This window comes from Cupressus sempervirens, chromosome 10, assembly GCF_028749045.1.
Source record: "Cupressus sempervirens isolate cs-2001-9-10 chromosome 10, ASM2874904v1, whole genome shotgun sequence".
NCBI classification, from domain to species: domain Eukaryota; kingdom Viridiplantae; phylum Streptophyta; class Pinopsida; order Cupressales; family Cupressaceae; genus Cupressus; species Cupressus sempervirens.
The window spans coordinates 198,936,282-199,080,460 of NC_143127.1; the positions used below are offsets into that span (position 1 = coordinate 198,936,282).

The window sequence follows — 144,179 nt, forward strand, 5'->3', positions numbered from 1 at the left end:
TAATTGATGTAATCAATGGTTTGATTGGGGAGTGAGGAAGTGAGGCAATGAATACAACAACTATTTTGACTGGGTTAGTCTCCTTATCATCTTGCTTATCTTCCTCGGTAGCTTTTGGACCTTGATCCTCTTCAGCTTCTTCATTATCAAAATGAGTCACTTCTTCAACATTTTCCTCCTCATCTTTCTAGAAATTCATTGGGTTTATGAAGATGATAAATTTTTTTACAAGTGTTTGTAGCATTTCTAGCAACATGCTCTATACCCCTAATCAAAACTAAACAAGTATTGAACCTTAGAGTCAAATTTTCTTCATTTTTCTTTAAAGACTCTTTAACCTCAGCATCTGATATGCTTGGTAGTAACTACCTCAGAGTTTGAGCACATATGTCTTTGACTGTTTGCATGGCAAAATCCCATCTTGGCTTTATTTTCTCTAGTAATTCACTAGAGATTTGAGAAGCAATCTGGGCTCGTAAGTACTTCCATTTACCCATTTTTCTCAGCACCAATTCTTCAACTTGCTTATGCTCTGCCTCTGTCTTGGTCTCATATTTCAAAGATTTAAAATTTGTTATTCCAAATCCTTCTTCCAATTACTTCAACTTTTCTTGGAAGGTGGGTGGAGGTCTATTGAGTACAATGTCACTTCCTTTCTTTCGTGACCTCCTTGTGAAGATCGTAGTGGATGATTTTGCAAGCTTGGTGATGATCACCTTGCTCTTTTTCTTCAAAGGTTCTTCTTCTTTCTCAGATTCTTCCTCATCCTCGCCTTTGCCCTCGATTAATAAGAGAGGTGCACTTGATTGTAGTTTGGTTGTCCTTCTCTTCCCTTTGTTAACCGCCTATAGGAGCTTTATCTCTAGCTCAATTCTTGCCTTAGCTTCATCATAAGTTTCAAAATAAGGGGCCTTGGGATCAATAGGTTCATTAACAAGGGCTTCAATGATATCCTTGGTCTCATCAATATTCACTTCATAGCCAAGAGGTTTGAGCCATGCAACTCTAGGTTTGACTGCCTAGATATATACCTTGTCACAGTCCACCATGAAACACACATCATCCTTGTAGTCTTCAACTAACTTCTTTGGAATTCTGAACCTATTGATCATTTTGTCTTTGAACACATCAAAGTAGTTGTCCATGATGTTGCCATAGTTCTCACCCATTTCTACAATATATTCATTTATTTGGTAAAGTACAGGCACATCTTTTCTCCAAACTACAGTGCCTTTGGAAGGGAAGAACTTCTAGATGTAAAAGAATAGACAAGTTAATAGAGAACCAATTTTGCACGGGTTGTTCTTGGAAGTTCTAATACTTTCCATATTCTTATTGAATTTCCTCAACAATAACTCGGCAAGGTCATAAGATAGGTTATTCTTAACCACTTTATGCGCCAAATCCATAGCTTTACATGATACGCTGTTAAGATGGCTTGAATTGTATATCTTATGAGCAATAACATGAATTCCAAATTTCAACTCTGCATCTATGACACTACTTATTTTCATACCTCTACCATCCCACTTGGCTAGGGTTTTCTTCTCCAACTCTGCTCAACCTAGGGTTTTAGTTGTTTTGGCTTTGGCAAGCATAGGAAGGCCAATTATTCGATGAATCATTTTCTTCGTTATCAAAATTGGCTACTCTAACCACAGTTGTTTGTTATGCAGCCAGCTGAGGATATACCTAATCCATTTAATTTGAAACTCTTGGGGCATGTGGGGAATATGTGTTAATCCTTATGCTTCCAAATGTTGATGCTCGAGTTTCAGGGTTCCATCAACACATAACTGACCTAGGGCATCATCCATCTCTAGAGTACCGATTTCTTGAATTGCACATTTAAAATGAGTATGAATATCGTTAATAAGAAGTACCTTGGGAGGGATTTGGGATTGAGCTCTACTTGGGTATAGGGTTTTAGCAACTATGGGCGTGAGCTTGAAATCTGGTGCTTTCCATTCAACTCCTCGAACCAACATGTCAAACCCTTTCTTTACCTTGTTGTTGCTAGATGCCATTTTCACTCGGTAGCTTGAGAGAAATTTGAAAAACTTTTGTAGGAAATTCACTCAAGTCGCTTGATCGCACTAAAAATAGCTCTTTGCAATAGCACTAAAAAATTCATGGTAAGAAATGAAATTGATTCCATACCTTTTGTTCAAGCTTCGTCAATAATGCTCAGTATGGAGGTAGATAAGTTGACATTATGCTAACAATTTTTCATCCACTACTTGTCATTAATCACTCGGTGATATTTTCACAATTCGGTAACCATAAGTGCCTTAGTTACTCCTGACCTTGCTCGGTAGAGTCTATGACCTAACCTTACTCAGTACAGAAGGTAACTTAGTAATAACTGATATCGATCTTGCTCAGTGATCCCTTTGTATCTTGTATACAGATTTGGATCTTTGTTACTTTTCAATTGGAACTGATTCAGATGTCTTCTTTGATAGCCTGGTTCTAGTTCTTCCTTGAGAACTTAATTAGAAATGGTAAAGTCACCCAATTCTTGAGTGACTTGACCATCATTACTCAAACCAGTATCCTCGGTAGACTTAGGAATCCATTGTTGTCTCATCTTCTTTCAAATGTTATCGGCCTTTGCTTTCTTCTCATCTTCAATTTTACTAGTATTCATACAATTTTTGGCAAGATGACCAAGTTCCGTACAAATGAAACATCTTTTAGTGGTATCTCTTTTCCTCATATGATGTTTAACATAATTCATACCAATGTGTCCAAATTCTCCATAATAATGACATCTACAACAGGTATAGTAATGACATCTACACCAGGTATTGTAATCCCAACCAAATATTGCTTTCACAATTTGTTTTGCATTTTGATGCCTTGTGTCCATGTTTCTTACATTTATGACAATTGCCTTCAAATCTTGGTTTCTCTTTGCATTCATTAGCCTTGTGACCATGTTGACTGCAATTATAGCATTTTCCATTCAATTTTGCTTCTCCATTACTCCAACATTTGTTTGATGTATGACCTATCTTACCACAGTAAAGGTAAGTGGATCTTTGATTCTTTTGAGCACCTTGTTTGGAGGATTCACCTTCTTCTTTGTATCAAATTCATGTTTTTCCTTTTTGTCTATAGAGGTTTTTCTCATTCAGTTGATCCATGTCTACTTGAGATTTCATCATTCTCTCATTGATTTGTTTCTCAGTGTTTAGGTCATTTCTCAATCTTTCACTATTTTTTTTTTCAAATCTTAGCTCATTTTTTATTCTTTCGTTGATTTGCCTTTCAAAATTTTGATCATTCCTTATTCTTTCATTTTCAAGTCTTAGGCTCGTGATTTCCTCATTTGCATTAGAGAGCTGGTCAATAAGGTCTACTTTCTGAAGGGATTGGTTCTAGATTTCATTGTTCCTTCCATTCATCTCTTCTTTTATCTTGTTTATCTATTCCAAAACTTCACATAACCTTACTGATTGAATTTCTTGTTCTCTTTTCAACTTTCTTACTTCTTCTTGCAAGGAACCATTCTTCTCTAGGAGTTATTTGATTGCATCATTTGCTTCATCTAAGCTACTTGAAGGGTGAAGATCTTCAATTCGTTCTTCAATGTAGAGATGATCATTCATTTGATTTGCAAGTTCCTTTCTTCGTTTCAGGGATTGGGAAAGTTGCTCCTTAGCTTTCTTGAGTTGGGCAATGGCCATTTCCAAATCCAACTTTTCATTGTCAATAGCTTTGTCAAGTCTAAATATCTCCATATCCTCGATCTTTGCTCAAGCTGTTAAACTTTCTCCTAAGAACCACAAAGCTCTGATACTAATTGTTGGAAATATTCAAGACTATGCTAAGTTACTGAGAGGGGAGGGGTAAATCAGTAACTTCTAAAACTTTAACAATTTCAATTCTTAATCCAATAAATCAATCAACACTTAGTTCATCACATCTGATCTAATTACATGCATAAGAAACTGAAAACATGCAAGCATCCATAACACTCGAACACAAAGATTTGGTGATCCATAAACCTTCCAAATAGAAAGTAAAACTGGGGTGGGGATGATACCCACAAACTTTAGTACTGCAGCATAAAGTTGGTTTGTTAAGGCTTACATTGATCACTTTTGATGATCTACCCTGTTAGGAACAAATAGGACTGCTAGGTCCACCTTGTGAGAGGATTTACAAACACACAATGAAGTATGCACTTGGTAAAGAGATTTATAAAAGACTGTTAGGTCTACCTTGTTAAAGGATTTTGATTGGTTCACATGTTAGGATGAAGCAGCAGATCTCTAACTTGCAACTAAGTTTTCTGATAGAGAATTTTTAGTGTAGTGATCACCTTTTTGTGATAGATTTGCCTCTGTTGCTCCTTATACTGATATGGCCTTTATAATTTTTTATCTACTGCATTCATAACTTGAACTTTTTTGCATCCACATATGCTCACACATTCTCATTCTTTTCTTTACATCTATATTGGGTATGATACAATACATTACATATATATACCAAACCAAATTACAAAATTACAAAGTTGGCCATGACACAAGTTAACACAAATATTACAAAGTCGGCCCACATGAAGATACTTAGGTTCTGAAGACTGACTCGGTGAGGTTCTGATACACGGCATCCATTGTCATTACTTGGCATCGTCATGCTCTTGGTAGACATAGAAGCTCGGTCCATACTGATCACTTTCAAGTAGTCTTGAACTTGGTCTGCTGATGAAGGGCCACACCACCCTTACCCACTCACAATCAAGAATGCAACAATATGGAGACCAAGAGAAATAAAAAAAATGCTTCACAAGCAATTTTATTATACTTGAAAATCCTTACAACACCCACAAGATGATATCATAGATATGACTTCTTCAAAAAGAAGTTTACAAATTCTTCAACATAAGAGAAATCCCAAATAAGAGTCTTCACACCAAGAGCTTCACCAAGAATTTCTACTTGAAGAGCTACACCTTTAGAGCTTTCACACCTTGAAGTCTTCACGCCTTCTAGCTTCTACTTCTCAAACTTGATTAGAAATGCTCATATGCCTTGCTTAAATAGGCACTTACCACCCAATGCATGACTTATCCGCAACCTTCTAGAATTCCACCTACACAATATCCACAACCTTCTACAACTTCCATAACCTTCTACAATATCCACAACTTTCTACAATATTCATAACTTTCTAGAATTCTACCCACACACCTCGATAAATGGAATGACAACCATTTTTTATTTTATTTTTATATTACACCACCTATGCACCTCAAAAATAGAAATCTCCTTTTCCTTTCTTTTCTCCTTTTTATTTTTTTATTATTTTTCCTCTAATTTTCATCACTTTCTCTCTCCTCCACTTTTTTTTTTTAAATATATTTTTTTACATTCAACATGTCTCCTCTTTATTTTGGATGCAAGATGCTCCTGCATCAGACTCTCTAGGTCCGAAAAGATGTTATAATAACTGGAAGAACATCTTTTGGGATTCAACACATAAATCCCAAACTGGTTCTTCACATATATGTCCTCCAAATCTTCAATTTGCACACTCTTTCCCTTGTTTTTCTTCTTCTCCTTCACATCCACCACAGGTGTTCCATAGGTCTGCTTCCCATGCTGATTTTCAATTTTCTCAAAATTTTCCAACTCAACTCGACTGCCAATACTTAGGTTTCTCCGACCGAGCACTTCATCCCGCAAAGGAATCAAGGAAAACTTCCTACCACCTTTCTCAATAGTAAACACATTCCTAACACAATCATGCATAGCCTTGCAATCATATTGCCAAGGTCTACCAAGTAACACATGACAACTGTTCATATCCACAATATCACACAATACTTGATCCTTATACTGCCCAATCTAAAAATCAACAAGACATTGCTCTCTCACTTCCAAAGCATGCTCACCTTGCAACCAGCCAATCCTATGAGGACAAGGATGTCTCAATCTCTTCAAACCAAGTTTTTGAACCATCTCCTCAGCAACAAGGTTATCAGTACTACCACCATCTATAATCACCTTGCAAACTTTCCCACCAGACTTACAACAAGTTTTGAACAAACTAGTCCTCTGACAAGAATCCAATGTCTTCTTACCCAATAGTACTCGCCAAGCCAACAAAATTTCTCCTTCCTCAGGCTGATTTTCCTGGACTTCAACCTCATTCACAATAGTAGTTTTCCTACCAATAGAACATTCAAAAGATCTATGCCCTTCTTGACCACACTTGAAACAATTACCTCTGAATACACCTCCACTTGTCCTTCTTCTTTGTTCAATAGGTTTTGGTTCACCTTCTACTTTTGGTTTAGCTTGTACTGAACTATCCTACTTCTCCTTCCCTCGAGAACTACCTTGATTCTTCCTCTTTAGCTTCTCCTCTACTCTCATAGCATACTGATAAGCATCCTCCACTGTGAAAATATTTAGCATACCAACCTCATCCTGAATATTGAATCTCAAACCATTAATGTACCGTGCTACCTTCTCCTTTGACAATTCTCTATGCCCAGACCGAATAGTCAACTTGTAGAACTCCTCGGTGTAATCCTTCACAGTCATATCCTTCTGTTTCAGATTCTGCAACCTCTTAAACAATTCAAGTTCATAATCAGCAGGAATGAACTTTGCCTTTAACTTAGTCACCATCAATTTCCATCTAGTGATCTTCATTTCACCTTCCTCTTCTCTATCTCTTTGCAGTTCCTTCCACCAAAAAGCAACATGTCCCTTCAACTTAGTTTGTGCCAACCTTACTCTCAGTGGATCTTCAATACCCTCAAGCTCAAAGTAGTCCTCTAATTCACCAATCCAATCAATTAGGTCTTTAGGATTCAAAGTACCTAAAAAATTAGAAACTTCCATCTTATGCTTCAGCTTCAACTGAGATCCAAGTCGAGCAAACTGACTAGCCCTAATTCCAATAGGTCTCTCCTCATGATCACTTCTATCCTCACTAGCAACTTCAAAGTCTTTAGCAACTTCGTCATATCTGTCTTCAGTACCCACATGCCTAGGTACACCACCCAAAGCACTCACAATTTCAGCAATCATGTCACTCTTCATCAATGCAATCTCTGATTTGACCTCTGCTCTTATCTTCTCTAAGGTTCTTTCTTCCATCACTTCACTAAGGTCATCATTTTCCTTAGGGTCCAATATTCTTGGAGGCATCTTCCAAAAATTTAGCAAACCCTAAACAAATCCACCAATCTAAAAGATCAATCAGCCACAAGATCAACCTTCTTTGCAAATCCTGGTGTAAATTGCCTCACGTTCGGCGATCTGTCCACGCACTCAAGAACTCCTGCTCTGATACCACTTGATGAAGGGCCACACCACCCTTGCCCACTCACAATCAAGAATGCAACAATATGGAGACCAAGAGAAATAAAAAAAAATGCTTCATAAGCAATTTTATTATACTTGAAAATCCTTACAACACCCACAAGATGATATCATAGATATGACTTCTTCAAAAAGAAGTTTACAAATTCTTCAACATAAGAGAAATCCCAAATGAGAGTCTTCACACCAAGAGCTTCACCAATAATTTCTATTTGAAGAGCTACACCTTTAGAGCTTTCACACCTTGAAGTCTTCACGCCTTCTAGCTTCTACTTCTCAAACTTGATTAGAAATGCTCATATGCCTTGCTTAAATAGGCACTTACCACCCAATGCATGACTTATCCACAACCTTCTAGAATTCCACCTACACAATATCCACAACTTTCTACAATATTCATAACTTTCTAGAATTCTACCCACACACCTCGATAAATGGAATGACAACCATTTTTTATTTTATTTTTCTATTACGCCACCTATGCACCTCAAAAATAGAAATCTCCTTTTCCTTTCTTTTCTCCTTTTTATTTTTAAAATTATTTTTCCTCTAATTTTTGTCACTTTCTCTCTCCTCCACTTTTTTTTTATTTTTATTTTTATTTTTACATTCAACATGTCTCCTCTTTATTTTGGACGCAAGATGCTCCTGCATCATTTGCACTAGTGACTCAGTAGATATTGTGCAACTCAACATACACTATATCACTTGGTTACCATGAAGTAGCTTGGTTAACACCGGCTTTGCATCACATGAATTACAAACTCGACAGATACTGCAATGCTCAGTAACCACTGATAAACTCGATGAACACTGAAATACACAGTTTGAACTACTGAACTTCACATTGACTAAATCTGCTCTATAACCACTGATATTAGTCCAAAAGACTTGGTAGCAATTGTAGAACTCGGTAGCTACTAAATTACATGGCAAACATTGTAAACTGCTTAATGAGCTCGGTAGCTATATAAATTTTGAATAAATGTGTGTCACTAATAACAAACTTGACTGATATGTCAACAGTTGGGACCCTTTTTTTTGCTTTCAACATTGTAGTTTCCTTGATTTTTTAACATTGTTTTTAGCTTCATTGTTGTTCATCTTAAGGGGGGTGCTAGAGTAAAGGATTAATTTAATTTAATTTTATTAAATTACCTTTACTCTTTTCTTAAGATTTCCCTTTATTCACATGTATTCTCATTTAATTATTAGATGACATTTACCTCTCACTGTTTCCCTTTTAGGTTTTACAATCTCCTTCTATAAGTATTGATCAATTATTAATTTTAATTCATTCTTTCAGTCTGATAATATATTCTTGCATATTTTCAAAAGCCAAACCCTTCCTTCTCTTGTTTTTTTCTTCTCTATGACAAGTTCTTGCATGCAGGTGTTCTACTGGATCTGTGGATTTGTTCTCATCAAATCCTTCGTATTATCACGAGACCATCTACTTCCTCTTCCTCTTGTATCCCTTCAAGTAACTATTTAATATAAACATTATTAGAGCAATTGATTGTAGCAAAAGCATATTCTGCCTTGATAATTGACTATAAAGTGTAACCTTTCTTTTTTCTCATCCATTCCACTGATATTCTCCTAAGAAGAAAGCTCATCCACTTTTACTTTTCGTATCATCCACATTTCTAGCCCAACCAGCATCAGTATACACTTTTAATTCAAAATCTCCATCCTTTTTGTACCATAAGCCATAGTCATTGGTTCCTTCCAAATATCTAAATATTCTCTTCACAATAGTCATATGTGTCTCTTCAGGATTAGAAGAAAATCTTGCCGCAATACCAACAATGTTAGCAATGTTTAGCCTCATATGAAAAACATATTGTAGCTTACCAATCATTAATCTATGCAGTGTCTCATTTATCTCATTGGAGTCATCTTCTTTTGATAATTTGCATCTAGTTATCATTAGTGTACCAATTGGTCTTAAGTTTTCCATCCCAAAAGTTTTCAAGATCTCTTTGATGTACTTGACTATGATGTGTATATCCCATTCTTGATTTGTTGTACTTGCAACCCAATGAAAAATATAATCTCTCCCATCAATGAAATTTCAAATTCCTTTCTCATTTCATCAACAAATGATCTACTCATTACCTAATTTCCTCCAAATGTGATAACATAGACAAATATTTCAACTAATAACACCTTATCTTCACAGTCAATTTTTTAATTATAGATTAGATTTATCACTAGTTCTAATGAAACATATTCTCATTAGATATGAGCGGAGTCTTTCATACCATGCTTAGAGTGTTGTTTCAAACCATGGAGTTCCTTATTCAATTTGCATACCATGTTTTTCTGAGTTTTGTCAAAAAAATTATTCTTTTTGCTCAATGTACACCTCTTCTTCTAGTTTCCATTAAAAAATAAAAGCTTCGCACCCATTTTATATACTTTGAAACCTTTAAGAGTGACATATGCAAGTAGAATTCTTACAAATTCTAGTATAGTAGAAGGATAAAATGCCTCACCATAGTCAATACCTTCCTCTTGAGCACGTCCTTTTTCACACTAGTCTTTCTTTATTCCTTATTACATCCCCATTCTTATTCAACTTATTTCTAAAAATTCACTTTGTATCAATAACATTTTTATCTTTGGGTCTTGGTACCAGTGTCCAAGTGTTTTTCTTTTCAATTTGATCAATCTCTTCTTTCATTTATTTATCTTAGTCTTCATTCTCCAAAGCATACTTGACTAATCTAGGCTCAAATTTAGAAATCAAACACGCATTATCTCTTAACTTACTTCTTGTCATGACTCTTGCATCTTTATCTTCAATTATTTTATTTGGTGAATGATTCCTTCTAACATACTTTTATAGTATTGTCTTAGTTCTCTATTCTTTGGAATTTTCTTCACTCAATGGGGTTTCAATTGTTTCTTCAATTTCTTCTTGCTACTCAGGTTAACTGTCAGGAATTCCTTCTTGTATACATAAAAATCTGATAAGCTTATAGTTCCTTTTTTCTATCTTCTTTGTTCTTAGTTGTAAACTCATCGATCCTTACATTTGCACTTTTTACAATCTTGTTAGTAGCCTTATCTAGACATTTACAAGCTTTACTCTTTGTGGATTATCCTTAAAATATACCTTCATCTCCTTTAGAGTCAACTTTCCATTCCTAGCATCCTTCAAAATGTAACTCCTACTTCCAAAGATTTTAAAGTAGCTAACATTAGGCATATGCCCATACCAAAGTTCATAAGGAGTTCCCTGTGTACCTTTCTTCAATTGTACTCAGTTCAGGGTGTAAACATCAATATTGATGGCTTCTCTCCAAAATATTTGTGCAACCTTATCATTTAACAATCTTCTAGCACAATCAACTATTTAATCATTTATTTTTTCAACTATGTCATTATATTGTGGAGTTCCCAGTGTAGATAGATGCCTTTTGATTCCATTTTTATCCTAAATAAATTCACATCCTCTACCATATCTTAAATACTTCATCTACTTACATGTTTCCTTCTTGACTCTTGCATTATACCATTTAAACGTTTGGAATGCATCAAGATTTTCTTTTAGAAATACTCTGCACATATATTGTCCTTGAGTAATCATCAACAAACAAAGTGAATACCAATCACCATAATAACATTGTATTCTCATAGGACTGTACAGACCAGTATGAACTAACTCTAATATACCATTAGATGAGTAAGAGTTACTTGAATTTTTTTAATTTGTCATCTTACCAATTTAACATTCCTTATAGATAACTTATTTTGGCTTGTTTTATTTTGGTAAATCTCTTACTCTTCTCTTCTCACTAACCTTGATTAGATTATCAAAATTTACATGACATAACCTTTTATGCCATAAGCAAGATCTTCACTTCTTGTAAGCAAACATCTATTACAAGGAATCTATTTGCAGTATAATCAATATAAAATAAATTACCTTTGGATTGTTTACTAGTATCAATCAAACCTCCAACAACATTATAGATCTTCACCTTTTAGTTCTGAAATTCCAATCCTTGACTTGTGTTATTCAGTTGTGCCACACTCAACAAATTACACTTTGGTGCTTGAACCTAGTAAGCATTAGCTTGATATTGTCATTAGCATAATGGATCCTTTTACCTTTACATAACATGGAGCATTATTTCCAAGTCTAACAAATCCTTCATCATATTATTCCATGTTTTAAACTTTTCAACATCACCGGCCATATGTTGTGAACAACCACTATCAATAATCCAAGTATCAATTCTACTAACTTGGTAAATAAGGGTTTTTTCATCTTCATGCATTTATTCTTTTGAATCATCCTTCATAACAACATAATCCACATCCTCACCCCCTTCTAAGTCATCAGATTCTTTTTCAATTTGACCTTCCTTGACTGGGTAGCATGATTTATTTGCTTTATCCTTGTTATCTCTAAACTCTTGAAATTTTTACTCCTTCTCATCCCTCTTTTCATTCCTATCATTGTTAAGTGTATCTAGATGCAATATGGCCAATATTAATGCAATCAAAACATTTTAGAGACAATTTACCTTTGTACTTTCCTTTTCTTCTCAATAACCTTTTTGTTAGTTCTTCTAGTTCTTTCTCCTTAGCTAATATACTATCATAGTCATTTCCACCTTTACTAGAGTAGTTATCTCTTTCTCTTTCTTTCCTTGAACTATCAATGGTTAGAGATGACTTGAAAGAAGTTTCTATCTTTATTAAACTATTATCAAAATTACTAAGCTCAAATGCAGTTAGTTTACTGATGAAAGCATCAAGGGTAACAACAATACCACGTATAAATATCAATTCCTAAATAGTAGAGACTTGAATAAAATAAGGAGGTAAGAGAGTTCTAAGAATTTTTCTTACCACAACTTCTCCGCTTGTTATTCCACCATCTCCTTTGATATCACTTACCACCTCCTTGATTCTAAAACTATATTATGTAATGTTTTCACCTTCTTGCATTTTTATCTTTGCAAATTTTTCTCTGAGACTCTCAACCTTTGTCATTTATAGATTTTAATCACCTCCAGGAACAAGTGCAAGCTTATCCCACATTTCCTTTGTTGTAGCACAATTCTTGATATCATCAAATTTAGCATTTGTTAGAGAAGAAGTTATATCAATCATCATAATGTTGTGTTCGTGCTTTTCTCTTATTCACTCAATTGTCATAGGTCCAAGTTGTGGTGAAGTATAGTCATTATCTAGGTAGTATAGTGCAAAATTTTCAATCCTAGATAGGTATGACCTCATCCTGCTTTTCCACGCAGGGAAGTGTTCCTTGTTCAACTTGGGTACCTCTCTCTTATACATCTTTAGATCTTTAGCTCATGTTTTCTAAACTTTTACCTATAAGCACCAAATACTTTGATACCAATTATTGGAAATTTGAGAAGGGGGCAAATAAATTATCTTAGTTCCCTTTTAAACAATTTTCACCTCTTAAACTTATCAGCAAATAAACATTACTAATCAGTTTCAGCACTCAACTGACCAACAATAGTTTACAACATCATGCATATAAAAATGATAAATAACATGCAAAACATTCGTGACCTCATTAAAACCAAAATTTAAAGTGAAAACCCAAATTAGGTAAAAACTAATGTGTTAATTATCACCCACAAAGAAATTCACTCTTCTGAAGAGAGCTCAATTAAGAGCCAACCTTGTTAAAGTTTGCAAACACATTTGCTAGGTGTGACCCTATTAGTAGATTTTCACCAAAGATCAACTAGATCTATCACTATATAATAAGTAGCCTCATCAAAAGACTTGGTACATGTTTTATAATGTCACCTCACAAAGGATTTACAAATAAGAATGTTAAATCCACTTAGTTAAGAGATTTTCTACTATAATGGCTAGAAAGTGATTGTGAAATGATCTGTAGAAACAACAACTACCTTTGCATGTTCAGATTTCCTTTTTTCTCTTTGACTTCTTCACACTCTTATTTTTTGGTTGATCAATACACGCACTTTATTCTATTCACTTTCCTTCACTTGATTCTCACTTTCCTTCAATTTTGTTATGCTCAATGTACCCTTCCTTTTAATTTGGCTATCAGCAACAATAACCTTTCTGCACATCCTTTATATAGACTTTTTTTTCCACTTAATCTCCTTTATTAGGGTTTCCCTAATTTTCTCTCATTTGTTCAATCACACCTCAGCTTACATACATTGAATGTCTTGCTCGAAAAAAAACATTTTATGAACATTGCTAGTCATAATTCACCTTGAAAGTTGAACTTTTCTTGTATCGCAAACCTTTGGACAACAAATGAGGGTAGAGGAAGAGAAGATGGCAGTTTATTAATTTAATGGAAATGCAATGTTTCTTATCCCCACTAGCTGGGATTATAAGATAACATGTTAAAGAAGTAGAAGCCTAGATTGCTAAACTGCCAAAAAAAAAATTCTTATCCTTTGTATCTTTTGCCCTTGATGACAAAAGGGGGGAGAATACTAAGCAGGGATGATAGGATAAGAAAGGAGAATAGGATGACAAAAAGGGAGAATAATAAAGGAATTCAAAGAAAAGGGGATACATAAATGACTATGGGAGAATATGGAAAAGTAGGAAAACAAGGGAAAGAGTAAGGGGGATAATCCTAGAAAGAAATAGAAATAGAGTCATTGACCCACAAAAGGCAAGAATAAAGTAATCGACAGAACAACATAAGAAGTTCAACCTATGAAGTAATAGAAGAAGATATCTATTTTTTCTTTTTTGAAGAGGTTTTACCATCAATACCACAAATGGAGATTGTTGGACTTAAGTAGTCACAATGGCATGATGGACCGACACATTGGTGATGACTAGGGAGTAGCATCACAAAGACCTAAGCATTGTTCAAGACTTGGAGTATTGTCATTGATTGGAAACTAGTTAATAAGAGTAAGAAGCATTACAAGGTAGTGCAATCACTAGTAGGCTAGCATATCGACCACGACAAAAAGAGTAATGCAATCAAGGCTATGATCAAAAGATAGGCATAGAAGTTAGTTGATCATGGATCACCTAAGTTGAGTCATGAATGATGTGATAGGACTAGAGAATAGTTGGTAATGATGTGACATGCACACGATATGAAGCAACTAGTGCAACTAAAGAATGCAAGGACATGAGTCCAGATGTAGACTTACATGAGGACAAACAAGCCTACGTGAATAGGAACCTATGTATAAGTAGACACGAGTTTTTAATGACTACCTCACTTATGGATTTCAAAATTTGAATATATGTTTTGAGTGATATAATTTTAGGTTTTCAACACCCATACATTGTAAGTGTATTTAAGGACACTTGAACTTTATTGTTAATGTTGTTGTTGTTGTTGTTGAAGAGATTATTGTTTGAAGATCTATTAAATAGTATGAGAATTATGAAACGAAGAAGAAAGAGCAAAACAATAGACCAGTGCACTAGCACACAAAGAGAGAAGATAACATAGAAGTGTTCACAAAGAAAATCCAAAATAAAGGAAGGAGATCATAGTATCTTCAAAGGTTATTTATGAGGTCTACATTGCAAGGTGTGCTACATTCTTAGATCTAAATTTTAGTTTGATTTCTTATGATTGCAACTATTGTAAGCCTTTCACATGGCAAACTTGTACGTGACTCTTTGAAATCCTTTAACAAACATCTCTCAAAAAGAGATCTAAAATCCTCTCACAAGATAACCTTAACAATTTTTTATAATCATAACATATTATATTTATTCCTAACAGGATAAGTTCTCAGAAGGAACATACGTAAGCCTTTAAAAAATAGCACCCTTTTACTTGCAAGGAAAGGCTAGCAGGTATATTACCCCCACCATGGTTTTCATTCTCACATCAAGGGTTTCCACATATAAATGCATGTGTCATTAATGTATGTCTTCATGTGTGATCTCTTATATTTTTATTATATTGAATTTGTTATTGTCTTACTTGTTAAGGGACTGATATCTAGTTTTGGGGGTAAGATTGTTGTTATAACCATTGAAAAAGTTCACATTGATTCACCACCCCCCTTCTCCCAATACCGGTTGGGACCAACACTTTTTTACTCTCCAGTATGAAATGGGGGGAAAAGTGCCAAGCCATTATGTATGTGAATGTTGGTCTATTTTGTCAAAGATGCTCTAAGTTTGGCTATGTTGTTTCATAACATAAAATCTCTCAACCCAAGGAAAAAGGAGAAAGTGGGATCTCCAGGGATTGTCAAGGAGAATGGTTTGGAGGGTGGGTCCTCCTCCATTCCTCCCAAATAATTGCCCCAAAGGTGAAAAAAATTAGTAATACCCAGGAGAAAGAGAATAATATGGTTATACCTAGGATAGTCAAAATCCTAAGGAAGGTGATAATGTAATGGGTGAATACCCTTTTTTGTAGTGCCTAAATGAATGATTGAGAACCCCCAAAAACATCTCACAACCTATGTAGACAAATGGAGGAGGAGAGTCAGATCCTAAGAAGTATGATTTCTATTCATGCTAAGAAGATTGGTGTTGAACTTATTGAAATCACTAAGAGGGTTGAAGGTGATATACTAGAGCTAAAGAATATTTTTTCCTTCCATTCCCAAGTTCAGGGTGATGCTGCAAAGTCTTCAATGATCATGACCATGATACTTGTCCAGGTAAATAAGATAATGGTTTGCTTGAAAAGCATCATTCTACCCCTACTTCCCTTGTGTGTAATGATACTGGGGAATGGTAAATTCTTAAAAAGATAGTAAGAGGCAGTAAGAAGGGGGATTTTGGTAGTGAAGTTAAACAAGGAAGACCCTCGCTCATAAGTATAAGAGCAAAACAAATTGCTAGGGAAATTGAAAGTGGAAGGCAAATGACCCTGGAGGACTCTCATAATCATAACAAAATGAAGTTTCTATCTTGGAACCTGAGAGGGTTGAATAGCCTTCAAAAATAATATGTGCTAAAATAGGCTATCCTTATATGTGCAAGTGGATGTGTTGCTAATCTAGGAGGTAAAAATGTTTTCTTCTTATTTCCCTAATGTGACTAATAAGATTTGGCCTGGTGCTAAATTTTTCTATAGTAAAGTGGATGGTGAGTTGGCAGGTGTGGATACACTTTTGAATCCTTGGGTTATCTTAGGGAGTAGTGTTCTACTAGGTCAAAACCATATTGCCACTTCTCATGTGTATAACAACTTGTCTTGGTGTCTTTTATATATTTGCACCCCTAACACGAGAGAAGGGGGAGAGCTAATTTGGAACGAGATCTTTGATTTTATTGGTAACAATACAAGGAATAAATATATGTGTATCGACAATTTTAACACCCCTTTTTTCCCTCTAAAAAGTTGGGAGGAGTGATGGATTTTACGGATAACGTGCATGACTTGGAAGAGTTTGTTATTAACAATGACCTTCAAGATGTGGAGCTTCAAAGGGCCCATTTTCCTGGTCTAATGATAGAGAGTCTAGGACCTTATCCAAGTCAAGTTGGATAGACTGACGGTATCTATGAACTAATAGCATCTATTTTTCTCCACCTTCTCCATCTTGCACCGTACTATGTCTGATCATTCTCCAGTCTTCTTCAATTAATTTGATGGTCAATATAATGGTACCAAGCCTTTCCAATGTGAAATTATGTAGTTTTTATACCACAATTTCAACAATTGCATAAATGAGTGGTGGGTTATTCATGTCGAAGGCACTATAGGCTAGCTAAAGGCATGCGAATGTAAGGAAAAAAGTTATTGATTGGACCAAATTTTCATTTGGAGATTTTTTCAAAAAGAAATATGAAAAAGGGGAGAAAAGCAATGGATAATGGAAATGATTCTATTACAATGCACAGAGAAGAAGAGGAATGGAGGAGTAAATGGAAGGAGACTACTATTAAGGATGAAATATCCTATAAGCAAAGATCAAGAATCCAATGGATTATGGAAGGGGATAAGAACACCTCCTCCTTCCATAATTCAACCTCCAAGAATAAAAAGAGAAACATGGTCACATCTTTGGAGGATGGAAATAACAACCAATTGAAGGATCAAGAAGAGATTGAGAGACAAGTTGTCTAATTTTTCTCTGAAGCATGTGCTAGGCTAGATAGATTAACTAACACCAACATCAAGGATAAACTTATCAACTCCCTTCCTAGAGTGCTCAATGTCAGAGATAATGATGATATTGTTGGTCTTGTAACTAAGGAGGAGGTTTGAAAGGTAATGTTTTCCATGAAAGATTATAAAGCACCTGGCCCATATAGCTTCCCACTGGCTTTCTTCCAACACTTTAGGACCTCATAAAGATAGATTTGACTAGAGCTACCATAGTCTTCTTTAGAACAAGTAAAATCCTAAGAAAGTCAAATAACACTTATATTTTACTTGTTCCCAAAGTGCCTAAACTAAAAATCATCTTTGATTAGGCCAATTAGTCTTTGTAAATTGCCTATAAAGTGTTTCCAAAGGTTCTTGTTAACAAAATTAACCATACCTTGGTAATTCCATTGGATCACATCAAAAAGGATTTATCTTAGGATGATAGATCCTTGATGTTATTATGACCACTCATGAAGTTATTCACTTAATGGAGAAGAACGTGAACTTGGGTATAACTTTGAAATTAGATATTTCAAAGGCTTGTGATAAGGTGGATTGGTATTTTCTCTATGAGGTCCTGAGCATAATTGGATTTAGTAATAAAGTCATTAGAATTATTAAGACAATGATAGAAATTATGACCTTTTTGGTTCTTGTTAATGTTACTCCTTGAGGGTTCTTTAGGGTTGGGCAAGGATTGAGACAAGGAGATTCTTTATTACCAAACCTCTTTATAATATTGCTTGAAGTTTTGGGTAGATCTTTCACCCATCTAGCTAGACCAAGTGTTGTTAAAGAGATTAAATCGGCCACTTCCTTACCCCCTGAGGTTATCCAACAATTTGTGGATAATACCTTTCTTTTTGGATGCTCCTCTGTGGTGGGAGTTAGGAATTGGACAAATTTACTAAACCAATATACTTCCACTTCTGGTCAACATATTAACTATGATAAGAGCAAAATATATATTTTTAATACTGACCCTAACCTGCAGTGAAGAGTAACTATTGTGATGGGGTGTCAATTTGTTGGTTTCCTAGACACTTACCATGGCCTCCTCCTTACAATGAAGGAATTTTCTACCCAATTTTAGAATACTATCCTTGAGAGAATGTAGAAGAATTAACTAGATGGAAGGAGAAAATTTTAAGCAATGAAGGTAAAGTTTGATTGATGTTTGCCTCTCTTTAGGGATTCCCTGGTTATTTCCTTTCACTATTCAAAATTTCCCTAGGTATGGATGAGAACCTTGAGAAAATATAGAGAAATTTAATTTGGATAGGTTCTAATGAAAAAGTAGGATTAGCTCGATGAATTGGGATATGATGTGCAAGTCTAAGGACAAGGAGGTTTGGGAATCAAGATAATCATTGATTTGAATAGAGCTCTTATTACTAAAATTGGATGACATCATGTTGTGAATACAATTGGTTGGAGAGAATTATGAAATTGAAGTATCTTAATACCTCACCTTTTATGTATTATTCAAGTAAAAAATGACTAGCCCTTAGGCTAAAAAATTTGGAATGATCTTATTAGAAAAAAAAAAAATCTTCTCTGAGAGGATCTAAGATGGATGGTGGGAAGAGGAAATAGAGTAAGATTATGGGAAGACAATTGGCTTAGGGGGAAGTTATTAACGATGATAAGTTTTTGTCAACTCGTGGATTTCTTGAAATTATATCTTGGAAGAAATTCAATGATTATTTTACCATGGGGAGAAAGTGGAGGAAGCTTACCAATGGCATGATACCCTATAACCTGAAACCGCTTGTTGTGGAGCTGTAGAGTATCTTAGAGGATAATAGAATTATGTAATTCCTTAAGGAGGGCGACTTTGTTAGGGACAAAAATACTTCTAGAAAATTCATAATTAAATATGCATACCTACTTCTTTTTAAGAATGATTTGACCCCCAAATGGTGGAAGAATGTCTGGAATGGCATGTTGATCCCCAAAATAAACTTCTTTTAGTGGACTACCTTGCAGGAAATATTCTTACTATTGACAACTCATGGAAAAGGGGCTTTCATATTCCAAATAGATACTATCTATGCAAAGTGAAGGAAGAGGATATTAACCACATTTTTCTCTCTCATTTGTGTACTAGAGAAGTTTGGGTGTTGGTCCTCCATAAATTATCTCTAGTGGTTTTTTTCAATGACTTGAAACAATTTATCCTAAACTAGGATTGTCCCTTTGTCCACCGTATGATCATAATACTATGGAAAATGTCCCCACCCCATATCTATTAGGGAATTTGGAAAGAGAGGAATAATTAGGTCTTTAGGTGGGAGGATTTCTCAACTAACATGGTGGCCAATGTTGTAATTAATTTATAAAAGAAGAACTTAGTTGTCTATAAGTGGAAGACTCCCCCTAACCCCCCTTTTGTTGGAAACTAGAAAATTATTTTAGCTTGGAAACCCCTAGAAGTCTTTAAGCTGTTTGACAACTCCAAATCTTTAATTCAGTTGACTAAACGGGTTCCCCCCCTTCCCCTATTGAAACTGAACTTCAATGGTACTGCAAGAGGTGGTTGTGCTATGGGTGGGGGTGTGGTTAGAAACATTGTTGGTTGTCTGCTTATGTCTTATGCGAGAAACTTTGGCCCCATGTATAATAACATGGTAGAAGCCTTAACATTGTATTGGAATATGAAGTTGGTTATTAATATAGGATGAAAACACCTTTGTATCAAGGGAGATTCTAAAATAATTTTAGAGATGGTTAAGGGAAATATGGAGGCATGTTGATCAATTTCTAGTATTCTTGGTGACACATGGATGCTCCTTGCTGGCCTGGAGAGATACATGATACAACACAATTATAGAGAGAGAAATGTTATGGCAAATTCATTGGTTAGCTTGGGCTTGCAAATGCAGGTAGTTAGATGCTAGAGGAAAATGGCCTCTCTACCATCACATACCTAATCCCTTATTGAAGGAATGAAATTCCATACATGGGAAATGATGGTTCCCTTGTTTAGTTGTAAATCTAATTAGAGTTCAAAGACAATGATAAGTTCTAAAGGGGGTGTCTTTGTTAATTCAAATTTGAATTTAAGTGCCATCATGAAAAAAGGGAGTCATATGACAAATGATAAAGTGACTGTAATATTTATGGAGTGATAATTAATCAATCTGTAAGGATTACATAAATTGTAACACCCTACTAGGGAACCCAAAAGAAATTAACCTGAAAGTTTCACTTAGTTTGCCAAACAATTTTTTTTGGAAAGATAATAACAACAAGAGATAATATAGCGGAAGCAATAACTCACATACATACAACCATCCAAAATAGATTAGACCTCTTAAGGGTCCCATAACATTGAATCACATATATAAGTTTATTAATATTAAATCTGATATATAACAAATCCACATCATATATAAACCACAGATACGAATCCAAATAAATAATATACAATTACAAACGATGCCACTTGGTATAACCAGAATGCATGATCATCTGCTATATAAGTCATAGGGTATGAAAAGCTCAAAGAATGTACATCATGAATAAATACATCATCTCATACGATCTTTGAAAATGAAATACAATACAACAAGATATAACCATCCATTAGAAACACAAGATCAGAAAGAAAAGAACAACTACACAAGTACATCTAGAAATGACATCCAGTTGTCATATCTCAATGGTATAAGAAAAAGCACTACCGCCCGACCTTGTGGAACCTAAATGGCCCACTCCCACCATGTTGAGGAGATAGTCTCAAGTCCCAAACATATAACAATTCTAAAAGTCATAACCAACATCCAGGTCAAGGAAAACCTAATAGTTGTCTATCTCGAAGGTACCAAGACACAAGTATCAACTAATCCGAGAGGCAACAAAGAAAAGTAGGAAATCTACTATGTAAGTGGGCAAGTATCATCGCATGAGCCAACTCTAAGGTTACCTTAGCAGCCTCTCTAGACTCCGAGCCCCTAGTGTCTCTATGTGGCATCAGTATCCTTTTGCACAGACAATGCATACTAACGAGGCAAGGTTGCAACCAAGCATCCTCTCTACTCCCATCTTAGCCTCTACTAGCACTCAAGGCATGAGTGAAGAAAAAAATTGACTCTTATTAATTCATTTTACTCTTATTTAATGAAATCTTATCACTTATTAAAACAACTTACAATGGATTACCCATGCAACCTCTTTAGGGTTCTGACCTCCATTGCAAGCCACTTCCCAATGTACACATAGATTACCTATCCTAAGCTCATGAAAAGTATAACTCAAAAAATCACACATTTCACCTTAGTCCTTCATAAGCAATTGGAAAGCACCTATAGATAAAACATAGTATTCACCTCACTCCTAAACAAGTAATTGAAAAACACCAAAGATAACCAATTGAAAACTCAAGGGTTACAACAAGAAAACCATAATAATCACCTCAGTACTATACAAGCAACTAGAAAGCATCAAAGATAATAGATCAAAACTCATAAATTTCACCAATACATTTACCACATAAAAATTTGATCCATAACTCAACGATCACATTAAAAAACCATGACATCACATAACATCACGAAAATAGTAACTCTCAGCCTCTGGTAGACATCAAAAAATTGGTCAAAACTCTAAGTCAATTCCAAACCCAACACAAAATGAAACGATCATCAGAACAAGTGTAGTCTTATAATTTGGTTTGGTTTTGAAAACATACGATTTTTTATTCAATTTTTTTTTTTCCAGTTTTCGTTCTTTATTTAAAAGAAAATATATCCCTAAAAGTCCATTTATAAATGTTTACAAATTCCCCTTAACAGATAAATGATGATTTAATTAAATCAATATCAAATTTAAAAATAAATAATACAATTATACCTTGTTGATTTAAAACTCAAATCCATTTTCCAAATCTTGTAATTCATTATCGAGAAATATTTTAAATAAATATTATTAAATATCAAAATAATAACTATTAACTATTAATAAATAATATTAATTTAATAATAATAATAAAAAAATATCTATTAATAATATAGCGCTAACCATTTAATAATACTAATATCTTTTGATTTAAATAATTTAACAAAACAAACTATGTTATAATTTATTTTATAATAATAAAATATAAAATAATAATTAATTATAACAAATCCTTTTTTTACTTACGTTTAGGGTCCATCAGCGTTGCTACTGTTAGCAGCACTAGCTGCCACAACAACTAAGATTGTTGTCGACAACCCTGGCTGCCTTCACAACCGACTGTCGTAATAGCACGGGAAGGGGGGATGAGGAGGTCATTGCCCCGATTCCCTCTTTCAATTTTTTTGTTTTTTTGTTTTTATTTTTAAACATAAAACCACAACACCCCCCCCCCCCCCCCCCCCAAAAAAAAAAATAAAATAAAATTAAAAAAAATTCATTGATCTAGAATTATAAGATGTGATAAAAACTATCATAGTAATATTATTTACTGCGATAATTTTTATTAACATTAAAAAAAAAATTACGTAATAGATTTAATAGGAAAAACATGAACAACCAATTGAATTTTGTATATAAAATTTTGATCTCTTTTCTAAACCCTACCCGAATTGTAATTTTCTAAATCCATCCCCATTTCCAAAATGAGAATACTCAGGCAAGGGTTTCAGATTGATTTAATTCATACACAATTCCATAATAGAAATCATTTTTTCTCAAACAAGGGTTTCATAAAAAATTAAATTCATTCACATATGTTATCAAGAAACAAAGAACAATAAATTTTAAAATGAGGTTTTCAACCTGAATATATTATGAAAACAATTCCATTCAGACACGGAGAAGACAAAGATTTCAAAGAAAAAAACTACTATGCAAAACTCACAGGATCCTACTTGGATCTGATGCTAAATGATCTAATTGCTCAAATCTCGCAAGCGAATTCCCTTTCTTTCAAAAACCTTCTTCCTATAAATTGGCTCCTCCAAACTCGTGTACAGAAAAATGAGCTATAATCTCTTAATAAATAACTTTCTCCAATCAGGGTTTTGGTTTTGCAATCACGCGAAACCTTTTTCATTATTATTTTATTTTATTTTAATTTCATGGACAAACTTTTACATTTTAATTAAAATAAACTTTATTAAATTTATTCTTTCTCTCTTTTAATAAATCACAAGATGTCTTTTAATTAAATATTTATTAATTTAACTAATAATAATATTTAGAGTTTATTTAGAAAAATGAAACTCCTAAATAAATTATTATTAAATTAAATAAATATAATTACGCCAAAATTCAACTTTAATTAAATCTTTAAATTTAACTCTTTTATTTAATTAATTTCTCAATTAATTAAATATTGATTTTTCTTTATAAAATTTTCATTAAATTAAATCATTAAATCATCTTTTAATTTGATTTAATTATAACTGAAAATCACAACAGACCCACAAAACTAAATACGAAAACCCATTATAAAGAACATAGTACTAGACCAAACTCAAGGGTCAAAATCAAGAAATCTCATCACTTGATGAATTTGGAAGGGTAAATAACTCAGATACTTGTCCTACTTTCTAGGACAATTAGCTTAATGTTAGGATTTGAACTTGAGAATTATCTCCCCTCTTTTACTAATGAGATACTGCGATAGGGCATGCTCATCCAGGCAATTCAGGGAAGTCGATGCTCAGTATCTACAATCTATATAAACTCTAAGCATGTACATATACATATAATCTAAACCAAATAAGCAATGTCAAGGAGTGGTGTATTGTGTAGATCTCGGCTAGTAGGTGACTGCAACTCCCTCCCTCAACCACATAAAAATTGTCAAACGCAAAGTAAAACATACAAGTACACCATACACATGCAAGTATGGGGTGAGTAACCATAGAAAGTGCATATAAATCATCCAACTAACTATCATCATGAAATAACTAAAATCACTATATGAACACACATGTATCATCATCTAAAGAATAATCATGAACACACGAAATAACTGAGTATCAAGTAGCTCATCAAATATATCAACTAAATATGAAATTACATCTAAATCAAATTGGGTAACCAAGTACCACAATCATAAAACATAACCATAAAACTAGCCTAAAAGAGTTCAACAATACAACATGAAAAACAAAATCGGGGTAGGCATTACATAAATGATCTCTAGTGATTATATTAGAATCAGAGCAAGTTATAAAAAAAAAAAAAAAATCATCCTACCCAACTTTTGGCATGGACTAATGTTCATGATTTTTGGAGATTAACAAGAATGATAATTGATTATGGTGATGGCTACCTGCACGTGCCACCAAGTTGGAGTTTGGGCAAACAATTTATTACTATTCTTGGTAATAGTATGGTAACTTCCAAGTTTTTTTTACCACTAAGCTCAGTGTTATTGAGTTGTTTGTCTCTATAGTAAGGGTTCCTAGAATGTGGTTCTTCTAAATCATGTCAATTTAGAGTACTTGGAGGGTTCTAAACAAGAGGTTGATATGGGGGGTGATATGGTGCGGGTGGAGCCTCCAAAATTTGAGGACTACATGCGAAAAACCCTTGTGCAAGGATGCTAATTAAGGAAAGTGATATACTCCCTTTTGTGGAGGCGATGGAAGGGCATGGCAAAATTTGCTCTACCCATTTCGTCAATTCTTAGAACGATAGGAAAGTTACAATAAATGACATAATTTTACAAGTCAATGAGGAGATTATCACTAAGATCACTAGTTTATCCATAGAGGACATGGAATGGAAAAATGTGACAAAGGTTTTTTATGAAACCACTCTGAATAATTTTTTAAAGAAAGATGAAGCCCTAGTTAATCACAAAGGTGGGTTTAATCAGGAGTTATTACTATATTCATGGGATGAGGTATGTCTCTTGATAATGAAGTATCTCACTCTTAACTTGGGTAGGTTTGGTGTTTGTTATTACTACCACTTCCCTTTTGTAAATCACTTCATGTGCCATGATGAAATCTCTATCCCATTCTTCCTATTGCATGATTGAGTGGCAACTATGATGATTATTAGGGATAGGAAGAAGAAGGACAAAAAATTATGATATTACACCATGGGTTCATTCTTCATCTTTACAACTTCCATTTACCTTTGTGCCCTCCCCTTTGTGTTGCCATGCAAAATGAATAGGACCTGCTTAATCTCCCAAGAGTTGTAGGTGGAAGGTGCTCTGTGAGCTCCACACCTTAGTTGTCCTCGTCATCCACACCCTCTGGGACCTCCAAAAAATGGGAAAAAGATATAGTTAGGGCCTAGGTGAATGTTGAGAAAGCCAAAATTGAAGCCCCTGTGGATTTTGAACTAGTGGAGTCTAAAGATGATTTGTGGGTGGTCACAAGAGGTCTAATAGATTTACAAAAAGTAAGGTGAGAGGCAAGTAGATGGATAATAGGAGAATGGAAGTAGAGGAAGAGGAGTCTGGGTTGGGGGGTGAGCTATAATGACCCTTACCAACAGGCCACTAAAAAAACCCCTAAATTTCATACACTGTTGAAAGTTTATTGCTAAATAAAAGAAATTGTTCTACTTAAATAATTGATGCAAAATAGTGCCAATGTATTCATTCAATGATAAACAAATGTTTTTACATATGATATGCAATTTTCAGCACTGAAACATTACAACATGGCACATTACAGACAAACCCTAATTGGTTGAATTCAACTGAGAACTTGTTACAACTTCAGACTAAAATGAAGAACCTAGATTGATCAAATGCTGAAGATGATATGATGAAAGTGCAACTCCAATTGAAACTCCAAACCAACAATTAAGCACAAGTGAAAGGACTGAAATAGCCTTCCCTCAGCTGTAATAATTCAAGTGATCTTTCACACCCTCAAAATTGCGTACCAATTGAAATTTTTTCTTCGCTTCTTCTAGTAACCTCTAGAAGATTATTTTATTTAATGACTTTATAAAATATATCACTTTATTAAATTAATTAAATATAAAGTTACCTTGTAATATTTTTTTTTAAATTAATAACTTTGTAAATAATTAACTCCTCCAAAACGAGGACATTATAGGTCCGCCCCTCCTAAAATTGCCTAGCCTCAAGTAATCTTAATGTTGGATGCTGCAAAATCACTTCTCCCTCCCAAGTAGCATCTTCAATAGTTAAATCTTTCCACTTAACCAGATACTCTCTGATTACTCTCCTATGAAGCTACTTCTCTCTACTATCCATAATAGATTCTAGCACTAAGATCAATTTCCCCTCATCATCCAAGGGAGGTAATACTGTAGAAGGCATCACATTCTGACCCAATGCCTTTTTGAGGCGTGATACATGAAACACATTGTGCACTCTACTGTCTGTGGGAAGCTCTAACTCATAAGCCACCTCACCAACTCGCCTGATGATCTTGAATGGTCCATAATAGTGTGGCTTGAGTTTCTCTACACCACTCTTCTTGAGAATGGACTGCTTATATGGCTACAACATGAAGTAAACCATATCATTTACCTCAAAACTATGCTTATTCCTCTTCTTGTCTGCATACTACTTTTTCTAGTTCTGAGCTCTAGCAATGTTGTCTCTGAGAGTAGCAACTATATCCATACTTTCCTGTAATAGTTTACCTGCACGGGGTACCCGACTATCTCCCAGCAACAAATCTAAAAAACTAGGTGCCTCATAACTGTAAAGTGCCATGAAGGGTGTCATTTGTATAGTTATATGGTATGTAGTATTGTAAAAATACTCACAGAGATATATCCATATGACCCAAGCTCGCTGTTGATCTGCCATATAATTCCTCAAATACCCTTCCTCCCATTTGTTTACAATCTCCGTTTGACCATCTATCTGTGGGTGATAACTGGTGCTAGGTGTAAGCTCAGTGCCACACAACCGAAATACCTCCTGCCAAAAGTGGCTCATGAAGCGGCTATCCCTGTCACTCACAATGCTCCAAGGAAAACCATGTAATCTAAAAACCTCCTTGAAGAAGACCTCTGCCACCTGAGTTGCTGAGTATGTAGTAGTGATAGGGAAGAAGTGAGCATATTTTGTCAGCCTATCCACCACCACATAGATACAATCATGCCCTTGGGCCCTGGGCAAGCCCATGATAAAATCCATAGAGATGCACTCCCACTTCCTGTCAAGAATAGGAAGTGGTTGTAGGAGCCTTGCTGGATAAGAGTGCTCTTGTTTGTTCTGCTGGCAAACTTGACATTCACACACATACTGCAAAACATTAGCCTTAAGTCCCTTTCAAGTGAACCGCTCTCGTAGTAACCTGTAAGTCTTGAAATACCCAGGATGGCTTGCTGTAGGTGAATTATGGAATGCTCTCAAAATCAACTGCTTCACTTTCAATCTCGGGACTAAGTAAATCCTATTCTTGTAAATGATCAAATCATCTATGAGAGTGTGCTTGGTGTTGATCATTGTTCCCTCCACTATATCAGAGGCCCATGTGTCTCTGGCATATTCTGCTACAATCAAGTGTCACTAATCCTCTGATATCTGAATCATAGAAGTGAGGTGTGGCCTATGGGATAAAGCATCTGCAACAATATTTTGTGTCCCCTTAACATATGTGATATCAAAATCATAGGCCTGTAACTTACTCACCCACTTCTGTTGATGTTCATTCAGGTCCCGTTGTCCCAAAAAGTACCTCAAACTATTATGATCAATTTTAATACAAAATTTGTTGCCCACAAGATATTGTCTGAATTTGGCCAAGGCATGCATGATGGCCAGCATCTCCTTATCATATATGTTGAATGATCTCTCAGACCCTCTAAGTTTGCTACTCTCATAAGCTATTGGATACTTGTCCTGCATGAGTACAACACAAACTCCCTCTCCAAAAGCATCACATTGAAACTCAAATGGCTTTGTGAAATCAGGAAATGCTAATACTGGGCATGTAGTCATTATTTCCTTGAACCGCATAAAACAATCTTGTGCCTCCTGAGTCCACACAAATGCCCCTTTCTTCAGCAAATCTGTCATGGGTGTTGCATGTCGTGAGTAGCCACCGACAAACCTACGATAAAATCCACATGGACCAAGGAACCCCCTTAACTATGTAAGGTTCTCTGGTGGTGGCCAACCAACAATAGCACTGATCTTTTCAGGATCCATTCGCACTCCTTCTGCACTAATGATGTGTCCAAGATACAATAGTTTTGTCATCCCCAAATCACATTTGGACTCCTTGGCATACAATGACTCCCTCTGTAAAATGCTCAATACTGTCTCCAAGTGCTCTAAATGTTCCTACCATGTCTTGCTGTAGATCAAAATATCATCAAAGAACACTAGCACAAATTTCATCAACTGATGGTGGAAGACCTTGTTCATAGTGGACTGAAAAGTGGCAGGTGCATTAGTCAAACCAAAAGGCATGACTGCAAACTTGAAGTGCCCACAATGACATTTGAAAGCAGTTTTCTCAATATCATGCTCTCGAACTCTAATATGGTGATAGCTTGATCTCAAATCAATTTTTGTGAAATAACAAGCCCCATGCAATTCGTCTATCGACTCATCGATGCGTGGGATGGGATACCTATTCTTTATAGTTCTCTTATTCAACACCTTGTAATCAATACACATTCGTAGAGTACCATCCTTCTTTTTTATCAAAACAACAGAAGATGCAAAAGGTGACTTACTTGGTTTGATGTGTCCCATTTCTAACAACTCCTTAATGGTCCTCTCAATCTCATCTTTGAGTCATTTTGGGTGTTGGTATGGTGTGATCATGATAGGCTTAGCGCCTTCCTCCAGCTTGATAATGTGCTCAATGCCTCTGTTTGGTGGCCTGCTTGGTGGAATCTCATTGAATACCTTCTCATACTTGATTCTCAATTTTTGAATATCTGGATGATATTCAATCTTATGTTGCTCCCCCTGCGTAGGCATCAAGGCACATATTGCTACCCACTCTATATTGTTATGCCCGACTAATCTCTCCAACCACCTAAATGAGATAGTCTTGACATCACCATTACAGATAGTCTTTAGCACATGAGTCTTGCCATCCACCTCGAATCGTATCTCCATATCCTCTAGTCTTAGGGTAACCTCCTTTAAAGAATGTAGCCACTGCATCCCAAGTACTATGTCCATGTCATCCATGTTGATCACATGATAGTCCGCCTTGAACTCATAGTTGTTCAGGCACAAAGGTAGATCTCACACCAACCTGTCATAACGAAGAGTATATCCATCAGCTACCTTGACTCTCAATCCTTCGAACTCCTCAGTAATGAGTCCACACCTCTCCACAAATCGTGCATCTATGAAATTATGTGTTGTACCTGTATCCAATAGAGTAATAACCTTCTGTCCTGCCAAGACTCCCCGGAGTTTGAAAGATCCCTCTCTTTGAATACTATACATACGTGCCTCCTGTAAATGCAGCTTTGGAGCCTCTTTTTTCTCAGCACTATCTACCTCCTGTTCATCCTCTACCTCATTAGGATCCTCATCATGGTGCTCTGAGCTGTCTGAATCTGAACCCTCATAATAAACCCACATCGCCCAGTTAGCCTTCCCGTTAGGCCTCATAGGACAATCATGACCAAACTCATAGGGACCTTTGCAAAAGAAGCATAGTTTCTTCCTACGTAGGTCATTAAGCATTTCCTTGTCCAAAGGTGCAGCTGACTTGCCCTTTGAGTCACTAACCTTCTCTTTACCCTTGCTAAATTCCCTTTGTTATCTCTAAATGATGAAGAACCCTTCGAACTAAACCGATTTGCTAAAGCTGCAAGTTCCATACTGTGGGCTTTCTTCATGGCTTCCTATAATGTAGGAGGATCAAAGGCCTTTACCCGCCCCTTAAGTGGTTCAATTAATCCCTCTATGAATAAAATGACTAGCCTCCATTCTGAAATGTAAGGCACCATCACTGCAAGCTTCTAGAAGTCATTGATAAATTGTTCTAAGCCTCCTGACTGTCTCAATTGGGCTAATTCCCATAAATAAACTTTAGGATTTTTTTATCAAACCTTTCTATCAATCTATCCACGAGCTCCTGATAAGTGGTTATCTAATTGTGTTGCAATGTGATCATGCCATGTGTCCACCAATCATGTGCTGCCCCATCTAAGTGTAAAGTGGCATACTTGAGTGCTTCAAATTCTGTCATAGTCTTCAGAGATAGGAAAGTATCTACCTTATGAATCCAAGCACGAGCAATCATTTTTCCATTGCCATCAAATGTGGGTAATACCAACTTGTTGATGACCTGTTGCAACTCACTGTATTTATTTGCCTGTTTCTGCCTGGCAGCTCTGTAGTTCAGGTACCTGTCAAATGTCTATCCGTCCTATGCATATGGTGGTAATGAATCCCACTCATTCCTCACTTGTCAGAGTTCATCTACAATATCTGTTACCATAGCATCAGGTATGCATGCTAAAGTTTCTTCCCCAAATGTAGGATGTGTGGGTCTATCAGTTGTTCCAGACCATGTCCTATGTTGTGATCCTGTTATGCTCCTATCATCTTGGTCATTATTATGATTATTTCTCCTATTTTCCCCAATCAAATGTTGCATCATAACCATCATTGCCTGTGTACTTGCCTCTATTGACTGTAGAAGCCTCTCCTAATGCTGTAAAGTCTCATCATCTCGCATAATTCTAGGTGGGCTTTGAGAATGTCTCTCAGCCATATTCTTAGTTATGCTGGTTCCTTGTGTAAATAGAGCCCTTTTGGTTTTTTTACTTTTGTAAAACTAAATTGGCTGCATAAACCCTATCAGGTTGGCAGGAAACCGCTCTGATACCACTATAATGACCTTTATCAATAGGCCACTAAAAAAACCCTAAATTTAATACACTGCTGAAAGTATATTGCTGAATAAAAGAATTGTTCTACTTAAATAACTGATGTAAAATAGTGCCAATGTATTCATTCAATGATAACCAAATGTTTTTACATATGATATGTAATTTTTAGCACTGAAACATTACAACATGCCACATTACAGATAAACCTTAATTGGCTGAATTCAATTGAGGACTTCTTACAACTACAGACTGAAATGAAGAACCTAGATTGATCAAATGCTGGAGACTGAATGCTGAAGATGATATGATGAAAGTGCAACTCCAATGGAAACTCCAAACCAACAATTAAGCACAAGTGAAAGGACTGAAATATCCTTCCCTCAGCTGCAATAATTCAAGTGATCTTTCACACCCTCAAAATTGTGTACCAATTGAGAGTTTTCGTTCTCAATGGCCAATGGTGACTACTTGCAGAAACCTTAGGCTCCACAATGCACATCAACAAATATCAATAATAAATCTTGATGATAGGCAATGAGCCCTCAATGCCTATTTATTCTTTTTTCCTTGATAGGTCGGCCTCCTTTTTAATTTTTCCTCCGCTTCTTCTAGCAAACTCTAGAAGATTATTTTATTTAATGACTTTATAAAATATATCACTTTATTAAATTAATTAAATATAAAGTTACCTTGTAATATTTTTTTAAATTAATAACTTTATAAATAATTAACTCCTCCAAAATGAGGACATTACATGAGCGAAAAGAAAGACAAACCCAAGAAGAAGGAGAAAGCAGTTACAAATAAGTATGTTGAGGAGGATGAGGAGGAAGAGAAGACCCAGATTCATATGAGGGAAAGTGAAGAGCAAGAAGGATACCAACCTGGACTCCACCCATGTGTCTGCCAGCTTCACCATCGAAGATGATGGAATTTAATTCCCTTGCCCCCCTGCTACCTTTTCCATAATTGATACCTCCCTTATGGCAACTACTTCCCCACCAGATGCTATGAAAAAAGGAAAATAAAAGATTTTTTCTAACCCTACTACGTTGTAGGTCCATGATACTAATATGCACAAGGAAAAGTGTGTTGGTTGCAAGGGTTTGGAGAACACCATGGAGAAAGCTAGAAATGATATTGATTCCTTGCAGGTCAATTTCGCCTCCTTAGACGATAGCTTCGACACATTGAGAAAATTTGCTATGAAGGTTTTGCACATGACAACCACTATGTTACAACTCCTATAACATGATAAAGAAGATGCAACTTTGGAGGGTGTATGGATTTTTGGCATATGATTAGACAAGGATCATCCTATCGAGGTTGGGGAATGATACGTCAACAAATTAGTTCTTTTGTTTACTGTGCTTTGGTTCTAGTGATGTGGATTTGCTGGGATGACACAGGTGTGAATATTCTGGACTAGCCTTATGTGACCTTTTATGGTTTTAATTACGATTACTTTTATTGTTATGTTTTTCACGATGGATACTATTATGAACAATATTAGTGTCAAGTTAGATGAGTACTTTAACTGGTTATGTAGGTTTTGTGGGGATGGGTTCTTTAGTGCCAACCCACTAATTTAGGTTGCTTTAATATAAAAAAACATATATAGTTTAGTATAGTTGTAACTCTTACATCTCTTGAATTAGTCTCATCTACTTCATATTTGAATGTGGGATACACCTACACCTTACCACATGGGATTTGAACATGTGACTTCTCATTCAAGTGCATAAGCTCTCCACCACTAGATCGCATTTTGTTGATCACATAAATATCACCCTCTTCAAATATCTAGAACACATATTTCTCAAATTATTTTATATTAAAAAGGTTTTTAATTCCATATTAATATAATATGGAATGAATTTTGATTCATGTATTATATACCAATACTACTCTCCCATAGAATCAAATCCCCTACCTCTCTAACTCATATCCTCCCCTTTTTCTACTAATCGAAATGGAAGAACAAATGGTGACTATTTCTCCATCCAATCCAAGACATTGGGAAATGATCTCCTAGAGGGATAAAGAGGAGGTGGCCTCGGAAATTGACGTCTACCAAACAAATACACATTTTTAAGGGTAAAACCTAATATACACTACAAAAAAAATGATTAAAGCTCTATTTTGAAATATTATATTTAATTTTTGTTTTTTATTAACTCCTAAAAATCCCCAATAGCGAGAAAATCTAATTAGGGCTTCGATTCGCTCGATTTAATAAAACAAACAAAAAGGCAAATTCCTTTACATGATGTAATTGGAGAATCGCGGACTTTAAACGATATTAAACTACAGTATAGTTTTACCCCCAATTTATTCTTTTGTTCATTGACGCTGATCACAACCAGTCGGAGAATTGCTGGGGTGAAATCTTCTATTTCAGACAATCTTACGTCTTTGCCTTGTTCGTGCTTTCCATTGCCGCCATCGAAGTCGATACCAGCCAGTTTTAGAGCTTGTTTCGTCTGAAAATTGTCATTGTTTAGTGAGGTTTTGGCTATGTCAATGTCGGGTGTGGATAATGGCGGAACTCCGGGTGCCGTCAACCAGGAGGAAGAGAAAAAACCAATGGATCAGGGCGGTGCACACATTAATCTCAAGGTCAAGGGACAGGTATGCTTTTTCTGGTTCTAATAACTATAAAAAAAACCCTAGAAACCCTGATTGTCAATGTGGATGATTACAGTGCTTTCGTTCGTTTGAACTCCTTTGGGAGATCGGTTGTATGTTTATGTTTAATGGGTTGCCTTTCTTCCCGAAATGGGCTCATTTATTTTGGAGTTCAGTAAACCCTCGGGTAGGGTTTTACTAACTTCATTACCAGGATACTAGTTTTATCTGCGTCTTAGGGCAGCGGCGTAAGCCCTAGAGTTAAAAAATAATTTGGTGGCTGCGCGTGGGGAGATAGACGAGATGAGGTGGCTTCTAAATAAGTCGCTGTTGGATATTGTACATTTGCGTTGTTACGCTGTGGTTCTGAATTTATGTTCAATGGTAGCAGAAGTTATGCCTGAGTTAGATGCAGTATTTGTGATTTATTTTAAAAGATAATGTTATTGGGTAGGCGGGCGAGTCTCGTGTATGTCAAATTAAGTTGCATATTATCTCATCGTGAGCAATTCGTATGGGTCGTTTAACAGCAAAACCATGTTTTAATGGTTAGCTTTTTTAATTGTTGGGCTGTGCAAGCTTGCTGACAAATGTTATATTTTTGAGGCAGTTTTTATATTCAGGAACCTTAACGCTGCTGCAGCTGTGTGAGGTCTGTTAAGTTGTATCGGAATTATGGCTCTGATTTTTGCAAAATTAACGGCTTCATGGTGGGTTGACTTCACAGTGCGTTGTTTGTTGACCTTTTAGCGGACGTATAATTTTTTTTACTACACCTGCTGGAGCCTCCTTTTTGTACCAGCCATTACAAGCCTCGGAGGGCTTGTTTACGTTTTTGGGCGAGGTTCTAGGTTCGGTCAGTTTAGTGGCTTCTGTAATGGATGCTTTGGTAGGGGCATAAAAGATGGGTAGCTTTGTATACTTGGGAGCCTGTTTAGTTTAGTTTTGTGTCTAATAATATTTCTTTTGGAAAAATAATATATGGAGGGCAATACAATGAGGCAAGTGTGCTAATTGCCAGGCTTTGCTGAATTTGCAAATTTGGTCTCATGAACAAATTTGCATAGTCCATTTGGATGTGCTTAACCTTTAGATGTTTTAAGTAGGCTTTGAACAATTATATCTCCGGAAGGATGTTTTCTAGGGGTTTTAAACAATTATTTACGTGGGGAGATGTTTTCTATGTTTAGAAGAACTTATTTGCCTTACCTATTTGCCTTTGTTGTCAAGGGACAGACTTTTGGCTATTGAATATGCATTCAAGTGAGGATTTGGGTAGCTTTTTCCTCATTTTACTAGCAAGGTTAGTCTTTTCCCCATAATTAGTGATGAGGGAAATTTTCTCCAAAATTTACGAGCAATTACCACGTTTTTGCAGGAAGTGAGTTGGACTAACTGCACGACCTGGTAATGTCCGTAAATGGAGGGTCACCTATCCCTGCATTTATATTTACATTATTGGTGCACTTAAATCTATGATTATTGATTTTTTTTTCAGTAATGTCGTTGCACAGTGTCCATGTTGATTTAACCCCATGCTTCCTGTTGTCTGTTTCCTATTTTGACCTGTATTTCATACAGGTACCTTGATGTCTTATGTTCAACATGGTTCTAAATTTAGCAAAAACCTGTTATCGCCAAAAATGTCTCAAGGAACTGCCCAACTAGTGAAACTGTACTAAGGCTCCTGGAGTACCTAATACATGAGTAGCTGGCAAGGCTCTGGTCTCATGGTAGATGGCTATGTAAAATTAATATGCACACGATGCAGATAAAATTTAGGTGTCTTAAGTATAATGGTACCATTGGTTTGAAGTGCTCTGACTTAGGGAGAATTTTCAGATTTTATGAAGCTGGTAACTCTTTGAAATGTCTGTCCTTTTGAAAGTTCACAAGATTGACTGGCTGGAATCTTAATATATGAAATGCTGCCTGGTCGAAGTCGAAGTTAAAAACTTTTTAAACTGGCGAGGAAGCTTTCAGTACCAACTTCAGGTAGCTGTCAAAAATACGTCTTCTGCTTTTACTGGAAGAAATTCCATTTAAGCCTAAAGCTATTTTTTCTAAATAACTTTTGAAGTGAAACTTCCTTCTGTGGTATATCCTGTGCTAGGTTGTAGGGCTGACCTTTTTTTGGATAAGTTGCCGGTTTTCTTCTAAAAGCTGTGATACGATTATAAAGACTTGTTAAATAGTTGTGGTTGTGTTAATGGTGCCATGGATCAATAAAATGGGTGATTATTAGTCTTCTGGGCCAGACTGTAATGCTTACTAGGAACCAAGATGTATTGTAGGGAGAACCTTAAGATTTTGCTTGAATTACTTAGAAATATCGTTGTATGAGACAAAATATTGAATAGATGCATGGAAAAGATTTGGAAATTAACAATTAGTCAATTACTATTAGGGAATAATAATCCCTCTAAGGGCAATGAATCTAGCTGGAGGAGGGTCTATGGAATAGCAGAAGGGATTATATGAATGCAGTCTTCTTCTCTTGTTGGCAACAGTTTGGCTTTTTCAGTCTTGCAAAATCTTGGGTAAGAGTTGGGAATATTTGGAGTTTATGGGTTGGGAATAAGGAAATAGTGGGTTCACTTCTGAGTTTTGTTTTGGTTGAATGGGGAAACCAATCTTTTTCAACTTAATGATTAGATTTTGTGCTGATGAAACTCAGGGCTTGTTTGCTCGTGGGAATAGGAATTGGGAATAGAAAATTTGTTCTCTCTGATTGGCTAGACAAAATAGAAACTGGAATTTGAATAGCAGATGAACATGTTGGTAGAGCAATGTCCTCTGTTTTTTCTTCACCCTCTGTTTGGAACTCAATGGACTCTGAGTTTGTATTGGCCCTCCGCATTTCAGGAAGTGCTATAAAATGAATTCAGTACCCCATGAAATGATGAATGTCAGGATGCCCATTAAGATCTTGATCAGTCTGTAGAAAAGGAGTGGTTCGATATGGATGAATTTGGCAGTCCATTTAATCTGTTACCTATCAGTTTTATTGTCGGGTTGCCTTCAATGCAGTCCATGATTTTATAACAAAGTTTAAATTTCCATTTGATGGAAAGACAGAAGGATTCAAAGAGTTTTGCTGCCCTTTTTCAGCTTATGCAACTGATTATCGTGGTGCATGTTTGGAGAGAGATTACATATTGTTCTTCAAGGGAATGTCTGAAATTGGGTCAAGGCAGAGGTGTTCTGGCATAGGAGTTGTGATACAGAAACCCAGCAGAGAGAACCTGAGGCAAGTGCAGAAGAAGTTGGTACTGTGGTTGAACCCCTGGCTCTCATGGGTGGCCTCTTGGCTGCATTAGAGCTCAGTGTCCCTGGTGTTCAGGTTTTGAGCAGACTACCTCCAGATTCTTGATTCCTTTCAGTGGATCTGATATAGTTTTCAAATAGTCAACATCAAAATGAAAATAGGAATAGCAATTCCATTAACAGCTATTTTTGAGAATGGACAAAGGCTCATTTTGGGGCTAAAATGCAAATACACATTCCTGTTCCCAATTCTGATTTGGTGCACCAAACAGAGAATTAAAAGCAAATGAAATTTTTTTATTCTTGTTCTGGTTTTTTTCCAGGAACCAAACAGGCCCTTACAGGTTTGTAGAAAACAGAAGTTTCCTGAATTTCAGTTTAGTCACTGAATTTCTTCAGTAGGGTGACAGATTGTCTGCTGAAGTTAAGTGTGCCAGTGGCTTTGTCTTTTTTAGTTGATATTTAATATTCCAATCTCCTGATTTGGATTGCTGTATATTCTTGTGTTGAAGTTGTGTATACCTGAGATTTTAACTAGCCTATTAGAGAACTGTGTTAAATGCAACCTTGCTATGGGACTTCTGACATTACTTACAAGTGACAAGTAATACCTTTTGTTGGCAAACATTGTAAAGCTTGAAAGTCTGTTTAATGGTTAAATACAATCTTGTTTGTTGTATGCTGAAGACCAGTTAATGAATGTGCAACGAGCCCTTTTTTAGATTGGAGTGTGCTAATTTATATTCAGTGTTGTATTCTCGATCATTTCCATTGTGGACTGTTCTAATTTCTTGTGTTAAGCTGTGCAAATCTGAAGTTGTAACCCAAAATTCTTGTTAATTTTTTTTCACTCTGAGATAACTACTTTCTATATAACCTGACTGTTGAGCTTTCCATTGTTGATGACAAGTATCAGCTCCTGTTGGAAACTTTGTTAAAGTCTATGTCTGTTAAATGGTTAGCCATGCAAATCTTGGGATATGCCAGTGTCATGTGCAAATATATTCTATTTGTGATAAGATGAAGCTGGGATAACCAAAGTTCTTCAAACAAATAAAATCTTTTTGAGGCAAACATGTGAAATGTATGGCAGTGCTCTTTGTTTAGCATTACACTGTAAGCTGTGAGGATTGCATTTGGACAACCTTTATTCCTCGTTAGTTTAATAAATGTGCTGCTATGTATATTGGGACCCAAGGGAGCATTAATGCTTAGGGGACAGTAGGTGGACCTGATGTTCAGTTTTCATCTTGTTCGTGCATACTGGTTGCTGCTTATGCATTATGTTGGTTATTTGTGGTGAACAAAGAATAATTTTTAGTTTACAATCTGTTATGATGATGTACAGTAGGTTAGCTATAGTTTGATTGATGTCACTCGAAACTTGTGGATAAGAGGCTATCTCAGAAAGGTAGGGATCTTTGGAAAGAAAAAATTGCCTCAAAATAAATTTGAGGCTTCTACTGCCAAGTTTATGTAGGCCCTCAAAACTATATCAATGTGTTTAATTTATAGTATTACAAACTAACTTTTCAGCTGCAACTCATTTTTAATTTCTGGTTGTTTCACTTAAACTGGATGGTAGATCCATGTTATGTTACTATATACTGTGAGTAGAGGATTATTCGATTATTATAACTCCAGCAACTTTTGGGATTGTAGGCTGTGAGATGTATTTAGTATATCAAAGATAACCTGTTATTAGGGGATACGAGGTTTCATTGCTGGATTTATGTTGATTTACATTCATTCTAAATGTTGACTTGTTAGAATTTAGCTTTTAAACATATCCACTCCCTTAATATTTGAGCGTTAGTTCAGAGCATAGGTGGGGTAACCAAAGTTCTTCTAACAAATAAAATCCTTTTGGGGCAAACATGTGAAATGTAATGCTCTTCATTTAGCACTACACTGTATTCTTTGAGGATTGTTTTTTGAAAATCTTTATTCTCTTGTCAGGGTAGTAAATGTGCTGCTATATAATACTGGGGCCCAAGGGAGTGTTAATGCTTAGGTGACATTAGGTGGATATAACATTCAGTTTTCATCTTCTTTGTGCTTATTGTAAGTGTTTCTGGTCAGAAGTTGTGTTCTGCTTTTTTCACTAGTTGGTTGCTGCTTACACATTATGTGGCTATTTGTGAACAAAGAGCAATATTTAATTTACTATCTGTTATGATGATGTACGGTAGGTTAGCTATAGTTTTGATTAATCTCACTTGAAACTGGTGTATAAGAGGCTATTTCACAAGGGTGGGAATCTTTGTAAAGAAAGATTTGCCTCAAAATAAAATTGTAGTCTCCACTGCCAAGTTTAACTAGGCCCTTGAAATTACATCAAGATGTGTTAAATTTATAGTATTACAACCTAACTTTTCAGCTGCAACTCATTTTTAATTTTTGATTGTTAAATAAAACTGGATGGAAGATCCATTTCATGTTAGAATCTACTGGTAGCAGAGGATTATTTGATTATTATAGCTCTAGCAACTTGTGGGATGGTAGGCTGTGAGATGCATTAAGTGTAGCAAAGGTAACATGTTATTAGGGGATAAGATGCTTCATTGCTGGATTTGTGTTGATTTACATTTAATTTAAAAATTGTGCTTGTTAGATTTTAGTTTGTTAGATTTTAGTTCCTAAATAATGTCTTCTCCCTTCATATTTGAGCTCTTTAGTTCAGAGCATATCGGAAGAGTCCGATTACTATAGCTAAAGAGTCTGATTACTGTAGGGACTGCACATAAACCCATGAGAGGTATTGTTTACACATGTTATGGAAGAATGCAGGATGAATCACCCAATATGAAAAGTCTTAATAGCCAATAGTTTCATCTCTCACACAATCCAGAAAGGGAATTTCTTTATTGATAAATTAGGCATATCCACAATGAATGTAAAATGTTCTTTTAAGACTTAGTGTCATGAAATAATTATGTGAGCCTTTAAATAAAGTCTCAATGTCTAGCCAATTTACTTGTCTTATATATTGATTGTTTTAATGGAATCACCTGCATCTTACCATATTTGTCTTTGATAATACAAGTCTTCTCTGTGAATTGCAACAGATAACCTTTATCTACCAATTGTCCAACACTCAATAAGTAATGCTTTAACCCATCAACAAAGTAAACATCATCATTCCATCAAGAGTAATAGATCCTATTTCTGTGATGTGACAGGCTGCAAGGAGTGTCAAATTTTATCTACATTTCCCTTTATCAAGTGGATTGTTGTTTTAATCATTAATGTCAAGGAAAGTTATGTCTCATTTTGGTGTTGGCTAGCCTGTTACTCTGAAATGATGTATAAATCCATGTTCTTTTTTGACAGTGATGACTTTTAATGTTTGCTAGCTTGACATAGTCCACAGGATCCAATAAAGTGTTGAGAGCTGAGGCATTACAATTTGCTTGAATACTTTGGAATTTGTGATTCATAATCTCAATGAATTGTTGGGTTTGATAACATTATCGTCTTCAATCCTTGGGCTATCCTAACTGAATTGCTGTTCTGTGATCTGATTCCCTACGAATAGTTTTGTCAATGTAGATTTCATTCCATATCATCATTGCCAACAAGCATTGTTAATTTTAACAATTATAATCTTTCTCTAAATCCTTCCCATTTTTTAAAAGGTGATGAAACTTGTTTTGGCTAAGTTCAAAATCTTAAATATTGGAACTCTTAATGTATTATAGTTTCCGTCTATTTTTTGTGGATTATAAAATATGCTCTATTAATAAATGATAATGAGCTGTATTGTTATAATTCTTTCTTAATATTTAAAATCTGTTCAATTTGGCTTCTGGTATTGAATGTTTATTAGCAGTTCTGTTAGTTTTCTGAGGTTGATGTAGAATGCAAGATTGCTTTTATTGTAACTGATAGCATATTTATTAAGATTGCTTTGTATTGTCCAAATCTCTTATGGCCTCCAGGACCCATTCAGTGATGAACATGCCCTAATCCTTGACATAAGGTGCAAATGTCTGGTTAGTTATGGGTTGTTGCTTTATGATGCAGGGATTTACACTTCCATGTGAAAACAGAAATGCCAGTTACATTTTTGTACACATTTTCCCTAGTCATTGTACTTCCTCCAAGGTTATTCCATTGATTATAATGCTGATGATATTTGAATTTTTAGATGGCTGCAGAATTGATGTACATTATGATTACGTTGGGTAATAAATGATTAACAATTTCTATTAGCATTGCATTGTATGTAGTGTTTGAATCTCTGAAGTCCACTAGGGACTGGGTTTAGGGATGAACATGCTCTAGTCCAGACATCAAAGGTACATAACCACTTAGTTATGGGTTGCCTTATGATGTGGGATTTGAACTTGCCCTGTGTTGAAAAGAAAATGTCAGTTCTGATTTTGTTCCTTTTTTGGTGTAAAACAGTAGCTCTGTAAGTGCTTATTTTTAATTTCTTTTCCTGCTAAAGATTAATGAGACCTGTTAGTAATATCTGATGGTCTTGTAGGAGTACTAAATAGCTGTTTAATATAAGATACAACTATTATTTTATAACTTGTAGTATGATGGATCATGTAGTATGATCCGAAACGTTGATGTAAAAAAACTATACACAATCAAATCCAGAAATTTGAAAGCATGCAACTATTATTATATAACTTTGAAATATGGTTGTTAAGAGCTCTAGGACTAGTTCTTCGGAGAAGCATGTTCTATTCCTTGTATGATATATAAGACTTGAATGACTATTTCATTAAGAATTCGTGTATTGGAATGGGGTGATCTGTTAAATTATTTAACTTTTTTTTAATAGAAGACTTGTGGGACAAGACCAAGCTACAATTTATATGTTTTCCCATACATTCATTGACTACGTATTTATTACTGAGTTTTCTAATTCAAAGATAGCTTTTCCCCCAGCAGTGAATGTTCCCTTTAATAATCTTCAGCTCTCCTCCTTGTGGCCACTAACTCTTGACCTTTGGACACTTGTGTGCTTTCAGTGCAGAATCTTTACAAATTAATAGCTTTGTTATTAAGAAATCTAACCACAGTCAACAATTTTCTGTCTGAGAAATCTAAAGTTACATGATGATATCAATTGATGATATTCAGCTCTCCTCTCTATGGTCACTAACTCTTGACCTTTGGATACTTTTGTGTGCTTTCAGTTCGGAATCTTTACAAATTAGTGGCTTTGTTATCAAGAAATCTAACCACAGTAACAATTTTCTGTCTAAGAAATCTAAAGATACATGGTGATATGCTGTAGGAGATTTTTATTTATCATAAGAAGAAATATAAAAAGGGAGAGATTTCTTCATAAAAAAAAAGAAATATAAAAATAAAAGGCTTATTTATAAAAATAAAAAAGTAAATGTAAAAAGAAATTTACTCATCGAAAAAAGAAACAAACAATAAAAAGAAATGTTATGTTGATCTTGTGATTATGATTGCATGAAAATTAAAATTGAGTTTATAACCAAGAGGAGAGTCGACTTGGGTGGCAATAATCCCTCCAAAGTGTCCAAGTTTCAGCCTTACTCCTTCAGAACCTCATCAGTGAGGGGTGTTTTCAGACGAGAGAATATTCATGGAGCTCCTCTTATGTAGAAGAGACATCTAACAACTAGGTTGACATTAATAAAGTCGAAGACCAACAATGTGTATCTAAATGTCTAGATAAAACTGCATTGTTGAAGACCTAGCGAAATGATTTTTAGATGCCTTGTTATGCCTGTCTAAATGTGACTGAAAGTGGTATTCTCACCTAGGTAAGATCTTTTGTGGGGTGGGGGCTTTTCTTCGAGATGCTATGGGGAACATAAATGTGTTATTGAGTTTGGATTACATGAATTGTCTCAGGTGAAATAGACAGTCACTTCCCTGACATAATTACATACCCATGTCAAATATATAGGGCTCAACCTTCACTAGATCTGCACAACCTTCACTAAACCCACTGAGGTATGTGCTTGGCATAGATTTGTTTGGTGCTACCTTCCCTAAATGTGCCAAGTCATATGTGTTTCTGGTAAGATGAAATTCAGTTTCCTAGTAGGGATTCCCATACTTTTTTTTAAGGCATTATTCAATTCGTCCCATATTCAGGAAAATGGCACTAGTGATATCTACCAATAAATCTTGTTTTTTGCAGGATGGAAATGAGGTTTTTTTCAGGATCAAACGAAGTACTCAACTCAGGAAGCTGATGAATGCCTATTGTGATAGGCAGTCAGTTGATTTCAATTCCATAGCATTTCTGTTTGATGGACGTCGCCTACGTGGGGAACAAACTCCTGATGAAGTAAGTAGTGCTATTTTGATAGTGTTAGTGACAAGGCTTTAGCCGATATTAAATTGATTGTTCTAATTTTAATTTCATGCTTCTCTTTTGATTGGAACAGCTGGACATGGAAGATGGAGATGAAATTGATGCCATGCTTCATCAAACAGGTGGATCTTTTTAATGGTCGATGAGTTCACCATTAGCAAAAAAGCATTTAGATGAATTTGGAAATCCTTCGAAAACCATTTTGGACTATGTTTGAGGATGTGATCCAAACTTGTTTCAGGATATATATGGAAATCTCTGTATGATTTGGCATGGTTAGAGTAGACTCGCTGTGACTGGATGTCATTTTTCAAAGTTATATTCTATTGTATATGTTTGGTAGCATGTCAACCCTGTTTCATCTTCTGACTTAATTTTTGGTTACAAACAAATGTCGCACAGTTGTGGAAGGTGCTTCTGTTGTGTACATGATTATAATTGGAATATATAAAACTTGAGTTACTAGAATTACCAAAGTGGCTTAGAATCTTGTCTGTGTGATATTTTACTTTATAAATTAAGGTGGTTTCATTGATTTTAAGTGGTGGCAAATACAATGCAGTTTCTGAACTGTACACAAGTCTCATTTTCATTTTGCAAGTATGGTTTGCATCCTTGTTATTCTATTTGAAGTACTCTCGGTATCTTTAGGCCATTCCCACTTACCTATAATTAAGCTGGTAGGTTGAAATGTAGGAGTGTAATTCTCTCAGTGTATCTATTGCGGGCATGTACAATTTAGTGGATTTTGATGAAGGTTCTAATTTTGTCAATTTAGTTTATTTAAAATCTTCATATTCATATGCTTGTGCCTCTTTTCTTAAACTTCTTGATTGCTGGACTGCGCCAATGCAATTGCATTGTTTATTATTTTGGTCTAGGACTTAAGAAATGGTATTTCATTTGCACTGCTCTTGGGAGTCGAGAGTTTATAAGTGAACATTTTGGCAGCGTTAGAGCATTTTATTTTCGTGGCTGTTAAGGATTGCATTGCTGATGAGACAACATGTCAGGACTTTTGAAGTTTCAATTTTGGGAGAGCATTACAGCCTCTTAAATGTTCTCCTGGGAGTATTGCTGTATTGAAGAATCTATGTTGCAGATTATTGGATCCGGTGGAAAAGCGAGCCTTGTTAACAGTGTTGCTACAAGGCTCAATTATTATTTGTTAGAGCAAAAATTATTGACAATGAATATGACTTGAAGTATTCTTGAGGCTTGTTTGTCAAGCTGGAAGGCCTTCTGGGGTTTTAGCTATTGCTGAGGAAAGATTATTTAACGTAACCTCTTCAAATGATTGAGCATGACTTTCAAGCTCACTGAGGAATGCTGCTAATGCTTATGTGCCCTTATTTTCAAATAAGGCTGTAAGGACAGAATGGAAGTTGGGGATTTTGAGGAGGGAAAGATCTAGAATGTCTAAACATATCTTGTTTACAGGACAGGCAGGTTTCAGGAATAAAAAACAGGACGATGAATTTAAGTTGGACATTATACCCCTTTTGATCTGTGTAATTCACTCCTCGAGAACATTTCCTGGCAAAAAATGTGCCCGTTACAATAGGTGTGTTCAATTAACTTTTATAATTTGTTTAGCCTTAAATCTGGTATGATGATCAGGCATGGTAGAATATCTGTTAAAAGGTTAGAAACCATGTCAAACATTAGCATGAAAATACTTCGCTCTTTGCTGCACAATATTTAGTTTTACATACTTATATAACGTTAACATAACCAATACTCCGTTTACATATTGTTGTACATACACCTTTGATATGAATGTTTTCTCGTGTGTAATTGCGTTGACAAATTATACCATGGAGGAACTTTGTAAGATGATCTTTTTGTGATGCCCAGCCAATGGTTAAATAGCTGCCATGGATGACACTAAAGAATGAAGATTACTTCCAACCTGCTGCCGTAGTAGCACTAATAATATGCTAAGTAAATTGATTAACACCGTAAAAACAATATATAATCGTGTTATAACGTGTCTACATGCTCAAATTCACAAAGATTTGTGGGTGCTCCCGATTCAAACGCACAACTGGAAACTATTGTTCAATATAAGTATTGCTATGAGGCGGTGTAGATTATGTTGTAGTCCAATGTTCTCATGACGATCGTGGCCTGCTATTTATTTGATCCCTTATATTGTATATACATGAACTACCATTACTGTTGTAGACCATGCTTAAAACATATCTACTAACTAGAATGTTCCTGCTCGAGATAGTGGTCAGTTCATAATGTCAGGGAATGGTGTTGCAAAATGACTTATTTAATGCATGTACAAGGAAGATATATATTAATGTTACAAAAACGAAAATTTGAAAATAATTCCCTGCCCTACAATGGTCAAGGAATATATGCATTGATGTTACAATGAGTTATTTGTAAATAACTCCCCATCCAAAATTAGTAACATATAATAGATATGATATGTTTTTACTTGCACTACAAGTGAAGATAGAAACTGAACATGCCTAGATTCTGTCGAAATGAGTTAAGTCTGCTGCTCAAGTGCAGATACAAGTGAAAACGATACATCGCCATATACTCCGTATTATGTGAATCCTATCACATCTTTACCACCCATTGGTGGGTTAGATTTTCGATAGCTAATCTCATGTGAAAGTTGGTGGTTTAAATGTGCTTCTCTTCCCTTGTCGTCCCACTTAAATTTATTCGAACACTTACGGCCCAATGTCCACCACCTTTGCAATCCCCAAAATAGTTTGCTTTGCACTGACCCAAATCAATATGCTACCCTTCTAGTTTTCCCCATTGAGGGCATCACTTATTTCCTATGCTTAATGTGGGGATCACTGCTTTTCCATCCTTAATGGGGTGATCACTTATAGCTTAAGGAACAATTAACTTGATTGTTGTGCAATATATGTCCTTCGTCCTTGCTATTAAACAAAATATTGACTTTTCATTTGTTTTCGCGCGCTCCTTTTAACCTTGTTTGTCTTTTTGAAGGAAAGTTTCGGTAATCTCTAGTTGGTTAGATAGTATCACTTTCTTTGTACATAATATACAATAATTTTAAAGCTTTGAAAACATTCGTGGAGTTAACGCCTTAGATGGACTGGTTTATTAGCATTTGTCAAATTCCATGCTCCTAAAATCAAAGGGTTATGTATTATGGAAACCTCTTCGTTGAGTGTTCGTCGATCATGATGTGTTGAAATAGTTGTTGATCAACAGTCTGTCATCTCTCATTCATGGTAACAATTTGGTATAACAATTTGGTATGCATATATGCCTTTCAAAATCTCCTGAATCATCATTTTAGATCATTGAAGAAAACATAATCTTAGGGTTTTTTTTTTCTGCACACCATTTTTTTTAAGCCCCTTATCTTAGCGGCATTGCCACTTCTAGTTGCATAGTTGCAAGAGGAGGATCAAAACATAGGTCAAACCTTGACATTATCTCTGAGTTTATGGCTTGGGGTTTGGAAATTTGGGAGAGCACATTTGAAGACATTATCTCTATTTTTATGGCTTGGGATTTGGAAATTTGGGAGAGGCACATTCTAAGTGGGCAGGATTACAAGGGCTTTGTTTGGTGTCTTCCTAAAAATGCAAAGGAGAATCATTTGTAGGAAAAAATGGGTGTTTTATTTTCCTGGCTTTCTATACAAAGAACGTATGTCATATTTTATAGTTTTATCATTCAACTAAAATTTTTATAGTTATATAGAATCTCAATTCTTTTCATCACATGGTGGACAACGAGTTATGTTTTTTTTGCAAATACTATATCTTTATGTTTTGGGATGTCTCCTCAAACCTCTAAGCTTTTCTCATGTCTATAAATTTTAGGTGACAACTTGAAGGACCTTGGGAATTCTATTTCCTCTCAATACTTGGGTATTCACAATTTGCATAGATGATACCAATATTTTTTCTACAATTGTAAGGAACTTGATGCGTTCATATAATAATGGCCAATAAACCCTCAAAATTCTATGTAAGATTTTGATTTAAACTTCTCTTGAGTGGACCATAAGAGAGGAAACAAAAAAGAATGAACACGCAACAAAACAAGATAAAGAGAGGAAACGAAAATGAACAAACGAGAGGAGGGCTAGATATCCTTTCTTGATACAAAGAAATCATTGAGGATAAGATCTACGGAGACTAGGAGCTTAACTCGAATCCAAATAGCCCTAGGAGTAGAATGTCACTGCTTGATGAATTTCGTGACGTGATCTAACATATTTAGGGTGTCCCGATGCGGGTGTATCCAGTGGTCGCGTCTTGCCCCTAGAGGGTGACAGGGGAGGGAGGGTGGGAGAAGGCGATGATGAGCTGATCCAGGGCTTGACTCTTTCGGAAACGCGAGTTGTAAAGTGTGGTCATAGAGCCACAAAGTCTCTCGAAGCTAGAGGGCTAAACATTGCTAGTTAGGGTAGCTAAAGAAGGCTGAAAGAGATTTGCAGTCTTTAAATAGGCAGTGGAACTTGCCTTTGGTCTTATAGTAGATGGGACATCTGAAGATGAAATGGATCTTGGTCTTCATCTCAGATAGAGTACAAAGGCAACAAATTTGATTGTCTCTGACCAAGTGGTGATTAGTTTGGCAATGCAGTCTGTGTGAACCAACTCAAAAGGACCCTAGGGAGATACGAAGGGTGTGGCTCCAACGTCAACTCGAGTAGAAAGAGCACACAATAATCCCCTCATGGATCTCAAGAAAATGCTCTAAGTAGAAGGCCATCTGTGAGCATAGACCCCTCTGTGGGGTAACCCAAGTCGTCGTGGTGTACTGTTTGTAAATGTCGAGTTTGAGAAATGGTAAGAAGGGAGACGATCAATATCAATCCCTATCGAGCTTAGTAAGGTGGTGGCCTACGCATATACCAGCCACGAGCTCTGGGTCGCAAATCAAAGTTGATGATATCAATAGAGGAATAGTAGGCGAGGTAGGAGTATTTGTGATAGCCATCTGCAAAGTCAACAAAGTCCTTGAGGTGGTGGAGAAACCAAATCAAGTCGAAGATAGCACTAAGTCTGAAGGGATGGGGCCCCAAACTCAACCAAGATAATACTATGTGGGGTGTATTGGTGACATTTGATGATCCGACTGAGGAGAAGAGTCTGGACCCACTCGATTGATGCCTAGTTAGAGTCTAGAAGTGAAGGTCCTCAAACCACTAAGCCGCAAAGAATTGTCAATCCGACTAGAGAGTCTAGAAGTGATAACTTGGACTCGGTGTCTTGAAAGTGATAATGTAATCTTTTAGAGTTGATGATCAAGGGAATTCTATTAGTTGCAACCTTGAGTTGACCAACAAGGGAACTCTATTAGCTGTAGGCAAATGCATTGTAAAGTGTCATATATTAATATATGTAAAAGCAACATTTGTGTAGTGATTTTGAAGGTTGTCTTTGTGGTTGGTTTCATTTTAAATATGTTGTAGAAATTATTTGAATATATATTCTCCTATCAATTTTTGTTTTTTTAGTGAAAACTACCATGACAACTCACATTTATGGTTGTGGTTGCTCTATTTTATTATTGTTTTTAAAAATGTAATGTTTATTTAGTTACCTTCTTTGTATCAAAATATGTTCTTTTCTCACTTGACAATATAATAATCTATTCTTTAAGATGTATAATCTTTTGTTAAAATATAAATTAGAGCTCAATAAATTGATCTAGATGACAGTTGTAGATCATTACATGTATGAGCAAGAACACAATAGTCCATAAACAAGAGATTTGGTAGGGGTACAAATACATGTTATAGTAGGTGGACAAAATAGATTTATAGTCAATGCATTCAATGATTTTGGACACCATTATGAAAAAGTACGCTGAAGTAGCACCAATATTGGCCATGTAGACTTGAAACTATTTGTTAATTAGGGGACTTCACTAGTAAACTACTTTACAAAATTGAGAGAAATTTGAAATATGGGTGCAAATATATTGACCTCTCCCTTATAATAGCAAATTAAGAACTCTAAACATGAGTAATTAGTTCTAAGAAATTGTTCGATAAGCACAATAGATGATTAATCACAACTTGTTTTGGGGAGTTTACAATAGAAGTCATTTTATTGATTTCTATCATATAAACAACACATTTAATGAAGCAAACACACTTTGTATCATTTTCATGCGATGAAATATACGATTATTAAAAAAACCATCTATAATTAAAAAAAAAAAAAAAAAAAAAAAAGAATTTCACAACTACACAATTTTAATTTTAGCTGTATATTACAATTTAAATGATCAAAATTATACAAGCATCAAGCTTAACCCTTAATCAAGATATTAAAAAAAATTCATAACAAATTAGATACGTAAACTAAAGAGAAACATTTTTTTTTAACTATATAGCACTCTATACTAACAATTGAAATTTCACACATATTCACTAAATGAAACTCAAAAGATATACTTGGACCCAGACATCCCTTCAATTCAAACAAAAAAATAAAAACAACAAACCATCCTCGACCAAACAATTCTCATACAATTTCAATCTAAAACACAAATGTATAATAAAAAACTGAGATACAACCCTAGTCACAACACTTGCTAGACCCAACCTTATCACGTAAAACCATCATATTTTTCACAATCTTCAACAAGTGAAAGTTTGAGCAACAAATTATGAATATGGGGATGGCAATTTTCACTTGTGTCCAATGTACTGAAGCTGCAATTCAATAATGTCACTATTTGGGTTCACCAATAACAGATCACTCTGAAAGCCCGTCCACCCCCACCTAGGCCAAAAACATTAAGAGTATATAAAGATTATAAAATAATGCTAAAATTTGATATCAATACTATTTTTAATATTAAATTAAATATATTAGTTTGCATAATATGACTAATAATTAAAGCAACAAAAATCAGAATGTATGTTAATTATATATTTTTCTTCAAATTTAATCTTTTTTAAAGATGTAATTAATTGAAACCATTTAATTCAAGTTGGTATTGATTAATGCTATGAAATTTTCAGATATAAAATATTTTTCGATTTAGTTGTATCAATTTACAATCAATATTTCACAACAAAGGCATCAAATAAAAATAAAATAATAGTATGTAAAAAATTACTTAAACAAAAAATACACTAACCAAATACAAGGCACTCATAATTAATCAATTTCTTTGCAAAAAATATCTTGCCCACTTCCATTACATATTTTGTGATCCACTCAATTTTGAGAAGGGGAACAATCGTATCCAATTCTTGTAATTCCACAAAATTACGTTAGATTGGCTTATTAATTTGTTAACATATATGGAGATAATATTTTTTAAAAATTTTAATATATTATTATTTTATATAATTATTCTCTAACTTGTACTCTTAAAGTTAATTATTAATTATCTTTAAAAAATAAAAATAAAAATATTCAAAGTAATATTTTATAAAAATATTGTGAACATTTTGACCAATCTTAATATTTTGAACCACTGAAAAAATATTGACCACAATGAAAAAGAACTTTGTTTTCCTGTTTGTTGACATGGTTGCCTTTTGCTTTTAGTTCATTACACAATAACTTTCTGTTACGTTGTAGATTTCTTTGACAACTGTTTAAAATGCAATTTGTACAATCTAATGCATATGCCTCCATGAAAAATAGGTTTTCGAGATGGGCAAGTGTTGTCTAACTTGTTTAAGCTAAGTGGATATGAAACTATCTGATAGATACATAAGTTTTAAATTTTTAAATTGGAAAACTATTAAATGTTTAATATTGATCACCCTTTTTTAGCAAAAGCTAGGGACTCTAGCTCCATCAAAGCTCTTGTTATTAAAGATAATGATTATGCATTGATGGGGTACTGACTTCAAAATTTTATGTTCCAACTTTGAATATGAGATTTAAATGAAAAATATTATAAAATTTTGTGATGTGTTTCTTGGCCAACACAGTTCAAATTGGACGTCATTTTTCTTCATTTAAATGTAAAAGAATTTCATTTTTTTATGACAATTTTTATTTTATTTTTACACTGTAGGCATTCCTAAATGAAAGGCATGACTTGAACTTTGATATCTATGGTTGACAGTTACATACAACCAATGGATGACCGTAGAATTCATCTTGGCCGCCCGTGCTTCTCTCCACACAATTGGCTCAAATTAGTGTTTGATGTGGCCCATCGGGCTCACATCATCTTTATGTTGCCTGAGCCACCATTAAACATCACACACTAAGGAGAAAGTTAAGCTTGGAAAAAATAATTCAACTTTGACTATTTAACACTTCTAGTATTGGAATGAAGCTTATGTGTGATGTTTAAGCCTTTGTCTAAGCATTATCTTTCTGTCCTTGCTTGCTTTTTTGTTCGTCATGTTTAGTGATTGTCGATCGCCATTTCTATTTGCAAGATTTCAAAAAAATTCAAAGTTTATATTTGCACAAGCACAAGTCTAAATGCCTTGCCAAAATGGAAGCTTTGCTACACGATATGAATGTTTATCGATTCCAGTGGTAATGCTTTGGTCCATGTGTATAAAAATTTGGAAGCATAGAGAAGGCATGTGAATCATTTTGACAGGGTGCTTTCAAGAAATGTGGTATTGTTGGCTGCAACATTTACATGGTATGTACAAGCTACAGTTTGATAAAAATGATTTTATATCAAGGATGATGCATTCATTATATACTTAGAGAATCACATATGAATCCTTTTTGCATGGAGGCATGCAACACTTAATCCTTCCACAAGGAAAACTACTCCATGCCCACCTCATTCTCATATGCTTTATAAATCATGTCTACTTACAAACCAAAATCATTATTATGTATGCTAAGCACGGTAATCTTCAGGATGTACACCAAATGTTTGACACAATGCCCAACCTAAACACAATTTCATGGACTACAATGATATCGAGAAATGCACAAGATGTGTATTTGGAGCAAGCATTGCAACTCTTTCATGAGATGCCAGAAGCCTAATGTTGTTTCATGGATTGCATTGATTTCAAGATATGTTCCTAATGGGTTATGTAATAAAGCTTTGGAGATTTTTAGACAAATGCAATTTACAGTTGGAAAGCCAAAGTTGATCACTTTGTAGAGTATTCTCTCTGCATGTGTTAGCTTGGAAGTAGTGAAACTTGGAAAAGAAATTCATAGAGAATTAGTCAGAACTGGATATCTATTTGAGTGTCTTTGTGAAAGATAGTCTTATAGAAATGTATGGAAAATGTGGTAGCATTGACGAATCAAACAAATTGTTGACAAAATACTTACTCAAAATGTGATCTCGTTCAATGTTATGTTTGTCAGCCACATACAACACTTATTTGATGAAATATATTATAAATTATAAATGTAATAAAATAAATTCAGGATATTACACCATATCTTAGATAATTTTAGAAGTGATGCATAAATGCATTTATATGCTTTGAAAATCAACAAATGAAATTTGAAAGTTCTTTCAATTTATATAAAAGAATGTACGACTATACTCAATCATTATTTCATCCAATTTTTTCCATGTAATGACCTATTGAGCATGTGAAAAAGGTTAAACTAACATCAATGGATGAAGCGGGTGATACATACGGGAGTGCCTAAATGAGATGTCATTTTGAAGAAAGGATAACATAAGGTCTGCAAAGATTGGCTTCACACGCTACCAATAATATTCTCTCAAACATTTATAAAGCTTGAGCAACATAGTCTAGCTTAAATATCACACACTATGGCTTGATTCCTAGACTAAAGTGTTAAATAGTTGAAGTTGACTTACTTTTTCCAAGCTTAACTTTTTCCTTACTATGTGATGTTTAAGAATAGCTCTGTAACATTCATTTTGTGCATATCCTGCGATTGTGGTTTACATGTAGAAACCACATTTCTTTGAGTCATTCGATCATACAACTCATAGAAAGTATTGTGTTCACATATATTTTGCATAGTAAAATGGGTCCCACTTTCTTTGAACACATGTGCTTGTACTACTGTGTGAAAGGAAATGTGCTTGTAATACTGGGGCAAATCAGTTGCATGTCAACTAACTTAAATCTAACTTATTAAATCCAAATTCAATAACCAATGTAGTGAACAATACCACGAGATAAAACATATACAATGACACAATCTAGGAAAACCCTTGATCAAAGAAAAACTTTGGGGGGATGGAACCCACAATATGATCTACTAATACTAAAGTTCCTTGTGAAAGGATGTGACCCTTTTAGGAGCCAATTACAATACAATCAATATATGTAGTCCATGTGTTAGGATACTTTGAATCCTTTCAAAAGATTATGGTCCTATAAGGAGCATGAGGAAGACAACTAAACTTCTTGTCCAAATTGCTTCAGTGCTGTTATAAAAAAACAAATCTTTAGGATAACTAATCCAAGTAGTGAATTGACCAAACCTGCAAATCAATTGCAAATAAAGTTCCTTTGAAGTTCTCAATTCAATCTCAACATAATCCTCTTCTATGATCTAATCAAAGCCACATCCTCAGCATTTGAACATCACATTCACATAATCACAAAATTACAAAACTACACTACAACCCAAGGAAAAAACCTTTCCTTTATACCTTGTCCTAACAACTAATTGAGTCATCCTTTGGAGCTTTCACAATGCATAACTAATTATATAGGACCTTCATAAGATATTACAATAAAATTCCACACACTACACAACACTTACAACTTCCAAAATAAGTCTCAATACAAGAGTTGATTGCTAATGAACATATCACATGTTACACTTCAACAACCTCCATAGAATGATCTCTAGATCTAATGACATGAACATATCATCATGGACATGTCTTCAACTATGATCCAAGATCAATCATCTTCATTCAATCTCTCTCATCATATATAGGAAATTTACCAGTAAATTGTTTCCTACATACTACAGCTTGGTTTGCTACTAGTCTTCACTAAATCGACCGTAACTCATTTGGTCTTTCATATTAACATGCACGAACAAATATGTAGCATCTAAACACATCCTTGAATTTAAATATAAGTTTGCATATATTAACTTGTCATATCCAAACCTCACTAATAAAATTTGCCACTACAATGTACAAAATCTCTGTCAGTCGCATAGTGCTTTCATTATTTTCTTATCAAATCACTATGAAAATACGAAGTGCCAACAAACACAATTATATCAAAACATTATATAAGAGTTCTTGAATAAATCTGCCCAAAATAACTACTCCCCCATAGGAGAACCATCAAGCATCTAATTCATAATGAACAATGCTATGATTTTAATGGACGTATGTAATCCTTGTATCAATTACTCTTAATTAGGTGGGGGCATTACACCAAACATGCCTCTAAGGTACTCAAAAGTATCCTTAGGCAATGGTTTAGTAAAGATATTTATTATTCGATCTTTTATACTAACATATTCTAATCTAATTTCCTATTTTGGTACCTTCTTTATCTAAAAATGATATTTTATAGCAATGTGTTTTGTCTTTGAGTGTAGTATTGGGTTCTTTGACATGCTTATTGTCTTCTATTGTCAAATGAATAATAATAGATTTTGGAAAATCAATACATATATCTCAACATTTGCTTTTATCCATATGATCTAATCACAATTATTTGTTGTTGTCACATACTTCGCTTTTGGTGTAGATTGTGAAACATAGTCGTATTTCTTGCTTAGTGATGGAGTGCAAGGTAGGAGAATCCCTAAAGAATATGTCCTATCCCCTAGCACATAACCACATAGTGAAAACACAACAGTAAAGCAAGATCTGATACCAAATCATAATACTTTATTTATAGATAAAATTGTTTACATGCAATATGCCGGATCATAAGGCCTTCTACGTTAGGGCCAAAAATTACAATAACAATTCTACAAGATCCCACAAGATCCAACTCACAATCCTAATCCCAACTAGTCCAGATCCACACTTTGGTAGAAACTTCCAAGGAAATCTTAACTTGTGCTTGCAAGCCCACCAAGCAATCTCCTAGTTTTCAAGCAGCAACTACTAGCTCTTTAAAGTTCACATCCTCTTCTCCAAGATGGATGAAAAAAAATGACTAAAGACTCCACAAGACCCCCTATTTATACCCAACTAAGCCACAGGTCAGCCCAGTTCATTGCAAATTAAAACCCTTACATTAAATATATGTTGAGCCACAAGTTGGCTACAACACAAATTAAATGCCAAAAGTCAGCTCACTGACAACTCGACACCCACATGAACCAAGACCAGAACATATGTTTTAGAAACCAAGCTGAGCATTAGCCAAACCACAAGCATTTTCGAGCTTCCAGTGCATGCCAAGCACAATGTATCCAAGCAACAATATCTACCAAGCTCCTTCAATGACCGAGCCCCTTTCAATAATCAAGCTCCTCTGCCAAAACTATACCCAACAACGACCGAGCACCACTCCTTTGGTGACTGAGTCTACAACTCCTAGCCAAAATCACTCCAACATGTAGGATTGCAAGCAAGCCCAAGATGTTCCTACATCACTTAGCCAAGAAACCAATCTTCCTCCAAAGAAGAATGCACCACCACTAGTACTCTATTTGTCATCCACATTACCTACCCAATCTGCATCAATGTATGCACACAAAGTTAGATCATTTGATCTATCATAACATAACCAAAACTCTGATGTACCTGAATATCCTCTTTACTATTGATAAATGTGTTTTTTTAGGGTCTTCCTAGAATCTTGCAACAATACCAACAATATTTTCTATGTTTGGCCTTATGTGAGTTAGTTACAATCGTCATATCATTGATATGTACTTTGTTTGCATTGCACAAGGAGACTCATCTCTACTTGACAAATTTCATCCTAAAACATAGGTGTACTAACTGGTTTACAATTCTCTAATCCAAATGTTGTCAATAGATCCTTAAGATACTTGTTTGTGATATGAATATTCAATCCTTATTTTGAGTTATTTTCAATCCTAAGAAATATTTCATTTGAACAATCATAAACATTTCAAATTCATTCCTCAAAAAATTTCTTACTAGCCTCATCATTGCCTCCAAAGATAATATCATCATCAAATACTACAATGATTAGTAAATCATCCGAGCTTGTCATAAAATACAAGTAACTTTTTGTGTTACCTTTCTTGAATCCTAATCATAGCAAGTACTTGTCTAACCTTGCATACCATGCTCTAGGTGCCTATTTTAGTCCATATAATGCCTTTTTCAATATGCAAACCATGTCTTTGTCTTTAGTGAGGGGAAAACCATCAATTTTTTCAATACAAACTTCTTCCTCAAGTTCACTATTAAAAGATGTTGACTTAACATCTATCTAATATACCTTGAAGTTTTTGTTTAATGTATATGCTAAGAAGATTCTTATTGTTTCTAATCTAGCAACGAGGGCAAAGGTTTCTTCAAAGGAAATTCCTTCTTTTTGGGAGTATCCTTTGCATACCAACCTTGCTTTATTTCTGATTGCTTCACCTTGTTCATTCATCTTGTTCCTGAATACCCATTTAGTGCCAATAACATTCTTGTCTTTAGGTCTAAGGACTAGTATCCAATTCTTGTTCTTCTCTATATGATCGAGTTTTTCTCTCATAGCTTTTATCCAAAATTCATCTTTGCATGCCTCTTGTGTTGTCTTCAGTTCAACTTGTAATATGAAACATACTTCTTCCCTTACTTGGTTTCTTGTTAATACTCCTTTTTTTGTGCTTCAAATTATTAGCCGCTTAGGATGATTCCTTGCAACATATAATGATGTCCTTTGCTCTGGTGTCTTTTTCTCTTCCCCATGCTCTTGTTTAGTGATGAAGTGTGCTCCCCTTAATACTATAAACCTATAACAAAAACAAAGTAACAATAAATGCGAGAACAAAATATGGACTTCTTATAATTGCCGCAAATACAAAATTACAAAATTCACAAGTATAATATGCTAACCCACACGGGTGCCTTCATTATAGTAATCTGCAAGACTAAGCTGCAAATTACTACCTAGAGCTATCTTAGACAATGTACATACCTTTCTTAAATAGGAAATTTTATGTTGCCCGGGAAGGTTCTAGATGCTCAAACTTAATACCTAGGCTCGACAGACCCTAATAATACATATAGAGTCAGCTAAATACATTGTTAACAAGTTATTTTAGAAATTTTAGGTAGCCCAACTTTGGAAGGCCATAACTTTTGAGTCATTGCTTCGATTGGCTATTATAACAACTTTTCAGAAATGCCAGCTCCTGATCTACAAGCTTCAAAATTGTGTAAGCGCCCTTCTGTCAAGTTTTTAGACCTTATCCGGGCACTCTAAGGCCTCCAACGATGAGCCTAAAGATTATTCTCCAATTTTTTTTACCAAAAATCCACAATAACTTCTCTAATACTTAAGTTGGAGCAATGAGATTTTTTATGGTAAGCTTATAATTATGAAATGGACCTTTATGTGGAAAATCAGAACATTCCGAACTCGTATGAAAAACTTACTAAAAATAGCAAGTTCCTAGAAATAGTAACCCCCTATCTACTAGTCCTTAATAAAATAAGAAAGACTAAAAAAAAGTATTTTTGGGTGATGCAAGATTGCCCTCACACCCAAGATGCTCCTGTATCAGACACCCAAGGTAATTTTAGAAGTGGCTTCGTCACATCTCAGGTGTTCAGAGAAAAACCAAGACAGTTAACCTCCTCCCTTGCTATTCATGATGAACCCAAGGATTTTTTTAGTGGCAATTAGTCACCAAATGGCGAATATGTCCTGATCAGGCTGTAGAAATTGGCGAAAAAAAACACCATATACTAGTTGACCGGTTCGCCCAGATTTTATAAAATACTCATATAGTGGTTGAAACGTTCGCCACTATTATTACATAATTTCAGTTTGGTAGTCGGGTTCTTCGCCCATATTTAATGTTTACTCTTATTCGCCACAGAATTAATTGAGTGTCTCTTTTGACGATCATCATTTGCTAAATTCCCATTTTCTTATGTGAAATTTTTATTTGTCCTAGGACCCAATTCGCCATGCATCACACACAATGGGGTCCCAAATTCCTGCCCTATTCGCCCACTCGATTACTTGAAATTATGCGAGCTTCGCCAAATATTAGTTCTTATCATATGTAATGGTCGGCCCATTCGCCAAAATGAAAACGGTTTATTTATAGTTGTCTATTTAAGACATGAGTTTCATTATTGAAACATGCCGAAAGAAGGATCCTTCTTCATAGTATTGCGATCAGTAGAGAATCAGAAAGACTACGACTATGAGTCCATAGTATTTTATTGCAGCCTTAATTTGATGGAGATGTCACAGTCAAATTTAAATAGGAAGAGGAGTAGGACTAATGAAGGTGGAGATGTCCAAGAGAGGCCAACGAAATGCAAAAATATATCTTCATACTTTGGCGGGGGTAGACACAACAGTGTTGGTCAAAGTAAGGAAGGTACATCATCAGAGGAGCCTGTACAATCTCAACCTACACAGGAGTCCATTCAACAAATTAGGGAGCCTAATAAATCTGGTGACAGAGTTGCAGAACCTGATATCTCTAATGAAGATGACCTTGAAGAAGAATATCTAGTAAATAACCAGTACCAGGATGAATCAATCGACTTCGGTGATGATGATGGTGATATTAACAGTAACAGTGACACTAAAGGGAGAGGAAAATCAAAAGAAAAAATTGATCGTCAGTGGGAGATGGCCAGGAGATTTAAATTTGATTGGGCAGCAAAGTATCCATTCATTGAGCCCGTGAACAATCCAATTGTAGGTGAGCCACTAGTAGAATGCAGATGTGCAATTTGTAGTTGGAAGTATAAAAAGGAAAAGCGGTTGTAGCTTAAACTAGACACCATAGAGAAACATGTTAGTAAGATTTACGAAACCTCAACTGTAGATGGTAAGGAAATAAAAGTGGTAAGATATAAAACAAAGGAGCAATGTCAACATAAAAGGAATGCTGAAGAATATTATATGTTTCAAAAATTTCAGACGAAGCCTGGTGAAGTTCAAGGTTCTATTAATGCTATTTTTGCAAAAGCAAGTGAAGTAGAAGAACGTGGAAAACCTGTTCAATTAAGTAATGTTTTCTATATTTTGAGCAGAGGGCGTCCAATGATGGACTATCCAGCAATGAGTGGTTTTTTACACTTTCTGAAAGTTCCTAACTATCCTGTCAGTCATTGGTCGATAAACAGTGGATGGGAATGGGCAAGTTGTATTGTGCAGGTTGAAATAGAGGATGTACAAAGAAAAATAAAAGAGTCAAGCTTTATTGCATTGTCCTTAGATGAAGTTACGGCAATAGATAATACGTCATGGGTATGCATGCATGTTTATACTGTACAGGATAATGTCCACCAACCACATCTACTATCTATTGCTAAATTGAGAGACAATGCGACAACAGAAACTTTATTTCAGTTAGTAAAGAGCAATTTAATTGAATATGGAGCTATGGATGAATTGACAATAGCAAAGAAGTTGGTCTGTGTTGGAGTGGATGGAGCTTCAGTAATGCAAGGTCAAAGGAATGGTCTTTGCACAAAGATGCAGGCTTCTTGTTCACCATATGTTGTTGCCATTCACTGTATGGCCCATAGGATGAATCTTGCTTTTAGAGTTGTGAAGAAGTTTCCTTCAGTAAACAAGGTTGAAGATTTAGTAAGAGAGTTGTATGCATATTTTTGTCGAAGTCCCAAGTGTTTTAGGGAATTTCAACACTTTGCTGATGGAATTACCGATGGAAACAAGCTTCTAAAAGATGTTGATACCAGATGGATCTCTTTGGATGGACTAGCGCATCGAGTATTTTTCGAATATCAATCTTTGATTGGACTAATGTACAAAAATCGGGACAATGCAGAAAATCAGAGATGTGGTGACCTGCTTCGGATGTTAAGCAATATAGAGACACTTTTGACTTTGGCATCTCTTCTTCCCGTGCTAGAAGAAATGAGGTTAATTATGAAAAAAGCCCAGCAAAGAGCCATGTATATTGCAGAATATGCTCAGTTGGGTAAAATGTCATGTCGAGCCCTCGATAGTCTCTATCATACTGACCTAAATTTATTCGATGATAGATTTAATCACTAGCAAAAACTAACAGATTTGGACGATCCTGATAATTATTTAAAGATCGTTGAAAATGGAGATTTATGTGTTTGTGTAAGGGGATTTCAGATACTAATGTACTACAGTGCCCCAAAGAAGCGAGCTACAAGAGTTACAAGGGAAGAGTTTACCAAGATCGTCAAGTCTATAGCATCTACTGCAAGGGACATAACCTATAGAGTTTCCTCTAAAATAATATCACGATTCCCATATGATCAACTGCTTGAGGCCATGGCAATTGTGTTTCCTCAATATTGGTCCTTCAACAATAAGGAAGATTATCGTAGAAGGCTGTTGATTTTGATAAAGGAATTTTGCAAATCTATAGAATTCAATGGAGTGACTATCAATGAAATATTAGATGAGGGTCTTCTTAGATAGCAATCAGACACCTTTGCAAGGACCATGAAGCATCAATATCAATTAATGCGTAACCCACATGAAGAGGGCTCGACAACAAAGCTTTGGACAGAACTAAAACAGAGCACATTGTTGCGTGAAGAAATTTTAGAGTACTTCAAGCTTGCTGATCTATGTCAAACCATGATATTGGGTTCAGTGGAGGATGAGAGAGTTTTCAGTTCTTTGGGCTTCCTAAAATCAAAGCTAAGAAACAAACTAGACAAGAATTTGGAATCATGCTTGAGGGTATACACATCTAGGTATAATGTCAATACTTTTCCTTTTCAAAAAGCAATGGAAATCTGGAAGAAAAGATGCAAAAGAAGAAGGGTGGGACTAGGCAACACCATTAACCAATCTCCTACAGCGACTCCAAGTGGGACAAGTATAGTTGGCAGTGGCACTGGCCATGGGATTGGGAGTTCGAGTCATAGAAGCAGAGGTCAGAGTGAACTTGAAGTTGAAGAAGACACAAACAAAAATGAAGAGAACAATGAAGCAACTGGACTACCAGAATTGGATGATGATGATGACATAGAGATGAATTGGAAAATTTAGGAAATTTCTGCTAAATTAGCAGTGGCAACCAATAAGTATTTTTTGAACTTATTAACTACTATATGATATCCTATCATTCAATGTTCATTTTAGAAAAGCAAAAAATTAGAATGTATTATGTTTCATCATTAAAATTTGAGAACAAAGAGTATTATTACTGTAGAGTGTAGTTTATATCATGTCATCAATGATCATTCATATTTGAATTTGAAATTCTTGAATAAAATTTTGTTTTCTATTTTATTCATTTATTCAACATACATTGAATTGGAAAACATGAAAATTAGATAGAATCATAGATTCAATTCCACAATTAATAATTATTAATGGTTTTCATTTGCAATATTCAGCTAATATGGTACAAATCTTGTAAGCCAATGACCCTGAATTCCCTTTTATAGAAAAAAGGGAGCAACAACAGCTTCAAGTTGATTTGCCTAATGTGAAGTCTCAAAATCAAAATCAGTAAGACATCTACAAGTCTAAAACATCTCTACAACTTTAGTTGTATATTTTTGCATTTGATAGGCCGGTTTAGTAAATTAGCAATTTTAGCATAGGCAATAGCAATTGCAAGACTGCAACATTGATCCTGTTCAAAAAACAAAGTTCAAACTTGTTACTTTAAACTCAATTCTAGAGTCTAGACTGTAGTATGTAGGATAATATGAAAGATATTCATATATAGTAAAGATATAGAGATGATTGAAACTAAAAGTACTTTCACATACAAACTATAAGTTTCTGTAGTGTGCTCCATTCTTCTTCAGTTGGAAGGGCAATTTTTTTGATGTTATGGTAAATGACCTGCATTCTCGTCAGCATTCCATACTTGGAAGAGCGAGTTTCAAGCAATGTTCGTTCCACTAGTGCATGCAAATTTGTGAATGTTTTGATGCACTTTGCAATGCCTTCATGAGTTATGTCCTGAGAAAGGTTGCCTAAATCAGAGGTTATTTGGTCCTCCAACTTTTGTTTGTAAACTTCTCTTCCAAGGAAACCCATTGTTGAGAAATCAGGTCCAGGACTTGGTAAACCAAGAGATATCAATTTTGTTGTTTTATTGTTCATTTTGGCGAGCTTTGGCCCAAATAAAGCAAGAACTTCTTCTGCTTCTGTTAGTTTTTGACATTTATGAAATACAGAGGTCGCCTTTATTATTGAACCAATGCAGTCCTGAATTCCCTTGCTTGCCAAATGCCTGTCAGCAGTGCTATTGATTTCTTCCATAATCTACTTTGCAGTTTTCTGTCTCTGACCAAAACTTTTGTTCTCCTCAAGTTGCTCTTTCAGCTTCCCAAAAACATCTGTAAGAGCTTCGTCGAGTTCGAACCAATCACACAACCTATCAGTAGAAGTCTTTATTTGCCCCCAGAAGTAATTTTTTATTTGCTTTACTGTATTATTTACATGGTCATTCAAGCCATTTTCATATTTTTTAATAGTATCATTTGCCTTCTTTAGGTCTTCTTTCATTTCTGAGTACTAGTGTTCACTATGTTTTCTTATTTGCTCTGCTTTATTTTCCCACCCTTTTGCTTTCTCTTCCCACTCTTTTTGTTTTTACCCTCTCATTTTCCAATTCTTTATTTAACTTATTGTTTACATTTGCAGCATTCTCCAAGTTTATGTATAACTTTGTTGAAGATTCTTTTTCATCTTGGAGTTTTTTTCTCATTTTTTCCAAATTTTCCCTCAGAGTTTTCAGTTCTGCGTCCATTTGTTCTTACTGTTCAGTTGCTTCTTTAGAGCCACAGGATGAATTTTTTATCCTTTTCTCTAATTCTTTGCATCTGTTTACTGTTGCTTTCTCACTTGCCTTTACATTTGCTAGGTCTACCTTTAACTTATCTATTGTGCGCTGAAGCTTTCCTTTCTCTCTCTCCAACTTCATCACTGAACTGTAGACCACTTGGTTGGTCATTTTGGACACATTTATCTTGTCCACATTTTTAATTTTGGATAAATCCATTTGGAGGGTGCTAACTTGAAATTCAGATGGATCTAACTGACTCTCTGGTGGATTGTTATCTCTAGCTGGGGGCATAACAACCATGAACTCCATCATATCTTTATCTGGGTCATATGTGGGAAATAGCCTGTTGGTTGCAGGTTTTGCATCACGAGCTGCAGCAATTGCTTCCATCTTCATTGTCTTACTATTTTGTCTATTCTTGTTTTTTGATTTTTCATAGTTAGTTACAAATTCATTGTAACGAAAATCAGGATTTTGTGAGACAATTGAATGTTTGAATGGTGAAATAGCAGTAGCACTTGCTCTGATGTACGAGCTTCCACCAATACCATGAGGATAACCAACACTTAGACCCATTAGTGGGGTTTGTGGACTGTTCTAAGGGTTTTGTCCTGAAGGATGGGCAATTGTTGGACTCACAGTCACCATTGGCGTTGTTGTACTAGTAGTACTACTAATACTTGTCATAACCTTCTGCTTCTTTACACTTTCTTGATCTCCGGGACCAAATTTTTTTGCATCTATATACAATGTCCTTTTCGGACCACTAGTTGTAGTTGTACCCATGATATCTACAGCCGTGGGAGTGACAATTGATTTGGATTGAATTTGAGTGCTTGGAAGTGGAACTGTAAATGAAGCAGGAACAAATTTAATTAACTGAGATGAATCCAATGTGGATGGAATTGACTGAGTTGATGATTGATCTCCATGCCCAAGGCCTGGTTTTTGACCATGTTTTGGTGCTACAGCTGGTGGTTGAGGTGGTAACCAAGCCCCTTCTCCACTGGGACCCAGACCACCAAAACCTTGGTAGCCCATTTTTTCTACAATTTCTACCCCTTTGCTATATAGAAGTTTGGTGGATGCATCAAATCCTCTCTGAATTTGTGTACTGGATGAGGGATTCAAAGAATTATGGTCATCATAATCATCATCAGTATCACTGTGATGTGCTTCAGTTGGATGCTCCTTATTCCACAATTCGTCAAATATTCTATCCTCTTCAGCCTCATCACGATCTAAAGAGGTCTTTGGCTCACCGAGATTCTTCCTTATTTTCCAAAATTAAGAAATTTTGCTTTGACTCCATCCAGCATCTATACAATCATTCATTAGCTCTTTTGGAATAGGTTTTGTAGATGGTTTATCAGCTTTCTTGTAGAAACTGGACGATGTCATGCCCTGCACTTTTCCTTTCTATTTGTGCAATGCCATTATTTGTGATGACAATTCCTGTATTGACATATTATTTTCAGCAGCATATTTCTCCATCTATTTTTTGACCTCCTCCCAGGAGTCCATGTTTTTAAAATTTTCAATCAAAGTCATACTTTCATGTTGATATTTGCTTGCAGAAGTCCCAATGCCCTTAAGCCTTGCTCCAATTATGTTCAGTGGATCATACTGCTGGTGACTATCAACATCAAATCGAAAAATTGAAAAAAGGGCTTCTGCCACTTTGAATCCTCTTCTCTCAAATGCGAACCCTCCAAAGGAGAATGGCAAGGAGGGAAATATCATTTTCTTTTGCTGACCATGAAAGAGTACATCTGTGCTCTCCATTTGTCGTACATATTCCAATGCAAATACCCTCTCTGTTACATGTATTGGAAGTTTGTAGGGTTCTACCCATGAACCGTAAAACCTTAACACAGTGTACTCTTCCATTAAGTACCAGTCAGCCAATTGTAGTTCACTTTCGAGTTGAATGCAATTTCTACAAGTAATAGGCAATCTAGGCATTTGAGTGCCTGTAATTTTATGGTACATTGGTGCCAAAAAGAAGTCTACAAAATTGTTGTAGTTCCTTCTATTATCAATCATCCTTATCTAAGGTGTCCACTCATATATTGGATTTTGGCCTTCAGTCTGACTGCAAAGCTTGTTTGCCTCAAATAATGCATGATGCTTTGCTAGGAGAAGATAGAACAAGTAGGTTGTGAATCTAAATGTCTTCTCTGAACCTCTTTGAATCATTAGTAATTGATCTTGCATGCAACGAACAATGTGCTCAATAAAATGATATCTTATTGGTTCTTTTTTAAAATGAATATGATATAGCATTTCAAGAATGCTGGCATCCACTTGTTTGTTACTATCCAATCCCAAACAAAATGCTAGCAAGGAAATCCTATCCTGTGCCCATGGCACAAAAAATTCAAAATCATAAGGAGGCATGTGATTTGGACTCAGCCTATAACCGCTTGTTATTCCTCTGATATAAGAATCTCTCTGTTCTGCATCTAATTTTTCATAATCATTTGCCAGCTTTCCCAGCTCAATATGTACGTTTGACTATTGTTGTTGAAACCCTAGGTTCAACAGACTAGAAAATTCACTCTCAGTTATGGACAAAATTTCCTCCTGAGTAACTTTATTCACAATTGCTTTTCTATTTTCATCATAATTTTCGGAGCAGAACATAACAATTTCTGGGCAAGGGAATACTTGAGATAACGCCATGTGTGCCGACCCAGCTAGCCACGGTGCAATTTTATTTGCAGTTGCATTTACACTAGGGTTAAATGAACAAAATTTTGAAGCCTTATTTGGATCGTTCCACTTGTTTTCAAGTGCAAATATTATCTCCATTATACCCTTATTTCCATGAATAACAGGATCATGTATATCATGGAATAAATCACTGAAACCTGGTGTTTTAAGCATATTGTGGAATTCTGTTATTTTGCCCATGTTATTCTTGGTATTTGTTTTGTCCATCGTGGTAAATATTTAAACACAGCTACAAGCCTACAGGGGTGATTCAAAATGAAAACCTTATAGACTAAATTTTTTTATATAATATAAACAGTAAAGTTGTAAAATCTAAAATGCGGGACGTAAATTTTCAAGATTTTAGTAGTTACACTTACCCGTTCATGTTCATGTTGCCCTTAGTTTCAATTTTTGTAGAGAGCCGAGAGTCTAGAGATTGTAGTTTGTTGCTTTCCTCGAACCACAATCCTCAACCCAGAAATTAAGAATCCGTAACTTTGTTGCACTGTAACTTTGTAAATTGTAATTTGTAACCCCTTTCTAATTTCTAAATCTGTAGACAACGTATAACTGCAAAATTAAAGAAACTTAACATGCCAAAATTGTACAATCTATACTCTATAGTCTATAGTTGTCACACTTGTCACACAGTACACTTTAAGTATAAATGTGAGTGGAATCGTGGACCACTAGTGTTACCTAACCCGTCATAATGTATTAATGTCATTCATAATGTCACTGTTAACTGCAAGTGGAATGTGATTATGTCAATGTGTTAACTGAGCAGTGACACGTGTCATGTTTTCGGGACGTGTTTGAAATGACAAGGTTTCTTTTTCCTTTCATCCCGAAACTCAACTTCGGTCGTTGATCTATAAACATCCAACGACACCGGTGAATGGTGTGGTGGCCCCATGGGTCGTGTGTCCCACTCCCATTAACTAAGGTAGTCAGGTATTAGGATGACTCACATCACGAGTCAGATGTGTTAGTGTCACGTCATCATCAAATTGAAACTACATTGTCATTTGTTGGTCGACCGAGGAGTTTAGTGACACGTGTCATGTTTTCGAGATGCGTTTGAAATGACAGGGTTTCTTTTTCCTTTCATCTCGAAACTCAACTTCGGTCGTTGATCTATAAACATCCAACGGCACGGGTGAATGGTGTGGTGGCCCCGTGGGTCGTGGGTCCCACTCCCATTAAATTACGAGTATAGTTAGTATATTATTGTACTTGCCAGTAGGCTAGTACTATTGCATTCAGTTTGCACAATAAGTGAATTAGTTTAGAATCAACCAATCAATGAAAATGAACTATTTTTCTTTTTATCAAATATTTCTAAAGTTTTTATATAAATTTATTATTCTCATATATTATCTATACTATTTATCTGAATGATAATTGGTTCTTTTTATTTAGTGTTATAAGATCCCTTTTTTCGGAGGCTACCTCCATGTTCATTTATTTTCGGCTAGATTGTCGCATACTTTTTGACATAAATTTTCTTTTACATAGATTTCAATATCACAATTTGTAAATTGAATAAGAAATAATTATATTATTTAAAAAATTAATAATTCAAGAAAAAAGAGTTTATTGGGTTAATCCTAAGCTAGGTGATTTTGATAACATTTTGATATGCAATAATCTATAAATTATACAATTTTAAATCTAGAGAAGGATTGGTTAGAACCTTCTTCACTAACTTCATTTTTAAAAATTAAAATTAAATAATTTAGTAAACTATTTTAAATGTATATTTGTATAATTATATATATTCTAATAAAATATTTAAATTATTTTGTACCTAATTAGAATTTATATTAATTGAAGTTAAAATTAGTAAATTCTTGTCTTTATTTTAACCAATATTAAAAATTTTGTATACCCTTCATAAATGTAATGCAAATTTAGAATTTTTTTCAATTTACTATAAAGACATAATATTTTAGTAAAAGTGTTAAATTTATTATTTAAATTATAATTTTTAATTAGTATAACAACTATAACTTAATTCCATACTAATTCTATTTTTCTAATTTTTGTATAATAACTTTAAAAAAAAAATTTAAATCCTAATTTCTAATTAGTCTAATAACTATTAGGCAAGTACATGCCACGGCGTGGCACTTGTTAAATTATATAACTGCAATGATGTATATTAATTAAAATAGTAAAAGAATATATAAATAAACATTATAGTATCATGCTAAATTAAAATTAGATGACATCCTAAAGAACATTTATCATACCAAAGATATTTATCAACTAATTATACATGAGATATAGATAAAATTGTATAATTTTTTAAAAAAAGAGTTAAATTGATTAATTTCAATTATTAAATTGTTTGATATATCTTGTTTAAGTGATAAATTTATCCAATTGCAGAAGCTGGACAATATTCTTAAGGTTAAATATAATGCATTAAAAAAAAAACATAAATTAATTTTAAAATAACATTTATGCTTTAAAAAAACCAAACACACTTATAATAAATAAAGTTGATAATATACCAAGCTAAATAATTTGAACTTTATTAAAATTGATACAAAATTAATATTATGTATTTTAAAGTATAAATTAAAAATATCAATATAGTAAAAATTATATATGTTAAAATAAATGTATAATCTAATAAAATTATATATATAAATAAAAAATAAAAGAAAATTTATTAAAAGCATTGGTTTAGATATGTAAAAATAAAAATAATTAAATTCTAATTTAAACTAATCCACTTGTCACAAGAAAATATAAGGTTGCAATTAATGCTTGCATTAATAGAGGTGTTGCAAAAAATAGTTGTATTTTTATGAAGAAAATTGAATTTTTTCATTGCCTTTTTCATCATGAACCAATAAAGTTTTAAAAAAATAGTATTTTTCAATTTCAAAAAAATGCAAATTAATAAACCTTTTGCAAACATTGGTATATCAATGAAATTTTTAGATTATAGAACTAATATGGAACTAGGTGATTCCATTAGTTTCCTGCCAAAGGCAGGAACTAATAATATTTTATATTCACATAAGCTTTTATAAACAATTCAATAGAAATTAAAAAATGCAAAATATTGCAATGTTGCATAAGTAAGCATAAGAAGTTAAAACAATGAAATACAATTTTATATGGAACTGAAAGTCGAGAAATTTCATTGATATTTTTTGAAATTTATAAATTTACAAAATTAGGGGAAAACCCTAGACTCTAGAACTACTATACTATTTGTTGTAGAAACCACCAGAATTGACCATGGTTGCGAATTCTTGTAGCCAGTTGTTGCCATCTTCCACTTCATCCAGGAAAAACCATTTTCAAAGAAAATTCAACCCAATTCTTGCACATTTCCTATGGTGTTGCAACTGCCCAGCAGTCAAGCCCCGTAAAAATGGTTGTAGGACCACATTCTGGCCAGGTTCCAGAAGCTTGTGGACTTCACCCGCCCAAGGGATCCCCACTCCTGAAACTGCATGAGCGACAATTTCAATGTCATCGCCCAAATATACTACTTTAAAAATCTTCCTCAGGAGCAACAGAATTTAAATGTCATCTCCGAGGTCAAGTAGGGAGGCTAGAAATTGTGACGTAATGTCACTGTTGACATGATACCGATTCTCATTCTTCAAAAACTCACGCCCCAAAACCATTTTGACAACAGCAATAACAAACTTCATACCAGAGCATGGAACAACCTCATTGCAAATTGACAAGAGGTTTTCCTCAGGAACGCAACCTAGAAAGGCCTTCTGCTCCTTTTCCAAAATGCATCTCAGGTGAATAGGGTTGTCCATCTTTACTGCAAAGTTCAAACTAACACCAAACAATTAACAAACCAGACCTATCGACTACCAAAAATGAGATGAGAAATGATGAAAGAAGTAGCTCAATCGCCTATAAATAAGCTTGGCGGGCAGGGTGCTAGGGATTATTTGTTTGTTTCCGTCTGACTGCCAATTCAATTACATTAAATTAGCAAATATTCTCAAATCTTGAACATAATTGCAAGTACGTGCCGAAAAGGCCAATTGTAATTAAACACTAATACCGTCCATTGTCCTGTAATGCGTGTGAAGCCACTTAACCGATGGAAAAGGCCAATTGTAATTAAGACTAATAGTAATAGTACTACTGCTAGTGGACTGTGGCATGTTCTGTAATGCGTGCGAAGCCGCTTCGCCGATGGAAAAGGCCAATTGTAAATTGTAATTAACAGTGACAAGACATCAATATACTATCTCTTGCAACTTAAGTGATACATGCTAGACAGAAACGTGTCACCATTCCGGACACTTGAACAAGGTTGAGGCTTCATTCCAAATGTTTGGTAGCGTACTAGCGAGAGAATGTCGCTATCACTGACATGGCATTTAATTCTTTCCGGGTGCACTGTACTCCGCATACAACTTACTTTGATACGTGTCAACATTTCGATGACTACCTCGACAATTCTTCTTCTTTCAAGAAATGTCGGCCGAAATTAAACCTCAGCCATTGATCTTGGATCATCAGACGGTTTGAGTTCTCAAATAATACATTTAACATAATTACAGTGGTAGTGGCCAATAATTTATGTAAGTTGGTATGTTAGGTTAGGCTACTTATTTCCCATCTTTTGAAAATAGCCATACCAACTATAACTTCTGAAAACCATTCGCCATAACAAATAAATTAATTCAATTATTTGGAAAATAATTTTGCCACCTTTTTATAAAAAAGGTATCGGTTATTAAAATATTTGCCAACCAATATCCATATTTCAAAACATAATTCGCTATCGATATTAATAATTTTATTAAAAACAAAAATTATAATCGCCATTATTTTATAAAAATTGTCTAAACTATTAAAAAAATCGCCACCAAATATCCATCCATTGATGCATAATTCGCCAACACTATTAATGTTTTTTTCACCTAAATGACATGTGATTCACCACAATTTTATAAATTTTGGGAGGGGGGGGGGAGGGTTCCTTAAAGTTATCCCTGGATGAATCCTCTACTGGCCTCCCTTTCCATTTGACCAAGTATTCCTCATAAGTTTTGTTTCTTGTACTTTTTCCAACATGACTGTCTAGTATCTCCTCAATCTCCTTTGTAGCCGAACTAGTTGCTAGAATACTCCACTACACTTTTGCAACTTCATCTCAATCACGTCTAGCATAATACTCTATCAAATCTAAAATATTAAATACTAGTGAAATATTCAATTTAGTAGTCAACTCCACTTCATAAGCATTTCTAGAATCATGCATTTTCACTATCTTGCACAGTCCAAACTTCTTCATCTTCAGCTTATTCTATGCACTCATTGGAAAATGCTCATTTTTGAAATGTGTTAGTGTAAATAATTATTATTTACACTTTACTTAAGTTTACTTAGGTTAATGCATTGTTTTATTATTTATTAGGTTAGACATCTAGGAGTTTGTGTACTCATATGAGTTGTCATGTTGACAAAACAAGAGTAAGCAACTCTATTTTAGCATATGGTGTCTAAAAAACTGGAGTTTGCATAATCAACTGAGTTGTCATATTGACAACATAGTTGTCTAGGCTCTTAATCAAGCACATGGTGTCTACAACATAATTTACGTGGTACACCTTTGTAGGCTTATCCTCTCATCATCGCACTAACTCCTATGCGTAACGGAGGATAATCCACTCCTAGTGGACATGTGCTTAGTTGTGAAGCTTATCATATTGCTAACTCCTAGACATTCTAGAAGCATTCTAGAGGCCTTTATATACAGACACTTCAAGTGTACTTGAACATCAATACAACATCAATTGAATTCCATATTGTTATTATGATCATAGTCTATTGGTCTATTTTGTGCTAATTGTTGAGCTTCTTGGTCTTGGGTGATTTTTTCCTAAGACAAATTCTTACATGGTATTAGAGCTATACCAAAATCTTACATGGTATCAGAGCCATAGAGGCATCATTTCATAGCCATTGGAGACCATTCTTGCTTCACCTCTCTGAGGACACCTCGATTTAGACCCAGAGTATCTACATCTATTGGGAGTGTCTAGAGCCAAAGCGGACCTCACATTGCATCCAGAGTGTCAATTTGGTGAAATTTGACTATAAATTCGCCTATGTTGGGCAATAGTCAAAATTGAGGTAAATTTTTTTTGCAAACTGACACCTGAAGGCCTAATTTGGAGAATTTGGTATGATCATTTCAGATCTCTGAATTTAATTTTCAGATTTGCATATTTTATTATTTCAGTCTCTGCAATTTCTCTACATTATTTTTTGAATTTGCGTATTTTGTACATAAAAGTTTTGGCCATCAGGCCAGTAGGAGAGAATTTTTGCAGGTGAAGATTGGAGCTTGCTGGTGCTAATAAGATATCGATATCATATTCAGAAGGTCACAAAACCCCCAAATCAACTTTTGTTTCATCAAAATCAGACATCTAAGGTGAAATCTAGATTCAATTGATTTTTGGAGGTGCGATGATGACAATTTAGGAAAAATAATTATAGAGGTGATTTTCAAACAACGATATCTCCCTCATACTGACTCCTTTTTTCAAGCAATTTTTGTTTTGTTTTGGGGTAGAATTTCGTGATCTACACATTGGTGCAAGATGTTTGAGATCTCTATTCTTGAATTTTTCTACAAATCACAAATCCTGATTTTTGCAACTTCAAATGCTTAGTACGAGCTCATCTGGACACAAATGCTTCAAAATTGTTGTATTTTTGAGCTACATTGTAAAGTTCTAGATTTGAACTACAATAGCAGGTTGTAAACAATAAAAATCAGAAGTCTACTAAGTCTATTTTGATAAAGTGGCCTATTGTAAATGCGCTACCTATAAAGTGCCAAATCATACATTAGGGGGGGTTAATTGATTATTTTTGCATTTTAGGGGGTGCATACATTCATTGATCTCATGGAGTTTTGTTTCATAGGTCGGTTTGGTGTTAGACCAAGGTTGACAAAGAGGAACTATAAAAAATGGAGTGCCTTGATAATTGATCATCTAAGAAGAGAGCATAAGGAAGTATTTCCTTATTTATGTTCCAAAGAATGACCCTTTGATGATCAGACACCCATTAAAATAATTATCGATGTCATTTATTTCAGTGTCAATAAATATTTCTTTGATGTCATTGACAAGTTAAATGATCCTTATGACATTTGGATGGTTCTCTGGAAAGCATATGGAGATCCCACAATTCCTCCATTTCTAGAAGACATTCTATCTTCAGTCACTCCAATTACAGTATCTTCAACTCCAGATGAGATCACATATTCTGATACTCCGGTCGATTCTACTGATCCAGTTCTAGCCATAGCTGCTCCTGATTTAGTGCAATAAGATATACCATGTCCTCCTAATTCAGCTTCATGGGATGACTTCCTTCCAGACATTGTAGGGTTGTTAATGGAGTCTCACATTGAAGATGTGGGATACATCATCGATGACATCAATCTTCTCTTTGTTGAGGAGACTTCTTCACTTTTTGCGAGGGAACACTCTGACCCTCAACCACTTGAGCTTTCTTTCGAGACTGACTTAATTGTGGACATTTCTTTACAACAGTTGGAGGAGAACTCTTTCACTTTAGAGGAGACACATCAGTCTTTGGAGATTGTATTCCAATTTCCTTAGACATTATATCTACTGAGGATTCTTCCTACCAGTTGGGGAGCGTTCTCTACTACACCCATGGCACCATTTCTTCCTATAAGGAGGAACATTATTTAGGTTTCATGGTGCAACTTCTCCAGTTATCAAGGAGCTTCTATCATGGGTGTGCCTACATCATTGAGGGGAGGCTACATTGCTTCTCTTCCCGTATCTTCTTATCAGGATGCTTCATTGTCTTTGGAGGTTGATTCAGCTTCATACATGGACATGTTACCTTCTTTTGGGCATCCACCAGATTGGTTCGTGGCATCTACATTCATCAAGTACTTGTTGACATATGATCATACTTCAGAGGCAACATCCACACCATACTACATATAGATCCCTCTTCCATCTTCCTATCCACAGTGGGAAGCATACTTGCACCTATACTTGGTTTATCTTCTTCCTAAAGGGAGAAATGTTGTTTGTAGGCATTGGATTTTCTTTTGTCTTCAAGCACTCCACATATGGAGATCCTTCACTAAGGGGAAGTTTTCATTGAGGGATTCTCTATTGTATATACATGATGTATGTCATAATGGGGGGCGGGGGGGGGGGGGTTTGATTACTCCATCCATACATGCATCTTTCTTTTTTGTACTTAACTCTCTTTTTGGGGGAGGGTTTTTTCCATAAGGTTTTTCCTCTTTCACCATTTTTAGAGAGATTTCATTGCATTTCAGCATTACATTTGTACTTGGGTACCTAACATGGTCTAGTAGCCTGGACCCATTATGCATTTTATCATAGCTTTTGTGAGCTTAAGTGCATTCCCCTAAGTTGCACTTAAGGGGGGGGGTGTTAGTGTAAAATAATTATTTACACTTTACTTAAGTTTAATTAAGTTAATGCATTATTTTATTATTTATTAGGTTAGATACTTAGGAGTTTGCACACTCATATGAGTTGTCATGTTGACAACACAAGAGTTAGCAAGTCTATTTTAGCACATGGTGTCTACAACACTGGAGTTTTCATAATCAACTGAGTTGTTATGTTAACAACACAGTTGTTCACACTCTTAATCAAGCACATGGTGTCTACAATACAATTTTACGTAACACACCTTTGTAGGCTTATCCTCTCATCATCACATTAACTCCTGTGCATAATGGAGGATAATCCACTCCTGGTGGACATGTGCTTAGTTGTGAAGCTTACCATATTGCTAACTCCTAGACATTCTAGAAGCATTCTAGAGGCCTTTATATATAGGCACTTCTAGTGTATTTGAACATCAATTGAATTTCATATTGTTATTCTCATCGTACTCTATTGGTCTATTTTGTGCTAGCTGCTGAGCTTCTTGGTCTTGGGTGATTTTTCCCTAAGGCAAATTCTTACATGGTATCAGAGCTATACCAAATTCTTTCAAAATGAACCATGACTTCATCTCCAATCTAAAATTTCTTGTACCTCCTTTCCACATATGCCTTAGCCTTGTACTATGTATTCATATTTATGATGTGTTTCCTCACCTCCTCATGGATGTTCTTCAAATGTTCAGCAAATTCTTCTGCTTCAACACTACTTATCTCGTCCATCCAACTTTCACAATTCAAAAGCATTTCTGGAACTACTCCCATATACAATCTGGAATGGTGATTTACCAGTACTCTGGTTGATAGAATTATTATATGCAAATTCTGCCTATAGTAAAATCAAATTCAATCTTTTTGGCTTGACTCTAACCAAACATCTCAGTAAATTTCCCAAACTCCTTACTGTAGACACCTAAAAATCCTTTAGAAAATAAAGTATTTTTATTTTCTGAAAAATTCTCGATGACATCATCATTTATTAATTAATTAATTATTTAATTAATTAATTAATTAATTTTTATGCCATTAAATCCTTTTATCTTAATTAAAAATATTTAATTAAGAAATCCCTCCCAAAAATGTTTAAATCTTATTTAAACATTTTTTCCTTATTTATTAATTATTTAATTAATAAATTGACCAAAAATCCTAAAAAAAAAAATAAAAAATTTATTTTTTTCCCAAAAGTTGGCCAATTTCCTTATGACCAATAACCTCTTCCAAAATCTTCTAATCCTTCTTTAATTTTGATTAAAGGCTAATCCCATCATTTCCTACCCCTAATCCCAACTCAAAATATTTAATTAAAATTAAATATTAATCCTCATGTTTATTAAAAAAATTTTAATAAATATCTCCTCAACCCAAACCCTTGAAATAAATAAAACTTTATTTATTTCCTAAAAATCTAATTTATCCTCATCCTAAGAAGTTCTAGACTCTTCTAGAAAGTCTTCATCCTCATCCTAGGAAATTCTAGACTATTCTAGAAAGTCTTTATCCTCCTCCAAAATCTAGACTCTTCTAGAAGATGTCTTTAAACCTAATCCTAATCCCCTCCTAACCTTGTCACATTTCCTAAACATGGGTTAAGACTTACTAACCCAAGCCAAAGTTAACAAATATCTCCTCCTTCACCCACCCTCATTAAATGCCATCCACTTGCCTATCCTTAAGCTAATCCTAAACCATCCTAATCCATCCTCTAATCATTTGCACAAGCCTAAGCAAGCTTAAAACCTTCCTAATCAAGTTCAAGTCGAATTTGCTCTCATCACCCTCAAAATATCTCAACCATAAAACTTTATGAAGTCCACTAGGTCATAAATGACTCTTACAAGCCCTTTTATTGCTCTTACAAAGTCATTATGAGGGTCTTTATGAAGATTTTATCTCTTGAGCCTCTTTTGTTGACTCATCCTTCCCCTTTCCTCCATCCTCTCACCATGTGACATGTGTCACTCCTTGATTGGCTATAAGGAAGCACAATCCATGTGCTCTCCTCTCATGCAATCTGAGCCCTCCATAAGCTTTTTCCTATCCTTGCATCTTAGCCCTCAATCCCTCAAGCCTCTTGCCTATAAATTAGATCCTTCCCCTTTGTAAAATAACACAATTCATGAAGTAAAGTTATAATGCTATTTTGAGAGCCAAATCCATACTAAAGCCATCTATCCACACCAAAAATCCACAATCATCCATTGAAGCCCTTTTTGAAGCATAAAGCTTGAGCATACATTCTATCTATTTAGACAAAGCTACTCAACAAGAGAGCTTCTTATTGAGAGAGCCCATTAATGGCTCATATTCTCAATTAAGAGCTCATCTTAGTCTATCTTGAAGTTTATGAATTTTGTTTAGTTTGTAGAAGCTTTATTTAAATTTGGTTTCTATTAGCATACTAACATTTTCTCATATACACTTACCACCTCTGTTTGTCCATTAATTTGTGGATGATGCGATGAACTAAACTTCAAATATATCTTCAACTTCTTCCACAATGTACGCCATAAATACGCAACAAATTTGGTATTTCGATATGAAACTATACTCATTGGCAGACCATGTAGTCTCACCACTTCTCTAAAAAATAACTCTGCCACGTGAACAACATCACTAGTCTTCTTGTAAGGAATAAAATGTGCCATCTTAAAAAACCTGTCAACCACCACAAAAATAGAATCATGCCCTCACTTAGTCCTTGGTAATCTAAGAACAAAATCCATGCTAACATCCTCCCACGACTTAGGTATAGGTAATGGCTGATACAATCCTATATTTTGCTTCACTCCTTTTGCCATCTGACATACTCTGTAAATCTACACAAACTTCGTTACATCTTGCTATAACTGCGGTGAGTAATAATTCTCAGCAACCAAAGTTATGGTTTTGTCTTTGCCAAAATGTCCAACCAATCCTCCACTATGCTTCTCCTTGATGAGATTCTCTCTCATTGAACTTTTGGGAATGCACAACTGACTTCCTTTGAACAACATACTATAGTAGATCATGAAATCCAACCACTTTTTTCTCTCAAGTGTAATAGGTTCTGTACAAACCTTCCACGCTTCACCAAAATTAGGATCATCTGGATATAAAGTACTGAGTTCCTTGAACACAACCACCTCTATCTATTTTTATGTCAGCTATGGTTTTGTCTCTGCCAAAATGTCCAACCAATCCTCCACTATGCTTCTCCTTGATGAGATTCTCTCTCATTGAACTTTTGGAATGCACAACTGACTTCCTTTGAACAACATGCTACCCTAGGTCATGAAATCCAACTAATTTGTCTTGTCAAGTGTAACAGGTTTTGTACAAGCCTTCCACACTTCACCAAAATCAGGATCATCTGGATATAAAGTACTCAGTTCCTTGAACCCAACCACCTCTATCTGCATTTTTGTCAATAAAAATTATTTTTTACTAAGAGCATCAACAACTCTATTAGACTTCCCACTCCTGTGGTTTAAAACAAATGTATAACTCTGAAAAAACTCGACCCACTTCAAATGTCTTTGGTTTAATTTTCCTTGACTATTCAAACATCGCAAAGCTTGATGATTAATATACAAAACAAATTCCTTAGGAAGAAGATAGTGTCTCCACTTCTTCAATGCTTTAACTGTAGCATAAAATTCCTTATTATACACAAAATATTTTCTTTTTGCATCATTAAATTTCTCAATGAAATAAGCAACAGGGCTACCTTTTTGGCTCAAAACAACTCCTATTGTAGTACCACTAGCATCATAGTCTACTTGAAACACCTTGTTAAAATTAGGAAGTGCTAAAATAGGCTACTTAGTAACTTTCTATTTCAACAGATTAAAATTCTTATTTGCTCCTATAGTCCACGTAAATTCTTTCCTATCCCCTCTCATTATTTGAGTCAAGGGTCCACAAATACTGCTAAAACCCTTTATGAATTTTTTTTAAAAACTAGCTAGTCCACGAAAAGATTTACCTCTGTTGTACTCCTTGGAGTAAGCCATTCAAGGATAGCCTTCACTTTCTCTGAGTCCATTTTTAGATTTTCTGCTGAGACTAAAAATCCTAGTTACACCAACTCCTTCTTTACAAAACTACACTTCTTTAGGTTTATCAACAACTTTTCTTCCCTCAACTTATCAAACACCTTTTGAATATAAATCAAATGCCCCTTCAATGTCTTACTAAAGATCAAAATATCATCTAGGTAAACAATGGAAAAGTTACCCAAAAACTCCTTTAGTACCTCATTCATGAGCCCCATGAAAGTGCTTGGTGCATTAGTTAGCCTAAAAGGCACGACTAACCACTCGTACAATCCTCCCCTTGTCTTGAAAGCAATCTTCCACTCATCACCTTCTCTAATAAGAATTTGATGGTACCCACTCTTCAGATCTATCTTTGTGAAATACTCATCCCCACTCAAACAGTCCATAATATCATCCATCCTTGGCAATGGAAATCTATACTTGATTGTGATCTTGTTGATAGTGTGAGAATCTGTGCACATCCTCCATTCTCCATTCTTCTTTGGTGCTAATATGGCTGGTACAACATATGGACTCAAACTCTCTCGAATCAACCTCTTCTGCAACAACTCATGAACTTGTCTATTCAATTCTTTAGTTTCTGCTCGTGTCATTTTGTGCCCTACCTTGTTTGGAAAATAGGCTTTTGGAATCAAATCCATCTTATGACTGATCTTCCACACTGGGGGCAATCCATCAAGTACATTATCTGATACAATATCATAAAACTCTCCCAACATATCTTTAACTTCTGCAGGTACCTCTTCTACTTCTTCTTTACTGTCCTTTGAAATTATAGCAAAACACATATGCTCACACTTCATACCTTTGAGAAACCATTTTCCATCAACAAAATATATTTTAGCAACACTACATACCATTTCTTCTTTCTCCTTCAATGACTTCAACTTATGCTTCACTCCATCCCTGGTTAGAGTGTAGGTATTTGCTCGCCCATCATGTACAACATGCCTATCAAACTGCCATGACCTACCCAACAACATATGACATATGTTCATAGGTATGAAATCACAAAGTACCTCATCCTGGTAGCTTTCAATCTTGAACTTCACTAAGCACTGCTCATTGACCACGACCTTATGATCATCTTGCACCCAGGCAATACAACATGGACACAAGTGTTTCTACCTTTTCAGCTTCAACTTTTTTATCATTATTTTTGAGATAAGATTGTCAGTACTTCCACCATCAATGAACACATCACAACACTTATCTTCACATTTTCACTTGGTGCAAAAAAATTCCCTTCTTTGATCAAGTTCATTTTCATCACTCAACATGAATCCTCTATTAACTAGGACTTCTCCTCTTTCAACATCTTCAGAATGTGATGATTTGACATCTTCATCAACATGTGCAACTCTGGCCCGGCCTTCTATTCTTTAATTTGTTAGTTCTTGGAGTTGTGAACATTCAAATTCTCTATGCCCTTCTTATTCGTAGTGAAAACATTTCCCACGGAAGCCTCCTCTTCCAGATCCTTGGCCTTTGTCTCTTCCTCTCTAATTTATATTGTTCTAATATTGGAAATGAATGGAATTGTTTCCCCTCTAGTTCTGACTGCTACATCTAGCCTCATCCTTGTTCTTTTGATCATCATTACGACCTCCATAAAATCATCTGCCAGATCTTCCACCATGACCTTGTAATGATCCCATCTTTTAGTAGTTGACCGAGTGTGTGTGTGTTAGCCTTGTTCTACATGGTTCCGAGGGCTAATAAAGGGTTTAATGGGATCCTGGAGTGTTTTGGCCTAGTCATTTCCAGTTTGGGCCAAAACGAAGTTGATTTACTCAGTTTCAGGCATACTTACTATTTTTAGTAAGTCGGCAGGACAGTGCAGGTCAATTTCGAATTTGTAATGATCCCATCTTTTGGCCTTCACGTTCTTTTAGTAGTTGACCAAGTGTGTGTGTGTTAGCCTTGTTCTACATGGTCCCGAGGGCTAACAAAGGGTTTAATGGGATCCTGGAGTGTTTTGGCCTAGTCATTTCCAGTTTGGGCCAAAATGAAGTTGATTTACTCAGTTTCAGGCATACTTACTATTTTTAGTAAGTTGACAGGACACAGTGCAGGTCAATTCTGGTGATTGGATTCGATACTCCTTGGTGAGAGCTTTCCGATGAGCTATCACTCGCATTATTCGGAGTCCGATTGCTAATACATTTTAATGCCTGAAGTTTTGTTAAAGTAACGTCTAATTTAATTGTAAAATATTAAAGTGTTACTTTAATATTTATTTTATGGTGATGTGTATCCAAAGGAGACATAAGGGGTATTTTAATATATGTTTTATATATTACACATCTTTTATCCCACATTGCCCATATGAGTTGAGCGGACCCTTGAAAATAGAATAAAAGGAAGCATTTGTGGCTTCATTAGGCAGGTTGAATATGAGAAGAAATTGGTGTGTGAGTTGCAGCTTTGTTCTTGGCATTTGAGGACATCTATCCTCTCTTGTAACATTCTAGACGTCATTCCCTTGGAGTTTGGCCTTTGGAATTCTTTCTTATTGGCTTCATTATTAGGCAATTTAGTTGCATTTTCGACTACAGGCAGATTTGATATTTTGCTCATATCTTCTTCACTACTTGTCCGACGCTTATGCCGCTTGGAGGGAATGATATTATGAAGGTAGTGGATTGATTGGAGGACAAAGTATTGTAGCAGCAAGTTCGTAAGCATGGGCTGGAGTATTATGACAATATTGCTGAAGTAATTAGTGAGTTGATAAATCTGCCATGTATTTGGTTTTATGAATTCTGAAAATAACATTTTATTAGCAGCAGTTCATTTCCACTTTGCATATTATTGTAGTTTCTTTCTTGTTTATGTTGTATGATACCAATTCCATGCACGAAACACAACAAACAAATAAACGTTTGATTTCTAGAGTTATAAGGGGTTTTAAGAAGTTGAATGCAAACTGTTTGACATAATTCCTTTCAGCAATTTGGTTTAGTTTTTTGGGACATCCAAGGGTGTCCATTTCAGTGGTATTAGAGCTATAAGTCCTGCCATCTTGTGGAGGTCTTATAGGGAATTTGGAATAGCCGGATAGAGGGAAAACGTGTTTGACAAAATGTCAAAACACTAAAATCAGAGATAAATAAAAAACACAGGCTAAGCATTTATGTTTGAGCATGCGACAGGGATCTTATAATTTCCGCGATACCAGAGCAAGACAAAATAATATTTCAGACTTGCAAAACAAACAATCTAGTACATCCGTGCAGGGGGACATTGAATCCAACCATACAGACATCGAGGAGATATTCTATGATCAAGACAATAATATGGGTGATCGAGATAACATGAATACAGGATTAGGCGGAGGCGGAAATGCTGGTCCAGATCAGGGGGACGTACTGTTCAGACAGTTATTGGGTACATTAGAGAAGGGGAAACGTATGCAACAGGAGCAGAATAGGCAAATGGATATGATGTTGCAGCTTATGGCTAGACAGATGGGCATCAACATTGATGATTTGTATGCTGCTCTAGAGCAGAAGGTAGTTGATTCCTCAGGTGGGATCGAGACACGTATAGAGCCAGCCAGTTATGATGTTGGTAATGTGGGCATTTCGACAGAGTTAGTAGAGACATGCGTGCAAAGTCAGGAGACCACATATGAAGCTTTGTCAGGGGATGATGATGTAGCAATAGTGGAATTAGGAGAATGCAAGGGAACTGTCATATCAACAACCACTTCTATGTCAGTTGAACTATCCAATGAGGAGTTTGGTAATAAGCATGCGGTTGTAGATGTGTGCTCTAATGATAGTACACTTGTTATTGCTAATGAGGTGAGCAATATAGTGACAGAGTCATATTATACTATCGATCAACAAAGTGTTAATATTCACTCTTGGGATAGTACTATGTTCAACATGGATGCAACATTGTCTTATGACAATCTGATGTTTGAGGCTGATGTTGATCATTCACCTGAGTGGAGTTGGGCTCAATTTTCACTATCTACAAAGATTTAGTTTTGTGTTGCAGCAGTTGGGAGGAAGAGGTTTCATAGATTTTCTATGGAGCCGCCTTCTGGTGACATCCAGACTTATACTTCATCAGCACAAGTTTTCGGAGCTAACTTGCAGGACATGTGGTTGGTCCTAATGATGTTCATTTGCAGTTTGTTTAATGTTTATATGGATATCACACATTACTTCAATTGGGATCCAGGTGGAGGTTGGAGTTCATTATGTTACTTAATTGCTTGAGGACAAGCAATTTCAAGGAGGGCGGATTTGTAATGATCCCATCTTTTAGCAGTTGACCGAGTGTGTGTGCGTTAGCCTTGTTCTACATGGTCCCGAGGGCTAACGAAGGGTTTAATGGGATCCTGGAGTGTTTTGGCCTAGTCATTTCCAGTTTGGGCCAAAACGAAGTTGATTAACTCAGTTTCAGGCATACTTACTATTTTTAGTAAGTCGGCAGGACACAGTGCAGGTCAATTTCGGATTTGTAATGATCCCATCTTTTGGCCTTCACGTTCTTTTAGTAGTTGACCAAGTGTGTGTGTGTGTTAGCCTTGTTCTACATGGTCCCGAGGGCTAACGAAGGGTTTAATGGGATCTTGGAGTGTTTTGGCCTAGTCATTTCCAGTTTGGGCCAAAATGATGTTGATTTACTCAGTTTCAGGCATACTTACTATTTTTAGTAAGTCGGCAGGACACAGTGCAGGTCAATTCTGGTGATTGGATTCGATACTCCTTGGTGAGTGCTTTCCGATGAGCTATCACTCGCATTATTTAGAGTCCGATTGCTAATACATTTTAATGCCTGAAGTTTTGTTAAAGTAACGTCTAATTTAATTGTAAAATATTAAAGTGTTACTTTAATATTTATTTTATGGTGATGTGTACCCAAAGGAGACATAAGGGGTATTTTAATATATGTTTTATATATTACACATCTTTTATCCCACATTGCCCATATGAGTTGAGCGGACCCTTGGAAATAGAATAAAAGGAAGCATTTGTGGCTTCATTAGGCAGGTTGAATATGAGAAGAAATTGGTGTGTGAGTTGCAGCTTTGTTCTTGGCATTTGAGGACGTCTATCCTCTCTTGTAACATTCTAGACGTCATTCCCTTGGGGTTTGGCCTTTGGAATTCTTTCTTATTGGCTTCATTATCAGGCAGTTTAGTTGCATTTCCGGCTACAGGCAGATTTGATATTTTGCTCATATCTTCTTCACTACTTGTCTGACGCTTATGCCGCTTGGAGGGAATGGTATTATGAAGGTAGTGGATTGATTGGAGGACAAAGTATTGTAGCAGCAAGTTCGTAAGCATGGGCTGGAGTATTATGACAATATTGCTGAAGTAATTAGTGAGTTGATAAATCTACCATGTATTTGGTTTTATGAATTCTGAAAATAACATTTTATTAGCAGCAGTTCATTTCCACTTTGCATATTATTGTAGTTTCTTTCTTGTTTATGTTGTATGATACCAATTCCATGCACGAAACACAACAAACAAATAAATGTTTGATTTCCAGAGTTATAAGGGGTTTTAAGAAGTTGAATGCAAACTGTTTGACATAATTCCTTTCAGCAATTTGGTTTAGTTTTTTGGGACATCCAAGGGTGTCCATTTCAGACCTCTTCCACTATTCTTGTTATCAAACTTTTTGCTCAGTTTCTCCTCAACTCTTAGGGAAAACTGGTATGCCTCCTCAATATTGTTCATTCAAACCAGACTTAGCTTGTCTTGTATATTTGGCCTTAACTCATTAAGATAGGCCACTTTCTCCTTATCAGCTTCTACATGGCCTGTTCTAATGAGAACTTGGTAGAAGTCTTTGGTATACTCTTGAACAGATTTTCTTACTTGCTTCAACCCTTGCATTTTCTTCAACTTATCAAGCTCATAATTCACAAGAATGAATTGTCGTTTTAGTTTAGCTATCATCTGATCCCACCTGGTGATTTTGTCCTTTCCCTTTCTATTCCGCTCCAGCTGAACCTCCTACCACTAGATCTTGGCATGACCCTTTAGTTTTGCTTTCGCAAATTTGACCCTATTAGGATCCTCAATATCTTCATACTCAAAGTACTCCTCTAGTTCATTGATCCAATCGATCAACTCCTCTAGGTTAAGATTTCTCAAAAATGTGGGAACCTCAAACTTAGGTCTTTTTCCAATTTTGGAGATAGCCTTAAAAAGCCTTTCTTCCTCTAGGTTTAGAATTACCTCTACTTCAACACTTTCTTCCTTTTCATCCTCATCCTCACTTTCATCTCTTACTGAAAGATTTATTCCTTTGCGCATTTTTTCTTCCAATGCTTGCATTTATCTTTGGAGGGCTCTAAAACCCTCAGGTGTAACACCTACAACTCTTCTGCCATGCTCTCTTTGTGGAGGCATTTTTTGCACTTTTGTTGAAATCCTAGTGCAAACTGCCTCATAATCAATGATCTATCTACACACTCAGCCCAAACCACAGTCCTGGTGCAAACTGCATCACAGTCGGTAATCTATCCACACAGTCAAGAACTCTAGCTTTGATACCATTTGATGAAGGGTGCTCCCCTTAATACCATAAACCCATAGCAAAAGCAAAGTAACAACAATAAATGTGAGAACAAAACATGGACTTCTTATTATTGCCGCAGATGTGGAATTACAGAATTCACAAGTACAATTTGTTAACCCACATGGGTGCTTTCATTATAATAATTTGCAAGACTAAGCTGTGAACTACCGCCCAGAGTTGTCATAGACAATGTTTGGGCCTTCCTTAAAAAGATAATTTTATGCCGCCCAAGAAGGTTAAAGATGCTCAAACTTAATACCTAGGGCTGACAAAACCTAACAATACATATAGAGTTAGTTAAATACATCTTTGACAAATTATTTTATAAATTTTGAGTACCCCAACTTTGGAATGCCATAACTCTCAAATTGTTGCTCCAATTGGCTATTATAATCACTTTTCATAAATTTTAGCTCTTGATCTATAGGCTTGAAGTGGTGAAAGCACATTTCTCTTGATTTTGCAGACCTCATCTAGGCACTCCAAGGCCTCCAACAGTGAACCTGAAGTTTTTTCTCCAAAAATTTCCATAAAAAATCTGCAATAACTTCTCTGATACTTAAATTGGAGCAATGAGATTTTTCATGGTAGGCTTATAATTCTAAAATAAACCTTCATGTAGAAAATCAGAACATTCAGAGCTCATATGAAAAACTTACTAAAAATAGAAAGTTTCTAGAAATAGTAACCCCCTGTCTACTAGTCCTTATTAAAATAGAAAAGACTAAAAAGAAAATATTTTTGGGTGATGCAAGATTGCCCTCCCACCCAGGACACTCCTGCATCATTTAGGCTATCTCTAGGCTCCTTAATCTGTACCTGTAAATCATTAGCTATCTCATAAAATAGTTCATGTTTAACGTTCTAATTATTAGGTCTCTAACATGTGCTTGCTTCATTATCAAAATCATAATCAAGTGTTCTTTCTTGAATCTTGAACTTCTCATCAACTTTCACATTTGCACTCTCAACTATTGTACTTAATCTCTAATTATAACATTTATATGCTTTTCTCTTCAAAGAATAACCAAGAAATAAACTTTCATCACTTTTACAATAAAAATTTCCTATGTCATCTTCTCTCTTGACATAACATTAACTTCCAAAGGTTCTAAAGTATTTCACAGAAGGTGAATGCCCAAACCAAAGTTCATAGGGCGTCTTACTAGTGTATTATTTGATCTACATTTTGTTCACAGTGTATATTGCAGTAGTAATTGCTTCTCTCCAATAGATATGTTCCACATTTCCTTCAAGCGTTACCACTCTAGCTGCTTCACTTACTAATATGTTCCTTCTTTTTGCTATCCCATTTTGTTGTGGTGTTTTAGGAGCTAAAAAATGTTTTTAAATTCCATTGTCTTCACAAAAATAATTAAACTAATTTGATGTGAACTCTCCCCCTCTCTCAAATCTTAAACATTTGATTCTCAATCCATATTCATTCTCAACTTTAGCTTTGAATAAATTAAACTTATCAAAATATTTAAATATTTCTCATAGAAATGCTATCCACATCATTTTTGTAGTCATCAATGAAAATAATGAAATACCTTTCATCATAGAATTCTCTTGTCTTTGTAGGGCCATACAAATATGTATGAACAATCTCCAACTTCTCTGATGTAGTGACTAACTTGCTTGGAAATGAACTCTTCTTCTATTTAACTATCACACATTCCTTCAAACCATGTTAGAGGGTTTCATGATCTTAGTCAAATCTCTTACCGCAATATTATTACTTATTTTTCACAATGTTATCATTGAAGTTCGTATGACAAAATATTTTGTGCCACAACCAACTTATCTCAGTAGGATTCGATTGAAAAATATTACCTATTCCAATTAGTTTATCATATTTTTCTTTGATTAAATAGGTCTTCTCAGTGAGTTGCAGAAGATATCCCTTATCAACAAGTTGTCCAACACTCAACAAGTTTTACCATCAAGTGTTATAGATCCTTTTCCCTTAATAGGACATGGAGCATTATTACCAACTTTGAATACTCCACCATCATATCTTTTAAATTCAACAAACTTTTCTCTATCACTTGTCATATAATGTGAACATCCACTATCTATGATCTAATCAGACTTTTTCTTCTCTACATGTGCATTTTAGAAGAATGCAAAATACATGAGGGTATTAATTCATATCATGTTTTTTTCCTATGACCAAGGGTTTCCATAATAAATAAATAAAACTTGTTGTTATTGTGTTACTTGTGTGGATGTTTTCGTTTGATGTCTCATTGATAAGTTTCACAAGTTAACATGGTATGAATGGCTAAATGGATAGATGTTAGATATGATATTGATTAATCAGTTTATGGAATCATGACTAAAACTTGATTTGGTGGATTACTAATTAAACCCCCCAGCTTTGACTAATCTTAGATCTTGAATATATTAATAGATTATAGGTCAAAATATGTGAAATTGTGCATAGTGATGAATCCAAGATTGTCAATGATAAATTTTATGGATTTTAAAGTGAAATGCACAACAATCTAGTTGATAACAAAATTTGATTTAGGAAATAAAGGAGGGTTAAATATGAAGAACACAGATTATTTTATGATAAATAATATGGAAATAACATTATAAGATTCCAAATAAACATAGACTTTGGAAGATTAAAAGAGGCCTATAAAATACATAATTAGTGGGCATATTGGTAGGAAGAGGAGCATCAAGAGAACCATTATTGTCATTGCAATTATTGAGGTATAGTAAATAATCAAGTTGATTGTTTGTATCATTATCATATGGAAAGGTATCACAATCATCAAGGGGGAGAAGACTACCTATAATAGGATAAACTAAGAATGGAGAGAGGTGTAGGTTTCCGAAAAACCCTGAAATTGATTCTAATATTTTTATTCTACATTGCAAAATTCAATCACATATAATAGTGCAAATAACAACTTTATAACATAAAGAAGTATAATATAGAGACGTTACATTTTAATTTTATAGCAATTTTTCTACCTTGAAGAATGCGGAAAATTTATATCATTAAACATTTATTCTTTCTTAATTATCATTTATCTAGAATGCCCATTACACTGTATTAATTCATTGATTCTCATTTTCTATTAGCATATTTAATCAGATTATGGATCGTGTATATGCATAGAATCCACCCAAACCTTGCATTCATTCATAAGGACAATCCTTTAGATATCTTTTAAAACATCATAAACTATTAGGTTATTTTATGGCCTATCTTTATGTACAATACACTAAATATGATAAATTTATGTATATTCATTAATTTAATGATGAAAAGTGTGTATTTAACACTTGTATCCTTTATTTTACAACATTTTGTATGGATATCCTAAGTATAAATATTTCTAGCATGCATTAGCTAGTTTGACATTTCCATGAATTTAAACTCATTGATTTTTTATATACTTAATCTCTACTTAGATCATTGTAAGATCTCAACTTAAAGTACTCTCTCATAAGTTAGGTGTGTATCGGCCACCAAATATTTTAATTTGTGTACCTAAGACATGAATAAAGGGCATCACTCTTATCTCATTTCAAATTGTCTTTTTACCAAGTTCTAAAACTTAGCTCTTACAATAGGCCATTGCATTGATCATGTCTTTTTCACAATTTATTAATTTTTTGAATTATTATTCTTATCATCATACCACTTTTATATGGCTTTTCTTTATAGGTGACCACTCTTGATTCAAGTTATGAACCAATGAAATCACATCTCCTTATCTCTCTAATACCTTATCACTTTAACACCTTATTACTCCATACTCCTTATGTATCTCCTCCTCATCACTTTGTGTACAATAAGAAAAAGAAATTATGTGGAGGGATGTGTCATGTTTCCTAATGCACATTAGGAAGGAGAAATAACCCAATAGGCTTAGAAATTTCCAAGAATTGAATAGGTCTCCATGTTCCTTCACTAATATGGAGAAATAATAGGAGGATATGAGAACTAAGAGGGAAAAGAAGGAAATGAATGACTTTTGGTGCACAAATACTAACGATAAATAGACAGCTTTGTATGTGTACAAAAAATAAAAATATGAAGATGTCACCAACTTGTGGTTTTAATTTGATGTAAATTTGGAGGGAAGACATTTCCTAGGGCATCCTATCCTAGATAAAGGTCATTTGGGGCATCCTATTTTTGGCACTTTTATTTGATCCAAACTGCAAATTGCTCATTAGGTCTTGTACTTCTCAAATATGAGCTAGTGTTAATGCCACTTGTTCTTATACACAAAAAATGGGTAAATTTTTGTGTAGAAGGGGGTTTTCCTTATTAGAATCTCGATTTGGAATAAACCTTAAAATAAAGTAGATGAGAATGCGATTTCATATAGTAGAGGATAGATTTGAAAATGAAATATATTATACCTTGACAATGTGAAAGCTTATTTGAATGTGATCATGTAGGTTAAAGTAATAGCTTTGAATTTACATGAAACCAAAAAGGAAATCACGAAAGACAAAACCTATTGTAATGGATGTTGTAATTTTCTATAATGCTTGTAGAGAGAGAGAGAGAGAGAGAGAGAGAGAGATGAGATGAACGTTTGAATGTAGATCAGTGTGTCTTACCTGATGTACCACTCTACCAGTTAGATCTCTTTGCTTTTGTTGCCAACAATGACAACACCATTGCTAACTAAGTGTATCAGTCTCCCTATCGGCTAGTCTTCAACACTTTAGGCTAACTGCATCACTGTGAAGTTGTAAAAGACATTTATAAAAAAATAAAGTACATGAAGAAACTAAAAGTCAATAAATATATGTATTATTTTCAATTGCTTTGCATTTGTGTCATTCAAGTGAGTATGGAAAATGGGTTAAAGTAAATCATTAAAAAAAAAACCTATAGTTCTTGTAACTAGTATGTTATGGTTGAAGGATTTGCATATAATAATGTTGTCAAGTTCTTCTCTTTTTTACAATGATCAACATACAAGATTTTTTGCATGCATGCATATATCTTGAATGTGAATGTGAATTGGGGTGGATGTGGAGGCTTGTAATTTCATGAATTCTTCAAATGGTTGTGGATGTTAAGTCCACAAAGATGTCAAATAGATATCCAGTTTTGACTAATTCTCTATGAATTTCTTTTCCTAATTCCATTGCTTCCAAGCTAACACATGCAAATAGAATACTAGACAAAGTGATCGTTATTTGATGGTGGATACCATGGTTCATTATGCTTAAAAGATCAATTTTAGGGTTGTTGTAGCCACATGCATTCTATGTAGTTCTTAAATTCAACAAGAACAATTTAAGGGAAAGTTAAGGTGACTTTTCACCATTTTTATAGACAATTGCTTTGACATGTCTAAGTGCACCATTGATAAGTTTGGTTTCAACTCATAATTTTTTACATATCATAACTTTGTATCCAATATATAAAATAAAATTTGATTGAAGTTTTTCTTCATCTAGATTTGAGCATGGTAATCCATTAAGTTTCTCTACACTAGATAGGGCAATTGGATTTGCTAAATTTAGCAACATATATTTGTTGCATGCAAAAACACCATTTCATTTATTGCAAATAAATGTAAGAAAAATAAAATAATAGATTGTTCTTTAGAGGTGAGTGTGGAACTTGACTATGACACTACAAGATGTCAATCTGTATTGGTAGGTGTTACATTTTGTAAATTTGAGAGAAGTACACAAAATTGAATTTCAATAGGATCACCTTAGTTTGTTGAAATATTTTGTTTGGGCTTACAATTTTTGGGAAGCTATGATGTAGTGTACCCCAATAGGAATGCGACACATACACTGGGATATTTTTCATTGGTGATAGTTGCCCCAAGTGACCAAAGAGTATGATTGATCATCCTCCAAATGGAATGTGATTATTGGTAGGGAAGTTTTGTTGCAGCCTGATATTAATTCTTTCAAGAAATTTTTTACCAATGAAACTCTTGCTTCAACTATTAGAATGAATCAAATGAAATACATTCTCTTTTGGAAGGTTGCAAGTGTTTGTCATTGTAGGTGAACCATTTCTTTGATTGATATTCGAAGGGGAAAATGGATTGTTGGTGTCTATATGTTGAATGCTATGACACTTGTAGGTGCGAGGAGTAGCAATGGTTACTATGTACATTTTTTAGTGAGATAATGATTATGGACTTCATTTTTTTAATAAGGTGAGAATTTTCCATGCTTCTAGTTCCATGAACGATTTGTGAGGCCTCACTGGTGCAGGAGCACATAAAGTATAAGAACATGAGAAGTTTAAGATTCCTTATTTTAGATATTTAAATCCATTTGAGTCATTTATGTTTTATTTGGGTCAAGATGTAAAGTCTATGAAGCTATTTTGTCATAAATTGTAAAAGTTGTCAATTTGCCCTAGTTGTCCTAATAATGTCATGAATTGGTCAAGAGGTTAAAATGTGTTTGTAAACGCAAGGAAGGATAAAAATATTGTAAATGGTGACTAATATTCCATCAAGACATGTTTGTAAGGTTAGAACAAAGTTGTGAAGTCAAAATTTCTAAAATGTAAAAGTTGCTTAAATGTTGCAACTTTAAAACTTTGCAAAAAGTGCAAAAAGGGTTAAAGAATGTAACAAGTTGGTTCAAAAGTAGGTTGGGAAGTTCTCAACTATAAAAAGTACTATAAAATCTTTGTAATGGTCATTCCAAATCAATGAATTAGAATAAGGAGAAGAAAGAATCATTTTGGAGAATTTTGGTGTCTTCAACTATTGCTATTTTGATTGGTTTTTTTGGATTTGTGCTGGTTCCAGGCCTTGACAGCCATGTATGGCTTGGAAACCCTATATAATCTATATATTTGGATATTGGTATGAGTTATCTTTCTTCTCCCTTTGGTTTGGAGTAATTTCATTTAGTTTTGAGCAAGTTATGATCATTTTGTTAAAAGTTACTATTTTCAGATTTGAGAATTCTTGCAAATAGTCATGTTGCAACATTTGGTATGAACAAATATGGATGTATCAGGAAGTCTAAATGTATTCATTGGAAAGATATGTGAATTAACTTCCATTTCTTTTTTTTTGAGACATTTTTATGAAGATTTGTGAAAGTTATGAATATTTGAGTGAAAAATGGTTTTTAAATGTCTTCAATGGTGTTCCGAGCAAAGATTTGTGCTTGTACAATGATTTATGTATTGGATAAACTAATGTCTTATAGGTTTGGAAACTAGACTCACAAATGGGTAATTTGGAATTGGTTTGGGGTTATTTAGATTCATTTTGAATAAGTTATTTGATGCCCTAGGAAGGGTCACCAATTTTATTTCTGGTTTATGACAGAGAAAATGGGTCTAAGTGCAGAGACTATAAATTGCAATGGTTTTATTCTTTTTGGATAATATTTGGATATGTTTTAGTATTCATACTTTTGAACTATTCCACCAAAGGGTTTTTCAAGAAGACATTTAAAACTGAAGTTATGAACAATGGAATTAGATATAGAAATCAGAATATATAAATGGAAAAAGCTTGATGTTTTAGTATTGGAAAATGCTTTGTTTTACCTTGTAAGATGCCTCTGATTATGGAGTTTATTTAATGGATTTTGAAGGGATCAACATGTATCCCAATAATTGGTTGATTTTTAAGATGCTCTGCATCAAATTGGAATTTGCAGGAGCACCTATTCATTAGATGTTTCATGGATGAAATCATATTTTAAATTGTCTTTAATATGGTTTTAATGTTATGTAAGGAACTAAATACCATTTGGAGTTCATTCAAATTATTTTGTAAGGCTATAAAAGCCATTAAAATCATAGTGATCTATGAGGTCCTGAAAAAAGTTAAGTATGGTAAAACCACTCAAATATATCAAAATAGAGTGGAAATAGTTTAATTTGAGTCTTAAATTCATATTTATCATATTTCAAGGGTTTAGGAAAAGTTTGAAGTCATTTGGATAATTATTGTAAAACTTGTTCAAAAGTTGCCAAAATTGTAATGACAACTTTTACAACTTGGTGACAACTTTTTAAAAGTTGGTTTAAAGATGTTAATGGGTAGTTGTAGGTTGGTTGGAGAGTTTAATGTGATTTCAAATTATATATATTTGGTCTCCAAAACACGAAATTGTATGTTGGAGAAGTTGGAGGAAGGATTTGGAATGGAAGAAAATTCATTTTGATGTTGTATATTTCAGTTTTCTCGTTATTTTCCTACAATTTCTTTGATGTTTTGATTGGTAAGAATTCCTTTTGAAAGATACAGACCTGAAACTTATATTTTTGGAAAGGTATACGAGTTATCTTTCATTTGGTTTTGGTTTGAATTATTTTCATTATATTTAGAAGAAGTTATGGCCATTTTGGTGAAGACTGGTCATATTATGTCATAGTATGAACAACATTGAGGAAATTGCCATAACTTTTATTTCCTTGCTTGGATTTGGCTATAACTTGGAGAAAATATTGGAAACTCACTATTATTGAATCTCAAAAAAGGGATTGGTTTCATTATTTCATTTATGGAAGTTATTAATGATTGATTAAAGGTTTCAAATTCTACCCTAGTTGAAAAATTATTCTTAAAAGATGCAACATTCTTGCATTCATTTGACTAGTTGGAAAAGATTATAAATATGAATCCATACCTATAATTTTATAGTTTTGTGGAAGGCCCATAAAGCACACTTTTGTTGTGCTCTCTGCATCACTCACTCCGACCCTTCATAGCATAGATATTTTACTTGCATTTTGATATTTAGGATTTGGATATTTTGACATTTATTCGAGACTTAGATGGACAATGATTTATATTATCTATTGATTTTGGTATTTACAGTAGTGATTTCCATCTATGATATGTATTAAGAACCAAATTTTTTGTATGGGATGATCAAACAAATATGAATGCAACTTTACACATGGTAGTCTATAAATTAGATTATGATGTGATGTAAAATGTTAATTCGATCATGTTGATTTAAGATTAAATGTGATATGTGGATTTTGATATTTTAATGTTTTGAATATTTTATTTGAAAATATTAAGAAAAGAAATTTAATTGAATTATGTTAATATGGATTACTTAACATTGGAATTTGTATGCAGTAATGATATGTGTTTTATGTGACCTTCCTTTGTACTACTGATGCTCGAGTTTAGTGTGCAGGAAGTGGAACTATGGAAATTTATTGAGGAAACAAGGTCCAAACTCATGTGAACGCAATTTAGCCAAGGCGAATCTTTGGAAGATTCAAAAAGCCTCATTGTGATGCATTTTATTTCGCAAGTATAAGCTTGTATGTGTGAAAATTTTAATCTCAAGATGCATTAGGGATATGTCATGATGATGTGTAATTTTCTTTAATGTGTCACTTTACAGTTGTAGATTTTTGCGTGTTAATGAAAAGTCACCTAGGGTTTTGGTCATGGTAGCATTTAACCCTTAAACTAATTACCTTTTTAATGATTAAGTAAACCCACTTGACAAGGAATAAGATGAGTCAATATCAAAGGGAAATTCGAATTTAGACTTGACTAGGGTTTTAAAGGGTCATTAGGTGGTCCCAAAGTATCCTTTTTGTGAAAATAAGCTACCCACATGTTAGGGGCCTAATTTTGACCATGTTAATGCTTAGCTAGCCTATGGGCCTCCTTTACCAATGCATTCTTCCACCAAAAATTAAGTTGTCACATGAGTTCTCCCCCATGTTTCTACTAAGTCAAAAATAGCAAACTTGGAGGGGAGGACAAGGTTGTAAGAGGTAGTGTCTTGATGTCTTTGCCAAAATAGATAGTGGGAGAGCCTTTTTAGGGAGATTGGGACAGACTAGTGGGGTGTTCACCCACTCTCTAAGTTTAGAGATAGTTAGGGTTTTGGAAAAGAGGCCAAGGAGAAGGGAGCTCTTCATCAACTATCATTTCCTTTAGCTTGGACCGAGGTTGGTGCTCAAACCATGACCATCTCTTGCATTGCATAATGAAGCTGAACGCATGCATTATTGTTGTGGATTCATGTATTGTTATTATGAATCCTTGTATTGTGTTGTAATGGTGTGATTGTGAGTTTGTGTTACATGTATTTTCTTGGTTTTTCCTTCTTGATCTCCTTGTCTTTTTATTTTTGGGATGTTGAATTGTTAATGGGTGTGAAGGTTTCACTCACCCTTGGGAGGGAAGAGCAACCTTGGGTGAAGGGGTTAGTTGGGCTCAACATTGTAGTTGAGAAAATTTACCTCATGATGAAGAGTTGTTCTATATTTCATGGAGTCTTGGCTCCATTAAAGCCATATGCCTTTTGTGTGTGGGAGGTATAAGGGATTGTATAAGAAGGAGCTTTATGATAGCCTTGAGTGGCAAAAATGCAATTGCAGCTTGTTATTTGTATTAAGTTTATGAAATTCTCCTCTTTGAAGAGTCCACCTTCACCCAATGTATTCATGATTCCAATGATGAATCAAGTGCAAGCCATGGGAGGGATTGTTATGTGTTGTGTAGTTCTATGCATTAGAAAATATTGTGTGTGTGTATCCCATTTGGGCTTTATTTCCCTAACTTGGTGGGTGGCCTCTTTGGAGGCCTAGGATGTGAGGTGAGCCTCCATGGTTCCTAGTTTTGTGTGGTTTTGCAGATTTTGTGAGAAACGATCCTATAAAGAAATTAGGGTTTTACCTTTTGCATTGTTGAAGAATCAAGTGTTATGAAGAAATCAATCCTTTCCATGTCATTTTGTAATGTGTTGAGATATTGAGCTTCCATCATTGTTCTTTGTAATGTAAGAGGGAATTACTCCCTATTGTATATTATTGTAAATGTATAAAGTGAGATTTGATGCTATGTATATATAGTTGGCATTGTAAGAGAAAGATTGTATTTTTTTAATTGTTGTATAGGAAGGAAAGAAATATTTCCATGTGAAGGAATATCCATTGTTGTGGAGTCCACGTTGAAGCTCTTGATTTAGTTACTTGTTCTTAGGTACATTCATGTATGCAATCAATAGTTAAACCTTATAGAATTTTCATGTGAAAAGATCATTGTATTACTCATTCAATGTAGACTTGAGAGTTTTCATTGCAAGGTTCCCTGTTATGTATTTTGGATGAAATGGAAATAAAAAGTTCTTATATTGCAATAGTTCATATGTATGCATAGAAAAGGACTCAACAAGTTTCAATAATAAGGAAATGCCATGTAGAGTTGTACCATCATTTGGAAACATACAATTGACGTCATGAAAACTGCATCTTGTGTACTAAACTTTTAATTTTTGCAAATATTAATGATAATATAGATTAGGTGTATGCAATGGAGGAACATCAAATATACCATTTATAAGGAATAAGGAAGTCAAATCAAACATCATCAAAAACCACAATCATGAACCTCTAAAATGAGAAGAAAGAAAGCATAGAACTCATAGTGAGACATGCCTGTACATGCTCATTAAACTTTGTGTAAAATGTATGGGAAGTGAAAAAAAATACACTTCCCAAATACAGAGTAATAAAATAATCTTCAATTATATTCCCTTTGATTTTCCCCCCATCAAACAATCAATAAAAATATATCCTATAGTGTCTCCCATATAACCTAAGGCTACCATGATTGGTACAAGTTTAGATGGGTCAACTCCGCATCCCATCATAAGCAATCCCCTTATGTTCTAGCAATAACTAACACAACAAATGAAAAATAAACTAACATCTAAATTTTAAAAAAGAAGAAGATCATAATAAATATAGGGAGAACTTTGCATAACTATATATAATCCCTTTTAAAGAAAAAAGAAAATACTTCAAGCCTATTTCGAATGGCATTAAGGAGGGAGTGAGGTCAAGTGATCCTCACCTCCTCCCCCATGTGCACTTTTCTAGGTACTTAGAAGGAGCCGCCAAGGGAAGGGGATGCTAGGGCCATACAATCCCTCACATCCAATCAACTGTAGCGCCTCATGCGTGGGCCCTACTCCACTTCCAAGGACAATGCTTCACACATCCCTACATGCACCTGTGTGGCGTTGAACTTGGGAAGAGCACCTTTTTTATGGGAAAGCACCTTTTTGTGGGGAGAGTAAAATCGATGGTAGGGATAGGATATTCAGTGGAGATTAGATGGGATAGGGGTCACGTGAGTTAGGTTATAGTGGGAAGTTGGGGTTGTAGAATTAAATTAGTATGTAAAGTGGGTAGTTAGTAATATATATTATTAATAAAGGATATTTAGAATTATAATGGTATAAGTTAGGTTAGGTTACAGGTTTGAGGAGATTAGTGGTAGTTAGTTAATTTGAATAGTGTAGATGTAATTGTAACCACATATGGTTGTGAAGTTATTATTTTAAAGTTAGGTTAGGTTACAGGTTTGAGGAGATTAGTGGTAGTTAGTTAATTTGAATAGTGTAGATGTAATTGTAAGCACATATGGTTGTGAAGTTATTATTTTAAAAAGTGTGAGTAGGTAAGTTATATTTAGTAATAATGAAATTAGTTATTGGCTTAGGAAAGTATAGTTCGTATTAAGTTAATCCAAGTTAGAATAAGCGTGTAGTATAGTTAATATAGTTCGTATTTAAGTTATTTAATTTAAAATGTAAGTAATGTTAGATTGTTAGTGGTTATTGGATTGTAGGCTTTAATGGTATAAGTTAGGTTAGGTTACAGGTTTGAGGAGATTAGTGGTAGTTAGTTAATTTGAATAGTGTAGATGTAATTGTAAGCACATATGGTTGTGAAGTTATTATTTTAAAAAGTGTGAGTAGGTAAGTTATATTTAGTAATAATGAAATTAGTTATTGGCTTAGGAAAGTATAGTTCGTATTAAGTTAATCCAAGTTAGAATAAGCGTGTAGTATAGTTAATATAGTTCGTATTTAAGTTATTTAATTTAAAATGTAAGTAATGTTAGATTGTTAGTGGTTATTGGATTGTAGGCTTTAATTGACTTAAGTAGTAGTTAACTACTATATATTAGTTAGTGGTTAAAGGACTATATATATTACTTAGTAGTTAAATTAGTTGGTAAGGAGATAATGTTTACTAGTTAGAACATAAGTTTAGTACTAGAAGGTATGAATTTTTACATAATATAAGGCAAGGTTCATAGTTGATGATGTAAGGTGGTATTAATTACGATTAATCCAATAACGTAATTGGTAGGATATTAATAAAGTCAAGGCATACTTAAATCTGTAAGAATCTATTTAATTAGGAATCACCTATACAAAAAAAAAAAAAAAAGTAGTATAGAGTTGGCATAGTAAAATGATTGAATTAAGCATACTGTATGATTGAAAAGAGAAAGATATATTGCACGAAAATTAGAACCAATAAAACACATGTGCATGTCTACCCATTCCCTTTTCCCAAGTGGATGAACCTATATTGGATAAAAGCTTGGTGTTCACACAACGATTATTGTCAAGTTAGGATATAAAAATTAAAAGTAATACCTCATAATATCATCCAACTCATATGTTATTACCTGAACTTTAAACAAATATAAGAATTGTGAAACCTTATTGATCTCCCTTGAATTTTGGAGAGTAGAGTTCTGAATGAAATGAATCCTCCTACTTCACCTAAGACTATTTATTCCCCAAGCTGCAGGCTATCATTTGATCCATGATACCTAAGATCGGGTTGAAACGTTAATGTTTCCTAGGAACCATTAATAATCTTTCTCTATGCTACCAATCAACTTAAAGGATTATCTTCAACTTAATAATATACGAATGTATCATCTATATGTACTTAACCTTAATGCAAGAAACATGAGTAGAATTATTTCGAACATTGAATAGTTTGTTAGAGTAGTCGTAGCAAGTATATTTTATTATATGGTTTTCTAAAGTTACCTCTCAAAAAAAAACATAAAATTGTTCATTGTGTTTTGCCTTGTAAAATTTGGGCATGACACAATTTTTTGTGTGTGTTAGTGGTAGAGTAGTGACATATAGGTTTGAAAAAACTATATTATATGCTTTTTATTCTAGAGTAGACAAGTTACTTTGGGTGTGCAAGTTGAGAATAGGGGGCTTGAAAGCTGTGTCTATTGGAGTTAATGAAATCAACAACTACTTATTTTGTGTTGGATTGAATTTTATGTCTTCTCAATTGTAGTTAAAGTCAATCTCATTGTTTCCAAGCATATCAAGCCCATTTAGTTGGATAGGAAGGCCTAGATATAATTCTGAAAAGAATTTCCATTCACCAAGGATCAAGCATCTTCCATTATTTCTTTATTTCTCGTTGGAATGACAACATCATTTGTTTTACTATTTCAAGAGGTGTCTGTTGCACAAGCCATGGAAAGTAGTTGCTTGAACATCTCTCTCATTGTCCTAAAATGATGATAATTGTGGAAAATTATTTGTACATAAAAACCAACAAATAGAACTATTTCAAGCACCATGTATGGATTATTGTGGAGCTCTCAAATAATGCTCGTGTGGCAATTCACATGCCCTATTCTCGATAGCATTTCCATTGCATAAGTACTACGAAGTACTAAAAATACCATGGAATACAATACATAGTTATCCAAAAGTGAACAACCTTGTTTAGTACATTGAAATTCATGTGTCTCCTCTACCACAATACAAACATGAGATATTGTCCAATGGTTGTTTATGTATTTTCTACTAGTTTTAATGGTACTATGACATATCTATAAATTGTGTGCTACTAGTCTTGAGTAATAGTTCAGTTAAATAGTTTCAATCGTCTTGCTTTATTTTTTATTCTTGAGTTAATTTATACTTATATAAGTAAAATGACTATAGGCATTTGTTAATTAATTGTTGCAATTTTTTAAAAATGGAAAAAAGTTATAGTTGAATAAAATGATATACTAAGATTATAAAATCATATGCTAGTAAAAATTGACAATAGTGTTATTAATTTTAGCTCAAAGAGCCAACTTAACTTTTAGCTTGGATGACAGAGATTGACAAAAAGAGCATGGACGAACCCTATATTTATTGCCACCATTAATTTTATGTCATTTTTTATTGATTGAAATGTTTCAGACTATCAATCATTTTTTAACTATTAGATTTAGCTTGCATGCATCCACATGTTCATCCATGTATTTCCTTTCACACAGTGGTACAAGTGCATGTGTTCAGAGAAAGTGGGCCTTGTTTTACTATATAAGATATATGTGAACACAATACTTTTTGTGAGTTGTATGATCAAATGACTCAAAGAAACATGGTTTCTACATGTAAACCATAATTTAGGGATATGCACAAAATGAATGTGACAGGGCTATTCTTAAACATCACACATTAAGGAAAATGTTAAGCTTGGAAAAAGTAAGTCAACTTTGATTATTTAGCACTTTTAGTCTAGGAATCAAGTGATAAAGTGTGATATTTAAGCTAGACTATGTTGTTAAGGCTATAAAAATGTTTGCCAGATTTTGCAGACCTTATGTTAGCCTTCCTTCAAAATGACATCTCATTTAGACATTCTTGTATGTATCACCTGCTTCATCCATTGATGTTGGCTGAACCTTTTTCACATGCTCAATAGGTCATTACGTGGGAAACTTGTAGCCATTGGATGAAATAATGATTTAATATAGTCGTACATTCTTTTATGTAAATTGAAAGACCTTTCAAATTTGATCTCATGATATTCAAAGCTTATAAATGCATTTATGCACCACTTCCTAAAATTGTCTAAGATATGGTGTAATATCTTGAATTTGTTTTAATACATTTAATAATTTATAATACATTTAATCAAATAAATGTTGTATGTGGCCAACAAACATAACATTGAACGATATCACATTCTGAGTAAGCATTTTGTCGAACAATTTATGAATGCTACCACATTTGCCATACATTTCTATAAGACTATCTTCCACAAAGACACTCAAATAGATATCCAGTTCTAACTTATTCTCTATGGATTTATTTTCCAAGTTCCACTTCTTCCAAGCTAACACATGCAGAGAGAATAATGGACAAAGTGACCAACTTTGGCTTCCCAATTGTAAGTTGCATTTGTCTGAAAACTTCTAAAGCTTTATTACATAACCCATTATGAACATATCCTGAAGTCAATGCAGTCCATGAAACAACTTTAGGCTTTTGGCATCTCATGAAGGAGCTACAACACTTGCTCCAAATATACATCTTGTGCATATCCCGATATCATTATAGTCCGTGAAATTGTGTTTAGGTTAGGCATTGTGTTAAACATTTGTTGTACATCCTAAAGATTAGCGTGCTTAGCATACATAATAACAATTTTACTTTGTAAGTAGAAATGATTTATAAAGGATGTGAGAATGAGGTGGGCATGGAGTAGTTTTCCTTGTGGGAGGATTATGTGTTGCACACATCTATGAAGAAAAGGATTCATATGTGGCTCATTGAGTATATAACAAATGCATCATCCTCGATATAGAATCCTTTTCATCAAATTGCAACTTGTACATACCATATAAATATTGCAACCAATGATACCATGTTTCTTGAAAGCGCTCTATCAAAATGATTTATAGGCCTTGTCTATGCCTCCAAATTTTCATAGACATGGACTAAAGAATTTACACTAGATTTGATGGACATTCATATCGTGTTGCAAAGCTTCCATTTTGGCACAAGCATTTAATCTTGTGCCCGTGCAAATATAAACTTTGAATTTTACGAAACCTTGCAAATAGAAATGGAAATTGGCAATCACCAAACAAAATGGACATAAAAGCAAGCAGGGACAGAAAGAGAATGCCCAGACGAAGGTTTAAACATCACACAATAAGCTTCATTCCAATATTAAAAGTGTTAAATAGTGAAAGTTGACTTATTTTTTCCAAGCTTAATTTTCTCCTTAGTGTGTGATGTTTAGGGTGGCTCGGGAAACATAAAGATGATGTGAGCCCGATGGGCCACATGAAACACTAATTTGAGCCAATTGCATGAAGAGAAACACGGGTGGCCTAGATGAATTCTAGTTTAGACCTTCAGAGCGATAAGATTAAACCCTTAACCCTAAATTGTATGTATCACAAGGTCACTGTCGGATCATCTTGTTTTTCTAATAGAAGTACTATTTCCTACACTTTTTTTGATGTACAAACTTGAAACTTTCATGAAATTTATCTTTAATATAAATACAAGTGATTTCAAGGAGGTGAGTATGGAGTTTTAGAGGTGAAGAGAAAAAAGGACTACGATCAATATCCATGCTTAGGACAATATCAAGAGGCCAGTGTCTGATCATAGCCTCTCATGTTTCTATTAAATTTACTCTATCCTACAAAGTTTTCACATGTACTCTTGGGACCTTCGTTATTTCTTTAGACCCTTCGTGAAATTTCACTATTTGGAATGCCAATAATGATGTTGGTCTTATGAAGGTTGAAGTTAGAGCTGCATCCTGAAGAAATTGAATAAGTATTGAGCACACATTAGTGGTTCCATTTTAAAAGATGATGTAGGAGCATCCTAGGCTTTCTTGCAATCCTACATGTTGGAGCTAAGTGCCAGTGGTTTTGGATCTTATGTTGCTGACGAGCTCTAGTTGGTGCCGAGTTACTATAGCACTTAGTGGGTGTCAAGTTACTATAGCTCTAGTTGGTGCCAAGTTACTATAGCACTTAGTGGGTGCCAAGTTACAGTAGCTCTAGTGGGTGCCAAGAATTGTAGCTCTAATGGATGCCGAGTTTTCCTATTTATGCCAAGTGTTAGCATTTTGGGTGTGATTTTTGCATTTTTGGTGCGAGCTAACTTGCAGGATTTATTTCGATCACAACGTTTATGATGAGATCTTGCCCTGGGATGTGTCCTGACCATTGTTGGGTCGACCTTCCTATTTTGTATGATCTAGAATGTTCTGTAAGCCATTTTGGCAAGTATAAATAAGGGTCTTATTGAGTCTTTTGGCAATTCAGTTTGAGGAAGGACGAGAGATGCGAATTTTGGAAAGCTAGGGCTGTAGCTTGGGAACCAGAGGATTGCTTGGTGGACCTGAGGGTACAAGTATGAATTCTTCTTGGTGTTCTTATCCAGTTGTGTATCTAGACTAGCTAGAATTGGGTTTGTAAGTTGGATCTTGTTGGATCTTGCAAAACTGATTGTTTTGTAATTGCTATTTGTATTTGGCCCTAACCCAGAAGGCCTTATAGCCGGGCATATTGCATTTAATCAATTATATCTATGATTAGAAGTTGTGATTTGATACCAAATCTTTGCATTATTACTTCTTGTTGTTGTGTTTCCACTATGTGGTTTAATTGCTAGGGACTAGGACATCTCCTCTGGCGATTCTCCTGCCCTACACTGCACCAAAAGACATGCTATTATGCTTTTCACACAAACAAGTAAGGATATTTTAGACATGTAATATGAAGCCAGAGCTGCATCTTACAACTTTGAATATGCTATTGACCACCCATCAACAATTTCACTTTTTAAAAATCACATACAAGATAATGGGTAAAAAGACAGGCTACTATTTTTTTCAAACAAACAAACAAACAAAGAGGTTTTAGAACATAAGGTCCATTTATACCCTAGGAGGGCTAAGCTGATAGAGGATTTCTCTTTTGGATTCTACCTTAATTTTCAAAGTTCTTGGGGGATGATATGGACGAAGACCGTGGTGGAATTCACTCACTTTTAGCAAGTCTAGAGCTCCTTGCAAAAGAAGTTTTAAATAATTTACAGTTGTCATTTTAATTAAATAGAACTGTATGAAACGATGCCAAAATATTATAGGGTATCTTGAGACGGGGACAATAAATATGTTGTTCTTATTTGTATGGTATTAATATACAATTGAATCACCTGACTACCAAGCAAGTCTCTGTGTTTCTTTGAACAATTTAGATAAATAAATATAGATGCCTTATCCAACCATCTCTCTCTAGGATTTTGATTAATGAAAATGGTTATAAGAGACAATTCATATTTCTATGAAGTAGAAATTACCCAGCTGAAATACTACAACAACATCCCCAAGAAGCATGGTATACATGAAACTATGTTAAAATCATGCTTTCTCTAGGATTTTGCTTCATGAAAAGTCATATACGAGACAATTCATATGTAGGAATACAAAAAACCAACTAAACATCTTGCTCCAAACCAAACCCACTTGGCAGCATTGTTGCACTAATATAAACTACAATTGCAATCTTAAAACCAAACACATGAATTGCATGGCTCAAGTTTAGCCTCCATGTACTGTGACGAACTAGAACAACTTGAAAAAGTACATAAAATTAAAATAACACCCATATGATCAATACACCTCATTTGACCACTTACAGAAAATAAGATCATGAATAATTTGTTTTTACCCACAAACCTTTTCAGAGTTGGGTAACTAAGCCATATTTTAGGGAAGAAACATGTCTATTTCCCTAAGATGTTTTTTGAGGAATGAATTTGAGATGTTTATGATTGGTCAAATGAAATGTTTCTTGGGATTGAAAATAACTCAAAATAAGGATTGAATATCCATATTACAGACCAAGTATCTTAAGGATTTGTTGACAAGATTTGGATTAGAGAACTACAAGCTAGTTGGTACATCTATGTTTTAGGATGCAAATTGTTAAGTAGAGATGAGCCTCCTTGTGCAATGCAAACAAAGTACATATCAATTATAGTACTATTATAATTAATTCACATAAGGCCAGACATAGAAAATATAGTTGGTATTGTTGAAAGATTCTAGGAAGACCCTACAGAAACACATTTAGCAATATTAAAGGGGATATTTAGATATTTAAAGGGTACATAAGAGTTTTGGTTATGTTATGATGGATTAAATGATCTCACTTTATGTGCATACATTGATGTAGATTGGGCAGGTAATGTGGATGACAAATAGAGCACTAGTGGTGGTGCATTCTTCTTGGGAGGAAGATTGATTTCTTGGCCAAGCAAGAAACATGATTGCATTTCACAATCTACAACAGAAGCAGAGGATGTGACAACAACAAATAATTGTGATTAGATCATATGGATAAAAAAAAATGTAAAAGGATATATCTATTGATTATCCAAAATCTATTATTATTCATTTGTCAATAGAAGTACAATAAGCATGTAAAAGAACCCAATACTACACTCAAAGACAAAACACATTGCTATTAAACATCATTTTTTTATAGAAAAGGTACTAGAAAAGGAAATCAAATTAGAATATATCAGTATAAAAGATCAAATAATAAATATCTTTACTAAACCATTGCCATTGCCTAAGGATACTTTTGAGTACCTTAGAGGTATGTTTGGGGTAATGGCCCCACTTGATGAAGAGTAATTGATGCAAGGATTACATCAGTCCAATACAATCATCTTTATTTAGCACTATTCATTGAGGACTAGATGCTTGATGCTTCTCCTATAGGGGAGTAGTTGTTTTGGGCAGGGTTATTCAAGAACTCTTATATAATGTTTTGTTATAATTGTGCCTCTTGGCACTTGGTATTTGCAGATTGGTTTGATAAGAAAACAATGAAAGCACTTCAAATTCTTAGTTTGGCATAGTGACACCTTTTCCGTTGATGTCAATGGAGGAGAGTAATACACGAAAAACTCATATATGGAATGGGGGAGAGTATTCTAAGAGAAAAAGTGAATTTATGTCAATGGGGGAGTATTCTAAAAGCTAGATTTAGTTGATGTTTTGGGGAGATTATTCAAGAAGAAAATCTTTTTTTGGGTTGAGTTTTTTCATCATATGTTGCCACCAATGCCAAAGCGGAGATTGCTAGGATTAGGAGGAGATTGTTAAGTGATTGGCAATTGGATTAGATGCCCATGTGTTGCATTGATGACAAGTTTTTCATTGATGTCAACATATATATATATATATATATATATATATATATATATATATGATTTGGTATGGGATTGATAGAGATTTTGTACATTATAGTGGCATGTTTTATTAGTGAGGTTTGGATATGACAAGTTATGCTATGTAGACTTATATTCATATTCCATGATGTGTTTAGATGCTACATCTGTGTTCGCGCATGTTAATATGAAGGACCAGATAAGTTATGAATGATTTAGTGAAGATTGGTAGCAAATCAGTGTGTAGGGAACAATATACTGGTAAATTGCTTATATACGATGAGAGAGATTGAATAAAGATGACCGATCTTGGATCGTGGTTGAAGACATGTTCGTGATGATATGTTCATGTCAGCAGATGTTAGAGATCATTATGTGGAGGTCACTGAAGTGTAACATGCGATATGTTCATTGGCAACCAACTCTTGTATTGAGACTTATTTTGGAAGTTATAAAGTGTAGTTGTAGTGGAGTGGGAAAGCTCCAAAGGCTGAATCAATTAGTTGTTAGGAAAAGTTATAAAGGAAAGGTTATTTCCTTGGGTTGTAGCGTGTTTTTATGATTTAGTGATAATGTGAATGTGATGTTTGAATGTGGAAGATGCAACTTTGATTAGATTAGAGCAGAGGATTATGTTGAGATTGAATTGAGAACTTCAAAAGAATTGTATTGGAAATTGAGTTGTAGGTTTGGTCAATTCACTACTTGGATTAGTTATCCTAAATATTTGTTTCTTATAACAACATTGAAGCAATTTGGACAGTGAGTTTAGTTGTCTTTCCCATGCTCTTAACAAGGCTAGAATCTTCTGACAAGGATTCAAAGTCTCCTAACATGGATTATATGTACTCATTGTATTGTAATTGGCTCCTAAAAGGGTCATATCATTTCACAAGGAACTTTTATATTAGTACATCATATTGTGGGCTCCATTCCCCTGGAGTTTTCCCTCTGATCAAGGGTTTTCCTAGTTAACAGATCATTGTGTCATTGTATATGTTTTATCTATTGGTATTGTTCATTATATTGGTTATTGAATTTGGATTTAATAAGTTGGATTTAAGTTATAGTTGGCATACAACTGATTCACAATTTTTCACTTTTATTATATGCTTTTTATATAGAAACAAGATTACAGTTTTTCATGCATGAGTGTGCATTGGCTCTTTACTAAATACTCCAATCTCAATCTACCCCAAAAATTGTTGCTTTTTTCCTACATTGCTCACTTCAGCCTCATTGTATCTTCCTTTTCAAATAATGCTTGACTCTCCATAGTTCTCTTTCCCTTGAAAACTAAAGAAATTTAAATGTTTTCCCTTCTTTAACAAACATTGGGCTCCCATCTTTTATAATCATTCAATTCTCTTGAATCTTAGTTTTTAAAATATTATTTTGTTAACCATGATTGAGCAATTATCCTTGCTTTTTTCAATTAATTATGTCCTTCAAGATACCACAATGCTTTCTTGTTACAAGTGGATGAAATCTTGTCTACACATCACAATAAAAAACACTTCTTAGCTTATCTCTTGACCAACACATTATAAAACATATTGCTGTAATTAATTAATGAATTGCAAACTAGGGGAAAAGACCCAATAGCCCTTTAAATTAACGTCATGCACCTAGAACTTCTAAACTGTGAGTCAGATTTTGCCAATTGTTTTGGTGTACCTATATAGGTGAGAAAAGAGCTTAAAGCTAAGCTTTCAACTTTTGGGTATTCACGAATCTCTTTGTAGTGATTGTGGAGTGCAAAGTGGTCAAAAAGTGTCATTTCAAAATGCTCACTTGATACTTGCTATGTTCATACACCAACAACCAGTTGCTCAAAATATAACAATACTTGTGGTTAAATGTCCCAATAGCCTCTATAAAATGTCCCAATAGTGGTGCACAAATTGGTTAATCACTCACCATCAAAAGCTTAAAAATGATCAACTATTAGAGGAAACAACCTAGTAGCCACCTAAGCTAACTTCGTGCACCTACAATTCCTAACCATATGTCAAAATTTGTCAATTTTTTGGTGAACCTCCTCCATAGGTGAGTGAAGAGCTTAAAGCTAACCTTTCAACTTTCTCGCGTTTACAAAGCTCTTTGTAGAACTCATAGAGTGTGAGGTGGTCTAAAAGTGCCATTTTAAAACGTTGGCCCAATACCCACCACTAAGACCCCCCAATAGCTGTTATAGTACTTTTTGGACATATGGACCAATCAACAATAAAGAAAACTAAAAAATGAAAAAAAGTGAATGACTATTGGTGTTTATGGTGATTTGTTTTGGCATGTTTGTGTGTAGTTACCAAGGTTTTTTTTGGAGGAAGGTAATAGTTAACGTAGCGACATTGCGTACATGGGCAACAACTGGCTTGTTTTCTCTAGTACACGTGTTCTCTTTTTTGTGCTCTTTTAAGAACAATAATTGAGGAGTATCTATGATAAAACAATCACGATTATTGGACCCCTTATTAGTTACCAAATCTCTTCCCCTATTTACAATTATATATAATTTGAAATTCCTTTGATCAATGATAACACACTATATTAACAAGAAGTGAGAAATAAGAACAATTTGTATGTACTTATTACCAAAATTTCAAAAAAATGAATAAGATACTTCCTCATTAAGAACCTATCCTATCTTCCCTTATGACCCAAAAAAAAAAATTTAAAAAAAAAGGTCCAATTATTTATTCAATATCAACATTCAAATAGTAAATAAACAACAAACAAACAAAATTATATATTAAATATGATCCCTATCTAACCCTTGCAAACTTTCTTCATTACTTTAACATTACCATATGAAAACTAGAGCAAGTGTCCTTTGACTACTAGGTGAGATTCTTACTTCCTAAAAACCTTTGGACTTTCTCAAACAAAATGGAAAACCCACCAAAGATGCGGAGGACATCCGGTCCAAAGACAAACAACCCAAATATTTGGTGTGGAAGAATGTTGGGTAGCCGTAGGTATTCTCTTTATTGTTCTTAAAAGTAAATCTTTTTAACACTTATGTTGAAATTTCATTTTATAGTCGTTACGACCCTCAGATTGGTATCCAATCTTCTAGTACAACGAGCGACAAAAAGATATTGTTTAGATGCCGTCAACTATCCCACAAGACGTTAATGATGGTCACTTATTTTATCCCAATTGTTTTTTAGTTCCTCCTACGACAGGTAACTTATGCTTTCGCTTAGTCTATTGTATTAATCGCTGCACCAATCAGATTTTAGATTTCATTCATATAGTAATGTTTGCAAAAGGTTTTGTAATTTGCATGATTTTTTGGAATTGAAAAATACAATTTTTTGAAAACCTTATTGGCTCATGATAAAAAGGCAATGAAAAAATTTAATTTTCTTCAACAAAAATACAACTATTTTTTCCAACACTTCTATTAATGCAAGCATTAATTGCAATTTTATCTTTTCTTTTCTTGTGACAAGTGGATAAATTTTATTAAAAAATAATCATTTTCCTAACACCTCATGAATGCATTAATTTCAATTTTATCTTTTCCACATTTGTGACTATTGGACAAACTTTTTTTTAAAAAGACAATCACTTTTAATTAATGTTTATTTTTGTAATTTGTAAAATGCTATTAAATATAGATATTTTAATTAAGTATAGGTATTTTAATCAGATATAGACATTTTAACTCTTTTAAATTGTCAATTTCCAAAAATTATTTTTTATATAGCTTAATTTTAATTTATATATAAGTTTAAATTAGAATTTAGTTTCTTTTATTTTGACATATCTAAACCAATGCTTTTAATAGATTTATTGTTTATTATTTATTTATATATATAATTTTTATTATATTGATATTTTTAATTTATACTTTAAATTACATAATACTAATTTTGTATCAATTTTAATAAAGTTCAAATTGTTTAGCTTTGTATATTATCAACTTTATTTATGATAAGTGTGTTTGGTTTTTTTAAAGCATAAATGTTATTTTTAAATTAATTTATGTTTATTTATTTTTATGCATTAGATTTAAGCTTAAGAATATTGTCCACCTTCTTCAATTAGATGAATTTATCGCTTAAACAAGATATATCAAACAATTTCATCATTAAAATTAATCAATTTAACTCTTTTTAAAAAAAAATTATATAATTTTATCTATATCTTATATATAATTAGTTCATAAATATCTTTGGTATCATAAATGTTCTTTACGATATCATCTAATTTTAATTTACCATGATACTATAATATTTATTTATATATTCTTTTACTATTTTAATTAATATATATCATTGCAGTTATATAATTTAAGAATATACTGACTATACTCTGTAATTTAATTTAGCTTACTACTATAATATTCTATTTGTCATTACTATTTATTTGTTATTTTATTAAACTAAATACATTATATTTTAACCAAAACCTACTTCAATCAACCATAAAATATGAAGGCAGAAACTTTGGCGCGCCCCTTGTTTTAAATGCTCTTTTTAGGTACATTATTGAATAATTAAAGTTATGATGGTTATAATCTCCCGACTGAGTTTAAGAAGTGTTTTGATTTTTATTTCTATATTAATCTGCACATTACATGTTTCTAATACTGTGAAATCTTAATCCACAAGAGTACCTAATGAGTAAAAATTATTATTGTGTAAAGATTAAGACTTGTCCTTTTATCAAATGATTTTCTACTTAAAAACATTTAGATTACATGACATCATGATGATAGATTATGAAATAAGATTCAAAATTTTGATTAAGAATCTCACGCAATCCGAAAACATATTAAAATTAAATGATCCGAAAAAATTCCCTCCACATTATGAACAAGCAATTGATTGAGATTGAAATCATGATACGCCGGAAAGAATTTTGTCTGGAGAGCTAATAAACAGAAGATTTAGGGCAAGACTCGACCAGACCTGAAAAATGGCGATCCAGTGTGTAAATTCCCGCGCTGTCGGCCACAAAACATACGTCCTTCCTGCACAGAGGTACACAAATATCATGAACCCTAAATCGATGTAGGTTGCGACAAGAAATGGAGGGAGAAAACGCGTCGATCCAGCTTTCAAAAAAGAAAATGGCATCGGGAGACGTTAAATACTAATTGCAGTCAGTCGGTCATGACAAAACTCTACAGGAAAAATAGACAATCTTGGAAATTGCAACACGTTGAAAGGAATCGAATAATGTCTGAACGAAGCTCCAGTTGGAAGCAGCCTTTTGAGTACCTTACCTGCAAAAGAAATGACGAGAGCAGTTGAATTTATTGACCGCCATCTTCCGGTACCACTTTCCCAACGGGCACCAGTGTAAAGATTTTATATTTGCCGCTTTACCGCAATCCATACTGTATTTATAGCCGTAGTCTAATAATGGGTCTGCACTGTGGGGCCTACGAAGGAACGCTTTCACATGAATGGGAGTTGACCGGGATTACCCGGTAACGCAACGGGGATGGACCGGTTGGGCCTGTAGTAGCTGCCTTCTTATATTTCTGGAATCCAAGTGACGGAACTACTGAGGCTGAAGTTGAAGCTTTGGCTCAAGCGTTTTTGAGAATTGGAGGTCGCGGGTTCGAATCGCGGCATTGTGGAAATGAAGAAAGTTTCGATTTTGTTCTTAACGGTCGTTGCGCTGGCCTTTGTTTTGTCAGCAGGTGGTCGCGTGTTCGAAACTCACTGGTTTTGTTTTAGAGGTTTTGCTTTGGTTTGTTACTGACATTTTGTTAGGGTTTTGTATTTGCAGGGGCTGGAACTGTGGGGATCAACTACGGCCGCGTAGCAAATGACTTGCCGTCTGCCGTGAAGGTTGTGCAGCTGGTGAAAAGCGCCGGCATTGGCAAAGTAAAGCTTTATGATGCAGATCCGTCTGTGCTCACGGCTTTCAACGGCTCCGGGGTTCAGCTCACCATAGCTTTGCCTAACGAGCAGCTCTATTTTGTTGCGCGGCGCCTTTCCAGGGCCTACGCATGGGTGAAGCAAAATGTGGCCGCGTACATGCCTGGTACGCAGATTGTAGCCATTGCTGTTGGAAACGAGGTCTTTGTAAACCCCAAGAAAATCACTTCCTTTCTCGTTCCCGCCATGAACAATCTTCATCTCGCTTTGCTCAAATCCGGTTTTGAGGACATAAAGATTTCCAGTCCGCTTGCTCTAAGCGCGCTCCAGAGCTCATATCCTCCTTCTGCCGGTGCCTTTAAGGCCGAGCTTGTGGACACAGTGATGAAGCCTATGCTGGATTTCCTCAACAACACTGGATCTTACCTCATGGTGAATGCCTACCCGTTCTTCGCCTACAAGGACAACGCAGACGTAATTTCCCTGGACTACGCCCTCTTCAACCCTAACAATGGCGTCCCTGATGCAGCCACGGGTTTGATGTACAAAAATCTGTTCGACGCTCAACTTGACGCCGTATTTGCAGCCGCTTCTGCTCTCGGCCACAGCACCCTAGACATCGTCGTCACAGAGACCGGATGGCCTTCTAAGGGCGACGAGGACGAAACCGGCGCCGGATTGGAGAACGCGGCCACATACAACGGTAACCTGGTAAAGCACGTCCTTTCCAGCAGCGGCACGCCATTGCGGCCCAAGGCAGCGCTCGATACCTTCCTCTTCGCTCTCTTCAACGAGAACAGGAAGCCCGGGCCGACCTCCGAGCGCAACTACGGTTTATTTTACCCCACCGAAGCCAAGGTCTACGACATTGCACTCACTGCTGAAGCCATCAAGAACGCGCCCCCGGAGGTCCCGAGTTCGAGTCACCCTACCACAAAACCCCGCCATGGCGGCAACGGCAGCACTGGATCTCAGACCTGGTGCGTTGCTAATGGCAAAGCAGGCAATGAGAAGCTTCAGAGTGGGCTTGATTATGCCTGCGGCGAAGGTAGTGCGGATTGTCAGCAGATCCAGCCTGGTGCGGCCTGCTATAATCCAAATACTCTGGAAGCGCACGCTTCGTATGCTTTCAACAGCTATTACCAGAAGAACAGCCGAAAGGCCGGATCTTGCTACTTCGGTGGTGCAGCCATTGTTGTCACTCAGCCTCCAAGTAACTACTAAACCCTAAATCCATTGTTTGTTCTTCGTTTATCTTCATTATCAGTCGAATGTGTTGTTTGTCTGCTCTTGCTGCTAAATTTATCTTCATTATTCATCAAATATGTTGCCGGTTTTATCGTCGCGGCTTTCATAATTCATCAAATCTGTTGCTTGTTTTATCGTGGCGGTTTCATTTATCTTCATTATTCATCAAACTGCTGCTTCTTTTATCGTTGATGCATCATTGTACATCAAATTTGTTGCTTGTTTGATCATTGCTTCTTCATTTATCTTCATTAAACATCAAATATGTCGCTTCTTCATCGATCTGCATCATGAATCTAATTTAATTCCCCTTGATTTGCAGAATTCGGGAGCTGCACTTTACCCACCGGCAATTAGATGATATGTATATTTAGGAAAATGTGCGGTCTAGTTAGAGGCTATGTAGTTTATATTTTAATCATCTGGGTGGTTCGAGGAGGTACTGAGCCTTAGCGCATGTTTTGTATATGGAATGGCGGGCTCTGGGAAAGGAACAGAGGTGGTGCTTCATTTGTTGTGATGGCTTTTATCAGAAATTGAATCAATTATGCTCTTTTTCTCTCTAACACCTCTGTTTTGCAAATACTGAAGGATCCGAATGTATAATTTGAAGTGGAAAATGAGTTGAAACATCATAGTGTTAAATTAAGTAAAAACGTTCTAGGGTGGTAAAGCTTTTTAACTTGTAATGGCGTGAAGATGGGATGTGCTGCTCTGAAAGCTACGGCTTGTCAAGCCTTCTGTCGCTTCGCGCCCATGCAAGACATAAGTAAATAGATGGGTTTTATTTTTTAATGATAAAAGTTTCCAACTTTATGCGCCCAATACGTGCATTCTCTGACGTTCTGACGATATAAGAAATATTGTGGCTGACACGGCATATTTGTCTAATTAATTCTTTTAAATACCTTGGGCAATAGGGCATCTCCTCGAATGTGCAATTGTGTCACATCATGGTAAATAAAAATAACATTTATGAGATTACGGTTAATTTATCTTTTCTTTGTAAAACTTGGAACAAGTAATTTGCGGTGAATTGTCAAATCGTATACGACAATAATTATGGTATCCAGGTGAAAGTGTTTGTCATGTCCTGGAGAAGAGATAAAAATGATTTATTTCTATGGATATATGTAGTCATAGAGGTGGTAATATGTACCTTTCCGCGTACTTAAAGAGAACTATTGATGTGATGATTGATGTGGAAACAAAGATTTTGATTTATCATGTAAAAGGCTGGGAAGGTGTGTTGAAGTTACGGTTTCAAGTATTTAAATACAAACTAAAACTTATCTTATCAAGGGGTTAGAATTATATTTGAGCTTGCATTATGTATGTTAGTTTGAGAGGAGGTTATTTTGAAGTTGAATTAGTTGCTTGAATTTAAAGGAGTTGACACTAATAAAGTTGGTAGATTATTAAAATTAATCTTTGTCAATTTGATGATTATCTTATAAGTTTAATGATTAGTATTTGAAAAATTTCTATTATGAAATATCATCATTTAAAAAAAATTAAATTTTCAATAAGAAAATGATTTTAGTTTTAATGGTCATAATTTTTCTTAAAAATTTGCAAAAGTGAGTTTGGAGTTGTATCATTGAAAAAATATCATTTTATTCTAATATTTCACTTTGATGTGTTAGCATATAGAGTTTCATTATATACGAAAAAAATAATTCACAATATTTTTTATTGAAAGAAGCATTTTATTAACAAAAATAAACATTTACAAATATGACAGGAAATATAGTGCTAACTGCTATAACAACATTAGCTATATTACAATAAATAATCATCTGAGTTAACATAGGCATTGAGAATATTAAAGATGAATAATGCAACTACATCCAAATCTTCACCAACACACTTGGCAATTCCTTCAAAGTATCAGCAGCCATGACTAAAGTTATAGGAAATATAGTGCTGACTGCTATAACAACATTAGCTATATTACAATAAATAATCATCTGAGTTAACATAGGCATTGAGAATATTAAAGATGAATAATGCAACTACATCCAAATCTTCACCAACACACTTGGCAATTCCTTCAAAGTATCAGCAGCCATGACTAAAGTTGCAACTAAGATGTACATATTCCAAGTTGAAAGCATAGACTTTAACACCAGATTGCACAAAACTAATTGATGACAGCGTGATTAGCTTGAATTTTAAACTTTTTTTGAAAAGCACAAAGTTGAATTATATGTTCGAGCGGCTTTTTAAGAACTATATTGGTTTGAACGGCAGCCTTCAAAGTAAGGAGCAAAGGAAAAAAATCTGAAGTAAACATCAAATATTCAACCTCAGGCGAATGGAAAGTGTGAGCAAAGACATCCATACACCTTAATTGCCAAATTTGCTTAAGTATAATGTGCTTGAAGGATTGAATGATAATATTACGGGTTGGAGGAAAAAAAAGCCAGAAAGGTAGAAAGGAGAAACCTCCAAAGTTTTTGGGCATGAGGGCACAACCAAAAGGTGTGCTTAATAGTCTCTCTTTTACGACAAATCGGGCAATTTTATTCTAATACTTCACTTTAATGTGTTGGCATATAGAGTTTCATTATTAAAAAAAAAATAATTCACAAATTATCATTGTACTAATCTCTATTTTTACAATCATATAATAGTTTTAAAAAAACTATTGAGAAAATATAATAATATTTTTTTATGTTTCAAAATATATTAATTATTTTAAATTAAAAATATAAATATAAAAAATTGAAGCAAATATAAAAATATAAATATAAATTGTGGGTTTTTATTTAAAATATAAAAATATAAATTTATATTGTGAATGGCTCATATATTTTAATTCATTAATTAGACGTGAATAGGGGCAAACATTTGCCTTATTAGGTGGGATATTCCGAATTTTCGACGTAGTAAGGATAAACGGCTTTATTTTAGGACGACCTTTTAGAAAATGGGATATATTTGGTAAAGCGCTTCAAAAGTGTTCTGCACATGAGAATGACGTCTGCAAAAGTTAGGAGAAAAGGATGAACAATTAGCAATGCTTGGCCTTTTTGTCTTTCCATGACCCACCTTTGGAGGAATGTAATCCATAATGTTTGCTATTGTCACATCTCATCTCATAAATTGGATTTATTTTAAGGGGATATAGTATCCATTATATCATATTAGTTATATTTTCAGTTAGTTTAATAAAATTTATATTTTAAAAATGATTTTGTACAAATGTAATAATTGAAAAAAATCAGTGTAATAATTGGATTTAATTTTTTCTTTTTAATTTTAAAAATAATCTTAAGAAGGGTGAAAAGTTGGTTTGGTTATTAGAAAGATTTTTAAGTAAAGAAGGTTAAGTCATATAATAAACATTTTCAGTTCAAAATAACTTTTAAATTTTCATTAAAAGATTTTTTCTAAAAATAGTTTTTAAAGATGTGTCAAATTTATATATGAAGATGTAGTGACATCATTTTTGATAGATAGATGCCATCCTATAATGTATTAATGTTCTTGTTTAAAGCTGGGGCAATTTTTTTTAAAATATTACAAGAAGGGTAAAAATTTATTAAAGACAAAATGAGAAACAAAAAGGAGAGCTCAACAAGGAACTCTATCCTAAGCAACAAGGTCATCTAACTCAAGAGACTAATATAAGGGAAGCTGCCCCCTATCCACAATATTCCAATCCTGAGCATGATCAGATGCCCATTTGGCCAAACGATCACCAGCTTAGTTCCATTATCGAGGAATGTAATTAAAACTAATAGACTCTAGAGAAGTACAAAAGAGAAGAGCTTGATTAACAACTGAAGCCAATTGGCGACTAACATCCTCAAGCAACTGTGAAGTAAGTAAAAATTCACCACCACTTGAGAGTCAGATTCATAGATAACTTTGCGCCATCCCCTCAAACAACATTGCTCCACAGTATGTAAAATGGCTAGAGCCTCCATGAGATTATTAGTATGACAACACTTATGCATTGAAAAAAGAAATTGAACTTCTTTAGAGCTACATCAGACCACACCCCCAATGCTAGCAGGACCTGGATTCCCCCGAGAAGAACCATCCATGTTGACTTTGAGAACTCCAAGTGGAGGAGGTGACCAATGACCCACACAGTTCACCCGTCTCTTCCCTTGACATTTAAGATGGTATGGAACTTTATGATACCAATGGCCTACAACCCTTGAGAACCCATCTTGAAAATGAAAGTTAAGGCATCTGCAAATAGCAAGATCACCAGGATCCATACCTCCATCTAACTCACACTTTCCTGAATAGTTCCCTTCAAGAGTGGGAAATCTTCCACCAAAGATGCATGACACCAATCCGGACATCCTGAAAGATTCGTCGGTTCCTCTCCAACCAGATATGTTAAAGAATAACAGAGAGGCCAACAATCCACACAATCTAAAGAGGTGGAGCCTTGGAGGGGGCTCTTCCCAAGTGATCCCAAAACTCGAGCAAGGAGGAAGCATGTCGTCATTGGGTAGAAAAGGAACAATGGAAGAAGAGATGAGAGATAGACTCCTCTCCATTACCACATAACACACAAAAAGATGGCCCTTGGAACCCACGTTTACAAAGATTATCCCATGTAAGACATTGGTTGTGAGCCACCAACCACATGAAGAAATTACATTTGGACCAAGAAAACTTATTCCAAACTTGTTTCCACCAAGGGACCTCAACATCCCCTAACAGTTGTCTAGTAATCTCTTGGTACCCAACAAAAACAAAATATTTACTAGATAGGGTACCACCCCAAGCCACAACATCTGGCCCCAGCAGAGATCAACACTCCCTAGAAGTCAAAATCCTGGGTAGATCCAGGTGGTTTGCCTCTGAGGCCCTAGGAGGCCAATCTGAAGAGAACTTCCATCTATATCCGACAACAAGACCCAATTGATAAGAAGTCTTGTAATGAGCCACTTTGTCCCATCCAACATCAAGAAAAGAATCACATAGAGTCTAAAGATAAGGGTAAATGGATAAGATGGGAGGGTTTCCATCCCAAACATCAGACCAAAACAAAGCCTCAGAGCCTCCCTTACATATCTAGAAAAGGCCACTCTTAACCAATTGAGCACCAATCTTGAGAGTATTCCTCACCTTAGAGCCATGACATTCAAGAGGAAGCGTGGAAACATACCAAGGATCAATGCTTCTAAAATACTTATGAGTAATTATATGAGCCCAAAGATGATTTTGTCCAAAGCACCATCACTAGTAAACCTTAACAACCAAAGCTTTACTACTTAAGATAGCAGATCGGAGGCCAAGACCACCCTCCTTCTTAGGCCTACAAATAGTCTCCCAACTAATCAAACTCCATTTAGAGTTACACAAATTACTACTCCAAAGAAATTGTCGTGAAAGAACACCATATTCCTTGAGAAAGTAAACAAGAGCATCCTGAACCATGCTTCTATAAATATGAAGAGCCTAAATAACATATTGAAGAAAGGTAATGATGGCCCGATTTCTCGCAGAGCCAAAGTTTTTGATTTTTGTGAAAATCAAGAAAAAAAATGCACTTTCATGTTTAGGGTTTCTTAAAATATTGTCATTCTCCAGGTTTCTTAAAATATTGACATTTTCGAAGAAAAACCCTAAATGTTGCTCACACTTTGTCATTTGCAAGATTATTTGTGAGTTGGTTTGCAAATAATAAAAAAGGGATATGATAAAACTTTGATTATGTGTATATTTTCCTTATCCCTCTTTTTCATATGCTATACGATTGTGGTCCTAAGTATTTTAAGTTGCGAAAGCCTTTTGATCGCTAGATCTCTCTGTTATGCTTTCTAACCATTTTGAGGGTGGCGATGTTGCAAAGCAGTCAATTACAAGGTTCACACTACATTGCGAGTAACATGGCTAGCATCTAAGTTAAGGTTGTGAAGTGGAGAGAAGCTTAAAATCGCGGGATCACGACTTGTGATTTGCATAGTGACTTTTAAGTTGTGAAGCCGCAAAATGTAACCATGGTAGCCAAGATTTAAGTTATCGCTAGATCTCCTGTAGTTATAGATAAAGTGAGGCTAGGGTGGAGAAGTGGAGATAATTGGTGTTCACAACATCACAAGGTTAAATCGTGAGTTAGGGTTTATGGATGCGAAATAATGAAAACGATGACAATTAGCTTTAAAATAGTGTTTGCATTGTCGCACGGGTTAAGGATTATATGCTATTAACTATTGCGAAGTGGTGAAAGAGTTAAGGTAAGGTTTTTGCAGCATCGCTAGTTTGAAAGATGTTAAGTCATAAATCACAAAGACTTAGTGATATGTCTAAAAGAGGGGTTTCCTTGCTTCACAAGAATAAAAGGCGAGCATAGATAACATGTTATGACGAGGAGATAATAATTTTTTGCGCCTTTGTGGGTGTTAATCTATGATAAGATTTTAAAAGAGAGATGTTGCGATAAAGGGTTAAGTAACCGTTCATGATATGAATCACTAGGTCATTGCAGTTAGTAAGATAGTTAGTTGAATAGTTGTGAAGCTGCGAGATCATTGTGATCACTGGATTCACTACTTCACGGGTCACTTGCAAGCTGTTTAATTATGGATTGCAATGGAGAGATAATGTTTGTTTTGATAGTTAATGCCACATCTCCACGGTGTTGAATGGTAAGCCCATAATTGCTACGATGTTACGAAGCAGAGATAAGTGTGTTACGTGACATTGCAACTTGAAGCTGGTGGTTTGAAAATTAAGTGGAGAAGATGCAAAATGGTTACAATAACTATTTTTATGTTGTCGTAGCCAAAAGTAAAGAAAGTCATAAAGCCGCCAAGAATTGGAGAAAAAGGGCCAGTCACCATATCGATGCTTTCAGTTTTAAAGAAAAAAGAAGAAGACTAAAGCACATGTCTAAGCTAGAAATAGATGATGAGATGGAGGTACAAACAACATAAAGTTTGAATACATGACAAATTTTGAAGTACTGAAAAGATTTCGTGCATGCCATTAATGCCACACTTTGATTTGTAGAAAAGAGATAAAAGGTAAAGAGAGCTAGATTTTTATTACCAGTTGCAGAGTGTTTGAAATTACAGAGTAGAGTTGAAGTTGCAGAGAAAATCCTAACAGAAAAAGTTCAGTAGTATTGTGATAAGTTAAAACAATGGCACACTAGGAGGGAGGGTTAATTGCACAAGCTCAAATTGAAGAAGCTCCGTCAAGTTCTTCAAAAGGCAAAAATCCTAGCCCTTTGCTATTGAATGGTTACATTCTTGCCATCCAATCTTCAGTCTGCAAATGACCCTGCTTTCAGAGACCCATACAACTTTTGTAGAGATGTAGAGGTACATGATAGAAATGGGAATGAATTGTTTTGGTTCTTCTATAAGAACATATTAGACAAGGTCCCTATGTCGAACCCTTGGAATAGAAATTTGGAAAAATTAATTGTGCCTGAGGTCTTTGTCGATGTTGATTTTTTGAAGGGACTGATCAAATCATACAATTCAACCAATTGTGGATTCCTCAAAAAAGATAGGAGTATACTCTACACATTGGACAAATAAACTTTCATTGAGGCTTTTGATTTTGGAGGACCTATGACATTCCCTATTGACTTAGAAAAAATTAATGAAGATTTTAAGAATCACAAAAATTTCTACACTAGGAAGGCCATGTTGAGACATATTCCAAAAGCAAAGAAGGAAAATAGAGACATACCAAAGAAAGTGGGGGATTGCATGCCTCCAGGGTATTTTCAAATATATCTTCAAAATATAGTATTTGGATTGAACAAGGCCTTAGATGAGACTATGGATCTTTCTGGTGGACTCTACATCATGACATTGAATATTCAAGACCCACACACCAACATTGGGTACGACTTCATCACCTACATAGAAAATCACATTCATGATGAGATTGTCCTAGCTCACAAGGGAAAACTAGAGAATTTCAAATTTTATCATTATTCTCTACTGATGCATTTGATTTTGTACAAAAATGTGGGATACATTATCAAAGCTTCATTGAAAGCATAGAAGAATTTGGAGAGAATATGCCTGTAGAACGATGGACTAGGGTATGGCAAAGATTCTACCGTTATTCAAATACTATTTATTTTTACAATGATTTCATTTACCCTATATTAAATATGTTGGGCTCTATAGTAGAGAGGGTTCCTAGAAATGTTAGGAAATTGATTAAGCCCTCTAGATGCTTTGATGAAGGAAAACAATTAGGGCATGATTGGGGAAGTGTTTTTCTGTTTGAAAGTACATAGTTATTAGAGTTTTTGGGTGCCCCCAGGCACCACATGTCCTCCCTAAATTTGTTGTAGAAAGATTAGGGATTGTTGAATTCTTCTAGTAGCTGATATCAACAAATAGGGAATATGTGGGCCAAAATGTTGAAAAAGGGACATTCTTATGTAAATGTTCTGAGTGTGGGGATTTTGAAATTGGCAAGAATGGAATTGAAGAAACTGATGCATTCTATAAATTGCCAGTTGCTCCTGCTAGAACATATGATCCTTTTGATGTTGTTAGGAAATCTTTGAGGAAAATGAGAGGATATAACTTGCCATTGAGAAAAAAATATTGGGAAGAGGATGTCATTGCATATTATTTAGATGATAATGTGTGTAGAGATAGAACAATAAAATGGAGAGACATATTGGGTTTTGAAGAAGAAATGAAGAAAATTGACCCATCTTTTAAGGGTTTTATCACGAAGAAGGCTATTAGCCTAGGTTTGATAAGTGCATTCATTTTTTTGATGAGATTATAGCCCAAGTTCTAGAGGAGATAAAAAACAGAGTCAATCCTGAATCTCCTAAACCTAATATTGTATTAGAAGTAAGTGATGATGAAGAACAACCTAAAAGCTCAACATGGGCTCAAAAAAGGAAGAAGAAACATAAAATGATTGAGATCCCTCAAAGGCAAGGGAGAAAGCCTTACAAATTATGCCAAGGAGCAGCCAATACTTCAATGATGCAAGACAAAGGTTCTTAGTGACACGCGCTTGAAGATGAACAAAAGGCAAAGAAATTGGAGCTCCAGGCTAGAATGGTAGATGAAAGGATTATAGAAGCCAAAGAGTTTATGAAAAATGACAATTTCATTAAGATAGAAGAATTTAAAAACTTCCTTTTTAAATTGAAGCAAAATGAATTTTAATTTCAATTAAAATTAGGTGAATCTAATGCAAATGTAGCAGAAATAGTTAGAAGACTACAACAGTATGATTCTGAAAGTGAGACCCTGACTGTTGAAGAAACAAGAGAAGTGATACAAAGAAGTGATATGATTGTCTTCCCAGGGCGGGAAATTAGTTCTTCATTCTTGCTAGACCAAATTAAGAAATAAGAAAATACCATCTCTTTTGAAGATGTGAATCAACAAGGAGAATTGAAAGGGTCTAGTTACAACATTGATGCTTAGACTATGACAATATAGAGCTTAGCTCTAGAAAATGAAAAACCAACTCTCATGGAAATTAAAGACTCCTCTAGTGGGAATGTAATTTTTTGGAATGTTCATTCCACATCAAGCAGTCAAATTTGTGGGTTGTTAACCTAAACATCACTATTGGGAATTTTTTTTTGATGAATTAGAGGAACTATTTGTGCAACTTTTGAGAAGTATTTGGATGCCAAGAAACACTATGAGGAGGAGATGAACAAGACATATGTCTTAGAGTAGATAAATCTCCTATTGGAAAATGAAATAGGATCATTGAAAAATAATACTAGGCCTGCTACTGAAGTTGAAGACAAGGGTATGCAAATAGAGGATTATGCACCAGATACAGGGAATGTGATAGGTCAGTCTACAACTACTGATGAGGAAGAATTCGAATTAACCAAAGAAATATAAATTAGAATTATGAAGAATTTGTTGATTCATAAGATAAATTCTTTAAAAAACTCTTCACAGAATGTACATAGTAGCTACATTGTCTTGCAGGCAGCTGAATATTAGTGTTTTGAGACAATTTCATTGTTATCTCCCTTATTCACAACATGGGCCCCATACACACAGTTTTTTGAAAATCTTGTACCCATGTTGACATAGAAGAAAGACTTTCCCAAGGGGGTAATTGCCTCTATAAGAAAATTGATTCACAAAGTTAAGGAGTCAAATGGTTTCTTTTTAGGAAAATTTTAGTTGATCCAAAATAAAATGAAAGTAATTACCACAGGGACTCCTAATTTTGTGTCTAGTATTGCTGATGAAAATGGAAATGTAAGCAAGTGGTAGTAATGGTCATCTTCATTTGATGACATTTTAGGGTATGCTAGATTTATTTCTTATTGTAACAATAAGGAAGATGTCTCAACAGTTTATGACATGATTGATGTTTTGTATAAAATTGAATTAGAGATGGGCAAGGTAAATGTAGAAGTCAAGGCCATAATAGATGCAAAATGGAATAAATGCCTTGATGAACTGAATGCAATCAGGGATGCCACTTGGCTAGACATTGAAACTGATATATCCATTTGGGACGTCATAGCTGGTATAAAGGCCTTACCATCCAGAGATAGTGATTAAGCATTTGAAGTAATAACTAAAAGAAAGAAGGGACAAAATAGGGAAAATAAATTGAATATGATAGGTTGTTAAAGTTACACATATGCTCATTCTGGAGACACCTGAAGAAAAGCCGCCACCTGCCAATTTTGGAACTACTTCCTATCTTTTGTCCAAGTACAAGGAATGTTTGTAAAGATAAAATATATGAACTATCTTTGTATTTGTTTTTGAATCAAATTTTGACAAGTGTCCTCCCATCTAAAGCTTTTTGCAATCCTTGTCTTTAAATGGATTTCCAAGATGTGGAGTGGAGGTCCAAATTCTATTTTCTTTTAGTGCTTACGCTATTTACAGTCGGTCCAGATTTTATGTCAAATAGGTGTTGTTTCAAATTTTGTATTCTGAGAATGTAATAGACATTGAATGACAAATTTGTCAAGTTCTGAGTTACATTCTAAGTTCTGTATTAGATATGTGCATTGTTCTCAAGAAGATTAATACAAAAGGAATTTTTTGAATATCCGTGCCTTTAAATTTTGTCTCCATTTTCATATATTTGTCACTTTGAGGCTAAATGAGAAAGGTTCCTTTCAGTTTAATGTAGCTTGGATAGGTTGTATGTCAATTCATTATTGCTTTTGTTTCAAGCAATTAAATAAATGCTTCTACGAATTGATAGGGTTTCTAAGTGTATGGGAGGGATATCATAAGATGAAATTTATTGTTAACAACTGAAAAATTTAATTGCAAGTCAATTGAATAGATCAAGATTTACTGGTATGACTCTGTGTAGCAATGGATAAGGCATTGGTCATCAATTCAGATGTAAATTGAAACAGTCATTTGGTTTCATAATTCACTTTTAAATCAAAATCAATTATCTTAAAGTTTGAAAAAATGAACTACATATTGGTCTTTCACTTATTTTGATAACTTTTGAGCTTATGGTTGTCTATTATAAAATCAATAGTTGATTTCAATTTTAAGAAGATAGTAGGCCATTTTTTGCTATAAGTGATGAGTAATGGGTAAGGAAAGTGTTACTCATTTTTGCCCCTCGCCAAAAATTCAAAGTTTAAATGCAGGCCTACCCCAATGGCTACTTCCCATCTTCTATGTTATTTTAATGCCCCCGAGAAATAAAATAAAAATAAAAATGATTTAATCTTTATTGTATTTCCTTATTTTCTAAGTTTGTTTCCGCTAGCCTACATTCTTTCCACACCATTGGATCTTGCTAAGATCTATGTTTGTCGCTATCTTGCTATGGTGAGTTGCACAGGGGTTACTCACGACGACATAGCGACATGGGGCCCAGTTGAAAGTAGTCAATATGGCGAAGGCAGCTTATCTTGTTCTTTCTCCGACTCTGAGTTTTGATAAGTCCCTGACACTCGCTATCTCACTATCAAAAAACTCAGGCATCTTGCTGTTAGCAACATAGCGAGGCACCATGAAGTGAACATGGTGGGGCCACATGCAATGTGGAAGGATGACTGTGATTGAGATAGGGTTTTGTTCCACCAATTGTGCAGATTTTTTGATGTCATCGGTACCTTGGATCCACGCCCCTTCCTAAACACACGAGGATTTATGATCGTCAGATCAGTCTTGATCTACTATCGTCACTATCTTAATATGGGGAGTTGCTTGAAGGATATGTATAGCGAGATAACGACTCAGTGCCACGTGTCCTCAGAATTATGTGGAGTCTAGTTCAGAACGCCAACAGTGAAGGAAAGGATCAAAGCAAAATCAACGACCATCACTATCTTGCTATGGAAAGGAGCTCGAAAGTTATGTATAGAGAGATAGTGATTCAGCGACACGTGTCCCAATGGACCCGACCAAGGTATTAACAGAAAGGTTGACAGTTAAGGTCGTAATTTCTTGAGGCAGTCACGGTTAGGTTGGGAGGTAGCGCAGTTGGTAAAGAAGATGTAGTCAAATGCATGAAGACTCCACGAGGTGGAAAAATAGAATGAAATCATTGGTCCACGTGGCTCATCCCAATGCCAGAATCTAGTTGACTATTTGACCTTGCTGATTGACAAGCCAAAAACAAAGGATATCGGGTTTACTTGCACGATCCGATCTTGAGTGCTATGCTTGGTAAATGAAGGAGAACACTCCACCACCTCTGATCCTATCCATCTACCTGGTCAAAACTATTTAATGATGCCGTTTCTATCTTTTCAAGACCCTATTCCATCAAAAATCAAATTTCTTAGGTCTACGCCAAGGTTGGATTTGCCCTAGATCTGCATGATTATTCTCTATAAGACTTAATGGCAGTGGTTGTAGAGTAACTTAAGTTAGAGGACATCTCAGTTATGCTTGAGCTATAAAGGCAATTTTTGTAGATTTTGTTCAAGTTGACTCTTCTCTGACTTCTCTGTTATTGCTCTGCAATTTCACTATAAATTCCTTTTGCCTCTGAACTGTATGACATTCTGCCTTATCTCTTTCAGCCATTAATGTGAAACTGCAAGAACTATTTTTCTCTCATTGGTGTTTTGTAGAGATCTGTGATCTGCATGACTATATCTCTTTTGGCTTGTGAATGATATATAAGTGAATCTTCTCTTCCTTGTGTCATTCATCTGGGTTTTCTGATCTGCATGTGGTTGCTAGGTTAAAACAAGTCTGAATGTGTATATCCTTTGGTGTCATGATGGTTCAATAGTGCATATATGGGCAGGGATTGGTTGAACACTCTATTTTGGTGCATCACCCCCTTAGGTTAGAATAGGTAGATTTTCTTTTCATGCATTTCTCCTCCCTTTTCCTCTCCAAGAGTAGTTAGGTGCACCCTGATAGTAAAGGAAGCCGGCCTTCTCCCGAGACTCAACCTCATAGTTCAAGTCCCACAGCTTGGAGGTTGTTTCCATGTTTCACAAAGTTGTCCTTAGGTAAAAACTTTGGACAAGGGTGCAAACCTCTGTGACAATAGAAAGTAAGTAAATGATAAAATCCCTGGGTGTTCCTGCTTTGGCCCTATAGAGCCTAAAGTGTAGCAAGCCCTCGTGCTTTGTTAAGTTGATCCATATCTGGATAGGTCTTTGCTGAATATGGGAAATAACTAATAGCTAGGCATCTACTTTTATTTTGTATCCCAACACTATTTCAGATCCGAAGCTTTAAAACATCTACAAGATGGCAACTCTATTGGGGAGTTTCATGAAGAAGCTCATTACTTGAAATACTAGAGTTTCTAGTATAAAGTTGTACTCTATAGTCACTTTTCAGTCATGTTGTACCCATGTTTATATGGATTAATTTTAAGTGACAAACCTTGAGAATTAAAAGAATTTCAGTATAGCACAGAGTACACAACAAGAGTGTTTGAATAGTGCCTTATCTATAGTATGAAGTCACTTTCCCCAAAGTGTGTGGTACTAAAGTTGTTATGGGTTGGGCCCTTTTATGTCAGATATATTTTTAAGAGCTTTCTTTTCCCGTGATATCTTTCCTATCTCCAAGCCATTTTAAAAGTATTTTTTCCTTTATTGGGCGACGACTTGGTCAAAGGCTCTGCAGCTAGTGCTATATGTTCCAAGTGATTAATTCAAAATGGTAGAAAAAAGGAAAAATAAAAGAGCATTTACAAAAGCCAATCCATAAGTGCCGCTGTACACAGACTTACCTCATGTGGGTAGGAAGAACCAAGCAAAGAAAAAGGGAGATCCTAACAACACATGGAGGCCTAGAGATAGTGTATCAACCCATTCGCAATATCAGCCAGTAATAGAGAGAGAGTCTTCATCTCTAAATTTTGAATCTAAAACCACTAGACTTCTGGGAGAAATATTCACCACCCCGCTACCAAAAGAGATGATCTACCAAGATAAAATTGTCTCTTCTATAGAAGACATCCCTTTTAGGCCTAATATGGAAAAATAAGTAAACCATGGGTGGGGATATAAAAATACTCTAAATATTGAGCTAAATCCTAGACAAATCTCATACATTCAAAGAAATCTCATAGACCTAGATGACCCAGTGGATTCATAGACCACTTCGGTAGAGCCTGATGAGTTGTTGTCAGAAATTGAAACTCTTAGGAAGAAGGTTGCAGAAGAGGATGCCAAACACATTCGTTTGAAAAAAGAAAAGGTAACTCTCACCATGAATGCTCTCATAGAAAGAGAATCTTTTCTTAGAAGGATGGAGGCTCTGAAAGAGAAAAATAGGAAGTTAGAAGAAATGTATTCTACTTTATATTCAGATGTTTTTGGAGATGTTGACGAGTTAAGATCTAAAATCCAAGACCAAGAACACCTTCTAAAAGAGAAGGAAGGAAGGACCTACTATCTCCCAGATTCGGCCCTACAAACCTATTGAAGTGGATGTCATAGATTTGATTGTAAAGAATCCTGATAAAGGAAAGAAAAAGATTGTAGGGATATAGATCAATGAGCCCCAAGTTGCCTCTAAGAATCTTGTCATGTCCAAATTGGATTTGGAGTTAGAAAGAACAAAGAAAGAAAAAGAAGATCTGGCTAAAGAAGTTGGAAAAGTTGAAAATGAGGCTCAAGCAATAGAGACTAGAAGAAAGACACATTTTCTCAAATCCACCTATGCCTTAGCATCTTGGCCAAACCATCCCTCACAATCTGTGTCTTCTGTTCCAGTTTGTGGCCTTGTAGTGGCAAACCAAAATTTATCTCAGTTAGTACCAACTTCTTCCTCCATAAATACTAGCCAAATATTTATTACTCAACAAGCTCAAATCCCTGTGTAGACTTAAGGGGTAGGACCAAGCACTTCAAATATTGTAGGTTTCTAGAGGAGACCTGTCTACATGGAAAATATAAGCAGATGTCTTTTGTAGGTATACTCAGTTTTCCTCATCCCATCTCAGATGATTTAAGAGATAAGGTCATTAAGTTTTCAGGCGACAAAGCTATAATTGGTGAAGAGCATCTTAGAAAACACATTGACATGTTAAATGACTATGAAATAGAGCATTAATGAATTCATTAATTACAACTCTATCTTTTCCATATTTGTGACAAGTTCATTATTAATTACAACTTTATCTTTTGCATATTTGTCACAAGTTCATTAGATTTCTAAAAAAGTCATGTTTTTATCTTCCACAACAAAAATAATGTCTTATCAATATTAATATCACAATTTTTAATTTTCAAAATAGTTTTTAAAAATGTTAATATATTTTAAAAATTAGTTTTATATAAATCAATAATTATTAAATTAAATTTTTTATTAAAATATATTATTGCTATTAAGAGTTGTATTGCTTTGTATATATAGACTTTAGACTTTAGACTTTAGTATATATTAATTAAAAAAATTAAAAACAATTAATTTCTAAATTTAACTTATGCAATAAAATTCTAATTTTTAAAAATTTCTTGGTTAAAAATCTATTAATTCAAATCTTGTGATTTTACAATGCATTATATTAAGTTGTATATTTTTAGACAATGGCTAGTCGCCACATTATTCTATAAAACTAAAATTTAAAATATTAATTAAAAATCCAAATTAAATTTGCTAAAATTTATAACTTCTCTTTTCAAAACCATAATTTTAAATATTACATCCAATTTGTTTCCCTAGAGGCAGGGACTCCAGGTCTCAAAGAGCTCTTGTTAAAATTAATCTTTGTCAATTTGATGATTATCATTAGAAGTTTAATGATTAATATTTGAAAAATTTGTATTATGAAATATTATTATTTTAATTTTAAAAAAAATTTTCAATAAGAAAATTATTTTATTTTTAATGTTTACAATTGTTCTTAAAATTTTCAAAAATGAGAATTTAGAGTTGTATCATTGAAAAAATATTATTATATTCTAATACTTCACTTTAATGTATCTGTTGTAGAGTTTCATTATAAGAAAAAAAGATAATTCACAAATTACCATTGTGAATTATTTACAATCATATACTAATTTTTTACAAAATATTGAGAAAATATAACAATATTTTTTATGTTTCAAAATAATTATTAAATTATATTTATAAATAAAATAAATATAAAAAATTGAAGCAAATATAAAAATTATAAATTTAAATTGTCAATTTTTATTTGAAATATAAAAATATAAATCTAAATTGTGAATTATTTCTCATAAAAATGGCTCATATATTTTAATTCATTAATTAGATGTGAATAGGGGCAAACATTTGCCTTAAAAAGGCCTTGTATAGTTTTAATTTTAAATGGAAGGGTCTAAGTTTTCAACAAATCAATATTTAGAAAAATAAATTGTTGAACTACAAATTTCTAAATTTTAATTAAAAGTGAATTAAAGGAAGGGGCACATATTTTAATGGTTGGTAAATTTTTAAATATATGTGAACTATAGGAAGCCAAAATATTTTCTTAAAAGGTTCGTATGGATTAAGTTTACTAAGTCATGGAAAAATAATATTCAAAATATGAAGTTACATCAAAGATGGTGTATATAATTCTTCATGCACTCTATTAGATGATAATATAGTAATTATATAGTCCAATAAAGATTACAAGTGCAGATTGGATTCTTTCAGGCCTTTTAAAATTAAAGTATGTTCAAAAATTTAAAATAAATTTCTTTTTTAGGTGTACTCTAAATGTTCTTAAATATGATGACATAACATGTGTGACATAATGATAAGTTGAAGTTGGCTAAGGTTAATACTATTGTGGAGTTTGAATTTTAGGTCTAATCAAATGTGTCTTCAACCATTAAAAAGTGAACCTTAGTGTTCTATAATAATGATATAATAATGATACTATCGCTGAATTTAAATTTTAGATTTTCATCAAATGTACTTTGAACAATTTAGAAGTGAATTTTAGTACTCTATTACAATAATGATGAGCGAATGTCAGTAGAAATACAATAAATCACTTGTAAATGACTAATACTTGTTCAATATCATTTAGTATTAAATTTATATTATTTTTATATTTAGAAAATAAAATATTATAATTAAATAATTTTAAATAGATTAAACAAGTTTTACATAGAAAATAGAAATAATTTTAACAATTAAAATATTTTGATAATAGAATATAATTCATTTTTAATTTTGATGAATTATTTGATATCATATTTAAAGACCATCATTATGTTTAATAGAAATTTTACCTGTCATAAATTTTGAATTGAACTTATGAACTATTTGATATATTGTTCATTAATATATTAATGTATTAAAACCTGCAATGTATATCTCAAATTTATTAATTATTTATTTAATATTAAAAATTTAAAATCTTCAATCTTATATATAAAACTGCAAAGTATATTTTCATATCCCATGATCTCTGTATTAGGTGGGATATTCCGAATTTTCGACGTAGTAAGTATGAAAAACTTTATTTTAGGACGACCTTTTAGAAAATGGGATATATTTGGTAAAGCGCTTCAAAAGTGTTCTGCACATGAGAATGACGTCTGCAAAAGGTAGGAGAAAAGGATGAACAATTAGCAATGCTTGGCCTTTTTGTCTTTCCATGAACCACCTTTGGAGGAATGTAATCCAATAATGTTAGCTATTGTCACATCTCATCTCATAAATTGGATTTAAGGGGATATAGTATCCATTATATCATATTCTTTATATTTTCAGTTAGTTTAATAAAATTTATATTTTAAAAATGATTTTGTACAAAATGTAATAATTGAAAAAAATCGTGTAATAATTGTATTTAATTTTTTCTTTTTAATTTTAAAAATAATTTTAAGAAGGGTGAAAAGTTGGTTTGGTTATTAGAAAGATTTTTAAGTAAAGAAGGTTAAGTCATATAATAAACTTTTTCGGTTCAAAATAGCTTTTGAATTTTCATTAAAAGATTTTTTCTGAAAAATAGTTATTAAAGATGTGTCAAATTTATATATGAGGATGTAGTGACATCATTTTTGATAGATAGATACCATCCATGTATTAATGTTCTTGTTTAAAGTTGGGGCAATTTTTGTTTTTTAATACTACAAGAAGGGTAAAAATTTATTAAAGACAAAATGAGAAACAAAAAGGAGAGCTCAACAAGGAGCTCTATCCTGAGCAACAAGGTCATCTAACTCAAGAGACTAATCCAAGGGAAGCTGCCCCCTATCCACAATATTCCAATCCTGAGCATGATCAAATGCCCATTTGGCCAAACAATCACTAGCTCAGTTCCATTATCGAGGAATGTAATTAAAACTAACAGACTCTAGAGAAGTACAAAAGAGAAGAGTTTGATTAACAATTGAAGCCAATTGGCGACTAACATCCTCAAGCAATTGTGAAGTAAGCAAATTCACCACCACTTGACAATCAAATTCACAGATAACTTTGCACCATCCCCTCAAACAACATTGCTCCAAAGTATGTAAAATGGCTAGAGCCTCCATGAGATTATTAGTATGACAACCCTTATGCATTGAAAAAAGAAATTGAACTTCTCCAGAGCTACATTAAACCACATCCCCAATGCTAGCAAGACCTAGATTCCCCTGAGAAGAACCATCCGTGTTGACTGTTGGGAGTCAAAATTGAAAGTCTTGATTTTGAGTACCATTGAAAAATCAAGTCCTATAAATGCTTTTGATGCAAGTGTACCCAATTGTACTTTTAGGTCCTAAGAGGTGTTTAATATTTCTAACACTTTGCATTCAGTATATCCACTTGTCCTATGATGATAAATTACCATTTCAAGCCATTTTGTGAAGTCCCGTTTTGAGCAATTTCCAATTTTGCATTTTTGCCTAAGTGTCAAATAGCGACAAGAGATTATGTTTGTAATTGAATATCTTGCACCCAGTAATGTTTCATGACTCGCCTCTTTGGGAGTGTTTAGTGTCCATACCAGAGAGCTTATGTTTTAGATTTTGAGTCATTTTGAATCTGTTTGACTAGGTTTTGAATCTCTCAAAATTGGTCATTTATTGTTGTCATGCTGATGTGAATTGTTTTGAATTCTGGGAAGCCCTGTTTGACTTGTTATAAATTTTACCTAGTGGACTGAAATGAAAAAATTCTTTTTGCCTTGCATTTTAGAGGTTAGAGACTTGCTATGTTTCAATTTTGAGCTTATGATGAATCCATTTGATCAGTTTTCAAATGTGATTCCAAATGCAATTTGTAACTTTTTATTGGTGTCAGCAAATACAGATTGGTTAGTACCCCTATTCGTGATGTCATATCTCTAAATCCATGATAGGTGAGATCAAATGGATTGTACCACTATGTTGTACTTTGAAAATACTGTAAGTGTGCCAATTTGCAAATCTTGATGAATTCGTTTGCAGATTTTCCTAAGTCAATTCCATTTGCAAAAATAATTTTGTCATTGTTCCCAGTTCTGAAATTTTGAGTAACCTAGTTTGACCATTTGCCAAATTTGCCCAGTCATTCATCATAAGCCCAAATTGGAGGTTCATAATCTCTATGTCAGTGTCTACCAATGCCCTAGTTTCCAGAACCTCAAGTGCCCGTCTGCCTAGTTTTCAAGGCCAAAACCAAACACATTTTCTTGTTTTCTGACATGTTTATTTGTAGGTGATTTTAAGTAAGCAATTTTGGAGGCTGATATCTTTTGATTGGATGATCGTCATGAAACGAAATCTGATAGGATGCAAGATTGCAGAACAAAGTATCAACGTGCTAGCTTTCAGAGCCTAGTTACTTGTTTGGATAAGTTTTTAAAGCTAGCTGACAGGCCCTGTTAGCACAAAATCACAGTTTGCATAAAGTGGCTAAACGAGTTTTGAAGTTTTATTCAGTGGTCAAATTTGTTTTCAATCAGTTCGAGATGCTCAATGGATCAGTTGAAGGATCAGTTGTCTAAGAATAATTTTTTTTTCAGTCAGACCTGCCTTGGGGCCCGACCAATCCACATCAAATTAACTAGGAACATATAAGTTTTATGCATGATTGAAATTGTCCATTTAGCCCTCTTTCGGTTGAGTCAAAGAGTAAAGTTTATATCTTTAATAGTGTGGGAAGAAAATTAAAGCTTGAGGGAATACGAAGAGCTTGATGCTGTTTGGTTTATGGCAGGTTCTCTGTTTAATCAATACCCCTACGATATACTTACTGAGGCTTTTCCATTTGAAATTTTCAAGCAAGCTTTTGTTGTAGTTCAATCATGTGCTGTGCCTTTGCAGCGGAGTTGCTTACCATAAACAAACTCTCAGAGCTAGCTTGCTTAGCATTATAACTGATGAATGAGAAAAAGCAAGGAAAGAGTCTTTTTGGTATCCCTTCATCCGTGAGTTTGATTGGCAACGAGGAAGAGGACAGATGGTAGTTGAGTCTCCACTTTTATGGTCATCTGAGGACCTAAGGTATATTACTGGCAGTGCTCCAACATTGAAAAGTTTGGGAAGTCGCCTGTGCACGCCAAAGGGGCACGTCCATGTCCAATTTGGATCTGCAAAGGGGAGCTCCATAGTGCTAAAAGGAGCAAAGCTACACAGGCAAGTCCATGACAGGCAGTAGGGCAGAGAGATCCACGTTTTCTAAAGAGGAGGCAATCCTTTCAACTTCACATCCACAACAAGGAGCCACAGCCTGCAAATGAAGAGCATCCACTTTGATATAAAAGCCGTAGTATCAATGTAATCCCACGCCAAAAGGGGCAGCCACATGGAGGAAAATCCACGTGTATTGTTCTCAGCTGCAAAAAGGGGGGCACCCACATCCAGAGCCGTAGCATGAATGATGAAGACCACTTCAGAGCAAGGCACTCACGACAGCAGAGCAGGAGATCCACATTTTCTAAAGGAGGAAGCATGTTGGATGTAGGAAGTAGCCAATGGCAAGGAGAGTGCAATCTATGTTGAGGGTAGATGAATGCAATCACGCCATTAGAATATGCACACAACGATAGGCAGTTTCAGATAAAGGAGCGTCAATGCAGGGTGTCTGTCACAGCAAGCATGTTTCACATTTGTTTGTCCCACATTGGGCAAGTGGTGGTACAAATTTAATTTTATAAACCCAACTGCATAACAACTAAATGTTCGAAGATTAGACGTCAGTGGACAGTGTGAGGTTTGTGTGGGAGGGGCCCATCCGGCCAGCTGGCATGCCCCGAACGAAACGTGGAGATTGAACCATCAGGTGATCACGAGAGGAAAACTTGGATGCTACGAAATTCAGATTAATAAGGTAAGAAACTACGAAATTGCCCTTGTCGTATGGTCGGGAAGTGGGGTTTTAAGATTTATGAAGTTTAGAAATCTCGTGAGGTCTTGAAGTCAACAATTGGAGTTTAGGGGATGATTAAAAAATAACAATGGTGAGATGTTAAGGCATGGGAGATTTAAAGTTTTTAAAATGATTTAAATGTGGGGCCCGCTTGGTAATATGTCTATTTACAAGTGGCATTAATGAGGAGAAATGGAAAAAAAATAAAAATAAAATTGACAAGTGGCATCGGCATTAATAAGGAGAAATGGAAAAAAAATAAAAATAAAATTGACAAGTGGCATCGGCATTAATAAGGAGAAATGGAAAAAAAATAAAAATAAAATTGACAAGTGGCATCGGCATTAATAAGGAGAAATGGAAAAAAAAATAAAATAAAATTGACAAGTGGCATCGGCATTAATAAGGAGAAACGGAAAAAAAATAAAAATAAAATTGACAAGTGGCATCGGCATTAATAAGGAGAAATGGAATAAAAAAAAATAAAAAAATTGACAAGTGGCATCGGCATTAATAAGGAGAAATGGAATAAAAAAATAAAAATAAAAATAAAAATTGACAAGTGGCATCGGCATTAATAAGGAGAAATGGAAAAAAAATAAAAATAAAATTGACAAGTGGCATCGACATTAATAAGTAGAAATGGAAAATAAATAAAAAATGAAAATATCAAAGTGACAAGTGGCATCGGCATTAATAAGGAAAAATAGAAAAAAATAAAAAAAAAAATTGACAAGTGGCATCGGCATTAATAAGGAGAAATGGAAAATAAATAAAAAATGAAAACATCAAAGTCTTTTCAACACATGAAATTTAAAGTTTAAATAATTGATAGATTTAAATGTTATATAGTTTTAACTATATAATCATTTAAATTTTCATTTTAATGCTCTGTTCATAGTCTTGGGCTAGTTTTTCAAATGGCTGCCAGAGGAGCAAGATTGAATCAAAATATGCACTCTAATATACCGTTAGAATTGGGAGGAAATAAATTTTTCAAATATGAGGTCAGATTTTGCACAGAAATTCAGCAGTTCAGTCTATAAGTGAATTTGTATTTTTTGGGACCTTCTCAGTAGAATGGGCAGAATTCACCATTGAGCATCATAATTGGTTAGAGGACGAATTTAAATGCTTGTTGAAGCTTGAATGTAGAAAAAATGATTTTGGTAAGTTTATTTTGCCTTTAGAGATCATTTAACTGATTTTTGCTTTTGCCTTTAGTTTCAAATCTAGCATCAAAATCAGTTATGATTTCCATCAAATATCTGAATCACTTTGTGCTTTTGGATGCCAAAATGATTGAAGATTTGATATGCAGTTACAGAGAGAGATTAGAGAGATGTTTTTAACTTCTAGGAGATGTTTTCCAAGTGGACATATGTCAGATGCACAACAAATCTGGGAATTCACTCTCCCCTATATCATTCTCTTTCTCATTCTTTGTAGGGGTTCCAGTTTTGAAGAAGTTCCAGTTCTAAAGATTTCTCTCACTGCTGTGATACCAGGTTGTTGGTTTTACTTTCTGTCTAATTGAGTAGAGCTCTAGCAGTGAAGGCCACACATCCACTCTTGTACAGATTTCATTTCATTTTATGTCTTGTTTCTCTGAGATAAATGGAAATTGATGACAGATCATATGACGTATCTTGAGTTACATTCAGTATTACCAGTTGATATATTTAGTCTTTCCAAGGATGAATACAAAGGGGATTTATAATGAATTATTTGTGTTCTCTTATTATGTCTCCTAATTCTTCATATGCTATTAACTTTGTAATTGAATGAATAAGGTTCATTTGATTTAAGACATCTTGGATGAGTTGTGTATCAGATCTGTCATTTCTTTTGATTCAAGGAGTTAAGTAAATGCTTCATTGATCTGATAGGGTTTCTGGGTGCATGAAGGGGATATTTCATAAGAATGAAATTTGGGAATTTTAGTTGACAAACTTAATTGTAAGGCAATCAAGTTAGGTCATCTTGTTGGTAGTGACTTTATGTTTCAATGAATAAGGCATTGATCACTAAATCAGATGCAAGTTGATATGAAGGTCATTTGCACAAATCATTTTAATCAAATCAATTCAGTTTTCCATGTTTTGCAGTGGGCTGAAAGGAATTAACCCTCACTTAGCTTATGAGTTCACAGGTTATGATTTGTAGCTATTTTGTTCCGATGTTATTGCATAAGTATCATAAGACAAAAGAGTTTCATTTGTTGTTATTAGGTTCAGATTATATGTTTAATTGCACTCGTACCATATATTAGAACCTCAAGGCTGACCCGCCTAGGTTTTGCAGAGCTTGAAGTGAAGAAGGAGTTATGCCTTATAGTTGGCCCAAGATTGCAGTCGAGTGCATCTATCATAGGAGTTTTCTAGCCTTAGATGTATTGGTCTGGTTTCTTGGTTAATTTTAAAACTGTTAAATCAGGAGCGAACATTGACTTTGAGAACTCTGAGTGGAGGAGGCGACCAATGACCTACACAGTTCACCCATCTCTTCCCTTGACGTCTAGGATGGTATGGAACTTTATGATATTAATGGCTTGCAGCCCTTGAGAACCCATCTTGAAAATGAAAGTTAAGGCATCTACAAATAGCAAGATCACCAGGATCCATACCTCCATCTAACTCACACTTTGCTTGAATAGTTTCTTGAAGAGAGTGGGAAATCTTCCACCAAAGATGCATGACACCAATCCAGACATCTTGAAAGATTTTTCGATTCCTCTCCAACTAGATATGCCAAAGAATAAAAGAAGGGCCAACAATCCATGTAACCTGAAGAGGTGGAGCCTTAGAGGGGGCTCTCCCCAAGTGATCCCAAAACTCGGGCAAGGAGGAAGCATGCCATCAAGAGAAAACCCAAGCACTCCACCAAAGATGCCATAACTGGGTAGAAAAAGGAACAATGGAAGAAGAGATGAGAGATAGACTCCTCTCCATTACCACATAACACACAAAAATATGGGTCCTGAAACCCACGTTTACAAAGATTATCCAATGTAAGACACTGGTTGTGAGCCACCAACTACATGAAGAAATTACATTTGGACCAAGAAAACTTATTCCAAACTTGTTTCCATCAAGGGACCTCAACATCCCCTAACAGTTGTCTAGTAATCTCTTGGTACCCAACAAAACCAAAATATTTACTAGATAGGGTACCACCCTAAGCCAAAACATCTAGCCCCAACAGAGAACAACACTCCCTAGAAGCCAAAATCCTAGAAAGACCCTGGCGGTCCACCTTTGAGCCCCTAGGAGGCCAATCTGAAGAGCACTTCCATCTATATCCGAAAACAAGACCCAATTGATAAGGAGTCTTGTAATGAGCCACTTTATCCCATCCAACATTAAGAAAAGAATCACACAGAGTTTGAAGATAAAGGTAAATGGATAAGATGGGAGGGTTGCCATCCCAAACATTAGACCAAAACAAAGCCTTAGAGCCTCCCTTACATATCTAGAAAAGGCCACTCTTAACCAATTGAGCACCAATCTTGAGAGTATTCCACACCTTAGAGCCATGACCTTCAAGAGGAAGCGTGAAAATAGACCAAGGATCAATGCCTCTAAAATACTTATGAGTAATAATACGAGCTCAAAGATGATTTTATTTAGAGCATCATCGCTAGTAAAGTGTAACAGCCAAAGCTTTTCTACTCAAGATAGAAAATCGGAGGCCAAGACCACCCTCCTTCTTATCCCTGCAAATAGTCTCCCAACTAATTAAACTCCATTTAGAGTTACACAAATTACCACTCCAAATAAATTATCGCGAAAGAACATCATATTCCTTGAGAAAGTAAACAAGAGCATCCTGAACCATGCTTCTATAAATAGGAAGAGCTTGAATAACAGATTGAAGAAGAGTAATGATGGCCTAATTTTTCACTAAGTCTAAGTTTTTGATTTTTGTGAAAATCAAGAAAAAAATGCGTTTTCATGTTTAGGGTTTCTTAAAATGTTGTCATTCTCCAAGGAAAACCCTAAATGTTGCTCACACCTTGTCGTTTGCAAGATCATTTGTGGGTTGGTTTGCAAATAATAAAAAAGGGATATGATAAAACTTTGATTATGTGTATATTTTCCTTATCCCTAAGTTCTTTTCTCTTTTTCATATGTTATACAATTGTGGTCCTAAGTATTTTAAGTTGCGAAGTCGCGAAATCCTTTTGATTGTTAGATCTCTCTGTTATGCTTTCTAACCATTTTAAGGGTGGCAATGTTGTGAAGTAGTCAATTACAAGGTTCACACTACATCGCGGGTAACATAGCTAACATCCAAGTTAAGGTTGCGAAGTGGAGAGAAGCTTAAAATCGCGAGATCATGGCTTGTGATTTGCATAGTGGCTTTTAAGTTGCAAAGCCGTGAAATATAACCATGGTAGTCAAGATTTAAGTTATCGCTAGATCTCCTGTAGTTAAAGATAAAGTGAGGCTAGGGTGGAGAAGTGGAAATAACTGGTGATTGCAACATCACAATGTTAAATTGTGAGTTAGGGTTTATGGATGTGAAATAATGAAAAGGGTGATAGTTAGCTTTAAAATAGTGTTTGCATCATCGCGCAAGTTAAGGATGATATGCTATTAACTGTTGTGAAGTGAAGAAAGAGTTGAGGTAAGATTTTTGCAGCATCACCATTTTGAAAGATGTAAAGTCATAAATCGTGAAGACTTAGTGATAGGTCTAAAAGAGGGGTTTCCCTGCTTCACAAGGATAACAGGTGAGCAAAGATAACATGTTATGATGAGAAGATAAGATTTTTTTGCGCCTTTGTGGGTATTAAGCCATGATAAGATTTTAAAAGAGAGATGTTGCGATAAAGGGTTAAGTAATTGTTCATGAAATGAATCGATGGGTCACTATGGTTAGTAAGATAGTAAGTTGAATAGTTGTGTAGCTTCGAGATCGTTGTGATCATTGGGTTCACTACTTCATGGGTCACTTGCAAGCTGTTTAATTATGGGTTGCAATGGACAAACGATGCTTGTTCTAATAGTTAATGCCACATCTCCACGGTGTTGAATGGCAAGCCCATAACTACTACGATGTTGCGAAGCATAGATAAGTGTGTAACACAACATGGTAGGTTGAAGCTAGCGGTTTGACAATTAAGTGGAGAAGATGCAAAATGGTTATAGTAACTATTTTCACACAGTTGTGGCCAAAAGTAAAGTAAGTCATAAAGCTGCCAAGAATTGGAGAAAAAGGGTCAGTTGCGACATCGATGATTTTAGTTTTAAGGAAAAAAGCAAAGACTAAAAAACATGTCTAAGCTAGAAATAGATGATGAGATGGAGATCAGAATAATGTAAAGTTTGAATACATGACAAATTTTGAAGTAGTGAAAAGATTTTGTGCATGCCATTAATGCCACACTCTGATTTGCAGAAAAGAGATAAAAGGTAAAGAGAGCTGGATTTTTATTACCAGTTGCACAGTGTTTGAAATTACAGAGTAGAGTTCAAGTTAGAGAACAAATCCTTGCAGAAAAAGTTCAATAGTATTGTGATGAGTAACAATGGCACACTAGGAGGGAGAGTTAATTGCACAAGCTCAAACTGAAGAAGCTCCATCAAGTTCTTCAAAAGGAAAAAATCCTAGCCCTTTGCTAATGAATGGTTACATTTCTTGTCAGGTTCATCCAATCTTCAGTCTGCAAATGACCATGCTTTTAGAGACTCGTACAACTTTTGTAGAGATGTAGAGGTACCTGATAGAAATGGGAATGAATTATTTTGGTTCTTCTATAAGAACATATTAGAAAAGGTCCCTATATTGAACCCTTGGAATAGAAATTTGGGAAAATTAATTGTGCCTGAGGTCTTTGTCGATGTTCATTTTCTCAAGAAACTAATCAAAGCATACAATCCGACCAATCGTGGATTCCTCAAAAAGGATAGGAGTATACTCTACACACTGGACAAAGAAACTTTCATTGAGGCTTTTGATTTTGGAGGACCTATGACATTCCCTATTGACATAGAAAAATTTAATGAAGACTTCAAGAATCACAAAAAATTCTACACTAGGAAGGCCATGTTGAGACATATTCCAAAAGCAAAGAAGGAACACAGAGACATACCAAAGAAAGTGGGGGATTACATGCCTCTAGGGTATTTTCATATATATCTTCGGAATACAGTATTTGGATTGAACAACGCCTTAGGTTCATATGAGACTATGGATGTTTCTAGTGGACTCTACATCATGACATTGAATATTGAAGACCCACACACCAACATTGGGTACGACTTTGTCACCTACATAGCAAATCACATTCATGATGCAAGGGAAAATTGGAGAATTTCAAATTTTATCATTATTCTCTGCTGATGCATTTGATTCTGTATAAAAATGTGGGATACATTGATCAAAGATTCATTGAAAGCACAAAAGAATTTGGAGAGAATATGCCTGTAGAACGATAGATTAGGGTATGGCAAAGATTCTACCCTTATTCAATTACTATTTCTTTTTACAATGATTTCATTTACGCTATATTAAATATGTTGGGCTCTATAGTAGAGAGGGTTCCTAGAAATGTTAGGAAATTGATTAAGCCCTCTAGATGCTTTGATTAAGCAAAACAATTAGGGCATGATTGGGGAAGTATTTTTTTGTTTGAAAGTTACATAGTTATTAGGGTTTTTGGGTGCCCCCAACCACCACATGTCCTCCCTAAATTTGTTCCAGAAAGATTAGGGATTGTAGAATTCTTTTGGTAGCTAATATCAACAAATAGGGAATATTTGGTCCGAAATGTTAGAAAAGGGACATTCTTATGTAAATGTTCTGAGTGTGGGGATTTTGAAATTGTCAAGAATGCAATTGAAGAAAATGATGCATTCCTTAGAAATCATAAATTACTAGTTGCTCTTGCCAAAACATATGATCCTTTTGATGTTGTTAGGAATTCTTTTAGGAAAATGTGAGGATATAACTTTCCATTGAGAAAAAAATATTGGGAAGAGGATGCAATTGCATATTATTTAGATGATAATGTGTGTAGAGATAGAACAATAAAATGGAGAGACATATTGGGTTTTGAAGAAGAAATGAAGAAAATTGACCCAACGTTTAAGGGTTTTTATCATGAAGAAGGCTATTAGCCTAGGTTTGATAAGTGCATTAAATTTTTTGATGAGATTATAGCCCAAGTTTCAGAGGAGATAAAAAAATAGAGTCAATCCTGAATCTCCTGAACCTGATATTGTATTGGAAGTAAGTGATGATGAAGAACAACTTGAAAGCTCAACATGGGCTCAAAAAAGGAAGAAGAAACATAAAATGATTGAGATCCCTCAGAAGGCAAGGGAGAAAGCCTTACAAATTATGCCAAGGAGTAGCCAATACTTCAATGATGCAGGGTGAAGATTCTTAGTGGCATAAGCAATTTAAGATGAACAAAAGGCAAAGAAATTGGAACTGTAGGCTAGAATGGTAGATGGAAGGATTATAGAAGCTAGAGTGTTTATGAAAGATGAAAATTTCATAAAGATAGAAGAATTTCAAAAAATTCATTTTTTAAATTGAAGAAAAATGAATTTTAATTTCAATTAAAACCAGGTGAATCTGATGAAAATGTAGCAAAAATGATCAAAAGACTACAAGAGTATGATCCTTAAAGTGAGACCCTGACTGTTGAAGAAACAAGAGAAGTGATACAAAGAAGTGGTATGATTGTCTTCCCAGGGTGGGAAATCAGTTCTTCATTCTTGCTAGACCAAATGAGGAGACAAGAAAAGACCATCTCTTTTGAAGATGTGAATCAGCAAGGAGAATTGAAAGGGTCTAGTTACAACATTGATGCTCAGACTATGACAATATAGAGCTTAGCTCCAGAAAATGAAAAACTAACTCTCATGAAAATTAAAGACTATCCTAGTGGGAATGTAATTTTTTGGAATGTTCATTCCACATCAAGTAGTCAAATTTATGGGTTGTTAAACTCAACATTATTGTTGGAATTTTTTTTTTGATGTATTAGAGGAACTATTGTGTGCAGCTTTTGAGAAGTATGTTGATGTCAGGAAACACTATGAGGAGGAGATGAAAAAGACATATGTCTTAGAGCAAAGGAACCTCCTGTTGGAAAATGAAATAGGAACATTGAAAAATACTGCTAGGCCTGCTACTGAAGTTGAAGACAAGGGTATGCAAATAGAGGATTATGCACCAGATACAGGGGATGTGATAGGCCAATCTATAGCTCCCAATGAGGAAGAATTAGAATCAAGCAAAGAAATATAAATTAGAATTATGAAGAATTCGCTGATTCATAAGATAAACTCTTTAAAAAGCTCTTCACAAAATGTACATAGTAGCTACATTGTCTTGCAGGGAGTTGAATATTAGTGTTCATTTATTTTCATTGTTATCTCCCTTATTCACAACATGGGGCCCATACACACAGTTTCTTGAAAATCTTGTACCCATGTTGACATAAAAGAAAGACTTACTCAAGGGGGTAATTACCTCTATAAGAAAATTGATTCAAAAAGTTAAAGAGTTTAATAGTTTCTTTTTAGGAAAATTGTAGTTGATCCAAAATAAAATGAAAGTAATTACCACAGGGACTCCTAATTTTGTGTCCAATATTGCTAATGAAAATGGAAATGTAAGGGAGTGGTAGTAATGGTCATCTTTCTTTGATGACATTTTAGGGAATGCTAGATTTATTTCTTATTGTAACAATGAGGCATATGTCTCAACAACCTATGACATGATTGATGTTTTGTATAAAATTGAATTAGAGATAGGGAAGGTAAACGCAGAAGCCAAGGCCATAACATATGCAAAATAGAATAAATGCTTTGATGAACTGAATGCAATTAGGGATGCCACTTGGCCAAACATTGAAACTAATATTTCCATTTGGGAGGTCATAGCTGGTATAAAGGGCTTACCATTTGGAGATAGTGATTAAGCATTTGAAGTAATAACAAAAAGGAAGAAGGGACAAAATAGGGAAAAGACATTGACTATGACAGGTTGTTAAAGTTACACATGTGCTCATTTTGGAGACACTTGAAGAAAAGCTGCCACCTACCAGTGTTGGAACTGCTTCCTATCTTTTGTCCAAGTGCAAGGAATGTTTGTAAAGATAAAATATTTGAACTATCTTTGTATTTGTTTTTGAATCAAATTTTGACAAGTGTTCTCCCATCTGAAGCTTTTTACAATCCTTGTCTTTAAAAGGATTTCCAAGATGTGGAGTGGAGGTCCAAATTCTATTTTCTTTTAGTGCTTATGCTATTTACAGTCGGTCTAGATTTTATGTCAAATAGGCGTTGTTTCAAATTTTGTATTTTGAGAATATAATAGGCATTGAATGACAAATTTGTCAAGTTCTAAGTTACATTCTGAGTTTTGTATCAAATATGTGTATTGTTCTCAAGAAGATTAATACAAAAGGAATTTTTTGAATATCTGTGTCTTTAAATTTTGTCTCCATTTTCATATATTTGTCACTTTGAGGCTAAATGAGCAAGGTTCATTTCAGTTTAATGCAACTTGGATAGGTTGTATGTCAATTCATTCTTGCTTTTGTTTCAAGCGATTGAGTAAACACTTCTATGACTTGGTAGGGTTTCTAAGTGTATGGGAGGGATATC

At 34.6% G+C, this 144,179-nt stretch overlaps 3 protein-coding genes and 1 long non-coding RNA gene across 4 annotated transcripts; 2 read left to right on the forward strand and 2 right to left on the reverse strand.

The window, feature by feature from the left end:
- Window positions 1-33,543: 33,543 nt before the first annotated feature.
- Window positions 33,544-43,875, forward strand: SUMO1 (small ubiquitin-like modifier 1). The gene is made up of 3 exons (XM_089806072.1): window positions 33,544-33,816; window positions 43,223-43,372; window positions 43,473-43,875. Exons 1-3 carry the CDS (start codon window positions 33,703-33,705, stop codon window positions 43,533-43,535), a joined length of 327 nt encoding a protein of 108 aa, XP_089662198.1. The 5' UTR covers window positions 33,544-33,702; the 3' UTR covers window positions 43,536-43,875.
- Window positions 43,876-49,834: 5,959 nt separating this feature from the next.
- LOC149533323 (uncharacterized) lies at window positions 49,835-111,192 on the reverse strand. Its single transcript, XR_016356691.1, has 3 exons — window positions 111,046-111,192; window positions 110,729-110,790; window positions 49,835-50,154 (listed from the first exon to the last, which is right to left on the reverse strand). It is a non-coding gene; the product is annotated as an uncharacterized LOC149533323 (long non-coding RNA).
- Window positions 57,093-107,922, reverse strand: LOC149533324 (methylesterase 17-like). Its single transcript, XM_089803248.1, is given in 5 exon segments — window positions 57,093-57,216; window positions 102,074-102,372; window positions 103,507-103,640; window positions 104,068-104,199; window positions 107,880-107,922. Coding segments are annotated over 5 exon segments (732 nt in total).
- Window positions 111,193-111,328: 136 nt separating the features above from the next.
- Window positions 111,329-113,463, forward strand: LOC149533325 (glucan endo-1,3-beta-glucosidase 12-like). Its single transcript, XM_089803153.1, has 3 exons — window positions 111,329-111,468; window positions 111,558-112,862; window positions 113,220-113,463. The coding sequence occupies exons 1-3, from the start codon at window positions 111,408-111,410 to the stop codon at window positions 113,252-113,254; spliced, it is 1,401 nt and encodes a 466-aa protein (XP_089659279.1). The 5' UTR covers window positions 111,329-111,407; the 3' UTR covers window positions 113,255-113,463.
- The last annotated feature ends 30,716 nt before the right edge of the window (window positions 113,464-144,179 follow it).

Excerpts from the sequence above, each read along its gene's own strand:
- SUMO1 (XM_089806072.1), top strand. The coding sequence starts at position 33,703 with ATGTCAATGTCGGGTGTGGATAATGGCGGAACTCCGGGTGCCGTCAAC. Across the intron at positions 33,817-43,222 it reads ATCTCAAGGTCAAGGGACAG|GATGGAAATGAGGTTTTTTT; the intron begins GTATGCTTTTTC and ends TGTTTTTTGCAG. Across the intron at positions 43,373-43,472 it reads GGGAACAAACTCCTGATGAA|CTGGACATGGAAGATGGAGA; the intron begins GTAAGTAGTGCT and ends TGATTGGAACAG.
- LOC149533325 (XM_089803153.1), top strand. The coding sequence starts at position 111,408 with ATGAAGAAAGTTTCGATTTTGTTCTTAACGGTCGTTGCGCTGGCCTTT. Across the intron at positions 111,469-111,557 it reads GGCCTTTGTTTTGTCAGCAG|GGGCTGGAACTGTGGGGATC; the intron begins GTGGTCGCGTGT and ends TTGTATTTGCAG. Across the intron at positions 112,863-113,219 it reads TGTTGTCACTCAGCCTCCAA|AATTCGGGAGCTGCACTTTA; the intron begins GTAACTACTAAA and ends CTTGATTTGCAG.